This window comes from Heteronotia binoei, chromosome 9 (assembly GCF_032191835.1).
Source record: "Heteronotia binoei isolate CCM8104 ecotype False Entrance Well chromosome 9, APGP_CSIRO_Hbin_v1, whole genome shotgun sequence".
Lineage (NCBI taxonomy): Eukaryota > Metazoa > Chordata > Lepidosauria > Squamata > Gekkonidae > Heteronotia > Heteronotia binoei.
In genome coordinates this window covers 11707655-11851833 of record NC_083231.1, presented here as the reverse complement: position 1 = coordinate 11851833, position 144179 = coordinate 11707655, and the positions used below count along the sequence as shown (strand labels likewise).

Below are 144179 nucleotides of genomic sequence, written 5' to 3'. Positions count from 1 at the left end.
TGATAAAAAAGTTTCTTTGATCAAGAAAAAAAAATATGCAAGGAATAAAAGGTAGTATCAGAAAGAACATGCTCCAAGACTCTAAAAACGGTGCATCTCGGCAGACTGGCAAAAAGGCTTGTAGATTTGGTCTGGCCAGAAGGCAGGTGTGCAAGAGTATCAAGGGCATGATGCCACAACGGAGCACTCGTGAACGGCATCTGTGATATAGCAAAGGATTTAAACAGGCATGTAATTTGGCATCCTGCTGAGAAAACGAAGCCCCAGCCTACAGGAGGAAGTGGATGCAGCCACCAAAATATTCTGCACTGCAGCCCACGTTTTCTGCTGCTGAACATCCGTCTGTCTATATAGCCTGTTACACGACAGACAGTGAGCTGAGAACACTATTTTCTTCTATCGTTTTTTTCCTCTATCACAATATTGTGCTGTACATTATTGAATCAGAATTAAATATACTACGTATGGGTGCATTCGCGCTACACTAAATAATGCGTTTTGCAACTGGATTTGAATACCAAGGATTGGGGATGGCGGGGGGAGAAAGCAAGGGTAGGGTGAGTGAGTGTCATTGGTGGGGGAGAAGTGGTGTACCAAGGGTGCAGGGGTAGTCGAGAGGAAGAAGTAGTTTTATTCATTTGTTTGATTTATGTCCCTCCCTCCCCATGGCGCAGAGTGTTAAAGCTGCAGTACTGGAGTCCTAAGCTCTGCTCACAACCTGAGTTCAATCCCCTACGGAAACTGGGTTTTCAGGTAGCCGGCTTGAGGTTGACTCAGCCTTCCATCCTTCCGAGGTCAGTCAAATGAGGACCCAGCTTGCTGGGGGGAAAGCGTAGATGACTGGGGAAGGCCATGGCAAACCACCCCACCGTAAAAAGTCTGCCGTGAAAACGTTGTGAAAGCAACGTCACCCCAGAGTCGGAAACGACTGGTGCTCGCAAAGGGGACCTTTCCTTTTTTTCCTTTCCTCCCCGCCAAAGCAGGCGCAGGGCGGCTTACATGTTCATGTATATACATGAAATATAAAAATACATTAAGACATAAAAACCAACTCATAAAACCATCAAGACATTTCAAGTACTATATTGATCTTCAGATGGTAATCTAGTTGGCGGTGAGTGGTAGTTGGAGGGAATGGGGTGGGAAGTTGGGGGGGGGGTGGGCAGACACGATGGGGGGGGCAGTGAATGCCTTCACTTGGGTGAGTGGGGAGACTCCAAGAGTGGGAGGGCACTTGCCCAGAGCCTCTTTCTAGAGCCCCTTGTATTTTTCCTCACAACAGACCTTATTCCTAGTTACCTATAAGCGTGAATCTGCTTAGTGGCCGTCATGCTCATGAACATTCATTGAAAAGGAAGTCACGTTCTCCTCTCCTCGCACCATCACTGTCAACCTTTCCGATCCTGCATCAAAACAATTCAAGGAACGTGACATTAGTTCTCCACTGAGTTCTGCCGGCTCTAAAGCCAGAGGCAGAACCTGTCCTCAAACGTTTGCCTCCACAAAACCAGAACAGAAAGATACACGTTCGTTTAATGAGATACTCAAGTAGATGGGAAGGCCACAGAGAGCAATCCGCACCACAGGAATAAGTCCCATTTCCAGCGCACAGATTTCTCTTTTAGAAAGCGACATCGCTGTGAGTCACTGTGCTATTTTTATTTGTTCAGCTGTCAGATTCCCATGAAGCTTAGACAGTCTTTATTAGTCTTCTGGTTTGTTTATTAAAAACATCAAATCCAATACAGAAACCACCTGAGCCATCTCCGTTTTTATGCTTGTCCATTCTATTAACCAGCTTCCTGGATTACTTCATTCTCTAGTGTGTTATGGAGCGCACAGACCTTCTTTTCGCTGCCGGTTTGATTTGTGTTCAGTTTTGTGCCTCCCTCACACTGCTTCTCTCCCTAGGAGCGTATATTCCCAACGACTTTCCTGTGAAAGAGAAAAGTGGTGTTTAAAAGATGTGATTTAAAAATATATATATAAGCCAAGAACTCAAAAACCTAAGGCTAAAGAAGAAAGAGACCCGTGGTGCAGAGTGGTAAAGCTGCAGGACTGCAGTCGGAGTCCTCTGCTCATGACCTGAGTTTGATCCCAGTGGAAGCTGGGTTCAGGTAGCCAGCTCCAGGTTGAAGAAGAAGATGAAGATATTGGATTTATATCCCGCCCTCCACTCCGAAGAGTCTCAGAGCGGCTCACAATCTCCTTTACCTTCCTCCCCCACAACAGACACCCTGTGAGGTGGGTGAGGCTGGAGAGGGCTCTCACAGCAGCTGCCCTTTCAAGGACAACCTCTGCCAGAGCTATGGCTGACCCAAGGCCATGCTAGCAGGTGCAAGTGGAGGAGTGGGGAATCAAACCTGGTTCTCCCAGATAAGAGTCCACACACTTAACCACTACACCAAACTGACTCAGCCTTCCATCCTTCCGAGGTCAGTAAAGCTTGCTTGGGGAGAAAGTGTAGATGACTGGGGAAGGCAATGGCAAACCACCCTGTAAAAAGTCTGCCATGAAAACGTGAAAGCAACATCACCCGAGAGTCGAAAACGACTGGTGCTCGCACAGGGGACTACCGTTACCTTTAAAGAAGAATAAGAAAACAGTGGTTTGGGTAGAAGTACTGTGGTATCAGGCAATTCTTTAACAAACGCAATAGTGGGAATTGGTAACAAGCCATGGGAACGTTATAAGCCATGATAGCAAAGGGAGGGGAAAAAGCCAGTCTGGTGTAGTGGTTAAGAGCAACGGACTCTAATCTGGAGAACCAGGTTTGATTCCCTACTACAAGCTAGGAGACCTTGGTCTAGTCACAGCTCTCTCAGCCCAACCTATCTCACAGGGTGTCTGTTGTAGGGAGAGGAAGGGAAGGTGATTGTAAGCTGCTCCGAGACTTCTTTGGGCAGTGAAAAGTGGGGAATAAAACAACTACTACTACTTACTACTACTACTTCTTCCTCCTCCTCCAGTATAGAAAGTAGGAACTTCAGCGGTGTGTAATGCCATAGGGACTGCCCTTCAATGCAGCCGTTTCCCCTGCGGGGTGGGGTGGGGGGACTGACCTCTGCAGTGTGGAAATCGGTTGTAATTTCAGGCAAGCGAGTCTACACTGTCACACATACTGTTTCATCAATAAACTCTAACCCATGTGTTCTTATGGCACAAAACTTTGATCTCTGCAAAATCTATACTTTGCATTTGCAGCGCTGTTCTCTGCTTCCCTTCTCTGACCTCCTGAAACTGGAATCTTTTCCAATGCTAAGGATCAGATACACCCCAGCCTGCTCCTTCCGGATTGTCCCTTTTTAATGGAGTCATGTTAGCTTTTCACCAATCCCAGGACACCACTCTGGTTGCTAATGAAGAATTAAAGTGCTCTCATCCGCTCGGTTTGCTCCTGAGTGCTTTCGCCCATTTTAATGCCGAGAGACTTAACAATGCTTCTCAGCTTTCAGATTTCCAGTTTCCAAAAAAATGAGGCTGCAGGAGGAGGAGAAGAGGGTGATGAAGATGAAGAAGATGACGAGGATACTGGATTTATATCCCACTCGCCACTCTGAATCTCAGAGTGGCTCACAAACTCCTTTAACTTCCTCCCTCTCAACAGATACCCTGTGAAGTAGGTGGGGCTGAGAGAGCTCTCCCAGAAGCTTTCTGTTCAAGGACAACTCCGTGAGAGCTATGGCTGACCCAAGGCCATTCCAGCAGCTGCAAGTGGAGGAGTGGGGAATCAAACCCGGTTCTCCCAGATAAGAGCCTGTGCGCTTAACCACTACACCAAAACTGGCTTTCCTGGGAGCAAGTCCCTCTGAATAACAGAGGACTCACTTCTGAGTAGACCTGTTGAGGCTTACTCCCTTATAAACAAAATGAAAAGAAACCCAAACAGAAAGAATAAATGCAATAGCTTCCCCTTGGCTTTGATACTTTGTTTTCTCATTGGACAAGCAGCTTTCTCCTTAATAAGCTACCTGTGCCACGATGATTTTAAACAAAGAAATAGCATGAAATATTGGTTTTAACAAGATGATATTGGATTTATATCCCGCCCTATACTGTGAATCTCAGAGCGGTTACAAACTCCTTTTACCTCCCCCCCCCCCACACACACAACAGACACCCTGTGAGGTAGGTGGGGCTGAGAGAGCTCTCCCAGAAGCTGCCCTTTCAAGGACAACTCTTACGAAAGCTGTGGCTGACCCAAGGCCATTCCAGCAGTTGCAAACGGAGGAGGGGGGAATCAAACCCGGCTCTCCCAGATAAGAGTCCACGCATGTAACCACTACACCAAACTGGCTCTCATTTTATGTACTCTTAAAAATATCATTTTAAAAAATATTATTTTTAAGAGTACCTATTTCTTCCGAGAAAGCAACACTGGCATGTCAACTAGAGTTGCCAGCACTGGGATCGGAAATACCTGGAGATTTTGGGGGCGGAGCCTGGGGAAGGGCAGAGTTTGGGGAAGGGAGGGACCTCAGTAGGATAATCAAGTCCATCCACCAAAGCAGCCATTTTCTCCAAGGGAACGGACCTTTTCCACTTTCCAGGCCTCATTTGGGGCAGGAGCTCACAGGAGCAGAGCTCTGGAACCTCTAAATTCTATTGTGCTCTTTCTTTCTTAACGCTCCCCCCCCCCAAAAAAAATACTTGCTTTTGGGCTCTATTGTTCAAACCCCTGGGAGAATTTTGCTGAACTCTTAAGATTTGACAAACTTTCTAATATTCCCCCCCCCCCACAAAAAATGGGGAAATAACCAAAACACATCACGCAGACAGATGGAAATCTTCCTCATGCCACTGTGGCCACAGAGGAAAAAATCATTGAAAAAGTATGACGGGAGTCAGGTTTTATCGTGACAATTATAATTCAAGAAGCCTTTTAAGGTAGATGCTGAGCTAATCTAATTGAGTCCACCTTCCGGTGATGTCAGGGGTGTGTGGCATAATTGCAAATGAGTTGTGCAAATAAGTTGTGCTAATGAGCTCCGGCACTTTTTTTCAATGAAATGACCTTTGCCGCTTTCTAAAAGCACTTGGCGGGCACCAGGAAAGCAGACATCATGGCCCTAGGGTTGCCGGGTCCCCTCTTTGGGGATTTGGGGGGGCATTCCAGGATGGGCGAGACATCACACACAATATCCCTGATGCGACGACATCACTCGGAAGTGACATCATCATGTCAGGGATGTCAGAGGCAACACTGTGGTTTGGGAGCAAAACTCTACGGGCTTTTGCACTTCAAAACTATCGTGCAACGTCCCGGTGCAATGACATCACCCAGAAGCGATGCCATCGCATCAGGGACATCGTGCGATGATGTTACTGTTTGGAGGTGGGGTTTCCCTCGCTGACCTGCTGGCCAGTGGTGCACCGAAGCCCCGCAAAGTGGGGGACCTCCTGCTGGGTCCTGGGGGGCTTGCACCCATGGGGAGGACTTTAGGAAACCTTGGTTTAGGAAATGGAACTTTGCAGGTACGGTTATTTCTATTCTAACGTTACAAACCGCAGCTGCCAAAATCCACCCTTCCGCACAGTGGTTAAGATAAGATCAGAAGAACCGTGCTGTTGGTCCAGCAGTTTGTTTCCCCACAGTGGCCACCCTGGTCCAGCATCTTGTTCCCCCACAGCACCCAGCCCCAGGAGGCTCACGAGCAGGACAGAGGCTCACGATGCCCCAGGAGGTTCACGAGCAGGACAGAGGCCAAAGCTCCCCCCCCAGTTTCGCACCCCTGCACTGGTATTCATAGATACACTGCCTCTAAATATGGAAGTTCCATTTAGTCATCATGGCTAATAGGCTTTGCTAGAGAGATCCTCCATGAATTTGTCTACTACCCTTTTCCAGTCATCTAAGCTAGCGGCAGTCACTGCACCCTACAGCAGTGAATTCCATAAGTCAATGGTACATTGTGCAAGGAAGTACATACCTTGGCATAGCCAGCTTCAAGAGGGGATTGGACTAACATATGGAGCAGAGGTCCATCAGTGGCTATTAGCCACAGCGTATTGTTGGAACTCTGTCTGGGGCAAGTGATGTTCTGTATTCTTGGTACTTGGGAGGGGCAGCAGGGTGAGGACTTCTAGTGTCCTGGCCCCGCTGATGGAGCTCCTGAGGGCACCTGGGTTTTTTGGCCACTGTGTGGCAGAGAATGTTGGACGGGATGGGCCATTGGCCTGATCCAGCATGGCTTCTCTTATGTTCTTATGTGACACAGAGTGTTGGAAGGGATGGGCCATTAGCCTGATCCAACAGGGTTTCTCTTATGTTCTTATGTGACACAGAGTGTTGGACTGGATGGGCCATTGGCCTGATCCAACATGGCTTCTCTTCTGTTCTTATGTGACACAGAGTGTTGGACTGGATGGGCCATTGGCCTGATCCAACATGGCTTCTCTTATGTTCTTATGGTCTGTCCTAAACATTCTGCCCCAATGTTCTAATACTTTGAAAGAGGGAGGGGGGGGGGAAATATCTACTTTTTCTGCTGCATACAAAATGCTACAAACCTTTTTTCATATCTCTCTTCCTGAACTGAAAGTCCCAGTTTCTTTAGTTCTCTCTTGTGCCATTTCCCTTGTTCCTTTCAGCATATTTTCCAGCTTGGAAGTACTCTTCTTGAAATGGGTGATTAGAACTATCCACAGTGTTCCCAATATCGCCATAGTCTAGTTTATTATTTGTTCTCTATCATTTCCCTAATAATCCTTAGCGTAGAATTAGCCTTTTTTCCACTGTGATAGTGATATGATTCAGGTCAGATGTTAATATTCTGTGAGAATATTAAGACTGTGTCCAATGATGTTTTTCTCGATAACAGTTCAAGAAACCCAGGGCTCTTCTGCATTTTCATTTTCCTTCTGTGCAAATTCCAGTTTCTTCAGAGGGATTTCTTCTTGTTCTGCACGTGTTTCACTCCCTGTCGTGGTCAATTCAATATTACATCAGTTTATTTCTGTCATAAAAACTTGCAGTTTAGATGGGGATAAATCGGTGTAATATCAAATCAACCACTAGGGGGAGAAAACCACATACAGCGCAGAGACTCCCCCTGCAAAGAAACAGGAAATTAAAAGCCCTCAGTGAGTCTGACCTGAATAGACTGTGAGGTTGCAAAGTAACACTCAGATAGACTTTCGCTATTCAACTATAGATGAAGCTTTATTAAGATGCTACAAGTGCAAGGCCTCTCCTACTGAGAGGCATTGCTAGGAATAATGATACAGAAAACACATCCTCCCTAAATAGCCCAACAATGCGGGTTGTCCCCCCTTGTCATGATCTGTGCTGTGCTGTGAGAGAGAGACCTAGTGGGCCTAGGGAGCCTGCGAGGCCTGTTTCTCAGTAGGCAGAGACAGCCCACAATCCACAGAAAGCTTGGCGCTGGTTTCAGCCAATCAGTGTCCAAGTAGGCTCTGAGGAGAACAGTTTAAAAGCACTCTCTGGAGACAAACACTGTTCTTTCCTCCTGAGAGGTCAAGCAGGCAGGATGGCTGCTGTTTAGGAGGGAGACCCTCACTCTGAGGGAGAGAATGAGTAGGCCGAGGCCTGGGGCCTAACAGACTAGGACAGTTTAGTCGCATTAAAAACATTAAAATAAACTACTTAAAACAGTTAAACCAATTGGTGCTAATTCCATATGACTTAGGATGGCATTCAGTGTCCTTGGGCATCTGGTTGGGTCTAATATTGCAGCGGTAGTCATCATTCAGTTAAAAGCTAAATGGAATAATGTTGTCTTGCAAGCCTTGTGGAACTGGGCAAGGTCCTGCAAGGCTCTGACTTCCTTAAGCAGTTAGTTCCACCAGTGGGGAGCAGCGATGGAGAAGGCTCTTTCTCTAGTTGTTTTCCGTCTTGCCTCCCTAAATCCAGGGATCGATAATAGAGGTTGTGTTCCAGATCTAAGTACCCTCTGGGGAACATGTAGGGAGAGACAGTCCCTAAGGTAGGCAGGTCTGTGGCCATAGAGGGCTTTAAAGGTATAATATAGTGGGTTCTAAGCATCGATGAGACAAGGCAGCAGTGATAAACAGCTCTTTATTAGGTAAACAGGGCCAACACTATATACAATTCTGGGTTCCTGTGCAAACGGTTATTGGATCATTCAAACTGGCCAGGGCCCTGTGATTGGTGCAGGGCAGCAGGTACTTGAATCCTGCGCCCATTGTTCCCAGTTCCCCAAGCTCTGTTCGTCTGGCTCCAATGAGCCAGGCAGGACACCCAATTAGGGTTGCCAAGTCCAATTCAAGAAATATCTGGGGACTTTGGGGGTGGAGCCAGGAGACATTGGGGGCGGAGCCAGGAACAAGGGTGTGACAAGCATAATTGAACTCCAAGGGAGTTCTGGCCATCACATTTAAAGGGACAGCACACCTTTTTAAATGCCTTCCTTCCATAGGAAATAATGGAGAGGGGCACCTTCTTTTGGGGCTCATAAAATTGGACCCCCTGGTCCAATCATTTCGAAACTTGGGGGGTATTTTGGGGAGAGGCACTAGATGCTATACTAGAAATGTGGTGCCTCTACCTCAAAAAACAGCCCCCCCAGAACTCCCGATACCCGCGGATCAATTCCCTATTATTCCCCATGGGAATCGTTCTCCATAGGGAATAATAGAGTGCCCAGTAGACATTTCCCTCCCCCCCCACACTTTCTAAAATGGGGGGAGAGCCTCCAGACCAGAGAATCCCCTGCCCCCTCCCTCTCTCTCACACACAAACACTTACTGGGTCTTGTTCCTGCACAACTTTACTTGCTCTGAAAATGGAAGGAAGGAAGGAAGGAAGGAAGGAAGGAAGGAAGGAAGGAAGGAAGGAAGGAAGGAAGGAAGGAAGGAAGGAAGGAAGGAAGGAAGGAAGGAAGGAAGGAAGGAAGGAAGGGAGGGAGGGAGGGAGGGAGGGAGGGAGGGAGGAAATAGATGGGAAAGGGAAGAGGGAGATAGAGGCTGAAAGAAAGCAACTTTAAATGCCTTCTGCAACCTGCCAGCCAGCTTGCCTTGGAGAAATGATTTAAAGAGACAAATGCCTCCCCAGAGGCAGCCAATAGGACAGTGGGGGCTTCGAGAGCCACACAACATGTGTGAAAGAGCCACATGCACCTCCCGAACCACAGTTTGACCGCTGTGTTATAGCCTAGCATTCACTGGCCTCCCGCTTTCTGTCCCAAGGACGTTAGCCAGAAATTAATGTCTCCCAACCCCCTCCCAACTGTACATTTGCACCAGTAGCAGGAAACAATGGCAGTGATAAAGACAAATAGCAGGGGACAGAACAAACCTGCCCAGAAGCAGAGTGTATATGTGGCTATCAGAGGAATTGCAAAATTTATTGGTGCAAGAAATAACACAATTGATCATTACTTTTTAGTTCCTTTTTTCCATACTGTTTGTTCCCTGTAACACAGAAGAACAATGCAAAGCTCTTTTTAAAAAGGATGAGAACCCCTTTATTTTAATTTTTTCTATTGTGCACTTAAAACTGTCAAAAGGTAGCCAGCCCGAAAAGATAGATTTTTGCATTTAGTAAACACCACCAGGGGTGGAATTCTATCAGGAGCTCCTTTGCACATTAGGCCACACATGTAGCCAATCCTGATGTAGCCAATCCTCCAAAAGCTTCCAAAAAAGAGCCTTGTAAGCCCTTGGAGGAGTGTCTACACCAGGGGGCGTGGCCTAATATGCAAAGGAGCTCCTGCTAGAATGCCACCTCTGAGTAAACACCACTATTTCTTTCCCCAGATTTTGGCCCTTGTCCAAAAAGGAACTCAGTGCTGCACGTTTGGAAAACACGCCCAAGATTTTAAAATCAGAAAATCGAAAGAAAATAGGTTGGGTGGAGATCCTGAGGGGGGAGCGATGTCGAAGAGAGGCGATCTTTTGTAGGATGGTGCTGGGTGGATCTGTTATGCTAAAGAGTTTTTTTTTTACATTGGCTACTATTTCTCTGAAGAATTTATCACCTTTTGCATTTGTGTAGGCAGCCAGAAATATATCCATATTATAGACAGAGAGAAAGATGGTAATCGGTTTTGTCACGCTGCATCAATACATCCAGTCCATGCAACCGAAATCCATTTAAATTTGGGATTAAGTCATGACCGGGTCAACAAACACAGTATATTGGTCATCTCCGTCTAGACTAAAAGCAAAACTTTGTTTGCATCTCATGCCAACCATACAATTATAGGCTGGTTTCAGCAGTGATTCATGTGGCAGTTCACTTCACAGCTACCGGCTTTGGATATAGAAAACTGGTTTGTGGGAGACGGAACCTGCTGCTCAACACAGCAATCTTAAGAAGATACTGGATTTATATCCCATCCTCCATTCCAAATCGCAGAGTATTAGAGAGGCTCACAATCTCCTTTACCGTCCTCTTCCACAACAGACACCCTGTGAGGTAGGTGGGGCTGAGTGAGCTCTCACAGAAGCTGCCCTTTCAATGACAGCTCTGCCAGAGCTATGGCTGACCCAAGGCCATTCCAGCAGCTGCAAGTGGAGGAGCGGGGAATCAAACCCGGTTCTCCCAGATAAGAGTCCACACACTTAACCACTACCCCAAACTTAACTACTACACCCTCCAGCATCCAGGCCTCATTTTGGGCAGGAGCTCACAGGAGCGGTGCTCCAGAATCTCTAGATTTTATTGTGCTCTTCCCCCCACCCCCAAATGCTTGTTTTTGGGCTCCATTGTTCAAACCCCCTCTGAGAATTTTGCCGAACTCTTAAGATTTTACAAACTTTCTAATGTTTCCCCCCCGCAAAGAATGGGAAAATAACCAAAACATCTCAAGCAGACAGATGGAAATCTTCCTCATGCCACTGTGGCCACATAGGAGAAAGTGATTTAAAAAATATGATGGGAGTAAGTTGATGACAACTATAATTCAAACTGTGGTTTCACTTCCAGAGTTTGGATTGTAGCAGTTCATAGAATCATAGAAGAGTTGGAAGAGACCTCCAGGGTCATCTAGCCCAACCCCCTGCACAATGCAGGAGATTCACAAATACCTCCCCTTAAATTCACAGGATCCGCATTTCAGTATCACTGGTGCCAATTCTAGCATTAAAATCTCCTGCAACAACCATCATAGCTTGTGGATACTTCTTTTGTAGATCAAGAAGATCGTCTTCCAGCATCATCCATTTCCATTGTAGCAGTAGAATAGCGAGGCCCCACACATTGCTCGGTTTAAACCGAGATATTTTACTTTTATATTAAAGTGAACTTGTCAGCATAAGCTTCAATATGACAAAGTTAAAATCATCAGCCTTCTGACCATTTTTATTCATCCCCAAAACAAGCAGACTAGCCCACAGTCCTTATCTAATTCAAATGCTCCACCTCCTGCTTTCCTTTCAGCAATTTCTTGTCGTTTTCCACTGCTGTGTTCCTTTGCTTATCAACAAAAAGTTCCTTAGGGTTTGTAGAATCTTTCGGGCTCAAGTGCCGTGTTCTACTGGAGAAAGTTTTTCTTCCAGACGTTTCGTTCTCAGCTGCGGAGAACGCCACTGAGGATGTTCTCCGCAGCTGAGAACGAAACGTCTGGAAGAAAAACTTTCTCCAGTAGAACACGGCACTTGAGCCTGAAAGATTCTACAAACCCTAATGATGATGCCAGCCGTGAAAACCTGAAATCTTTGAAAAAGTTCCTTCTCTGCAGGCTCCCGTTATGTTGGATTCACACCCTTAGCAAGTCTGGTTTTTTAGTTTATCAGAAGCTCCTCTAAGGGGCCTCTTAACAGTCACTCTAAATGTTGCATCAGACATTCTCTTTTGAAGGCACAACCATATTTTCAATTATTATTATTATAGGGGTGTTCATAATTATTCAGGGGTCCCCCTTCACCATCTTAGTAGTTTTAGGGGGAAGGGGAAACAATTATCAGCAGGATTTCTTTCGAGTTGGTATGTCATTTCTCTGCCATTGCAAGCTTTGCAGGACATTGGGCAGGGGGGCGGGGAGAAGAGAGACTTTGCCCGGTCTATCAGATATAAAGCAAAATAATCCCCCTTGAGGGCACCCCTTCAGTTTTTTGGCAGGAGTTGTATCCATCCAGGACATAAGGGGTGCATGCCCACGACTCTTGGATCAGCTCAGGAGAGCCACTTGTAGACAGGGCCGGTGTGTGGGAGTAGACCAAGTAGGCAGTTGCCTAGGGGATTCGGCCTAGGGGCACAGGCACCTCTAGCCCCGGGCCTGCTTGTAGACCCCTCAGGCTGGATTCTGAGGCCCAGGCCTGTATAGACATCCTTAGCATAGGTATGAACAGGCCTCGGATTCGGTGAGAGCTAGGGTTCCCAAGTCCAATTCAAGAAATATCTGGGGACTTTGGGGGTGGAGCCAGGAGCAAGGGTGTGACAAGCAGAATTGAACTTCAAGGGAGTTCCGGCCATCACATTTAAAGGGACCACACATCTTTTAAATCCCTTCCCTCCATAGGAAATAATGAAGGATAGGGGCACCTTCTTTTGGGGCTCATAGAATTGGACCCCTTGGTCCAATCTTTTTGAAACTTGGGGGGTATTTTGGGGATAGGTACTGGATGCTATGCTGCAAATCTGGTGCCTCAACCTCAAAAAACAGCCCCCCCCCTGAGCCCCAGATACCCGCGGATCAATTCTCCATTATTTCCTATGAAAATAAGTCTCCATAGGGAATAATAGAGTTCCCTCCCCTCCCCCCTTTTTCTCTCTCTCACTCACACACACGCTTAACTGTCTCTGGTGCAAGTGGGCAGCCGTGTTGGTCTGAGGCAGTAGAACAAAGCAGGAGTCTCTGGTGCCTCCACAAGGAGGTCTGGAAAGTACAGGGGCTACGCTGCTCTTTTACACCCCCACTCACTTGTCGGAAAGCAAAGCAAAACAGAGGGGCTGCACTCTCACAAGGTCTGCTGTTGCTAACCCTTCTCCATGAAGTACTTCCTGCTCCAGTTTAAAGGCACACACACATTTTAAAACGGGACCCGTTTGCAGGTCCTGCCCAAGATCTAGATGTACAGGGTGGCTGTGAGAGAAGAACTTCCGCCGCCGACCAGCTGACTGGGGGAGGGGGAAGCCTGTAAAACCGGGGAATCCCCCGCTGGGACCTGGGGATTGGGAAGCCTAGTGGGAGCTCACAGGAGTTTCCCCTCCTCCTCCCTCCCTCCCTTGTCCATTAAATACTAGGTGCAGCTGCATAACAATCCCTGGATGAGCTCCACCACCTATTTCTACAAAACAACCCCTGGGCAGTGTTCCCAGAGCACAAGAATTTATGCAGCAGCTCACAACTTTAATACCAATAGCTCACAAAGTAGAATATTTGCTCACAGGACTCTGCAGCTTAGAGGGAACATTGCCCCTGGGAATGACATAATTTTGTTTCACCTTTGGAAATCATCTGGTGAGAGTCAGCCTGGCCCATGAATTTGAAGAACGGCCCAGCGAGCGAAAGAACAATGAATAACAATGACAAAATCATTAAGTACGCGATAACGATGACGGCTTCTCATCCTGACAAGACGAGTTTTTGCCATAGTGGAGTCTCCTTCAGAAGAAAGAGAATTCAGAATTAATTTTAGTGCGTATTTTCAATTTTAATGGAATTACTTTGGGCCATTTATCTCTGGACCGTTGTTGGCAGACAGCGAAGAGTTAGGGAACTCAGCCAGCGTAACTAAGACAATTTGTAAGGTAGCCGCGTGGAAGGTTTAGTGGATCGAACCGCAGGGCTTGGAAGCAGAACAATAAAATGGTTGTGTTTGACAAGGTTAGTTAAACAAACAGGCTTAGGTATTGCAGATAAACCATGTTCTGTCTAAATGAAAGCACTTCCAGTCTGGCCCTTACTTTCATAAATAAGAGTGGGTTAAATTTCTTGAGTGTGTGTGTGTGGGGGGGATGGAGTTTGAAAGGAAGCAAAATCAAGAAGAAGAAGAAGTGAGCAAGCAAAATCAAGAAGACGAGACCAAGCAAAATCAAGAAGAAGAGAGCAAGCAAGATCAAGAAGAAGACAGCAAGCAAAACCAAGAAGAAGAGAGCAAGCAAGATCAAGAAGAAGAGAGCAAGCAACGGGTTGAAATTAAATCCAAAGAGTTTTTAACTCAACATTAGGAAGAACTTCCTGACTGTTAGAGCAGTTCCTCAGTGGAACAGGCTTCCTCAGGAGGTGGTGGGCTCTCCTTCCTTGGAGGTTTTTCAACAGAGGCTAGATGGCCATCTGACAGCAATGCAGATCCTGTGAATTTAGGGGGAGGTGTTTGTGCGTTTCTTGCATTGTGCAGGGCGTGGGACTAGATGGCCCTGGAGATCCCTTCCAACTCTATGATTCTATGAAAATCAAGAAGAAGAAAGCAAGCAAAATCAAGAAGAAGAAGAGGAAGAGGAAGAAAAAGTAAAAAAGAGGAAGAAGAGGAAGAAGAAGAAGAGGAGAGCAAGCAAAATCAAAAAGATTTCCCAGCAAAGAGACCCAACTAAAATACTGAAATGCATTATAAACTGAATGCAGAGGTGAAACTTAGTCTCAGAAAAAGTCCTATTCAATGAAACGAGACATCCATCTCTCCCCTAAGTACTCAACTGAAAAAAATACTTTAAAATATTTCTACTCACACAAGAAAAAAAGCAAGTTCATAACAATGTAAAGATGCTTACTGGGGAAGGAAAATTGGGGAGATGTAAAAAAGAGGTTCATCCACTTCATGTGGAATTAACTGCTGCAGGAAGTGGTGGTGGTTTACAAGCCTAGACAGCTTCACGAGGGGAGTGGATAGACATGTGAAGCAGAGGTCCCTCCCTGGCTAGTTTAGCCACAAGGTATAGATCAGGGATGTCAAACATGTGGCCCAAGGGCTGAATTAGGCCCCTGGAGGCCTCCTATCAGGCCCCGGAGCAACTGGCTGTCATCTGCTTCCTTCTCCCTCTCTCTTGCTTCCTTCTACATCACAGCTTGCTTTGCAAGGCTTGCCCAATCGCACAGGAACTACAGAGCAAAACCTCTATATTCTCCTTTGGCTGAGGATCCTTTCTTTGGAGAGGAAGGGGGGGGGGAGGCAGCGCTGGGGGGAGGCAGCACTTGCTTTGCCAGGCTCTCTCAATTGCACAGCAGAGCTACTGAGCCAAGCCTCTCTTCCTTCTATTGGCTGAGGCTCCTTCCCCTTCTGATCCCCTGGGGAAGGAAGGAAAGAGTCAGAGCTTCCTTTGCTCAGTTCCCTGGGAGAAATACAAAGAAAGCACATTAAAGACCAATGAGTGCTAATGTTTAAAGCATGTTTTATTTTAAGTTTTTTTTTTTAAAATAATTTTTAAAATGTTAATAATTTCATACAGCAGATGCGGGATCACATAGCTAAATATTCCCCACGTAAAGCAAACAAAGAAAGAAGGCTACATTCGAAAATTCTGATATCTAATTTACAATGTGAACCCCCAGGTGGAGTTTGAAGATCTCCTAGAACAGTTGTGGCCAAACTGCAGCTTGGAAGCCACATCTGGCTCTTTCACACATACTGTGTGACTCTCAAAGCTCCCACTGCTTATTGACTGGCTTGGAGAATACATTTAAAGTAGGTTTCTTTCCACCTCTCCCTCCTTCCTCCCTCTCCCATCTATTTTCCTTCCTTCCTGCCTTCCTTCCACATCTGATGTTCATGTCTCGTGGCTCTCAAACATCTGACATTTATTCATTTATTCTCTTACATTAAGCAAGGTTGGCTACCCCTGGAATATTCTTGCTGCCATTTCCCACCCCCCCTCAAAAAATCTCAGAATGGTTTTTGGAAATAAAGGGTGCCTGTAAGAGTCCAAGAACTCACCATCTGTTGTCAAGTAGATGGCAAACCAGTGTTCTCTCGAGAGCTTGTGCAAATTACCTAATTAATATTCAGTGTGTACCTTTTTACTACTTATGCCTCTTACATATGTAGGGTTGCCAGGAAAATACCAGGAGATTTTGAGGGTGGGGCCCCTGAGGATGGTAGGTTTTGGGAGGGGAAGGACTTACATTGGGGTACAATCCCATAGAGCCCACTTCCAAAGCAGCCATTTTCTAAAGGTGAACTGATCTCTTGTCACCCAGAGATCAATTGTAATCCCAGGTCTCCAGCCACCCCCTGGAGGTTGGCAACCTGATACATAAGTTGTGATGATGTTGGTGGCCCTTCTTGGATGCTGGGTTTGCATAGGAAGTAGTGTCTGGGTGGAGTGTGGGGGTAGTTAGTGGTAGGGTTGCCAAGGCCAATTCAAGAAATATCTGGGGACTTTGGGGGTGGAGCCAGGAGACTTTGGGGGTGGAGCCAGGAGACATTGGGTGCGGAGCCAGGAACAAGGGTGTGAAGGAGCCAGGAACAAGCATAATTGAACTCCAAGGGAGTTCTGGCCATCACATTTAAAGGGACAGCACACCTTTTTAAATGTCTTCCTTCCATAAGAAATAATGAAGGATAGGGGCACCTTCTTTTGGGGCTCATAGAATGGGACTCCCTGGTCCAATCGTTTTGAAACTTGGGGGGTACTTTGGGGAGAGGCACTAGATACTATACTGAAAATTTGGTGCCTCTACCTAAAAAATCAGCTCCCCCAGAGCCCCCGAAACCTCCAGATCAATTCCCCATTATACCCTATGAGAATCGATCTCCACATAGCGAATAATGAAGTGCTCAGCAGATGTTTCCCTCGGCACCCCCCCCTCCCTTTCTGGCGACTGAAGCGACGGATTGGCCTCTCTACTCACGAGTTGCTGCCAACTTCTTCAAAGTAACACAGACACACCACCCCAAGAGGAAGCCTTTCAATCGGAGACTGAAGCCTCCAAAGGCACATGGTCCTCTGGGGGCAGGGCTTCCCCCTGCCGGCCAGCTGACTGGGGGCGGGAAGGAGCCTGGGAAAGCGGAAGAACCCCCACTGGGACCTGGGGATTGGCAAGCCTTGTAAGTGGGGTCTTTGTAACATCTGAATGAGGCCTGGAAGAGAGCGTGTGTGGTGGGAAAAGCAGTGGATGAAACCAAATTCAAAATCTTGAAAATGCATTTTTGTGTGCAAGTAGGCGCGACTTCAAACTGCTTAGACTGGTGTTTGTGTCCTATTGGGTGGACTCGCTGAAAAAATTATTCCCCTTTGAAAAGAAGCGTTAGCTGTAATAAAGGAGATAACAAGGCAAGGTGCTCCATTTAATCCTTCGAGTATTTGCCTGGATTACTTTAAGAATGTTGTAAGAGGGGGGAAAGAAAGAAGTGGTGGCTCAGATTTAATTAAAGGAAGCACAGAAATGGATTCGAGTGGAGAACTGAAATGAAGAGGGGTTCTGGTGAAAACGCAATGCCTGAACGACAGTGCGGTTTATTAATTTGATAGGATTTAAGGGAAAGACACTTTGAATACGCTGCTTGTGGCGAAGGAATAAGAGAGGTCACATTCTTTTACGTGATGTCCTTCACTGAATTTTTTCAGCGCCTTGCTGACAATATGAAAAGAGAGAGCTAATGCGCTAATATGGTTTGTTTGCCCTCCTTTTAGTCTTTAACGTTCTTTTCCATTTTGTGTCTGGTGTTGTAAAGTAACTATTTTTAGCTTTTAATCTCCCCCCCCCCTGCTTACTACAATAGATACTTCAAACCACGAAAGGGGTGTCAAATGCAAATAGTTTAGAGAAATAAAATTTCTACCAGGCCCGTAGCTACGAGGGGGCCTGTGGGGGGCACAGCCCCCTGACTGCTAGGCAGGGCCCCCTGACTTGGGGCCCCTAACCAGTCTCCAGTGCCTCGGCTGCGTCCTTCTCCATTCTGCCGTCCTCATACACTGTTGCTTCTGCTTGCTTAGAGGCCGGAAGAATTCTCTGACCCCTCAGCAAGCAGAAACAATGGAGCACTTTCAGTGTGCAGGACTGAAAGTTAAGCTCCGTGTTTAGGGTTGCCAAGTCCAATTCAAGAAATATCTGGGGACTTTGGGGGTGGAGCCAGGAGACTTTGGGGGTGGAGCCAGGAGACATTGGGGTGGAGCCAAGATCAAGGCTGTGACAAGCATAATTGAGCTCCAAAGGGAGTTCTGGCCATCACATTTAAAGGGACCGCACATCTTTTTAAATGCCTTCCTTCCATAGGAAATAATGAAGGATAGGGGCACCTTCTATTGGGGCTCATAGAATTGGACCTCCTGGTCCAATCTTTTTGAAACTTGGGGGGTATTTTGGGGAGAGGCACTAGACGCTATACTGAAAATTTGGTGCCTCTACCCCAAAAAACAGTTCACCCCCGGAGCCCCAGATACCCGCAGATCAATTCTCCATGATTTTCTACGGGAATAAATCTCCACAGGGAATAATAAAGTTCCCAGCAGACATTTCCCTCCCCCCGCTTTCTGATGACCCTGAAGCGGGGGGAAACTCTCCAAACCTGGGGATCCCCTGCCCCCACCTGGGGATTGGCAACCCTATCCGTGTTGCTTCTGCTTGCTTAGGGGCTGGAAGAAATCTCTGACTCCCCAGCAAGCAGAAACAACAGGGCACTTTCAGCGCTCAGGACTGAAAGTTAAGCTTCACGTTGGGCTGATGTTGGGCTAGAGGGCGCCTGCAAGAAGAGGCCATTCTGACCCTCAGGTGGGGCGGTGGGGGTAGGGGGGGGGCCGATGGCTCCATTGCAGGCAGGGCAGGGTAGGGTAGGCTGGCGCACACAAGTGGAGGTCCCGGCTGCAGTCCGGGGCTGGGGATCAGAGGAGAGGTGATGTTCGCCTGCAGGCGTTTTCTGGCCTGGTCTCACTGGCCACCTGAGTGAGGGTGGGAGCTGCGCTTGGGCAGCCTTGGCTCGCCCTCCGACAGGACAAAATCCAAATTGGAGGTCTTGTAGCCCCAGAAGTCAGTTGCGACTTGGTGGCGCCTTCCACCTCCACCCCCTCTTGTCCCGCCGGGCTTGCCTAGCTGGATCATGCTACAGGTAAGGGCAGGAGACCGTGCGGCACGTATCTAAACCTCTGAGTGGCTGCCCACCAGAGCTGCTGGAAGAGGGGTGAAAAGGGATCGCCTTGAGGCAGCTGTGGGGAGGGGGGAGGCTGTATGGCAGCGAGCTGGCAGCTTTCCTCCTCAGCGGTGGTAGGAGAGAAGGCCACGGAGGTTGGGGCCACTATGTGCCCCCTGAAAAAAACCAGCCCCCCCCCCAATTCTTCAAATCCTGGCTACGGGGCTGATTTCGACCCCATATTTGTTGGGGACGGTACATCTGTGAGGGGTACACTTCTATCTATGTAAAAACAGGTATCCTGACTGACTTATCAATGCCCAGCCCAAACCCCTGGACCTAGAAGCCCAAAATATGGGGAGTACATTCCTTCCATGACATCAGTGTCCACTATCTTGCTGTGACTCCTTTTTAGAGGCATCCAAATGAAATTATTTTTTTTTTTAATTTCTATCCCAAAGAAATCCTCTGGCTTGCTCAGCTTTGCTGTGCCTGTTTGGTGTAGAGAAGCAGTTTGGTGTAGCGGTTAGGAGCGCACTCTAATCTGGGAGAACCAGGTTTGAATCCCCACTCCTCCACTTGCACATGCTGGAATGGCCTTGGGTCAGCCATAGCTCTCGCAGGAGCTGTCCTTGAAAGGGCAGATGCTGTAAGAGCTCTCTCAGTCCCACCTACTTCACAGGGTGTCTGTTGTGTGTGTGTGTGGGGGGGGGGGAGGTAAAGGAGATTGTGACCGCTCTGAGATTCAGAATATAGGGCGGGATATAAATCTATTATCTTCACATGCACCTGCAGATGTGACCTTGAATCAGTCACAAGTTCTTTCAGAGCTGTTCTCCCAAAGGAAAGGAAAGATCCTCTGTGCAAGCACCAGTCGTTTCCGACTCTGGGGAGACGTTGCTTTCACAACATTTTCATGGCAGACTTTTTATGGGGTGGTTTTCCATTGCCTTCCCCAGGCATCTATCTACACTTTCCCCCCAGCAAACTGGGTACTCTCAAAAGCAGCTCTCAAAAGAGCTCTCTCAGCCCTGCCTATCTCACAGGGTGTCTGTTGGGAGGAGAGGAAGGGAAGGAGATTGTAAGATGCTCTGAGACTCTGAGTGAAGGGTGGGGTTTGAATCTCTACTCTTCTTCTGTGTGTTGTATTCCTTCATCAAAGAAGAATGAAGAAGATATTGGATTTATATCCCGCCCTCCACTCCGAAGAGTCTCAGAGTGGCTCACAATCTCCTTTACCTTCCTCCCCCACAACAGACACCCTGTGAGGTGGGTGGGGCTGGAGAGGGCTCTCACAGCAGCTGCCCTTTCAAGGACAACCTGTACCAGAGCTATGGCTGACCCAAGGCCATGCTAGCAGGTGCAAGTGGAGGAGTGGGGAATCAAACCCGGTTCTTCCAGATAAGAGTCCGCACACTTATCTACATTTGATCCCCAACCTAGTCTTAAAAGGAGAGTATGATATCTAGCTGGAGTTAAATATAGATATGCACTGGACTTAAATATGAGATAAAGATTGATATAAAATAATTAAGCAATAATATAATAAAGCAAAAATGGTGGCACTAGTCAAAGAAAGGGACCTAAATCTGACTAGGTTGGCCTTATATGTTAAAACCAGGGGTGGAATTCTAGCAGGAGCGCCTTTGCATATTAGGCCACACACCCCTGATGTAGCCAATCCTCCAAGAGTTTACAGGGCTCTTAGTGCAGGGCCTACTGTAAGCTCCAGGAGGATCGGCTACATCAGGGGTGTGTGGCCTAATATGCAAAGGAGCTCCTGCTAGAATTCCACCCCTGATTAAAACTGTTGTTAAAATTGTTACGGAATTGTTATAAGACAGCTAACAGCAACGGCCTGAGGGCGAGGTGGCAATTCTAAAGGAACGCCCCGGTTCCTTGCAGCTTTCAAGAGTTTCCAAGCCCGATTGAGGCAGCATCCTAGCTGGTCCTTAATCACTCTTTTCTATCTAGCTGAGGGGGTGGTAACTCAGCTAGGAAAACATAATTAAATCTTTAAAGCTATGGCTTAAGAGCTTGAAAAGAGAAAATAAATTAAAAGTTAAGCTTTTAACTTAAAGGGGAGGAATACAAAGAAAAAGTGTCTCCCGTAGAAGGCAGTATTACACACACACACACACACACACACACACCCTGCACCAAAGCGTGCCTTGAGAAATGACTATCTATTTTTATCCCAAACAAGTCCTCTAGCTTGCTCTGTTTTGCTATGCCAGTGGTGCAGTGGTAGGGTTGCCAAGTCTAATTCAGAAAATATCTGGGGACTTTGGGGGTGGAGCCAGGAGACTTTGGGGGCGGAGCCAGACTTTCCCATTCCCAAAATGAATACATAAAAATACAGCAGTGCAGTTCACCTGAACAGTCATCATTTCCTCACCCCCCAATAGCTGCAATTCTGGTAAATGAAAGTGTAAACACATAAAAAGCAGCTGAAATGCACAGAGTTTGCAAGCTCACATTTCATTGGGGCTTTATTCACAGGAACAGCTGTTCTTCAGGCTAACACTAGAATATAAAAAGAGAGAGAGGTGGAGTTTTCCTCCATCCCATAAACAGGTTCCTATACAAAGACTCTGAAAACAATGCAAAACAAGCACAAAGACGCACTCCTTCTCACTGACTCCGCAAAGACTTCTGTTCTTTCTTTCTTTCTCTTTCTTTCTCTTTCTCTCTCGTTCACACCCACCCACTTACTTGCTCTGAAACGAAAGCAAAATAAACTGGGGGGATGCAGCGGCGTCACTAGGGCGGGGCCAAGGGGGCCATCGGCCCTCCCCCAGAGCATTCTCATTGGCCCCAGGCACTGACCCATGGTCCTCCCCAACAGGAAGGGGCTGGCCCTGGGACTAGAACGCTGCTGCTGTGTGTGGGCTGGCTGGGATTCTGAAACCGGGGCCGCGCTGCCGCCGGCTCAGCTAAAAGCATGTGGATGAGTGGGGGAAACTTGGTATCTTGGATTACGGATGAGGGAAGGGCCATGTGAAGTGGGCGGGGTTGTGTGCGGAGGGGGTGACGCAGCCCTCCAAAAGGGGTGATGCCCAATGGGGGGGGGGTGACTTGAATCACTTACACCCCAGGGTGCAACCCACCCTAGTGACGCCTCTGGGGGGATGTGCTCTGAGGAAGCTCTGCTGCTGACCCTTCCCCATGAAGTACTTCCTGTTTCCTGTTCAAATTTTAAAGGTACACACACACACATTTTAAAATGTGACAAATTTGTAGGCTTCTAAACCTACTGGAGATCTACAGGTACATGGTGGCTGTGGGGGCGGGGCTTCCCCCGCTGGCCAGCTGGCTGGGGGTGGGGGGAAGCCTGTAAAACCGGGGGAATCCCCCGCTGCGACCTGGGGATTGGGAAGCCTATGTAGTGGTAAGGAACCCAGACTCTAATCTGGGAGAATTGGTTTTGATTCCCCACTCCTCCACATGCACCTGCTGCTATGACATTGAGTCAGTCGTAAGTTCTTTCAGAGCTGTTCACTCAAGAGCAGCTCTCGAAAGAGCTCTCTCAGCCCGAGCCAACTAGCTAGCCAGTTCTCAAGGCAAGAGACTTCGGCCTTTGTGTCAGCCTTAGCCTTGCTCAAGCCGACTTTAAGAAAAATTTAGAGAGCCAAAACAGCAAATGCCAGTAACTGACTCCCTTCTTAGCAAGGTGGCCATCAGCCAGCAAAACACGACAAAACAAAGAGAATAAAACAAAAAACAAGATAAGACAAAACACTCCGGGAAGCAGAACACAGCCATAGCATGGTTCTCAGCTCAGCTGGAACCGGAAGTAAAGATTTCCTTTCCTACAGAGCAACCTGACTAAGACGACGACATTGGATTTGTACCCCACTCTCCGTTCCAAATCTCAGAGTCTCAGAGCAGCTCATAACCTCCCTTATCTTCCTCCCTTACAACAAACACCCTGTGAGGTAAGTGGGGCTGAGAGAGTTCTCCCGGAAGCTGCCCTTTCAAGGACAACTCTGTGAGAGCTATGGCTGACCCAAGGCCATTCCAGCAGCAGCAAGTGGAGGAGTGGGGAATTGAACCTGGTTCTCCCAGATAAAGAGTCCCCACACTTAACCACTACGCCTAGGGTTGCCAAGTCCTCTTCATCCCGGAGTGAGGGACTTTCACGCACATGCTTTGCACGCGATGCAACGACATCACTTGGAAGTGATGTCATCGCGTCGGCAAAGCTGCATGTGGCCAATCTATTGTACCGTAGAGTTTCCCCTCCCAAATGGCTAGAGTGTCTGGGAAAACCACAGAGTTTTTCCTGAAACGCCTAGAGCAGCCGCCTCCATGTGACGTCATCACACTGGCGATGTAGAGGGAGGTTCCCCACGCTGACCCAATGTGGGCCAGTGGGTTGGGAACCTCCCGAGTGGGGTAACCTCCACCCAGACCGGGGGCTTGGCAGCCTTAAGTACACAAAAACTGCCCCCCACATATCTAAAATTAAGAGGGAGAAAGTACTGGGCAGGAGTTGTAATGTTCAGATAGAATTTGTGCAGTGCTAAAGGCACTCATCCATTTCTTGTATCAAATCCCTTCAGCAGCTGGGCGGGGGGGGGGTCCTCTGCCCCCAACTGGGGATTGGCAACCCTACATGAAACTCCGAGCTGGACCAAAAGACATCGAAACAGACTATCTGCGGCAGGTTTGAAATTCAGCACCGCAGGGATATTTTCATCCTTTTCTCCGCTAACGTTTCAATCATTTATGTCATCCTCAACTTTGATCTCATTTTCTCATCCTACCCACTCCAGCCAAGGCTTTTGTCTCATTATACTGGAGGCCTTTTCAACTTGCATTTGCATACGGATTTCCAAGGTTTCTTTAGTAGCTACGCGCCCTTAATCTTTTGTGTGCGTTCCCGTTAACACAGCCGCTTCCTTTTTAGCCCTTTCGAAGTGGGGCGGGGAAGTAACCTTATTTTCCTCTGTTCTGCAATCCTCTTTTAACTAATCCTTAATTGAAAATAGAACCCGCATTTTATATTTTCATTCTTTTTTTTAATGTCCTGCCAGAGCTCTAATTAACTGGGCAATCCAGATACATATTTCATGTGTTATCATTTTTAAAAGAGAGGCAAGTAGGTTTTCTGGATTATGACAGGTGTCAAGAGCCCCGTGGCGCAGAGTGGTAAAGCTGCAGTCGGAGCCCTCTGCTCACGACCCGAGTTTGATCCCAGCGGAAGCTGGTTCAGGTAGCTGGTTCCAGGTTGACTCAGCCTTCCATCCTTCTGAGGTCGGTAAAATGAGTACCCAGCTTGCTGGGGGGAAAGTGTAGAGGACTTTGCTTTGCCAGTAAACCAGTTTTAATTTCACCTGATGCTCTGAGGCATTGGGTCTTTCATTTTGGGACTCTGGCTTCAGCATCCTTGTCAATACTGAAGGCAGGAGTGCTGTGTGCTGAGTTTTCTCAGTGCTCAATGGCCTTGCCATGTGGTCCCAACAAGCTGGGAATTCAGGGCTTGGTTGGCCTATCCAAAAAGACAAGTTCTCTGATACCCTCAAGCTCCACTTCTGAGCCAGTTTGGTGTACTGGTGAAGTGCGCAGACTCTTATCTGGGAGAAGCGGGTTTGATTCCCCACTCCTCCACTTGCAGCTGCTGGAATGGCCTTGGGTCAGCCTAAGCTGTCCTAGGAGTTGTCCTTGAAAGGGCAGCTGCTGTGAGAGCTCCCTCAGACCCACCCACCTCACAGGGTGTCTGTTGTGGGGAGAGAAGATATAGGAGATTGTAAGCTGCTCTGAGTCTCTGATTCAGAGAGAAGGGCAGGGTATAAATCTGCAATTCTTCTTCTTTTGGGCATGCTCTTTTGGAAAGAAAACCTATTGAATGGAGTGGGGTGTTGGGGAAATTCGCCTCCCGGTTCAGACACTTGGGATAAAACACAAATTTACACAGAGGCAGCTTGTAAAATTCAAAGGAAAGAAAAGTTTATTTGCCATTTCAAAAGCGAGCCCCTGACCAGTGTCTCTGCTAAGCTGCATTAGTGTGAGCTAGCTCACAGTTTTTTAGCCTCCAGCTCACACATTTTTGTCTTAGCTCAGGAAGGATGACCCCAGAGCACGCTAATTTACGCAGTAGCCAAATCGCTTGTGCACAACTTTAATGCCAGTAGCTCATGAAGTAGAATTAGATCACAAGGCTCCACAGCTTAGAGGGAGTATTGCCCCCAACTATCCAGACAATGAAGGAGAAGAAGAACATAAGAGAAGCCATATTGGATCAGGCCAATGGCCCATCCAGTCCAACACCCTGTGTCACACAGTGGCCAAAAAAACCAGGCGCCATCAGGAGGTCCATCAGTGGGGGCAGGACACTAGAAGCCCTCCCACTGTCCCCCCCCCCCCACACACACACCAAGCACCAAGAATACAGAGCATCACTGCCCCAGACAGAGTTCCAACAATACGCTGTGGCTCATAGCCACTGATGGACCTCTGCTCCATAAGTTTATCCAGTCCCTTCTTGAAGCTGGCTACGCTTGCAGCTGCCACCAGGGTGTCTCTGAACAACACATATGGCGGTCTTATATACCCTAATATGGCGGTTTTATACACCTTAAGGAAATACCTCAATTCAGTGTTTTTTAATAGAAAAAGCCCAGCATGAACAGTCTAGGAACTTACTACCAGGGCACATTAAGTCTAATATCAAGGGGGAGGCAAAGCTCTCAAGAACATAAGAGAAGCCATGTTGGATCAGGCCAATGGCCCATCCAGTCCAACACTCTGTATCACACAGTGGCCAAAAATTTATATATACATATATATATACATATACATATATATACACACTGTGGCTAATAGCCAGTGATGGACCTCTGCTCCATATTTTTAACTAACCCCCTCTTGAAGCTGGCTATGCTTGTAGCCGCCACCACCTCCTGTGGCAGTGAATTCCACATATTAATCACCCTTTGGGTGAAGAAGTACCTCCTTTTATCCGTTCTAACCCGACTGCTCAGCAATTTCATTGAATGCCCACGAGTTCTTGAGAAAGGGAGAAAAGTACTTCTTTCTCTACCTTCTCCATCCCATGCATAATCTTGTAAACCTCTATCATGTCACCCCGCAGTCGACGTTTCTCCAAGCAAAAGAGCCCCAAGTGCTTTAACCTTTCTTCATAGGGAAAGTGTTCCAACCCTTTAATCATTCTAGTTGCCCTTTTCTGGACTTTTTCCAGTGCTATAATATCCTTTTTGAGGTGCGGTGACCAGAATTGCACACAGTATTCCAAATGAGACCGCACCATCGATTTATACAGGGGCATTATGATACTGGCTGATTTGTTCCACCTTCCTCCAAGGTTGTTGTCACCAGACTGGTATTTTAGCAGGGCCCAATCCCCCCAGTTTTCCCTGAAGGATCCACAATCTCCAAATGACCAAAGAGATACTTATGGCGTTCACACTCTCTTCTGAGTTGGGACTGAAAGGCACTGGTCCCTTCAGCGAGATGCTGACCCCAAACAAAAGGTTAAACAAGAGCTCTGGGGCATCTCTAGACGGGCTAAGTCTTCTTTTTCTTCCAATCCTTTTCTAGCTTCTCTCCTGCAAGTTTGGCGCAAACACCGCAACCTGCTAGCCCCCCAACTTCCCCCTTAGCCACATTTGTCGGTCAACCCTGGTTTACTCCAGGTTTGAATAAACACTCTTTCACATCATGGAAACAGTTGCGGCTGACCCGGTTTGCTGATGTCCTCTCCAACAGGGTTCTTAAAGATAAAGTGACCTTGGAGGCAAACTCTGAAATTCGACTTCCCTGGTTTGAGTACCTGCAGCTTAAGCATTTATTAGACACTCATCACTTTAGTCCTTCCTTGCGGATTCATCTTGGGGAGTTTGAGAAATATTTGTATAGTAACGAAGCCCCTATTAAGGGATTGAAATCGAAAATTTACAAACTGTTACTCCACTCCGTTGACACAAAACCACACTCCTATCAAGGGGCCTGGCACCGAGATCTGGGCACCGAGCTAACTAAGGAGCAGTGGCAGGTTATTTGGGGCTCCTCCATATATAAAACGAAGGCACTAAATGTGCAACTTCAAGCCATTAAAGTTCTCACACGCTGGTACTCCAGCACAATTGGAGTGCTCCAGCACAATTGGAGTGCTCCAGCACAATTGGAGTGCTCCAGCACAATTATCACACTCTTCCTCTACTTCACCTCTCTGTTTTAAGAACTGCGGCCAGAGAGGCACCTTTTTCCACTCCTGGTGGCTCTGCCCGTCATACAAAGCTTTTGGAGGCTAATTTACCAAGAAGTGCATGGCCTCACCTCATACTCTCCACCATTCACGCCAGAGTACGCTCTTCTGAACCTGGTAGGCGCCTCACGCGCTCCTGACCACACAGAAGAACTAGTTTCACACATGTTTGTAGCAGCTAAATTCACAATTGCCCTGGTTTGGAAGCAACAAACTCCTCCTTCGAGACAGGCATGGTGGCTGAAATTGTGGGATTATTTTGTCTTAGATAAGCTCACCTATGATTTGGATCCTCGTTGCTCCTCCCAAACTGCTTCCCTAGACTTTATGTGCAAATGGCGTCCCTTTATTGATAAAGTCAAAGGACAGCAGGAACCCTAATGACTCATACCATGCTATTTAGATGTCATGTCAACTAATGTTGTAATTAGCCTTTAATAGCTAACGTTGTATGTTTCCATTTCCCTATTTTATATTGGTACATGCTACACATCGGTTGATGTCTCATCACTATTGTACATTGAACTTTACATTAATAAAGCTTTTCAAATTTTTTTTTTTTTTAAAAAAGGTTAAACAACAATTATTCGGACACTACAGGTATTTTCCCAACACCACGTAACAAAATAACAAAAAGTCTGAAAAGCTGTCTAGTTACCTGGCCCCTCAGGCCAATTGTAGAGAGCGGAAAGGTTCAGAGTTCCACAGGCGCTCCCTTCTGGGACAGTCCGGCCATATCCACCAGGATTCTGAAAACTCTTACTCAGGGAGCATTTTGTAGAAAAATAGGTGGTGGAGCTCATCCAGGGATTGTTATGCAGCTGCACCTACTATTCAGTGGACAAAGAGGTGGAACTCTCAGAAGGAGGAGGCAGAACTCTCAGAAAGGTTCAGGAACTGCGCTTCTGTGAGCTCCCACTGAACCGGAGGCCTAATCTTACTGACCGTCAGGTCACCACAGTTCCTTGCCAGAACAAGCAGCCGGAAGACTCAAACTAGGAGGAGAAATCTCCTCTTTGACTAGCCCACCAGCCTCCAATTGGCAATCAAGGCCTGATGTCTTGCAGCTGGTGGCTCCACCCTGGGGCTTGCAACAGGTGTAAGGTTGCCAATCCCCAGGTGGGGGCAGGGGATCCCCCGGTTTGGAAGCCCCCCCCCCCCGCTTCAGGGTCATCAGAAAGCGGTGGGGGGGGGAGGGGAGGGAAATGTCTGCTGGGAACTCTGTTATTCCCTATGGAGATTTATTCCCATAGAAAATAATGGAGAATTGATCTGCGGGTATCTGGGGCTCTGGGGGGGGGCTGTTTTTTGAGGTAGAGGCACCAGATTTTCAGTACAGTGTCTAGTGCCTCTCCCTGAAATAACCCCCAAGTTTCAAAACGATTGGACCAGGGTGTCCAATTCTATGAGCCCCAAAAGATGGTGCCCCTATCTTTCGTTATTTCCTATGGAAGGAAGGCATTGAAAAGATGTGCCGTCCCTTTAAATGTGATGGCCAGAACTCCCTTTGGAGTTCAATTATGCTTGTCACAGCCTTGATCTTGGCTTCACCCCAATGTCTCCTGGCTCCACCCCCAAAGTCCCCAGATATTTCTTAAATTGGACTTGGCATCCCTAAACAGGTGAGAAATCCTGCAGAATTTAGGGCACTAAAACGTAACCCTGGCCCTACAGCCACACACACAACCTGTTTCACACAGGGCTTTTTCTGTGGAAAGAAACCAGCAGGGGCTCATTTGCATATTAGGCCACACCCCCTGACACCAAGGCAGCCAGAACTCGCCTGCTAAAAAAAAAAAAAAGCCTTGCCTCACTTTTCAGATAATAATTTGTGACCTTCATTGTTTTGGTTTTTCTATCACAGTGGTTTTCCTGTCTTGCACTTATGCAGACACCATTTTGGCAGCGTAACCGATACACAGAGCGGACACGGCAAACTTTCTGCACTGGTCCCCTTTCACACAGTTACAAAATACAAAGTATATTGGATCGTCATGTGCGTTGTTCAGAGAGACCCTCCTTCAGCCTCCAGGTAGTCACGGGCTCACCTTTGCAATCACAAATGAACTTTCCTCCCATTGTATCTTGAATATTTAGTCACACTGTTCACAACTTCCTTTGGCAGATCATCACCAAAAAATGGCAGTTCATCAGCAGAAAATGTGAATGGATGCAGGTTTTCACCGAATCCCCCTTCCTCACCAGCAGTCCTTTCTAACTCCCGGGTTGGAATAGGGTTGACAGGTTCTCCTCGGCCACTGGAGTGAGGTCCAGGGTGTCTGGCACCTGAGGCAAGACACCGCCTCACCCTCACCTCCTTGGTGAGGGAAATAAATGAGGGCGGTGGCGCAGTGTGGCGTCTGTGCCTCAGAGAGCTTCTGGAAGCTTCCGGGAGCTGCAAGGCTGAGTGATGGCAGCCAGGCTAGGGTTGCCAACCCCCAGGTGGGGTCAGGGGATCCCCCAGTTTGGAGGCCCTCCCCCCTGCTTTAGGGTCATCAGAAAGCGGGGAGAGGGGAGGGAAATGGCTACTGGGAACTCTATTATTCCCTATGGAGACTTATTCCCATAGGAAATAATGGAGAATTGATCCATGGTTATCTGGGGCTCAGGGAAGGGCTGTATTTTGAGGTGGAGGCTCCAAATTTTCAGTATAGCATCCAGGGCCTCTCCTCAAAAATCCCCCGCCCCACAAGTTTCAAAAAGATTGGATCAGGGAATCCAATTCTATGAGCCCCCAAAGAAGCTGCCCCTATTCTTCATGATTTCCTATGGAAGGAGGGCATTTAACAGGTGTGCAGTCCCTTTAAATATGATGGCCAGAACTCCCTTTGGAGTTCAAATATGCTTGCCACACCTTGGCTCCTGGTTCCACCCCCAAATCCCCAGATATTTCGCATTGTGCCACCGTGCTTGCCTATTTCCCTCGCTGAGGAGACTGGGGGTGGGGGGAAGACCCAACCTGGTACCCCTCAGGCCGTACCCTAGGCAGCCACCTAGGGCTACCTAATGGACGGTCTGGTCCTGTTGGCCACCAGCTGGGAGTGGGAAGACTCTCACGGGCTGCAGTGAAAGTGAGGTGAAATTACCCAGTCCTCCATCTAACAGAATGTAGATCTGCTGGTATCCCCATCAGCGTCATCTATATTCTACCTCAGGGGTCCCCAACCCCTGGTCCATGGCCTGTTAGCATCCGGGCCGTGAGCTGTATAATTATTTAATTATATATTACAATGTAGTAGTAGTAATAACAATATTGGATTTATATCCAACCCTCCACTCTGAATTGCAGAGTCTCAGACTGACTCACAATCTCCTTCACCTTCCTCCCCCACAAGACACCCTGTGAGGTGGGTGGGGCTGAGAGAGCTCGGACAGAAGCAGTCCTTTCGAGGACAACTCCTGCAATAGCTATGGCTGACCCAAGGCTATTCCAGCAGGTGCAAGTGGAGGAGTGGGAAATCAAACCCGGTTCTCCCAGATAAGAGTCTGCACACTTGACCACCACACCAAACTAATAGAAATAAGGTGCACAATTGTATCATCCAAAACCATCGCGCCCTGATCCATGGAAAAATTGTCTTCCATAAAACCAGTCCCTGGTGACAAAAACGGTTGGAGACGGCTGTTCTACCCTCTCACCACCCACATGCACACTACCTTCCCACCTCTCTGGTGGTTTCTGTTTTCTTTAAGGGAGGTGGGATCCTTTCAAAGGAACCCTTTCAACTCTTACAAATATACAGCACATCTCTTTTTAAACGGCTGTTAGGGAAGGCATTCAGCCCCACCGTAATACTAAATCAACAAACCCTGTTACAAAAACCATTGATCACTGTCTCTTTAGAGGGGCTGCTTCAATAGTTTTCACCCTGCTTTTCTGGTAAATGGTCTCCGCTGGCAGTTAATTGACATCCTGTTTTGTGAGGCACTTATAATACATTGCAATGCCCCCGCTATCGGACAGGGGAGCTAATTCATCAGCTAATTAGACCTGTTATCCTACACTTAAGTGTAACCACTGTTCTTTCAGGCTGCAACTCTATCTACATGTACTTGATTTGGGAAATCCATCCATTTCTACCTGATTGGAAGAGGAAGACGACGACTGCAGATTTATATCCTGCCCTTCTCTCTGAATCAGAGACTCAGAGCGGCTTACAATCTCCTTTACCTTCTTCCCTCACAACAGACACCCTGTGAGGTAGGTGGGGGGGGCCTGTATTTTGAGGTGGACGCTCCAAATTTTGAGGTCTGTTGTGGGGGAGGAAGGTAAAGGAGATTGTGAGCTGCTCTGAGACTCTTCGGAGTGGAGGGCGGGATATAAATCCAGTATCTTCATCTACCTCATAGGGTGTCTGTTGTGGGGGAGGCTGCTCTGAGACTCTTCGGAGTGGAGGGCGGCTCACAATCTCCTTTCCCTTCCTCCCCCACAACAGACACCCTGTGAGGTAGATGAAGATATTGGATTTATATCCCTCCCTCCACTCCGAAGAGTCTCAGAGCGGCTCACAATCTCCTTTACCTTCCCCCCCCCCCCACAACAGACACCCTGTGAGGGAGATGAAGATATTGGATTTATATCCCGCCCTCCACTCCGAAGAGTCTCAGAGCGGCTCACAATCTCCTTTACCTTCCTCCCCGACAACAGACACCCTGTGAGGTAGATGAAGATATTGGATTTATATCCCGCCCTCCACTCCAGAGAGTCTCAGAGCGGCTCACAATCTCCTTTACCTTCCTCCCCGACAACAGACACCCTGTGAGGTAGATGAAGATATTGGATTTATATCCCGCCCTCCACTCCAGAGAGTCTCAGAGCGGCTCACAATCTCCTTTACCTTCCTCCCCCACAACAGACACCCTGTGAGGTAGATGAAGATATTGGATTTATATCCCGCCCTCCACTCCAGAGAGTCTCAGAGCGGCTCACAATCTCCTTTACCTTCCTCCCCGACAACAGACACCCTGTGAGGTAGATGAAGATATTGGATTTATATCCCGCCCTCCACTCCGAAGAGTCTCAGAGCGGCTCACAATCTCCTTTACCTTCCTCCCCCACAACAGACACCCTGTGAGGTAGATGAAGATATTGGATTTATATCCCTCCCTCCACTCCGAAGAGTCTCAGAGCGGCTCACAATCTCCTTTACCTTTCCCCCCCCCCCCACAACAGACACCCTGTGAGGGAGATGAAGATATTGGATTTATATCCCGCCCTCCACTCCGAAGAGTCTCAGAGCGGCTCACAATCTCCTTTACCTTCCTCCCCCACAACAGACACCCTGTGAGGTAGATGAAGATATCGGATTTATATCCCGCCCTCCACTCCGAAGAGTCTCAGAGCGGCTCACAATCTCCTTTACCTTCCTCCCCGACAACAGACACCCTGTGAGGTAGATGAAGATATTGGATTTATATCCCGCCCTCCACTCCAGAGAGTCTCAGAGCGGCTCACAATCTCCTTTACCTTCCTCCCCCACAACAGACACCCTGTGAGGTAGATGAAGATATTGGATTTATATCCCGCCCTCCACTCCAGAGAGTCTCAGAGCGGCTCACAATCTCCTTTACCTTCCTCCCCGACAACAGACACCCTGTGAGGTAGATGAAGATATTGGATTTATATCCCGCCCTCCACTCCAGAGAGTCTCAGAGCGGCTCACAATCTCCTTTACCTTCCTCCCCCACAACAGACACCCTGTGAGGTGGGTGGGGCTGAGAGGACTCTCACAGCAGCTGCCCTTTCAAGGACAACCTCTGCCAGAGCTATGGCTGACCCAAGGCCATTCCAGCAGGTGCAAGTGGAGGAGTGGGGAATCAAACCCGGTTCTCCCAGATAAGAGTCTGCACACTTAACCACTACACCAAACTGGAGCAGGAAGGACCGAATAGAGTAGGAAGGACGAGTGGCAGCATGCAACTTCAACAGGAGCCAAGTTTTAGGAACTAACTGGCTCTTCTTCAGCTTTTACAATCGGTTAATTTATCCCTGCTGGGCTCTGAGGGGTGCACTGTTCAGGCGCTGTCCGCTTTCGTGTTTCCCGGGTCTGTAACAGATCCGGGGAATGTGAAATTGGCCAGGCAGCATCTTCCATTGGTGAAGGCAGGCTCCAAGGAGCACAAACGCTACACTTGGGGAGAGGGGGCACCTCGTGGTGTCCCCTAGGCCAGGTGGCGCCCTAGATGGCCACCTACTTGGCCTTCTCCCACACACCGGCCATGATTCCAGTAACTGGGAAGCAGAACATCCCGTGCCTATAGAGTTTGTATGTGAAATTAAAGGCTAACCACACTGGGAAATGCGAGCAAACTCAAGGCAACTCTAATCAAAACTATCGCAAGCGTTCACTGCATTTTGAATTTCGCCGTAGTAATATGCCCTGCAGTGCTAACCATAAAGTTGCAATGAAACACCACCAACCCTCAATTAACATTTGGCCTTGGTTTTGTGCTAAGTAACTTCCCAACAGTTCAGTTTTTAAAAAATGCCTTACTGCTTAACGAACATGTACTCATGGTTAGCTGGAGGAGAATGCTTCCATTTCCGGGCCAATTTCACTTATAGATCTTAGATGCTTTCAGAGGGGTAGGAGGGTTAGTCTATTGCAGGGATGGCCAAACTGTGGGTCTTTCACACATAGTGTGCGGCTCTCAAAACCTCCGCTGTCCTGTTGGCCAGCTTGGAGAAGACATTTGTCTCTTGAAATTACTTCTCTAAGCAAAGCCAGCTGGTGGCTTGGAGGATGCATTTATAATGTTAAAGCCGCTTTCTTTCCGCCTCTCTCCCCCTCCCCTTTTCTATTTGTCTCCCTTCCTTCCGGCTCTCAAACATCTGATCTTTATTCTATGTGGCTCTTATGTTAAGCAAGTCTGGCCACCCCTGGTAATGAAACCAAAGCCCCGTAGCACTAGAGATGCCAACCTCCAAGTAGTATTTGGGGATCCCCTGGAATTACAGCTCTTCTCCAGACTAGAGATCAAGGAAATGGCTGCTTTGGGGGGGTGGCCTTGTACCCCAGTGAGGTCCCTGTCCTCCCCTAGGCTCCATCCCCAAATCTCCAGGAGTTTCCTAGTCTGGATCTGCCCACTCACCTCTCTTCCCCACCTCCTGCTGGGGCTGAGGGAGACCTGGCAACCCAAAGTAGAACCTTAACACTAAGACAGCATTTTTTTTTGTCTTACAACAGCTGATGCTGAAATGAATATTGTTCGTTCTGCCAGGCCTATGGTTGAGGCTGGCTTTGCTTAGAGAAGTGATTCAAAGAGACAAATGTCTTCTCCAAGCTGGTGGGATTACAAATGGAAAGTTTTCCGAAGCAAGAGAGGACATTGTTGTGGTACTTGCTTTCAGCTGCATTATATGCGCAAATGTGGAAGCAAGAAAAAATGCCGGAGAAATGGGACTGGATCTTAAAAGTGTTACACTGGAGTGAAATGGATAAACTTACTAGAATCTTAAAAGATTGCAATTCAGAAAAATTTAAGGATTGGAAGAAATTTCCAAAACATATTAAAAAACTAATGGAAAGTGAAGAGACAGTGATTTTTGATAACATCAACTGATTTTTTTTTTTTACTAAAGCTGCAAATATTGACTCTTGTTTTAATATATAATTTAGCAGAAGGTTAGATTATGAGATAAATAGAGGGTTAACTATAGTAATAATTTTCATACAATCTTGAATTATCTTGCGCTAAGGTAACTGTAATTTTTAGTGACGATTTTATAATGGTGAAAATATGTTGAAAAGTAATAGAAAGTCAAGAGACACTTAGTGGTTTATGATAATATTATCTGAACTTTTAAAGGGAAGATAAAATGGCAATATGGATTTCTGATCTGATATATAACTTAGTAGAAGTTAGACTATGTGATAAATATAGGGTTAATTTTAATAATAATCAATATATAGTCTTGATTTATTTTATATTAAGGTAGATAGGAAGAGAAGATTCTACAAACATGAATTTTACCTTTCTTTTCTTTTTAATTGTATTAAGCACCGGCGGAGGTCAAAGAAAAGAGGGTTGGGGGGGAGGTGGAAATCTTGTAATGTATTGATCAGTATTTTGAAACTTATATTTGATAAATGTCTTTCAATATGTTGCGAAAATAATAAAAATTGGTTTTAAACTGAAACGTCTTGTATACCTGGGAAGGATGTATCGGCTGTCAAAATCTCTCTGGGACATCCTCCCCCTTCTCTTTGGACTTTAAGAGGTCTTTTGGACACTATTACATGACGGAGCACAGAAGAGCCTCTTGTTGGATTCATGTTTACTATTGCAGAACGTTTCTTGAATTGTGATATTTATTTCTTACTACTCGCATCCGAATGGTGACCGCCAATTCTATTGCGTTATCTGTATTTACTAGGATTATGTTTCAATAGACTGATGTCTACTGGTTGAGAATTTCTTGATGGTCTACCCTTGCGTTTCCCTTCTTTGCACATTTCTTTGGATGGACAGCATTTCCTGCACGTGAAAGCAGCAGCAAACTCAGTGCAATTGAACATGACCCAACAGTGAACTTGCGGGAGAATTATGTCCCCTTCTGTGCAAATGCTGAGGAAGCTGAAGATAGCAACTTTAGCGCAAGTGCTTCCGCACATATGAAAGCCTGGTGCATTGCTTGCATCAGACTGCGGTGAGACAAGATGCAAGACTCAGCTCACATGCGATCCCAGCCAGGGTTTTTATTGTAGCAGGAACTTCTTTGCATATTAGGCCACGCCCCTATTATGTAGCCAATCCTCCAAGAGCTTACAGGGCTTACTGTAAGCTCTTGGAGGATTGGTTGCATCAGGGGTGTGTGGCCTAATATGCAAAGGAGTTCCTGCTACAAAAAAAGCGCCCTTGTCCCAACTGTAGGATGTGGTTATCTTCACCTGCCAAACCACCTTATTTTAAGAAATATTTCTATCTCACCCAATCGATGCCTTCAGGGCAGCAAAATCTTAAAAGGGATTAAAATCAGCTATAAAAATGATGCAAAAATGGAATATAGCCATTGAAATATTAACAGCAAAGAGGGTCTAGAACAGGGGTCCTCAAACTACGGCCCGTGGGCCAGATGCGGCCCACTGAGGACATTTATGCGGCCTGCCGGATTATGGCAAAATCAAGACCGGAAGTGACGTTCGACCTAAACTCGCGTTAGCAATGCACATTTCCGGCACTAGGCTGAGGCGGCGGAATCAGAGTGTGAGGTGATACCGAGGTGAGGTGAGTTCCCAGGCCGGGGTGTGTGGTGTGGGGAACGGAGAGAGATGCAGAAGACGGAGAACTGACAGCCCGCGGCCTTGTACAGTAATGGCAGTCCGGCCCTCCAACAGTCTGAGGGACAGTGAACTGGCCCCCTATTAAAAAGTTTGAGGACCCCTGGTCTGGAAGGAAATGCCAAAGAAACAAAGTCTTCACCAGGTTGCAACAGCAGAGACGGTATTTAGCATGAGCTTCTGTGTCCCTGCTGACAAAACTCGTCCATCGCTGGGCCTTATGAAAACAGCAGCAAGAATTCAGTTTTCTCAACGAAGAACAGAACCTACCATGCTCCACTGACCTGTTTCTAGCTTTGTAAAAAAGCAGTATTTTGGTCTGCGCCTGCACAGTTGGCAAAGTTTGGCATGGTGGCCAACAAATACTGGTGCATGTCCAGAGTTTGCTGGCTTGCTTGAGTTACGTAAGGATTACGTAAGGACGTGTGTCAATTAAAATAAGCAATGTGCAGGATATGAGATGCTTTGGGCCTGTAACGTGTAAATGTGGTTCTTTGATAAAGCTTGTCTATGAAACGAGGCTCCTTTGAGCCAGCCCCACCCCTCCGATCAGATGAAAGATTTTTGGTGGACTGACTCATACGACCTGTTGGGTTTCTGCCAAGTCCATGAAATCGCAAGCAAAACACAACCTCAAGGTTACGAGGACAAAATTACTAATATTTGCAACAGTATTACAGTACATAAAGAGAACAAGTCCCTTGATAACGGCATCACGAAGTATTAATATCTTGAGCCCAAACGGACTTGATAACAGTTCCAGAAGATGCAAAGGCGTTCCATTTCACATATAGTTGAAGCTGGAATTCCCCGGAACAGGTCGTCGACTTCAGCCACGTCTGTTTCAATCCTTTGTCAACATGGGATATTCCACAATACTTCTAAAATAAGAGAATGCCAACTCATCAAGCCATGACACATTATAACATTAAAGTCAAAAAACTGTGGTGCTATATGTAAATATATGTGTGTGTGTATACATACACACACATACACAAGGGCCCCGTGGTGCAGTGGTAAAGCTGCAGTACTGCAGTCGGAGCCCCTCTGCTCACCTGAATTCGATCCCAGTGGAAGCTGGTTCAGGTAGCCAACTCCAGGTTGCCTCAGCCTTCCATCCTTCTGAGGTCGGTAAAATGAGTCCCCAGCTTGCTGGGGGGAAAGTGTCGATGACTGGGGAAGGCAATGGCAAACCACCCCGCAAAAAGTCTGTGAAAACATTGGCCGTTTTCGCACTCACGTTTTACTGGCGCCACGACCATCCTGACGCCGGCGAATCTGCATGGATTTCGCACCAGAAGCTCCGGCGCTCCCAGAAGCGCCGGCTACTTCCGTCGCTAAGCCAGCGCAAACGGAAATCGCAAAGATGCAGGAAGACGTTTGCGCTGGCTTAGCGACGGAAAGCGCCGGCGCTTCTGGGAGCGCCGGCGCTTCTGTTGCGAAATCCATGCAGATTCGCCGGCGTCAGGAGGGTCGTGGCGCCAGTAAAACGTGAGTGCGAAAACACCCAGTGTGAAAGCAACGTCACCCCAGAGTCAAAAACAACTGGTGCTTGCACAGGGGACTACCTTTACCTTTATATATATATATATATATATATATATATATATATATATATATATATACACCAGTCGTTTATATATGTATATATGTGACATTGATTTGTTCTCTTTATGTATTGTAATACTGTTGCAAATATTAGTAATTTTGTCATCATAACCTTGAGGTTGTGTTTTGTTTGCAATTCTGTGGCGACTTCTGTTTAACAAGTCCATGGAATTGGCAAGCAGCACTTTATTGCTGCAGTTTAGAACTCCTAAAAACTTTGCCAGACTTGCAGATTATGTTCTGTGCACACATCTTTCTTTCCATAATCTACGCTGATACTTTACTTTCAAAAATGTATTCGTAAATTATCAACATGTCAGAGTATAAAAAGAAAATTGTTTTAAGATGATGTATGGGTGGTATATGACTCCTAAAAAAATGGCAAAGATGAATAAAAAGATGCCAGGCAGATGTTGGAAATGTAGAAGACATGAAGGTTCTTTTTACCATACATGGTGGACTTGTGAAAGAGCGAAACAGTTTTGGCAGATGATTCAACAAGAAATTTCAAGAATCTTGGGATATGAATTCAAGAAAGCAGCAGAGACTTTCTTATTGGGATTACAAATGGAAAAATTTCCAAAAGAAGATAGAACTTTGATCCGGTACTTGCTTTCAGCGGCTAGGACATTGTATGCGCAGTTATGGAAGCAAGAAAAAAATACCAGAAAAATGGGATTGGATTGTAAAAGTTATAACATGGAGTGAGATGGATAAACTAACAAGAATCTTAAGAGACTATGATTTGGAAGTGTATAAAAAGGAGTGGAAAAAGTTTAGATGTTATGTAGAAGAATGGAATATAAAAGGATATTGGACAATTTTTTAATAATGATCAAGTACTAGAAAAAAGTAGAATATGAATATAGGTTCTTATATGGTTTAAGGGTACCTTTAAATGTTAGTATTTTAAGTATATAACTTCGGCGGGAGTCAAATAACGGGGGGAGGGGGGACTAGAAAATAGCATATGGGATAGATAATAAGAAGGTATTAATGGATATTGTTACCATATGTTATCAATAAAATTGTGTTTTACAGTTAAGAATGTATTTGTAAATCATTCAACACTCTACTCTTTTGTATTTTCATAATTTCATTGTATTTTGGATTACTTACAGTTGTGTCTGGCGTTCTTTGTGCCCTGGGCCTGCACAGTTGGCAGCATCTGCCAATAGCGTTCTTCATACCGGAGCACAGTATCAAAGCAGGGCTCCAAAAGTGAACAATGAGAATTCGCAAAGCAGCACAGATCCAACTTAGAATGGCCAATTAGCCTAGAATACCAAATAGACAAGGTACACACCTTCTCATTTCACCCTCTACCAGGGAAGGACCAAGACAATGGAGGAAATACCTTCTTTTATTCCAAGGGTGTCAAACATGCGGCCTGGGGGCTGAATCATGCCCCCAAGTAACTGGGTTGTCTGCTTCCTTCTCCCGCTGTTACTTCCTTTTGCATCTCAGCTTGCTCAATTGCAAAACCTCTATATTCTCCATTGGTTGAGGCTCCTTCCCCTCCTGGTCCCCTGGGGAGGGAGGGAAAGAGTCAGAGCTTCCTTTGCCCAGTTCCCTGGATCCCATGGGAGAAATATAAAGAAAGCTCCTTTAAGACCAACAAGCGCTAATGTTTTCAGCATGTTTTAAAGTTTTCCTTTTAAAAAAATCTTTAGTAATGTTTGTCCGTGTCCTTTTAAGTTTGTTATCTCTGCTAGCTAATCTTAAATAGGCACACACGTGGTTCACTCAACAAGGTCTCACTGATGTCAGATCCGTCCCTCATAACAAATGAGTTCGACACCTGTTTTATACAGTAGTTTTCTTCCTTCTGAGAGGGATGGGAGGGACAAGTGTGAAAAGCTCTGCAAAAATGTAAATTAGTTTGCTCTGGGGCCATCCTTCCTGAGCTAAGGCAAAAATGTGTGAGCCACAAGGCTAAAAAACTGAGCTAGCTCACACTAGAAGACTGCAGATTTATACCTCGCCCTTCTCTCTGAATCAGAGTCTCAGAATGGCTTATAATCACCTAAAACTTCTCCTCCCACAACAGACACCCTGTGAGGTGGGTGGTGCTGAGAGAGCTCTGACAGAAGCTGCCCTTCAAGGACAACTCCTGCGATAGCTCTGGCTAACCCAAGGCCATTCCAGCAGGTGCAAGTGGAGGAGTGGGGAATCAAACCTGGTTCTCCCAGATAAGAGTCCGCACACTTAACCACTACACCAAACTGGCTCTCAGCTTAGCGTTGCACTTTACAGTCAATACTGCAAATGGAGGAGAAGAGAGCTTGACATCAGTGATATACACTAGATGTGTTACTGCTGAGTCAGATGTCACGTTTGTACAAATGTTTTCTCTGCAAAAAAAAACTTGCAGGTACCGAGAAGTATTATCTTAGGGTCTGGTGATTGTGAGGGGTTGGGATATAAATGAAGAGGTCATCTTTGAACAGCAGGGAGAGATCTCTTAGGAAATGGAACTGACTGGATGAGACAAAAAAATGACTCACGATAGCCTTTATTGATGAAAGAAATTCTCGGAAACTTATTTCCAACTCAAAAGGGGTGTAGACGTTAAAGCCAGGAAAAAAGTGTGTCACTAATGAAGCTCTGGATGCTGGAGGAGGAAGGCAGAGTCTACTTCAACAGAACGAGCTGCATCCACTGAGGGAATTTCACCCTGTACTGTCTTGGCATCTAAGTTCCAACCCTATCTGTTGAGCATGCCCATTCTTTATCTCAGTTCGGGCCCAGTAAAACAGAATTAAACCTATTTATTGCCCTGAGTTCGATCCCGGCAGAAGCTGGGCTCAGGTAGCCAGCTCCAGGTTGACTCAGCCTTCCATCCTTCTGAGGTCAGTAAAATGAGTCCCCAGCTTGCTGGGGGGAAAGTGCCGATGACTGGGGAAGGCAGTGGCAAACTATCCCATAAAAAGTCTGCTGTGAAAACGCCATGATGCGATGTCACCCCAGAGTTGGAAACAACTGGTGCTTGCACAGGGGACTACCTTTTTTTTTTTAATTGACTGGTTAATTTTCCAAAGGTTTCCAAAAGGCAGTTTCCAAAAGGCATTTTATTGGCTTCAATTGTCTTTTAATAGTTCTGCCTTGGAATCTAACCACTTTAAAGGGGGGGGGGGAATGACACAAAAATGAATTGTAAATTTGGCAGCTTTGCTTCTCAGCTAGTAGTCCCCCCCACTCCCATGACTGAAGAAATTCTTTGAGGTCTGCAAGGAAAAAAGATCCTCATTTCAAATCAGCACCCACTCCAGGAAAACATTTAGTTGTTTCTAACTGAAGAATTGTGACACATTTTGGAACAAGTTTCTGATAAAACAGGGGTGGCCAACGGTAGCTCTCCAGATATTTTTTTGCCTACAACTCCCATCAGCCCCAGCCAGCATGGCCAATGGCTGGGGCTGATGGGAGTTGTAGGCAAAAAAAAAAATCTGGAGAGCTACCGTTGGCCACCCCTGTGATAAAACACATTTACAATTTTGGAATCATTTGTCTCTGAGACTTGAAGAGGGTTGAGATGCTAGAATTTTAACTCTGAAATTTTTCAGCTTTGGATCAACAGGCACGGAAGTAGTAACAATCTAGGAATGACATCTGGCAGACACAGCTACGAAAACTCTCAAGCAGAACGGATGGAAACAGATTCCCATGATGTCTTTTCTGTATACTACTTAATGAACTGAAATTATCAGTTATTGAATATAAAAAAAATCCCCACTCATTTAATACCAATTGTTCCCAAATAGTTCATTTTCACTTGACACCGGAAACGCAAACGCAACTCCACTGCTTCGATGAATCAGCTCAATGACAGAGACTCACAGAAGCACAGACACTGTAATGAATTTTAAAAAACGTTTCTATTCACCTATCCCTGTTCGCTCCCAATCTTTTTCTAGTGCTCAGACATAACTTATCCGTACAGAGCTTACGTCCACATACTGCAAACAAGGAACTGTTTATTATAAAAGATACCAAAACCTGGCATTATTGAATTCCCCTGGTCAGAGCCCAAGAGATAATTTCCAGCACAAGCATTATTACCACGATACAACCTAAATTCCTCCACTCGAAGCATGCGATCAGCTGAGTATACGAATACCTGGGAGGGAAGTGAAGTGGAAGAGGTTTTGCACTGAAGCAATTAAAAAAAAAAAGAACACAAGAGTGCCAGAAGGTAGGATATAGTCACAGAAGGAAAGAGGAACCAAGAGATACGTAAATCACTGTTATCGTCTGGAACTCCTGGGTGTCCTTTGGACCAGTGTATCCTCTAAGCTGATGTAGTGTGAGCTAGCTCACTGTTTTTTAGCCTCTGGGTCACACATTTTTAGCTCTGGAAGGATGGCCCAAAGCATACTAATTTATGCATAAGAACCTAAAAGTCATGTTGGATCAGGCCAATGGCCCATCCAGTCCAACACTGTGTCACACAGTGGCCAAAAACCCAGGCGCCATCAGGAGATCCACCAGTGAGGCCAGAATACTAGAAGCCCTCCCACTGTGCCCCCCCCCCCAAGCACCCAGAATACAGAGCATCACTGCCCCAGATAGAGTTCCAACAATACGCTGTGGCCGATAGCCACTGATGGACCTCTGCTCCAGATGTTTAGCCGATCCCCTCTCGAAGCTCACAACTTTAACGCCAGTAGCTCACAAAGCAGAATTTTTGCTCACAGTAATCCTCAGCTTAGCGGGAACATTGCTTTGGTCATCAAGACGTTTTGCTGCGAGATATATTAATTGGGCGCAAAGACTGAACGAAGAGGTTACATTGTAACCGAGATCGCTCAGACAAGGAAAAGGATAGAGGTGATGCAGTCATTCAATACCCCAAGAGCTGCCAAATCCACAGCATCTGTTGCTGTGTTGAAGTAGAAAGTCACGCATGTCATCGTACGGTTTTTAAATGCCCACCTATGAAGTATGCAACGCAGCCACAGCATGGGTTCCTTTCTTAAACTACTCTACGAACACTTTTTGCCTTTTTTTAAAAAAAGGTTTCCTGACCAGTGTTCCCTCTAAGCTGAGTCAGTGTGAGCTAGCTCACAGATTTATAGCCTCTGGGTTACACGTTATTTGTCTTAGCTCAGGAAAAATCACCCCAGAGCAAACTAATTTATGCAGTAGCTCGCAACGTAGGATTTTTGCTTAGAAGACTCCACAGCTTAGAGGGAGCATTGTTCTTGACTGCTTCTGATTTAAACAAAACCCATAGGGGTAACTGCAAGGTAAAAGTCTGGGCTACAAAATCTAGGGCCCAAGATACAGTTTGAGATCTAGCTATCTTACAGTTTCCAAGCACATGCCTGTTATACAAGAATCATTAGTAAGAGCTCAATTTTTTCCAGTGTAAGAACTGGACTTGACCTACAGACATCTTTGTCAGAAGTTCCCTATATAAGAACATAAGAGAAGCCATGCTGGATCAGGCCAATGGCCCATCCAGTGCAACACTCTGTGTCACACAGTGCCCAAAACACAAAACAAAAAAACTAGGCACCATCAGGAGGTCCATCAGTGGGGCCAGGACACTAGAAACCCTCCCACTGTGCCCCGCCCCCCCAGGCACCAAGAATACAGAGCATCACTGCCCCAGACAAAGAGTTCCAACAATACGCTGTGGCTAATAGCCGCTGATGGACCTCTGCTCCATAGGTTTATTCAAACCCCTCTTGAAGCTGTCTATGCTTGCAGCCGCTGCCACCTTCTATGGTGGTGAATTCCATATGTTATACCTTGTGTAGACTAAGGCAGTGGCCCCCAACCTTTCTGGCACCAAGGACTGGTTTTGTGGAAGACAATTTTTCCACGGACTAACACACATGCGGGGGCAGGGGGATGGTTTTGGAATGATACAATTGTGCACTTTATTTTGGTGTGGTGGTTAAGTATGCAGACTCTTATCTGGGAGAACCGGGTTTGATTCCCCACTCTTCCACTTGCAGCTGCTGGAATGGCCTTGGGTCAGCCATAGCTCTTGCAGAGCTGTCCTTGAAAGGGCAGCTTCTGTCATAGCTCTCTCAGCCCCACCAACCTCATAGGGTGTCTGGGTGGGGGAGGAAGATAAAGGAGTTTGTGAGCCACACAGGAACATAAGATAAGCCAATGGCCCATCAGTCCAACACTCTGTGTCCCACAAAAACAAAATAAAACCCAAGTGCCATCAGGAGGTTCACAAGTGGGGCTAGAAGCCCTTCCATTTTGCCCCCCCCCCCAAAGCACCAAGAATACAGAGCATCACTGCTCCAGACAGAGCATTCCAACAATACACTGTGGATAATAGCCACTGATAGACCTCTGCTCCATGTTTATCCAATCCTCTCTTTAAGCTGGCTATGCTTGTAGCCGCCACCACCTCCTGTGGCAGTGAATTCCATGTGTTAATCACCCTTTGGGTGAAGTAGTACTTCCTTTTATCCATTCTAACCTGACTGCTCAGTAATTTCACTGAATGCCCACGAGTTCTTGTATTGTGAGAAAGGGAGATTCGGAGCAGAGGACAGGATATAAATCCAATGTCATTATTATTATTTTTATTACATTGTAATATATAATGAAATAATCATACAACTCAGGGCCCAATTGCTAACAGGCCACAGACCAGTACCAGTCCACGGATTGGGTTCCCCTGGACTAAGGAATCTAGGATTGACTTGATGGAATGTCCTCTGCCAACGTCTAGAAAAATAGCTCTAACAGATCTTGGCTGTTTTCCTGCAGAGCCATGATCTTGTAACTTAGAAACATTTCAAAATATTAACCCTATATTAGGAGGATTTGGATAACTGGCAATAGGCTTTGCCATTCCAAGGGAATCTGTCACCCTAAAGTACGGCACAGCTATTTCATTCTGGGCCTATTCCGACGCTTGTGTCCAATCCCAGCTCCCGAGTCACCGCCACGGAAGATTTGCTAGGATCTGGGCAGTGTGAAGATACACAATAGGCTATACAGAGGAATGAAGTTGCAACCCAATAAATGAAAACCACTCTGTGAAATATATTATTACAAAATACAATTAATACAAGGAAAAAAGTGCATTTCAGCAATCTCATCATTTTACATACCACATGTGCATGTTTATGCACATATGTGCAACAATGTGCAAATAGTCCAAATCATAAACAAGTCCAAATCATAAATCCAAAATGAGCTCCAACGGATCACTAGCAGAGTAAAGCCCGTTTTGGATGGCCAGGTCCTTCCCCTAGGGAGCGTCTTGCAAAACTTGTGGTATATGTGTAGAAAATATTCACAATATTCAAGTCTTTCACAAATTCACACACAAAACTGGAACGCTGTTGCCTCCATCTGGTCAGCAGATTTTGCAAAATGCTCCTAGAGGAAGGACCTGGCCATCTAAAACGGGCTTTACTCTGCTAGCGGCTCGTTGGAGCTCTTTTTGGATTCATGATTTGGACTATTTACACATTGTTGCATATATATGTGTGCATAAATATGCACATGTAGTATGTAAAATGATGAGGTTGCTGAAATGCACTTTTTTCCTTGTATTAAAAATATTTTTCACAGAGTGGTTTTGATTCATTGAGTTGCAGGATCTGGGCAGTGGCAGCATGGGATTAGCAGGGGACAGCGGTCACTTCCTGTACCACTGATGGTTGGGAGGATGCCTCAGCACCTTGCTCATCATGGAGCCCTAAACCAGGCCCATAACTACAGTGGGGCCCAGGCCACTCCATTCAACCCACCCCTCACTTCCATCTGTATGGGCCCTCCAGTCTTCCTCCTTTGCTCACCGCCATTCTGAACAAGTGCAGCATTGCTGCCGGTCTCCTCTCTGCCGCGTTGCTCAAAACGAGCAACCACAAGTTGCTCAAAACTCCACCACTGCTCCGATCGAGCAGCGCTTTCTTTCTGTTTTCAAAGCTTCAAGCCGGGTGGGCTGCCCTGTGGGAAGAAGCTGGAACTCTAAGTGTGCCCCTGGGAGACGACGAACAGTAGCTCACACCGCCACCAGTCAGCCCTGCTCACCTTGCTGTAATTTTTAGTGACATCATTAGTGATGTCATTTTGGGCCGCCGTGCCCCTCCCCCCAAATTTTATCCCCTGCACCCCCCCCCCAATTTTTCTAGCTACAGGCCTGCCCTAAACATTCACTTGGCAACAGTTCATGTCTCACTGCTTTGCCACAGTGTCTGAGATACCCACCAGCTGCGGCAACTGTCAGCAGCTGAAATCGGTTGGTTCTAAGAAGATGAAGAAGATGATACTGGATTTATATCCCGCGCTCCACTCCGAAGAGTCTCAGAGCGGCTCAAAATCTTTTACCTTCCCCCCCCCCCACAACAGACACCCTGTGAGGTAGGTGGGGCTGAGAGAGCTCTCACAGAAGCTGACCTTTCACGGACAACTCCTACGAGAGCTATGGCTGACCCAAGGCCATTCCAGCAGGTGCAAGTGGAGGAGTGGGGAATCAAACCCGGTTCTCCCAGATAAGAATCCGCACACTTAACCAATACACCAAACTGGCACTCTTAAGGCACTTAAAGGAACACTAGGTAAATACAAACTACGCTTCCCCCCCCCCTCCCTTTCACTATTTGAACCAATATGGCACGTAACAGGATTCTAAAGAAAGGTATTTATTTTACACGTTTAAATATAAAAGTGAAATGCACTGGACGTACCTAGAAAAAAGAGAGTTATATGTAAAAAAAAAAAATTGTAAGCATCCGATCCTGTATCAAAAACAGAACCTAATAATTAAAAAAATTCACAAAGAACAAATTATTCTTTGTAAAAACGTCAGACGTACTTCAAAAAGGCATAAGGCATTATCGCGTGGCGGATCTTCTTCCCTGCCTCGCAATCTCCCAACTTAAAGTACCTTTGTTTGTAAACGGTGGGGGAAAAAAAACCTGCTCTGAACTGAAAGAGAGCATTCCTTTTAATGCCCCTCCCTCTCCCATCTCATTATACAGTAGTTTCATGCTTCCACAACCCAGTCCTGATATTGCCAGTGCTGTCAGCACTCAGCAACGTCCCGTCTTGGGCGTTGCTTTTCAGAGGTCCGCTTTGGGTAGCCAGATTTAAGCCATAGGACTTCTGCTGTCCTTCCAGCTCAACCACCATTGGCTTTCTTAGTACATCTTTTTTGAAGTTAGTCAGGACTGGCTTTTCAGCATTCCTGTGGCCTTTCTGAAGAGTGCTGCAAGCATCGCTGCTGTCCTGTTGGGACTGGGTGTACTGACGCTCTCGGTACGCCAGATACGCTCTCCGACTCCTGGAATGCCCTTCGCTGCTACTCTGACGGGGTTTCGGCAAACCGTTCTGGACGCTCCCCTCGACACTGGTGGGGACGTCGTACGAGTACTCCCGTAAGACCGTCAGCCTGCTGGCACGATGGCCTTTGCTTCTGTTTTTGTGATGGCGGCCGGGGTGCCCGTTTGGCCGCAAAGGTGCCTCTAAAGGGGCCACGTGCATTTTGATCTCATTGTCTACCGAGTGTTCGGTAAGACTGTTATCGAGGGGAGGGCCTGTGTTCAGTGCTAAAGGGCCGGGGGGACATTGTGCCGCTGCGGCCTGTATATTGGTCAGTTTGCAACCCTGGGAAGGGTTTTTGACGCTCGAGGTGCTTTTGTTGGTGCACGAAGATTCCGCACTGCTGTTGGTGCACTTGGGGGGCTCCCCGTTTGCCCCGCTTGTCGTGGAGGAAGGCTGAATGTTGACTTGTACCGAATATGTGCTCCTTCCGGGGCAGCAGGTTGTTATCCAAGCGTGCCTAACGTCTTCTCTGTTTGCGCAGTGGTGTATTATTAGGAAACCGCTAAGGCTTAAACACACGACTCCGAAAAAGCAGCTGAATACCAGATCCAACGGGTAATGCAAGGAAACCGCAAAAGCCCCCAAAATCCACAGAGCCACGTACAGAAACAAAGTGAGGCTCACGCCCAGCAGCTGAGCGTGGAAACTGTGCTCGTTTTCCAAAGCTGAAGAGGAAACCAACGAGACAGACATGGAGTCCTGTTGATTTAGTTCCCCGTGTTCATTGGACGCCAATCGCTGCTGTTCCTCCGCTGGCTCTTTAAGCTCAAACTTGCGCTCGGGGTGCCGCTTCAGCTGTATAAATATGCTGAGAAAATACATGCAGTTTACGAAGATAATGAAACCGGCAGGTCCGTAGAAAGCTCCCAAGCTTGGCTCCCACGCCATCCAGCAACTGCAAGAAAACCAAACCAAAGCTGAGGAAGGCATCTATTTTCAGAAATCGTACCAGCTGCATGCAAGGCTTTTTTTGTAGGAACAAGCCCAGCAGTAACTTATTTGCATATTAGGCCACACCCCGACGTCACCATTGTTCCGTGCAGGGCTTTTTTTTTGTAGAAAAAGGCTAGCAGGAGGCACACCCCTGCTGCCAAGCCAGCCGGAACTATGTTCTTGCTCAGGAAAAGCCTTGGCTGCATGAAAGAAATCGTTGGACTGACTGCGAAGGTGCCTTCTCTTCATTGGAACGGAAGGGATCAAGAAATGGGTTACGCCCCTCGCTTGTTCCGCAAACAGGGCTACGCAAATTATTTTCTGCACTGCTTCTATTTTCTGGCTACGGGCGAGATCTAGTTTATGCTTGCCAACCTTCACACTGAGACGAATTCTCTGGTTCTTTTGCGGAAACATGATTCAATAATATCAACTCTCCATTTTGTCGGGATTAGTGTTTACGGTAAGAGAAGGCCGGACCACTGGCAGAGCCAGTGATGAAATTAAGGCAGGAGGCTGGTGAAGGCCAATATATATGGAAGCAGTTAGCTGTTACATGCACGCCTAGTTTTCTGGCACGAAATCAGTTCAAAACTCTAAGCTGGAGTGGCCAATGGTGGCTCTCCAGATGTTTTTTGCCCACAACTCCCATCAGCCCCAGCCATTGGCCGTGCTGGCTGGGGCTGATGGGCGTTATAGACAAAAAACATCTGGAGAGCTACCGTTAGCCACCCCTGCTCTAAGTTGTTACCAAGCAGACATTCTCACGCTATGAAATTCGCTAGCACAAATTCTAACGTTCTAACAGATAGTGATGACCGTGAGAGACAGACTGTTAGAAGGCCCACATACTTTCGTTTCCCAGCAGAATAGCAGGTGTTTCAGAACAGCAGCCCGAGAGAATACACCGTTAACGTGGCAAGGGAACTTGACAACATCACCCTTTGAATTCTTTACTTCCCTCGCCCAGAAATTCCTCCTGCCTTCTGGGAGGGAACCAATACTTTCAATTCATAAGAACATAAGAGAAGCCATGTTGCATCAGGCCAACGGCCCATCAAGTCCAACCCTCTGTGTCACACAGTGGCAAAAAATGTTATATACACACATACACTGTGGCTAATAGCCACTGATGGACCTGTGCTCCATATTTTATCTAAACCCCTCTTGAAGCTGGCTATGCTTGTGGCCGCCACCACCTCCTGTGGCAGTGAATTCCACATGTTAATCACCCTTTGGGTGAAGAAGTACTTCCTTTTATCCGTTTTAACCTGTCTGCTCAGCAATTCGATTAAGGAGAAGATTCCCTCACGGTAAGCCCCATGTTTTGCCCCCCCCCCCCCCAGCCAGTGGTGGAAGGTATCCAGAAGAGGCTATTGAACAGCTCAGTCATCCTGGGTGGACAGACTGCTGCTTGTTGGAGGAACCGCAGGGGAACCACCTGCCGGAAGATTCTCCTGCTAAAGACTGCAGCTGCAAATCTGTATGTCCGAGATCTTTTTTGTGACTGGGGGAGCTTCTCAAATCTTTGCCTCTGGAAGCTTGGAGAACAGGCATAAGCCTCCGTCAAAGAATGTCTGTGGTGAACTCCTGGATCTTTTGGAGCATTTAGGGGAGGAAGTTCATGAGGATGAGGGGGAGCAGTCTCCGTGTCTGCACTTTCATTTCCCCCTCCTGCTCTTTAGAAAATCCTCTTAGAGCAAGGGTGTCAAACATGTGGCCTGGGGACCGAATCAGGCCCCCAGAGGTCTCTTACCAAGCCCCCAGGGCAATTGGCTGTCATCTACTTCCTTCTCCCTATATCTTGCTTCCTTCTGCATGCTTTGCAAAGCTTGCTTAATAGCGCAGGAGCTATAGAGCAAAACCTCTATTTTCTCCATTGGCCAAGGCTCCTCCCTTGGGAAGGAAGAGGGGATAGCAGAGTTTGTTTTTCCAGTCTCTCTCAATTGCACAGCAGAGTTACTGAGCCAAGGCTCTCTTCCTTTCCCCTCCTGGTCCCCTGGGGAAGGGAGGAAGGAAGGAAAGAGCCAGAGCCTCCTTTGCCCAGTTCCCTGGATCGCATGGGAGAGATACCAAGAAAGCACCTTTAATACCAACAAGTGCTAATGTTTTTAAGGGTGGTTTTTTAAAAAAAAATCTTTGTGTTTGTCTGTGTCCTTTATAAAGTTTATACCTCTGCTACCTAATCTTAAATAGCTACACACATGGCCTGGCCCGACATGGCTTGGCCCAACCTGACATGGCCCAGCCCGACAAGGTCTCATTTATGTCAGATCTGGCCCTCATAACAAATGAGTTTGATAACTCTGTCTTAGAGGTCTTTAATGACCTTGCTGGTGATCCAGGAGCAAATACTGGCGGGCAGGAATACCTCATCTGACATTCTAGGGGGAGCAAAAAAAGGATCCAGAGCCCTGGGATCTGTGCACCTCTCTGTGCCTTCAGGACTGGAGCGACATGATTTTTGAGGGGGGTGGGGAGGCAAAATCAAAAAATGGCGCCCCCCTTATGGGCCATTCTATTTTACGGTCCCATAGAATACAATGGGCTCCATACTCTATTTGGCGCCCCCCCTCTGTCGGCGCCCGGGGCAAGCACCCTCCCCCCCCGATCCAGTCCTGTGTGCTTTTGCTGGATAACCACTGCATGGAAGTTTCATCGCCACCAATAATCGAGCTCTGAAGCCCTGGACGTACTCCTGCAGGCCTGGATTGCGTTGAAGGGGATTGGTGAGTTGAAATCAAAAGCCTCTTCACTGGCTTCCCACCTGCAGCTACTATGGTGGAAGCAGGTGCAATGTCCAAGATGCCTGTCTCAGCCGAGGACTGGGGCGGGGGGATCCTGGCAGGCTCTTGTGCCAATCGGGGCCCTGGCTGTTCCCGCAACCTCAGGAGCTAGCACGGGCATATCTGCCCTAGAAGTGGAGGTCCTGGCAGCTGGGGGCTCTGCTGAGTGCTCCCGGCTCTAGCAAAATGTCCTAGGGCTGGAGAGGCACCTGGGGTGGGCGGCCTAAACATTTTCTGAGACTCGCCCTTGTTCTCTTGGTCGCTTTCACTTTTGAAGAGCTGTGGAAGTCCATCTGATGCAGGCCCGCCTCCTAGCTGGATGTGGAAGCGATGCCAAAATAAACTGAATAGCCTGGCCTATTCAGTGGAGCGATTGGGGGGTGGGTGGGAGCAGAGGGGCATAACCTACTTCTGGATATTGTCCAACACTGAAGGCGAAAGACTGCCTGCCCACGGCCGCCCAGCTAAACGTTGGTGAGAACTTACTATGCCGCGCTAGGCCTGCTTCCGTAATTTCTGATGTTAGCTGCAGCTGTTATCCCGCAAACAATGACAGGGATGCCTCCGCCAATCAGGTAGAACCTGAAACACAAAGCAAGCATCAGTTGGAGACCGAAGCCTTCTTGCACCACAAACCTAGAATCGCAGCAAGCTCCTCGTTTCCCATTCAGTTTCATTCCCTGGTATGGCTGAAGTTTCAGCCCTGGATGAGGTCCTACAGGGACGAATCACAAAAGTAAAAGCCGATAAATAGCGATGGGGTTAAGGTCCAGAGCGGAGGTGGCAAAACTGCAACTCGGGAGCCACATGTGGCTCTGTCACGTATACTGTGTGGCTCTTGAAGCCACCACCACCCCGTCAGCTGGCTAGAAGAAGGCGACTTGGAGAATGCATTTAAGTTAAAGTCGCTTTCTTTCCACCTTCCCTCTCCCCATCAATTTGCCTGCTTCTGCCTGCTTTCCTTCTTGTCTTGCGGCTCTCAAACATCTGACATTCATATCTTGTGGCTCTTGAATATCTGAAGTTTATTCTGTGTGGCTCCTGCGTTAAACAAGTTTGGCCACCCCTGGTCCAGAGTAATCTCTGTTGTGTATCTGATGGGATTTATCCCATGCAAACAGCCCAGTAACCTGGAATATCTGCTTGCTGCATATCAAGTTCATGTGCTCCTCAAAAAAAGGAGAGTGTAAAAGCCATTATTCACAAATGTGAGCTGCTTCCCCCAATGCTCTAACTTGACCTACATTTTCAAAATCTATTGGATAGGAGAGCCAGCATACACATACATAAGTGATTTCTTGGTTTCAAAGTTTCCGTTTCAATTAGCGACTCTCTGTCATGAGCGAAGCATCTGGATGGCTGCCCACCTGGATCTATGAGCTAAGCAAGGGCAACTGAACTCATTTTCTTCACCTTCCCTTCATCTTCTTCTGAAGCCATCTGTATTTTAGAATTTAAGCTCCCCAGACATCAGTACTACAGTTCTGCTCACTAACTTTCTTCATTTGTACCAAGCTTGAGTCCCGTGGCATCTTTAAGACCAACGAACTTTAATTCTGGGTAAAAGCTTTCCTGTGCATACTCAGAATGAAACTTTGATGGTTGGAAGATGCTACTGGATTCAAATTCTGTTCTATTGCTTCAGACCAACATGGCTACCCACCTGATTCTCCCTTCATTAATAATAATAAGAAGAAGAAGAAGAGGAAGGAGGAGAAAGAAAAGAAGGAGAAGATGAAGAAGAAAGGAGAAGGAGAAAGAAAAGAAGGAGAAGACGAAGAAGAAAGGAGGAAGAAGGAAGAGGAGGAGGAGAGAGGAGAGAGGAGGAGGAGGAGGAGAGAGAGGAGGAGGAGGAGAAGAAGAAAGGAGAAGCGAGGAGGAGGAGAAAGAAAAGGAGGAGGAGGAGAAGAAGAAAGGAGGAGGGAGGAGGAGGAGAAGAAGAATAAAGGAGGAGGAGGGAGGAGGAGAAGGGAGGAGGAGAAAGAAAAGGAGGAGGAGGGTAGTGTATGTAGCATAGCCAGGCGATCCTAAGATTGTCTGGTAGCCAAAAGTTTTGGCTCTTTTAGCTTTATGCACCACTAGGTGGTGAACTAGACTTGTTTTTAAGGTAAGAGACGCTTCAGAAGTGGTTTGCCATTGCCTACCCCTGTGTCATGGCCCTGGTAATCCTTGGGGGTTGTCCATCCAAATACTAGCCAGGGTTGGCCCTGCTTAGCTTCCAAGATCTGCTGAGATCAGGCTAAGCTGGGCTACTCAGGTCAGGGTTCTTCAGTTGTGTTCGTCGGGAACCACTTAAGAGTTTTTCAGGACACCCGTGAGGCTGGAGTGAAAAGGACTTTAATAAAAAGCTCCGGAGGGTCACAATCCTAATGGCTTCTGGAGGAATATTTGTATGTAGGGAATATGCTTGCCAAAAAGCTGAGAAACAGAAGAGTCTAAATGACTACAGTAATACATAAGCTGAGTATTTTTTTCTTTTAGTTTTAAGTATGAGCACAATCTATCAGGAGCTACACCTATTCAGGAGCTACACTGAAACAAACATGAGCCAAACATGAGCTATATGGCCTAGGACCTGCCTACCTGAAGGACCGTCTCTCCCCACATGTGCCCCAGAGAGTACTGAGATCGGGAACTTGAAATCTCCTAGTTATCCCTGGGCCAAAAGAAGCCCGATTAAAATCTACCAGGGACCAGGCCTTTTCTGTTGCGGCTCCCTCCTGGTGGAACCAGCTGCCGGAGGAGGTGAGGGCCCTGCGGGACCTTGCCCAGTTCCGCAGGGCCTGTAAGACAACCCTCTTCCGGCTGGCCTATGACTAGCTGGTACAGGAAACCAGGTGTAGTTATATTAGAGGTTGCTGTCCCTAATGTTTTAAATGGTTTAAATGTCTTACAATTTTAAAATTTTATAATTTTAAATGTATTAATTAATTTTAACTGTTTTATGCTTAAATGTTACTATGTGAAATCTTGTGCTGTGAGCCGCCCTGAGCCACTTGTTGGGAAGGGCGGGATATAAATCAAATAAATAAATAAAGAATAAAGAATCTTCTTTCCTTCACACTTCAGGTAAGCAAGGGGGCATTGTAGGGAAAACTCCCAACTGTTTCTCCCTGTGCTATTCTATCATCACTCTCTGTGAGCTAGAGAAAAGTACTGTAATTGACAAATTAACACAGAAGCTGTGTTTTAAGAATCACTTTTAGGGAAAGCTGATCGCTTTCTGCCACCTTGTGGACAACTCCAGATAAATAAAGCATCATGGAGTGCATCTGTGCCAAAAATGAAGATCATATTTTGAGTCCTGGGGGAAGGGGAGGGGGGAAATATTTTGGAGCATGGCAACTTCAGGAAGGAAAAAGGGTTATGGCCTCCACATCTCTGCTCCAATCCCCCTTCCTCTAAGGCAGCTTTGCTTCTTTTAAAAAGGTGTCATGTATTACGTGCATAACTTCCTAGTAGGTAGGCACAATGCAATGCAGAAATTTGTATTAAAGCACACGATGTACATGATGTACTTTCTCTGAGGTGGTGGGAACTGTGCAGAAAAATCAAGTTGCATTCAGAAAGTTACCTGATGTTACAGCTGCTGTGTAAAGCCTGAAGAAAAAATTATTAGGAGGTGCATACAATTTCTGCTTAGTTCACCACAATGTTTCTTTCAAGCTTCAAGATTAAAATATTGTATCAGGGTTAAAAAAACCAACAACCCCAAAACCCAACCCAGACCTAAATCAACTGTTTAGGAACTGATAACAAGGCCAGCAAACTCTCTGCTCAAACAGAAGAACAGATCAATTTCACCTTCTGATTAAGATTTGATCCCATCTTCAGTTCAACCCATGGAGAATACCTGCTGCTAATATATAACTCCTCTGAACAAGTCAGTACAGGCCAAGAATTTTATATATACAATCTCAATCGCACTCTACTTACGTTTTATCCTCCCTTTTCTCCAAGGAATTCAGGGGCATTCTGTTCTCACAGCCACTCAAGGTTACCCAGTGAACGTCATACTGAGAATGTGAAGCTGGGTCTCCCATATCATAATCTGACACACTATCGATGTAAACCCTGGAGACTGGCCCTCTCCTGCACATTGTGGGATAGAGCTGGAGACTGTCTCTCTTGAGCACTTTAAGTATCACCCTTTTCTATCCTGCCAATAACCTGACCTCACATCATAACCCATTGCTCGCCAAAATTTTCCGTTTTTAGAAACATTAATGGTTGCCGCTGGAAAATTAATTTTCCAGTTTCTGATCTCAACTTTCCTCTCTGTCTGCGCAGGGACTGGACTTGCTCCATGTGGAAGTGCTCTAACTAGTGTTAAGAAGCTGCCGTTGCCCAGAATCCAGAGAGGGAAGCACATGTGTGCCACTGCCAGAATTCTTGGGTAATCAAGGTGTACTCCAATGTGATAAGCAGATTTCAGCTTTCTTGCTGTTGGGGAGAAATGCCTTAATTCTGACACCCAGGTGACTCTGTAGAAACACATCTACTTTACCATGCGCAGGCAGAAAAGGGGCCACGCAGCAGACAAACAGCTCTATTGGACAGACTGCTGGAGACATTGACTATCTGGAAGCAAGGAGACGGGTATGTCTACCGGTTTTTAGGAGACCCAAAGAAAGCATGCAGATTCGCTAGTGGCAAGGAAGGAGGTGACTCAAGGTGTGCTACAGGAACAGTGCTGGATGAAGCCCTGTGGAGGCCCCTAGGCAGTCAAAATCTCAGGTTGGGGGGGGGGGAACCTTGCAAATTATCTCAGAGACAAAGCACCCGCCCCGCCGCGCACAACCTCCACTGCAGCCTGCAAGCACCTTCTCAGAAGCCCCTTTGACAAAGCTGCAGGGGAGAGGCAGCGAGAGGCAAACTTGGCAACGACGTCGGCAGCAGCCACACCAGCCAATCGAGCAAAGAGCCTGAAGGCTGGGAGGGCTGCAAGCAGGGAGAAAACCAGGGGGGGGGGAGCTGGCCTGGGGCCTCTAAAGGTGTGGGGCCCCACAGGCCAGTGCCCAGTTGGCCTAACTGTTAATCCAGCTCTGGGCAGGAAGGAGTAAGTCAAAGCATGGAGCTAGAAGGTGATGGGAGAAAAGGCAACGGCTGGAGGGATTTTTTGTTGTTAGGCTAGTGCTGCTGGGGAGAGTGGAGAAACCACACAAAGGATGACATTTACTCGTTCTAAAAAGATACAGGATGGATGAGCTCTGCTTTATTGGCGTTTCAAGGCACTGCACCGTACTGAACAAAAAACCACGACACAGCTTGAATGCCACTGTGGTGCACCACTGAGAAGACCAGACTAAAACTGGGGAGTTCTGGGTAAAAATCCCTGGTTGGTCACAAAGCTCACAGGGTGGCCTTGCTCCCCAGCCCAGTCTACCTCACAGCACTGTTGCGAAGTTAAAGATGACAAGAGGAAAAACGGTTTGTGCCATCTTTGTGTTTCCACTGTTGCGAAGTTAAAGATGACAAGAGGAAAACGGTTTGTGCCATCTTCGTGTTTCCACTGTTGCAAAGTTAAAGATGACAAGAGGAAAACGGTTTGTGCCATCTTCGTGTTTCCACTGTTGCGAAGTTAAAGATGACAAGAGGAAAACGGTTTGTGCCATCTTCGTGTTTCCTCAACAGCAGGATGGGACAAAAAGGGCATGTGCATTGTACACACTGGACATTAACAATGACAGCGGGAGTGGGGAGATACAGGACTCCATACAGAGTTGGAAGGGGGGTGGGTGGGAAAGAAACTTAACCAGAAAGAATTACTTATTCTGACTCATCTCTGCTTCAGACTCATCACTGGAAACGCGTGCTAATGAAAGAGGATACCCTGCCCAAACTTAGCACCCATGCAAATATTTGCTAGCATTTCTCTACTTATTGGCTTTGTGCTAGCACGGGGGTGTTGAACTCATTTGTTATGAGGGCCAGATGTGACATAAATGAGACCTTGAGGGGCCGGGCCATGTCGGGTTGAGCCGAGCCATGTCAGGCCAGGCCATGTGTATACCTATTTAAGATTAGGTAGCAGAGATATAAATTTTATAAAGAACACAAACACAATTTTAAAAAAACCCCCAAAAACTTAAAACATGCTTAAAAAGTTAGCACTCATTGGTCTTAAGGATGCTTTCTTTGTAGTTCTCCCATGGGATCCAGGGAACTGGGCAAAGGAAGCTCTGGCTCTTTCCTTCCTTCCCCAGGGGACTGGGGTGCGGGAACCTCAGCCAATGGAGAAAATAGAGGTTCTGCTCTGTAGCTCCTGAGGAATTGAGCAAGCCTGGCAAAGCAAGCTGAGATGCAGAAGGAAGCAAGAGAGAGGGAGAAGGAAGCAGATGACAGCCAGTTGCTCGGGGGCCTAATAGGAGCCCTCTGGGGGACCTGATTCAGCCCCCGGGCCCCATGTTTGACACCCCTGAAATAGAGGCTTTGCTATGTAGTTCCTGTGAATTGAGCAAGCCTTGAAAAGCAAGCCGTTATGCAGAAGGAAGCAAGAAAGCCGTTATGCAGAAGGAAGCAAGAAAGAGGGAGAAGGAAGCAGCTGACAGCCAGTTGCTCGGGGGCCTGATAGGAGCCCTCCGGGGGCCTGATTTGGCTCCCGAACTGCATGTTTGACACCCCTGTGCTAGCGTTTCACTTGCAAGTTACTGAGTTTCAAATTCACAACGGTACAGGCGCAAAGCAAAATAAAGAGGAAGGTGGAGAAAACTCTCTCTCACCTAAGCATCGGCCTGGGAGGAGGAGGCGGTTCGTCAGGATCTTGACACCTTTTTGCCTTTCTTGTAACTTGCTTATAAATGTTCCTAGAAGTGACTCCCGTCCACAGTAATGTGGCCAGTGTGGAGTAGTGCAGGATTATGCCAACCTAGAGAAGAGATGTTCAGGCAATTAAAAACATTCAGACGATTAAAAATACAAAACCTAAACATAATTTTGATTACCCATCCTTCCGTCATCCATCCCAATCCTCGGGTCAGTACATCTTTGTATTCCCTGACAACTTGTTTTGACAGCGTATAATGCTTCTGTAAAATTTCTGATAAAAAGTTCCTGGGCAGAGTCCAAGTAAAGTCTTTGTAAATTGCCTTTAACTGCTCAAATGCATGCATATACATACACCTAAGCCCGCCTAAAATCAACTAGGGACAGGGCCTTCTCTGTTATGGCCCCTACATGGTGGAATCAGCTGCCGGAGGAGGTGAGGGCCCTGCGGGACCTTATTCAGTTCCGCAGGGCCTGTAAGACAACCCTCTTCCGGCTAGCTTACACCTAGTCTACATCTAACTGATACGGGAAATGGTAGGTAGCTTACCATGTAGCTCTGTTATGCACATTGCTGTACTGTTTAATGTTTTTAGGTTTTAATTTCTTGAATGTTTTAAATCTTTATATTTTAAATGCTAGTTTAAATTATGTTCAATTACTTGTTGTGAGCCGCCCTGAGCCACTCGTGGGAAGGGCGGGATACAAATCATTAAATAAATAAATAACTACACACACGCATCATTAAGAAAACAGACTCCAAAACATAAAATGCATAAATCAGAAACCCATGAATGTGTACATTCTGGATAATACACAGTGTTTATTTAATTGGTGGAGATATCACTGTGTGTCCCAAATGTTCTTCCATCTATAGGAAAAGCGGTTTCTCATGCAACTACTTTACTTATGCACAGACAAAACTATCTGACTTCGAAGCAACGTCCAGAAACTTTTCCCAGCGCAAGATCAAGAATGCAGCCGAGCTTACATTTTTGGTCAGTGAGTCATATTTCCGAAATGCAAGGCTGAGCGTGTTTATTTTGTGCAAACCACTGCAAAAACTAATGAAGGCAGTTAAGTCGAATGCTGAAGAATATGCTTTTGGTGTGAAGATGGCCTTAATGGCAACAGGGACCATTTTTGAGGAAGACAATTTTTCCACAGATTGAAGGGGGGGGGGATGGTTTTGGGATGATACAACAGGGGGCGGAGCTCAGGAGGTGGTGTGGGCTGTAGGTACAAATGAAGCTTTGCTCGCTCACCCACCATTCACCCTCCTGTGCAGCCCGGTTCATGCTCCAGTCTGGTGCCCCTGCTGATCTAACGGGGCAGACATCAGGCAGCCGTGTGGGCAGGAGCGGCTGGAGGTGCTTGCTCACCTGTCGCTCACCTCCTGTGCGGCCCGGTTGCTAACAGGCCACAGACGGGTACCAGTCCGTAGCCCAGGGGTTGGGGACCCCTGGTCTAGAGGCTCAGTTGTCTCCAAATTGTGTCTCATGAAACTTTGTGGTTCCTCACGTTTTCATAGGACTCCCTAGTGAGCTGCTCTCAGGATATCCCAGTGAGATACCCTGACAACAGCCACTAATCTTCTGCACTGGATAGCTAACAGAAGTACGTTGGATGTGTTCTTGGATGTACTTCCAGTTGCAAGAGGCCTACAATCATGGCTTTATCTGGACTGCTGTGCGATAGCAAATGCCCCCCCCCCCCAATTCTCTGCAGAGTGCTGGGGGAAAATGCCTGACGGAAGAAAATCTGTAAGACCTTCTCCTAAAGAGCTGTATATCTCAACAGAGCAGAAGAGGAGCAATGTTTCTGATTGTGGTTTGGCAAAAAGTTGGGGACTACTGGTCTAGACCATCTTCATACCAAAAGCATATTCTTCAGCATTCGAGTTAACTGCTTTCATTAGTTTTTTTGTGATCTGCACAAAATAGATGCACTCAGCCTTGCATTTAGGAAATCTGACTCACTGACCAAAAAATGCCTGTAAGCTCAGCTGCATTCTTGATCTTGCACTGGGAAAAGTTGCTGGAGGATGCTTTGAAGTCAGTGGAGGAAGAGCTTAAGCGCCCCAATCAAAGTGTGGTGTTCATTCCACAAGGGAGCCAGTTTGGTGTAGTGGTTAAGTGTGTGGACTCTTATCTGGAAGAACTGGGTTTGATTCCCCACTCCTCCACTTGCAGCTGCTGGAACGGTCTTGGGTCAGCCAGAGCTCTTGCAGTTGTCGTCCTTGAAAGGGCAGCTGCTGTGAGAGCTCTCTCAGCCCCACCTACCACACAGGGTGTCTGTTGTGGGGTGGGGGGAAGGGAAAGGAGATTGTGACCGCTCTGAGATCCAGAGTATAAGGTGGGATATAAATCCAATATCATCATCTTTTGGAAGGAGAAGATCAGTAACTGCCCAAAGTAATGTTATTGCATGCCACACACAGTCTTTGTTACATGTTTTACCACCTTTTCCCTAAAACAACATTCCACTTACTGCTTGGCAGACGGTAGTATTCCTGTTCTGGGTTATGCCTCCAACATACATAGCACATGTCAGGAAAATGTGAAAGCAGAGGTTCACTAACATATGCCAACTTTTCAGGCTGATCCTGATGACACTGTTGAACAAAGACACAGCAGCGTTTCATACATCACCCGCCTGACACAAAACCTCACATTCAACCCGGTCCATCTGCTCCCCATCACCTTGCACCCCCCGCTGGCCTTTCAAAGTAAAGCTGCCATTGTAAGTACCAAGTATTCTGTAAGTCGATCAGTCAGTCCCAAAGACTCAGCGCTACAGGCTACGTCATTGGTTCTCATCCTCTGCACCTCTAGGAAACCTCTGTCCATAAATCTATCTGCTGAAAAACTCCTGCCGAGGAGACTTTGTACACTGCAGCAGGTTTCAGGGAACAGTAGAGCACATACTCAATTTGTATGGCGTATCAGCTTAATCAATACGGCCCTCCTATTACCCCACATGAATTGAGAGTGTATCGCACAGGACACCCAACACTCACCTGCACACTGCCAAGGAAGATCAGTAGAGGTGGGTAAATGGTCTTTAAGAACATTTAGCCACTATTACTGAGCTCACAAAAGGAGCTTTGATTTGTTTCCAAAGATGGCCCCCCCTAGTTTTCTGGAATACTGTTTGAAAATCACAGAGCTGCATTCTTAGAATTGTAGCATCAGTGATAGAATCAGAAGTTTGCATTTTAAATCCACAACAGAGAAAAGTGTGTGCTTGCCAAGAAGCTGTCCTGCGCCAGTTCAAAGATGGCCCAGATCTTATGGATATAAAGACCACCAGTAAAGATTTACGTTTGTGAGAGCTTTAATTTTTATTTATTATTGTCATTTTAGATTTATAACTTGCCCTTCCCAAAAATGGGCACAAGGTGGATAACATATAAAACTTACCTGGTCAAGAAAATAAGATAAATCAGATAAAATTAATCAAATAAGCAAGATGGAGACAGAACCCCCCCCCCCCCATAACTGGCCCCACAGCTGGGCCAGAACACAGAGGTCAATAATCCTACGGGCCAAAAGGTAGGATCGTCTGAAGCAGAGAGGCCATATGCTTCATCCACCGCCTCAGCCAAAAGCTTGGTGGAACAGCTCCATTTTACAGGCCCTGCGGAACTCCACCAGGCTCCGCAGGGCCCTGATCTTTGTTGGGAGCTTGTTCCACCAATAGGGGCCAGGACAGAAAAGGCTGTGGCCAAGACAAAGTGAACTTCTTTCGGGGCCAGGGAAAACCAGTAAATGTTGATCGCAGGAGCGCCAGGCTCTCTGGGGTGTGTGTGTGTGGGGAATATGAGGAGAGGCTGGTCCCAGGCCACTCAAGGCTTTAAAGGTCAGTTCAAAAACCCTGAACTAGATCTGGGTACTCAATCGGTAGCCAGTACAGCCGGTGGAGCAGTGGTTGCATGTGTCCATAGAGTCAACAAGTGAGCTGCTGCCAGAGTGAGTGGGCCAGAGACTCCTCTGTTGCAGGTATGGGATGCATGACCCTTCTTCAGCTACAGCTACTTTACGCCAGCTGAGGTTGGTCTGACCTCCGGGCTTTCTGGCGAAACACGAAGGTCTGTTTGTTCAAGAAGGCCTGTGAGGGGCAGCTGCTGAACTTACTACTGCTAATTTGATCTTGGAGGTTTCACAGTTGTGAGGTATCCAGTTCTCTATGTCGTACCAAGGTTTTCTTGATGTGGTCTCATTCCCTGCCGTTATTATACGGCTTAAGCTGCCCTGGGAGCTTTTCTTCAGAAGCCATCAAAATGGACAACGGATGGCCTAAATGTAATGAATTGATATCTCAGTTCATCATGGTTTCTAGCGGGACCAGAAGAATAATTTCTCCTTAAAAGTGTACTGAAGGGTGGAAAGTGCCATCAAGTCACAGCTGAATTATAGTGACCCTGTAGGGTTTCCAAAGCAAGAGCCACTCGGAGGTGGTTTGGTCACTGCAGTATCAATGTTTTATAAATGACGGAAATTGTTTTTTGATAAGCCAAACGAGGTTTCAAGATTAGGGTCTCATAAGGGACTAAACTTATTTTCAGTCCTTAAGTATTGGGTTAGATATTAGATGTTTTAACTGGAAGTATTGCAACCCCTCTCTCTCTCTCTCGGCTTGGCTTCGCGAACGAAGATTTAAGAAGGGTGCAATAGCCCACGTTTGCTGCAGGCTCGCTGGTGGCTGACAAGACCAATGTGGGACAGGCAGGTCCGGCCACAGCGGCTGCAGGGAAAAGTCTGATTTGGGGTTGGTCCTGTAGCAGTGCGATTCTTCCTCAATCTCCTTTTGTCCTCAAGACCAGCGATGCGGGCGTTCTCAAAGGAAGAGACAGCCTGGTGGATGGTGTGCCTCCATGCTTTGCGATCTGAGGCTAGGTCAGACCACTGGTGATGGTTGATGTGACAGGTGCTAAGGGATTTCTTCAAGGAAGAATTGCAACCGCTGTATCTTTAAATTGCCTTTCAATGCCAAAGCTTGTTCTGTTAACAAATCACCTTTAGTCGTGATAAACCTAGTCAAGTTGCCTAAAGACCTTTTTTTTTAATAAAAGGTGTTGTTAACAGCTGTTTGAAACCAATCCTGGTTGATGAATGTGGCAACTGGTGAAATTTCCGGAGCTAGCTTTTTGCGGTGTCTGTCTCAGACTTGAAGTGTGGAGTTTAAAAAGGGATTTAAAATGATTGTTTTCGGTCTCCTGGGAGGCTGATTCCAAATAACGTGTTGCAAAGTTTTTATTTTGAGCGTGTGCTTATTCTGTATCGACCCAATCCAATATACGTGGTTTGGCCATTGGATGCCTTTGCATCACGACCCTGGTATTCCTTGGAGCTCCCACATTCAGATATGAGCCAGCACTGACCTGGTTTATTTGGAGATCTGACAAGACTGGGGCTAGCCAAGGCTGTCTAGGTCAGGACAAGATTGCCATAGCTATGCACAAATGACTGGTTTTAGGGCAATTGTACAGCACTCCGCGCCAATCTAGCTAAAGCTCGACAAACGTCTCAAATGTCACAATGGTCCCCCCAGCTCCGCATGGTGAGATAAGAATACAGGTGGGAATGAATACAGACTAGTTCATTTCTTGTTAGTTTCCTTGTTAATTCTAATGGCAGTAAGTTATACAACATGAATACACCTTACTGCACACTTTTGGACTGCACACTCTAGAGGTTTCCCAGTTGCGGAATTCCGACTGCGACTAAGAGCTTATCATGCAACAAACAGAACATAACAAGAGCTCTGCTGGATCAGACTATTGGTCCATCGAAGTCCAGCATCCTGCTTCACACAGGGACCGGCCGGTTGCCCATTTACTCATCGTGGCTAACAGTTATTGACGGACTTCTCCACAAATCTAACCCTCTTTTAAACTCATCCATGCTTGTGGCTGTTCCCATGCCCACTCCCCAATGTAATTACTAGTACGGTAACTGAATCAATGGCTGACAAAGCATCATTCACCTTTCCAAACTAGTTGATACCCTGACCTAGCTCTTCCTGGATTAATAAAACCTCTCTCTGCTGCCAGTGCAGAGTTGCCAGTCCACGTATAAATAACTCGAATTCAACTAAACATCATCGTGTAAATCTGATATAAACCCAAGGTGAGGTTATATAAGGAACTGATACCTGTGATGGTATATGTAGCTGACTTTGATCGTCAAAAGGCACATCAGGAGAATCACAGCGGAGGCGTAGGTCACTGGATGCAGAAGGCCAGCTGATTGGGTGTACAAGTCTGTCCTTGTCAAATCCTAACCAATGACAAGAAGAGACGCGGCATTAATCCAGTCTGTGCCGCCCATTTGGTGTTAACAGCCCCAAAAGACTGTTAAAAGAAACGTCACACCAAAGCATAAGAAAAGAAGAATTGCAGATTTATACCCCGCCCTTCTCTGAATCAGAGTCTCAGAGCGGCTCACAATCTCCTTTCCCTTCCTCCCCCACAACAGACACCCTGTGAGGTGGGTGGGGCTGGAGAGGGCTCTCACAGCAGCTGCCCTTTCAAGGACAACCTCTGCCAGAGCTATGGCTGACCCAAGGCCATGCTAGCAGGTGCATGTGGAGGAGTGGGGAATCAAACCCGGTTCTCCCAGATAAGAGTCCACACACTTAACTACTACACCAAACTGGCTTCTTAAGACCGGGACAGAACCGTTAGTCTCAGTTTAGCAATTAAATAAGGCTCCTTGAACCTCCTTGGTCGGGTCCCCCACCCCAACCCTGGCCACCAGAAGTGCTGGGGTGGGGCCAGATCAATGCTGAGAAACTCCTGGAGATTTGGGGATGGAGCCTGAGGAGGACAAGGGTCCCAGCGGGGTACAAGGCCATAGGGCCAACCCTCCAAAACAGCCATCTTATCCAGGGCGAACTGATCTCTGTAGTTGTAATTCCAGGAGAGCCCACATGGAAGCTGGTATCCCTATCCCAGCTTCCTGGGAAGGGAAATGGTGGGATTCTAGCAGGAGCTCCTTTGCATATTAGGCCACACACCCCTGATGTAACCAATCCTCCAAGAGCTGACAAAAAAGAGCCTTGTCAGCTCCTGGAGGATTAAGAACATAAGAGAAGCCATGTTGGATCAGGCCAATGACCCATCCAGTCCAACACTCTGTGTCACACAGTGGCCAAAATTTTTTTATACACACACACACATCAGGCTGCATCAGGGGTGTGTAGCCTAATATGCAAAGGAGCTCTTGCTAGAATTCCACCCGCTCATAGTAATTAAATCTTGACAATGATTAAAGTTGTTAAGGTGCCACTAGCACATGCAACTGTCAAATATTGAAGGATGTTCCCCCAAGTTCTCCTCCCCCCGCCTCCCCCCAGGATTGCTCTTTGGATGAGGGGGATTTGTTCCCTTCCTGGCCTTAAAGGTCTTCCTTCCTGGATTGAGAATTAAATACGTTCAAAATTATTTTGTATATTTATCGCATATTTGTTATCAAAAACCAAGGGTAGCTTGGGGACGATATAAACTTTATTAAGTGATTGTGGGGAGAAGAAAGAAGTCGAAATTGTGTTTGTTATAATATAGTGGTATAGCCAGCGGCTGGAAGAAACCTAAAGTGCTTAAGTTAACTTGTTGGTTTAATAAAGTTTGGGACATCTTAATACAGGATAAGCTGGCAACCAGTACCACTCTACAAGAGAATGTTAAAGCAGGGGATTGGTTTACTGAAAAATGGTTTAAATTCCTTGAATATGTAAATAAGGAGGATAATGAGGGTAAAATTCCCCTCAAGTATTTGAATATTATGTTATATTGAATTGATGTTGGAATTTTGCGTAATTCCCAAGCTTGAACTCTGGGGAAGTTTGGAAGATATGTACCTTAACGGAAGTTTATACTGCTGTCTGTCATGTGAAAGTGACTGTATGTATTTTGCCTAACTAGTATAGTGATTAGATTGGCTATATGTATGTTATTGTTATTTGTATGTTTTTATGGTAAAAATTTTAATAAAATTTAAATTGGAAAAAAATAATAATATAGTTGTGTCTGTACAGTTAAATCAAAAAATTCTTTTTTCAATAAAGATATATGTAAAAGCAAAAAAAAAAAAATGCTGAAGGATGACCTTCTCCCAAAATTAACACAATGGGTCATCTCAAAGAATGGGGGTGGGGGGAGAGATGAGATGACACAATATTTAGGTTTGCTCCACCAGGTGGCACAGTTATATTTCACTTGAAATCAATTCCTTCTTTAAGTATAAACCCAACTCGGCTAACATTTTTAACTTCTAAAACACTTTTCCTCTACAGAAGGATTAGGCATAATTGCCACATCGAAGAAGAATGTTCCAGTTCTAGGATTACACTGATTACCATTTTTTAAATAGCTTCTAATACCAAGAACTCCAAAATAATTTGTATTGCAATCTTTTCCCACACAGACTTCGCAAGCCGTAGGATCGCATATATTAAATACATTTTAAGAAAGGAAAATGTACTGGTGACAAAAAAATTAAGAACATCTGCTACTGATATTCAAAAAGGCAATAGAAAGTAAACGACAATGATCGTTCTTCAGTAATGAATCCAGGCCCTTCTGAACTAATTAAAAGTGTTTCTAAGTTATTTGTTACAGTGATACTTCCTCAATGGCTAAGCTGCTTATTGATTCAGATATATTAAGGTTCAGAACAGCTTTGGAAATAATTCTATGGAAGTTAGCAGCTTGTGAGCAGGGGTCATTATGTAGAAAAATAGGTGGTGGAGCCGGTTTGGTGTAGTGGTTAAGTGTGCGGACTCTTATCTGGGAGAACCGGGTTTGTTTCCCCACTCCCCCACTTGCACCTGCCAGCATGGCCTTGGGTCAGCCATAGCTCTGGCAGAGGTTGTCCTTGAAAGGGCAGCTGCTGTGAGAGCCCTCTCCAGCCCCACCCACCTCACAGGGTGACTGTTGTGGGGGAGGAAGGTAAAGGAGATTGTGAGCCGCTCTGAGACTCTTTGGAGTGGAGGGCGGGATATAAATCCAATATCATCATCATCATCATTAGCATATGCCGCCCCCCCCACCAGCCAAAAGCAACACAACGCAAGAAAAGAGTGCTCCAGGCGAGCAAGACCTGCTTGGGTTGGCTAGAGATCCAGCCAGCCCAAGCAGGCCTTGCTTGCCTGGGGCTCTCCTGGGTCACCGCCCCCCCCCCCCACCAAACATACACACAGTCCAAAGGCCAGCAAGCCACCCACCACCCAAAATCACATAAGAAGTGGGGAAAGGGTGGTGTGGACTTCTCCAGGGGTTCATGAGGGCTGCTGGGGGTGTGGCAAAGCCCCTGGTGGCTGGCTGGCTGTTCTCCTAATCCAGGGACTGTTCTGCAGCCGCAGCTCCTATTCAATGGACCAGGTAGGTGGTGAGGAAAAGGGGGAGCCCGCAGAAAGGTTCAGGAGCTGTGCTCCTGTGAGCTCCTAATGAATCCGAGGCCTGCTCGTGAGATTCTTGACTGACTGGACCACATGCACCCTGAGAGAGCTACTCTCATGATATCAGTGTTTAAAAGGAAGAAGGGGGCGGCAAAAGAGGAGACGGGTGGACAGCATTATTGATTTAACGAACACAAATCTGAGCAGACTTGGGAGGATGGTGGAAGACAGGAAGGCCTGGCGTGACTTGGTCCAGGGGGTCACAGACGGTGGGACTGAACAACGAAAGGGATGGCGGAACCCTTCAAATTCACAAAAAAAGTTATGTATTCTTGAAGTTATTTTTTCCTAGCTGCAAGTCAGCAGGAGTGATTATTTACAAACCTGAACTACAACAGAAGCCGCCCAGGAAGAGATTAGCAGACATCCATAAAGGAGCCCCCCGTATTTCAGTCTAATTCAAATGGGGCTCCAGCAAGGCATTTCCCTCCCAGCGTGACAATAAGGTAAAAGGTAAAGGTAGCTCCCCTGTGCAAGCACCAGTCGTTTTCGACTCTGGGGCGAGGTTGCTTTCACAACGTTTTCACGGCAGACTTTTTACAGGGTGGTTTGCCATTGCCTTCCCCGGTCATCTGCACTTCCCCCCAGCAAGCTGGGGACTCATTTTACCGACCTCGAAAGGATGGAAGGCTGAGTCAACCTGGAGCCGGCTACCTGAACCCAGCTTCCGCTGGGATTGAACTCAGGATATGAGCAGAGGGCTCCGACTGCAGTACTGCAGCTTGACCACTCTGCGCCACGGGGCCTCTGACGACAATAAGGACACAGCTCCAATACCCCACCTAAAGCAGTTGTTAACATAACAAAGGGGAAATGGAACGAAGGGAAAATGAGTCCCTTCCCCACCGGAAAGCACAGGCAATGTCTCAGTGATTAGCTATGTACACCCTTAAGCAGCGAAGGATCAAGTTGGCAATCACCCCTGTGTTATGTCTACCTGATTCCCTCTGGGATACAACCATCAGTTTGCCGGAGCAGCCAGGGCCCGGTTAATTGCAGGTGTCAGTTGATCTGTCATTTTTGCATTGATAATTTCATGCCTGGCAGTTAGAATCAAATAGGCCAGTCAGATTGAAAGCTTCAAGCAGAAACCAATCATGGCTTTGGAGCCTGACTTGACATTTCGCTTCCATCATTTTTACGGCATATACTCCCCAAACCCCAGAATTTTGCAGCAGCCGCTCCTCTGGACTTCCTCACTATTGCCCCTGTGCCACTATGAATATAGGACTCTTAGAGATCTGGAGTCTCTGCCCTGCTTCTTTTCTCCTTCTCTCTCTCCTTCTACTCAGGACCAGTGTTCAATCTAAGCGGAGTCAGTGTGAACTAGCTCAGTTTTTTAGCCTCTGGCTCACACATTTTTGTCTTAGCGCAGGAAAAATGACCCCAGAGCAAACTAACTTATGCAGTACCTCACGGCTTTAATGCCAGTCGTTCAAAAAGTAGGATGTTTGGGCCTTGGGTCAGCCACAGCTATCGCAGTTTGTCCTTGAAAGGGAAGCTTCTGGGAGAGCTCTCTCAGCACCCCCCGCCAACATCTCACAGGGTGTGTTTGGTGTGGGGGAAGAAGAGAAAGGAGATGGTGAGCCGCTCTGAGACTCTGAGTGCAGGATGGAACATAAATCCAATGTCGTCGTCTTCTTTTGCTCACAAACCCCCACAGCTTCGAAGGAGTATTGCCCAGGACTCCATCCTATCATGACATGCTGGTACGTTTTCATACCCTTCCCCACTTTATTGTGTGCTTTTATTGCTTAGGAAGTAGACTATCTAGGACAGGGGTGAGTTGCCTACAACTCCCCTCAGCCCCAGCCATTGGCCATGCTGGCTGGGGCTGATGGGAGTTGTAGGCAAAAAAAAAATCTGGAGAGCCACTTTCCCCCACCCCTGGTCTAGGACTAGGAAGTCAGTGAGAGACAGAGACTGCATGCAGCTCTCTATCACCTGCTTTTCTTTTTTTTCTTCTCTCTTTTTGTATTGTGTGTGTGTGTCTGGAAGCCCTGGCTGACTTCTGGTGACCCCTAGTGGGGCTGGGAGGCAAGGACGTTCAGAGAGGTGGCTTGCTGTCTGTCCGTGACCCTTAACTGAATTTTACCTGGGCGCATCTGGGAGTGCTTTTAACAAGCAAGAGGGCACTCCGAGCACTCAGACTCACCCACAGGGGGGCCATTTGGGTAACGGCTACCCTGATGGAGCCAGGAGAGATTTCAACCTGTGTCCACATCCAGGAGGGACAGTGGCTCAGTGGTAGAGCATCCGCTTGGGAAGCAGAAGGTCCCAGGTTCAATCCCCGGCATCTCCAACTACAAAGGGTCCAGGCAAATAGGTGTCAAAAACCTCAGCTTGAGACCCTGGAGAGCCGCTGTCAGTCTGAGTAGACAATACTGACTTTGATGGGCCCAGGGTCTGATTCAGTATAAGGCAGCTTCATAAGTTCATAAGACACGATTCACAGTTGCACGGGCCAATGAAAACAGTGGTTTTTCACCTTTCTATTTTTTAAAAAACACAACTGCCACAGAAAATTGCAGAAAATGTTACCACCACCCCCATACCATCAAGACAGCATAGTTGCTGAGCGAGGTGCACTGTATGGTAGTGACATTTTCATCCGATGAGAGAATGTGGCATCCATCCGATTTCCAGCCTCCTTGTCCATTCAGCAAATCAAAGTCCCACTGTGCTGCGACAGCGTCGGCGCCATGTGCAATGCGTCGCAATGTCACATTAACAGGAACGTGTCGGTGGGGTGGGCTTAAACCATCTTGTTGGAAAGGAAAAACAACAGAAAACAAAGATCACTTCATACAGACCCAGATTTTTTTTTTTTAAAAAAAGCAATAATTTTCAAGATTAAAGACACAGAGGCTGACGTTCTTAGAAAGCATTATATTTGCTAGCAACATCTATCCAAGAACCACCTCTTTTGCTGGAAAAAGTATCTTTAAAAAATATATATATACTACATTACACAAACTCCAACCACTTAAACTGTCTTACGTACACCTTTCTTTCTCTTTAACTTTCTAAGAGCCAGTCTGGTTTAGTGGTTAAGTGCGCGGAATCTTATCTGGGAGAACTGGGTTTGATTCCCCACTCCTCCACTTGCACCTGCTTGGAATGGCCTTGGGTCAGCCATAGCTCTTGCAGAGTTGTCCTTGAAAGGGCAGCTGCTGTAACAACTCTCTCAACCCCACCTACCTCAGAGGGTGTCTGTTGTTGGGGGGGAGGGGAGGGAGAGAAGGTAAAGGAGATTGTGACCGCTCTGAGATCCAGAGTATAGGGCAGGATATAAATCCAAAATCATCTTCTTCTTCTACCTCACAGGATGGCTGTTGGGGGGGGGGGAGGTAGAGGAGATTGTGACTGCTCTGAGACTCTGAGATTCAGAGTATAGGGCAGGATATAAATCCAAAATCATCTTCTTCTTCTACCTCACAGGGTGGCTGTTGGGGGGGGGGAGGTAGAGGAGATTGTGACCGCTCTGAGACTCTAGAGATTCAGAGTACAGGGCAGGATATAAATCCAATAACATCTTCTTCTTCTAATTGTCCTTTTCTATAGATTTTCCTGTCTTTCCTCTTCTGCGTATTCCTTCGAGGCTTGGGAGGATGCCAGACTTCATCTTTTAATCTTCTAAACTGCACAGTCCACGTTGGGACATTTTGAGGTCACAGCAGACTATTATTTCTCTTACACCACTTGTTAATATTGCAGTTTCCGTCTATAGGCCCCTCTCATTTGACATACCTCATTAGGTTATGGTTCTGCACAAAGGTATTATGTTTACGTCCCTCATTTCTTCTTGTTGCTTCTATTATTTATTGTTTTTGTTCGTTCTTATGATGAATAATCCATTTATTTTGTATGTTTCCAGAATCACCAACAAAACCATTTGAAAAATTTGTTAAAGAAATGGCTGGCAACAAACCTATTTTGGTGAGGATAACGGGCGTGACCACGGTGCGCCGCTTTCTGTCGTCGGCTAAGGCGGTCGAATTCCCCGTGACTGGAAAGAGTTTCCCGTTGCGGAAAGCGATAAGCTGAAGCTTGTAGACGTTGTCGTCTGCCGGCCTGATTTCCCTTCTGCGCTTTTGTGCAAAAAGGGCCGGGGGCAGCTGGATTGAGGCCTCCATAACAGTGTTCTACAATAAAACAGTTAAGCATTAAGGAGGAGAAGGAGAATTGCAGATTTATACCCCGCCTTTCTCTCTGAATCAGAAACTCAGAGCGGCTTACAATCTCCTTTACCCCCCCCCACAACAGACACCCTGTGAGGGAGATGAAGATATTGGATTTATATCCCACCCTCCACGCCGAAGAGTCTCAGAGCGGCTCACAATCTCCTTTACCTCCCCCCCACACAACAGACACCCTGTGAGGTAGATAAAGATATTGGATTTATATCCTGCCCTCCACTCCGAAGAGTCTCAGAGCGGCTCACAATCTCCTTTACTTTCCTCCCCCACAACAGACACCCTGTGAGATGAAGATATTGGATTTATATCCCGCCCTCCACTCCGAAGAGTCTCAGAGCGGCTCACAATCTCCTTTACCTTCCTCCCCACAACAAACGCCCTGTGAGGTAGATGAAGATATTGGATTTATATCCCGCCCTCCACTCCGAAGAGTCTCAGAGTGGCTCACAATCTCCTTTACCTTCCTCCCCACAACAGACGCCCTGTGAGGTAGATGAAGATATTGGATTTATATCCTGCCCTCCACTCCGAAGAGTCTCAGAGCAGCTCACAGTCTCCTTTACCTTCCTCCCCCACAACAGACACCCTGTGAGGTGGGTGGGGCTGAAAGAGCTCTCACAGCAGCTGCCCTTTCAAGGACAACTCCTACGAGAGCTATGGCTAACCCAAGGTCATTCCAGCAGCTGCAAGTGGAGGGGCGGGGAATCAAACCCGGCTCTCTTAACACAAAAAGGAAAGATTATGTGGCTTAGGCACCACTTATAGTCCAAGAAGCTGCTCCTTCCACCTTTCTGCTTTGGGTACCCTTTCAATCAGCAGGACCCACAAATATACTGGAGCAGCAAATATATTGGGCAGGTCTGCACAATGTCTAATACAAGTTCAACACAGAAATCTCCCTGAGCAGGGCTTTTTTTGGAAGAAGACCATTGGGAATTAATTTGCATATTAGGGCACACCCTGACATCACAATTGTGTCACAGGAACTCATTTGCATATTAGGCTGCACCCCCTGAAGCCAAGCCAGCTGAAACTGTGTTCCTTCTCAATGAAAGGCCTGCCCCTGAGCATGTGAAGAGATTTTTGATGTAGACTACATTTCAAGAAGCATCTGCTAATACTGACAACCTATATGAAAGATCCTAATAATAATAATGATGATATCACAGCTATGGCTTCCCAATTACTCTATAAAATTTGTTTTTAAACTAACTTAAATCTTTTAAAAGAGATCTGAACAGCTGCTTTCTAAGCTTTTTTGTGGAGGGGCAAAGGAGAGACTTTCCTCTCCCACAGAGCACTGCCTTGCATCATTTACCATCATTTACAAACCATGTTTTCATAATCTTTAAATTGTGCCCTGTGAACACTGGTATGGGACAAACACTTCTCTGCACCCACACAGTGCCCAACATGCCATTTGTACTGCTTAAGAGCCAGCATCATACAGCAGCTAGTTTCTCCAGCTGAGCCCAGGAGCCTTCCTTCCTCCCTGGCTTGCAGCTCCTCAAGCATCTGACATTTATTCTCTGTGGCTCTTATGTCAAGCAAGTTTGGCCGTCCCTGGTCTAGACACTGCTTTACAACTCAATCTGGGTGAAGGTGGTGGCTGAACTTGCTTAACGTAAGAGCCGCAGAGAATAAATGCCGGATGTTTGAGAGCCATAAGACATGAACATCAGACGTTAGAAAGTTGAAAGGCAGAAGACAGGCAGACAAGCAAATAGATTGGGGGGAGGGAGAGGTGTAAAGAAAGCAACTTTAACTTTAAATGCATTCGCCATGCTGCCGGCTGTGAGCGATTTAAAGAGAGAAACGTCTTCTGCAAGCCGGCTGGCAGGGCGGTGGAGGCTTCGAGAGCCACACAGTATGTGTGAAAGAGCCACGTGTGGCTCCCGAGCTGCCGTTTGGCCACCCTTGGTCTAACGTAACCGCCCCCTTCCCCCCTCGGGCTAACCTTAAGTGCTAGGCTTGACAATGTATTGGAGACATTGCACTTAAAGCCCAGCTGCTTATCCAGATTTCCGTCCACGTCTCGTCGCCCATAGTCAGGCAGTCCCGTGCGATCTGTGGCAGCCACCTTCTGGAAGACGGTGCAGGTCATCCCAGTGAAGCTGGAGCCCTTGATGACATAGGCTTCCACTGCAATATTCGGAGAATACTGGAGAAGCCAAAAAACAAAAGAAAACCCCGCTTGAAGAAGCCGCTAATCGATGGCACCATAAAACCCTCTTAACGAACCGTTATACTGAGTAGAATGCAACTTGATTTTCAAAATTCAAATATGCAGATACCAAAAAACGGATTGTTTTTTTACATGAAAACTCCTACTGAAACAAAGCAACATCTGTACCCGAATAAAAACTAACCACCGCCACCACATGCAATTGCCTACCGTTGAGTAAACCTGAGCACCGTTCGCCAGCCGGTATGTAGCAATCCTCTGCAGGCACTGTACAATTCTAGTACAAGCTTTCGCTTCTCTCTGCGCCATCCACAAAATGCGCTCATCCGCTAGCATGATGTTGCTTGCAATGTCAACCATCACGTCGCCAAGCTAGTACAGGAGACAGAGATGAAGGGTTAACAACTTTGGAAAGGTGTCTTACACATAAGGGCCTTTAGGTAAGATTTCTGTCCAGTCTCCCCACCCCAAGTCAAAACTATCAGGTAACGTTATGCAGTTTAAACTGTAAGTTTATTCAAAGTTGCATCCTCCAAGAAGCTAGAAGCGTGTTGCCTGTTTCCCCCTTTTACATACGCTAAAGTCTTTCGGTTCACCGACTATCACTACAAACACTAAACAAAATTATAAAGTAATAAAGTAACAAAACTTTAGGTTCGCGGTGTAACATCCCAAATTATGCTTTAACCCCTATGCGTGACAAAAATGCTAATTTCTCTGGTACTTCTACTTCAATGGGCATGTTTTAGTTTCATTTCTTTGACTGGATATTTTATACATAGGTTTTCACACAAAGATTTTGTATCCCTCTGTACATAGAGAAGCCAACGTATTAGAGAACAGACCGCTGTTCCAATGTAATGTTATTTCCAATTATTTTCATGGAAACAATTTTCCATGTGCTATAATGCCACCCTGGTTATTCCTTGGACAGGGCAGATGGGTTTGATACGAATAAAATAAATTTCCATTTTTATATATTCACAATATATTTTTTCAGCGTCTTCAACGTTCCCAGGAATTCGAAATGAGGTTAACAGAAGAAATCTACAGTAATAAACAGGTGACACCTTAAAGCCTAACAACATTGTATTCTGGCATAAGCTGATGGATTAAAGCCCGTTTCATCAGCAGCATACAGTGGCCTCATTTGGCAGACATCATAGGAGGTATGAGGGGGGGAAAAGTCAGCAGCAGGAAACCCCACCCACCCCTGCCCCGAAATGCAGGAAGCAGAGATGGCCAAAAAACCCAAGTGCCATCAGGAGATCCACCAGCAGGGCCAGGACACTCCAGCTAGAATGCTTTCGGCTGCAGTCTGTCTGCATAGCTTAGACACCAACATATGTGAAGGGCAACTCCGCTTTCCAAGCTGCGCCAGGGATACACCAAGACAAGACAAGCCAATCAAGAAACAGTATATTGCCTTTGCGGTTTTATATGCTTATGACCCCCCACTGCCATAGCGAAAACATAGCTGCCATAGAAATTAAACAGCACATCTGAGCGATTCATAAACCTCAACAGTGTTATGGCAAGGTCCCTTGTTGCTTTTCGGAAGGGATTCTCTCCGTTACAGCAATCCATTTATCTTTCCTATAGTCGACTCTAGCCTATTTAATATCTTGAACATTCAAACTAAATAGAAAGCTAGCGTGTTTTTATGGCTTGCCAACCCAAGGCATCCCTAAATGGGGCTTCACTCAGTAATGTTAAAAATGCACTGTCTTTTATCACACTTACACTTATGTGGCAAACACCGCTCATGAATTCCTGCCTGACACTTTTATAACTTTTACTGCCTTCAAGCAGTGACAGAACAATGTTAGGCTGTGTCAATCTAGGCCCTCATACATCACAACAGGGGAAAAAACACCAACCTTATATACAAGAAATCACCTGGTAATGCATAGCCTACACATATTTTAGGTCAAATTAAATCAGTCACTTAATGAACTACTCTGATCGTTTAAAAAAAATTATCCACTATGGAATTGCCTATATAATTAAAATATATTCCTGGTGCTTTTTAAATCAGCAACAAGGGTTCTTTTAATTTGATTGCGGTCTTAGTAGACTGTAGCCTCCAATGTGTCTAAATGGGAAGATCAATAACGCTCAACAAGAAAATGGAACACTTCTTCCCACAGGCAGATGTTGACTCTTAAAAGCTACTTGACAAGCACTTTCTAATTTAGTTTCCTCCCTGTAAGTGTTAAAGATTTCAAAGAAAACGGTTTATTAACAAAATGATGGTATCGCTGAGTTTTAGAGGGAAAATTTTAAAGGGAGTTCTTTTTTAAAATAACAGCAACAAACTTCGGCGCTATACAATCACCTCTTTGTATTTCTCGGCAAATCTCCCAAATTTTTCTATCATTTCGGCCACAAAAATAACGTCCATTTTGTCGGAGAAGTTTGCTGCTTCCACGGTATAAGCCAACAGCTGCCGTGCTGTGGCCACTGCGTTTGTAAGGTTGAGGGGCATCTGCACAAAGCACAAAACACTGGTTAAAAGCACACAACCAAAACAAATCAAATGGGATTCAACCGTAAAGAAAAGATCGGAAAGAACTTTAAAATTGGTTGATTGATCTGATTCTACTAGAGATACAATCTCTACTACAATGGTGAGAGAATGGTGACTGGACCAAGATCCCTGGACTGAAAGTAGCTCGATTATCCATCACCAGAGCCAGAGTGTTCTCGGTAATAGCCCCCACTTTGTGGAATGCCCTCTCCGAAAACTTCAGGGCCCTGTGGGACCTGCCACAGTTTCGCAGGGCTTGCCAGACCGAATTATTCAAACTCCTCTTCAACGGTTGGGGGAGGGGGCTATTACTTTCCAGCACCAACAATCTCACTGAATTAATATAATGGAAATCAGAAACCTGCCATCTTGGGACTTTTAACGAATGGATTGATGACTGTTGATACGCATGGGTATGTTTTATTATATGCTTTATTTTTATGTTCTCTGTTAGTTAATTATTAATGTTTTTAACTGCTGTTAGCTGCCCTGCGCCTGTCAGAGGAGGGCGGGATATAAATCTGATAAATAAATACATTCAATCTCAATCTTTAGTTGTTACAACCACAGACCAGCATACTATAAATACAAGGAATGGGATCCAAAAGGACTGGGCTTTATGTCTTTCCCCTGCCTGAAGTCACCCCCTCCCGGCTCCCAGTCCTCAAAAAGTAGCTCCTGAGGAACAGGCAGGCCTCTGCCTGGGGGGGGGGGTGTGTGGTGGTGGTGCAATGCCACATGGGGGTGCAATGTGGGAATTGGCAGTGGGAAAGTAACCCTTGCTTTGCCTAAAGAGTTGCTCTTGAAGGTCAAAGGGCTTTCTGAAACAATGCACTATGGAGGACAAAGAGGAATAAGAGGAAGAGAGGACTGAATTTAAACCCCACCCCTCACTTGGGAGTGGCTTACAATCTCCTTCCCTTCCTCTCCCCACAACAGACACCCTGTGAGGTGGGGGGGGGGGGGGGCTGAGAGTTCTGACTGAGAATGGTGACTGGCCCAAGGTCACCCAGCAGCTGCACGTGGAGGAGTGGGGAATCAAACCCGGTTCTCCCAGATTAGAGTCCATGAGCTTAACCACTACACCAAAGGCAGGCACAATGAGCAACACCTTCAAGGGACTATATGACTCAGGAATACACGAGTCACTCTGGAACCTAACACAATCCTTAAAACAGGAGCTCCCAACATGATGCCCACTGGTGCCATGGAACCTGCTAACACCTTTCCTTGTGCTTGCCAAGTGGTTTTAGAAAGTGGGCGTGGCCAAGTGAAGTTTTCTCCAGCAAGGTTTGGAACCGGCTGGGCAGATTTTTAAAAATGTTGCAGCTGCTCCACCGCAGAAGGGTTTTCACTGTGTGACTGAAGGGAAACTATGGCAGACATTTTGTGGCTGCACCCACTACGCAGGGGTGTCGAACTCATTTGTTGTGAGGGCCGGATCTCACATAAATGAGACTTTGTCAGGTTGGCCCATGTTGTGTCATAAAATGTAATGCCAGGCAGTGGAGATATAAACTTTAAAAAGGACACAAACACCATTTTTTAAAAAAATGTAATATATGCTTAGAAGATAAGCACTCTTGCAATATTTTGTTTATTTAACAGTTTTTGATAACAGACACTTTTTGCTCTGAATTACTGCCTCCAAATCTGGAGACAATGTCTGTGCTGTAGCAGTCTGTTTAGGTGTTGCTCAGGTGTGTGTCTGTAAGCTGCAAACCTACTTTTGATCTATTGACATTCATTACTGAAATCTCATGGTTAATGCTTTGAGCCTAAGATACAGAAGAAAACATGAAATGGCTGGGCACTGAGAGCTTTTGTACATAAGTTGCTCCATGTGCTGGTCAGCCAATGGAGAAAATAGAGGCTTTGCTCTGTAGCTCCTGTGAGATTGAGTGAGCCTGGCAAAGCAAGCTGTGATGCAAAAGGAAGCGAGAGAGAGAGAGAGAGAGAGAGAGAGAGAGAGAGAAGAAAGCAGATGACAGTGAATTGCCTGAGGGCCTGATAGGAGCCCTCAGTGGGCCTGATTTGGCCCTCGGGCCACATGTTTGACACCCCTGAACTATGGAAGAACAGCATTCCAAAAGTGCCTAAAGGCTCGAAACATTTGGGGACTGCCTCCACGCAAGTGAGCATAAAAGCTTTCAACAGTCGTTTATAAATAATTTCACAGAAGAGGAGGAGGAGAAAAAAAAATGAATAACCTGATTAAACATGTACAGCACTCTAGTGGCATCATTTGCATACTGGCACCGTGAGTAATCCTCTTCAGCCCAGGACCCTCCCCGGTTACATCTGCGCCAAGCTCTCTTCTCATCTTGAGAGTTGCCGGTATATATTCCGGTGCCAGCCGAGTAACGAGTGCACAGCAGGTATGCGGTGATGCCAGCCAACGTTCGAGGCCACCTAGAGAGTTAAAGGGAAAGATTAGACAAATTTACATGGCAAGTGTGTGTGTGTGGGGGGAGAGTCAGTAAATAACAGAATTAAAGCCTAAAGAACCAAATGCAAGACACTTCAGAACTAAGTATCTGTGACCTATGGAAAAGGTCACCTTGGCGAGTTTTCCAACGTTAAAGTTCAGGGAGCATAAAAATGCAGAAGAATACTACTATACTATCCAGTGCACCGCCCTACTGTTTCAGCTTGCTCATAATTTTGCAAACTTGGGGTGGGGGTGGAGAGAAGAGCTGGGACGCATCACTATAATTGTTGTTACCTGTCCTGAGCCCACTCTTGGAGAGGTGGTTTATAAATTGGAATGAATGAATGAATGAATGAATGAATATGTGATTATAAGTGGACAACATTAAGAAATGTCCCCAGTGTTTCATAAGAAATCAGAAGTGGGGGACCCACAAGAGGTGGGGGTGGGGGTAAAAAGGTAAAGGTAGTCCCCTGTAGAAGCACCAGTCGTTTTTGACTCTGGGGTGACGTTGCTTTCACGTTTTCATGGCAGACTTTTTACGGGGTGGTTTGCCATTGACTTCCCCAGTCCTCTATACTTCCCCGCCCCCAGCAAGCTGGGTACTCATTTTACTGACCTCAAAAAGGATGGAAGGCCGAGTCAACCTGGAGCCGGCTACCTGAACCAGCTTCCGCTGGGATCGAACTCAGGTCGTGAGAAGAGCTTAGGACTGCAGTACTGCAGCTTTACCACTCTGCGCCACAGGGCTCTGGGGGGGCGGGTTTGCACAAATTACTTCTCCCTCCCACATAATGTCCTCTTTCCCTTCCCTAAAAGTCCCTACAAGTTCTTCTCTTCTCCCATTTCCTTCCTCTTCTTCCCACTCATGAGTCAACCAGCCTTTATCTGCTCCCTTGTCTTCAGTCTTCCCTCCTCCTGGCAGACTCTCCCTGGGAAAAACTGTTTTCAATCGGCTGTTGCTAGGCATAGCCCACTGAGTACTCCTCCAGTGGGGAATGTGATCAGTGAGGGGGACAAGGCCTTTGCCAGGGCTGTTTTGGCTTCCAACTGCTACCCTCTCAAGTCTCTGCTTTCTCTATAAAGTTTCTGACTTTTCATAGTTACTGAACTTTAATCATTTTTGGATGTAAAAGAGTTCTATTGCCATAATATATTAAATAATTAAATGACCTGAAGATACCAAGGGGCATCTTACTTTTTCTCTCACATTTTACAGAGTACTGAAAACACAAATGTAACAGTAAGCTGAAAGTCTTCTTTAAATATCTATACATGATCACAACTTCCTGCATTATCTGAGCCCTAAAGGCAGGAAGATGGTAGTGGTGGAGAGGAATATGGTATCTGGATCAGGATGCTAAGGAAGAAGATGATATTGGATTTATACCCTGCCCTCCACTCTGAATCTCAGCGTCTCAAAGCGGCTTCCAATCTCGAAAGACAGCAAACAATTCAATAAATGGCAAAGGAAGATTTCCGATTTTGTATGGGCCGGGAAGAAACCAAAGATTAAGATGAAAATTCTAACAGATGCTAAGGAGAGAGGGGAGGTTTTCAGCTTCAAGACTTAAGATTGTATCATGATGCAGTTTGCTTGACATGGATAAAGGGTTGGATAATGCTGTTAAACAAAAAACTTTTATGGCTAGAAGCTCATGGGAATAAATTCGGCTGGCATGCTTATATGTATTATGGGAAAAATAAGATGGATGGTCTTTTTTCTCACCACTATATTAGAAATAGCTTACTAAGCACTTGGATAAAATATAAGAAATATGGTGATGAGAGAAAGCCGCTTTGGATAGTGCCAGCAGAAGTAATAAAAATAACAGCTGAATCTGATGAAGAAAGAGCGATGTCATATAATCAACTGCTAAAGATTCAAGGTGATAAAGTTGAATTAAAATCTGCAGAAGAGTTAAATAATATGACTGGTTTCAAATGCAACAAATAAAAAGCTTGATGGAAAATGATATTAAATCTGTTGGAATTAGACGTGAGCAAACGGAATTGGAAAGAGTTCTGCTTGGAGATAACAAAAAATTAATATCGAAAGTATATAAATTATTATTGAAATGGTCTACAGAAGAAGAAGTAGTAAAATCTCAAATGATTAAATGGGCAATTAATGTGAACAGAGAAATACAAATGGATACATGGGAGTATCTTTGGAAGAACTCGATAAAAATATCAACATGTCAGAGTATTAAAGAGAACTGTTTTAAGACGATGTACAGGTGGTATATGAATCCGAAAAAACTGGCAAAGATGAGTAAAAAGATGTCAGATAGATGCTGGAAATGTAAGAAACATGAAGGTTCTTTTTACCATATGTGGTGGATTTGTGGAAAAGCGAAAAAGTTTTGGCAGATGATACAACAAGAAATATCTAAAATTTTGGGATACGACTTTAAGAAAGTTGCAGAGACTTTTCTGCTGGGATTACAAATGGAAAAATTTCCAAAAGAAGATAGAACTCTAATTTGGTACTTGCTCTCAGCTGCTAGGACTTTGTATGCGCAGTTGTGGAAGCAAGAAAAAATACCAGAGAAATGGGATTGGATTGTGAAAGTTTTATCATGGAGTGAGATGGACAAATTAACAAGAACTTTAAGAGATTATGATTTGGATTTGTTTAAAAAGGAGTGGAAGAAATTTAGAAGATATATAGAGAAAGAGTGGAATGTAAAAAGACATTGGACAATTTTTTAATATGAATATGAGAAAAGAAAGATATTGAACTTTGATTGGTTAAGGGTACCTTTATAACTGAACTTAAGTATATAACCTCGGCGGGAGTCTAGTAACGGAGGGAGGGGGGATTGGAAAATATCATATGGGTTAGAGACACTAATGATATATTTAGATATTGTTACCATATGTTATCAATAAAATTGTTTAAACCCAAAGCGGCTTCCAATCTCCTTTACTTTCCTCGCCCGCGACAAACACCCTGTGAGGTGGGTGGGGCTGTGAGAGCTATAACTGACCCAAGGCCATTCCAGCAGCTGCAAGTGAAGGAGTGGGGAATCAAACCTGGTTCTCCCAGATAGAGTTTGCACCAAACTGGCTCTCAGGGACTTTCCACATGCTATATCCCCCCTGAAAATGCACCCTCTGTACCCCAAGATGCTTTAAGCCCGAGTAGGGAGAAAAGACCAAAACAAAACAACCCCCCCAAACAACAACCATAGGTACTCTCCCTCCGCCCCAACTAGGGTTTTTTGCAGTCCGGGGAGGAAGGGGAATAGATTTTTTTAGGGTACGCAGGGCAGTGTGTTGCCTTCAAGCCCTCTTATAGTTTTCTCAGAAGCATGTGGCAGGTCAGTGTTAGAAAAAGGAGGCTGTACTTACAGACTGTGGTCTGATCCAGCAGAGGTTTTAATTACTTTCAAAAAGTTCCCAAAGAAAAGATTTGGTAGAAGAAAGTGGAGTTGTGGTTCCCCCCCCTCCAGAATTTGCTTGCTATTTTATATTTTGATATGGCAAGTTATAAAAGATGCATTTGCACAAGATGCACGGAACATGCAAATATTTTTTAAAAAACATACTGCTGAGTAACTACTGAGCTATCTATGAAATTTCAGAGGACAATCAAGCAAAAATGAAGTACGCCTTATGTATGCATCTTTCTTTCTCTGCCTGAATATACCATTTCTTTCCTGGCAAAGAGTTCTACGTCTTCAGTCTCAAACGGCTTCTAAGCAAGAGCAAAATCGGCGCTTCCGCTAAGCTCTAACTAGCCAAAGCAGGAATAAAAGAAAACGTTCCTAGGTACATTTACAGCCATCTGGCTCAGAATAATTTCCTTCATATATCAAAACCTGATTTCTGTATATAGCCTCAAAAGAGGAATAATAACTCTGAGTTACTGCCCTTTACATACTATAGGCTGAGACGTCAGTGGCGGCAAAACCCAACTCTAGTGAACCTCCTGATAAAAGCTGATGATTCTGGAAATGGTGCTTCCTTCAAAGGAATTTCAGGGGGACGAAATCTCATTATGTTAAATAATGAGTAAGCGGGACAGGGTCACTTTAATGGAGAAAGCTTGAAGGGCAAACCTATTTGCCTTCTGATTTTCACCTCTAGTTGCAAGCCCAAAGAAAACCCTAACCCTAACCCACAGAAAAAATTTAAAAGTGTGCAAAATCATTCACATAGTTCTTTGGGCCCAAAATCGTTTGCGTAATTCTTTGGACCAAAGCCTTATTTGTACAAAGAGTCAGAGCAACAACATTCCATTAAGAGCCCATGAACAATCATCTCCAAGTAGTGATAAACCCCATTTCTGATTGAAGAAGATGATGATGATATTGGATTTATATCCCGCCCTCCAATCCAAATCTCAGAGTCCCAGAGTGGTTCATAATCTCCTTTATCTTCCTCCCCCACAACAGACACCCTGTGAGGTGGGTGGGGCTGAGAGAGCTCTCCCAGAAGCTGCCCTTTCAAAGTCAACTCTGCGAGAAGAGCTATGGCTGACCCAAGGCCATTCCAGCAGCTGTACGTGGAGGAGTGGGGAATCAAATCCGGTTCTCCCAGATAAGAGTCCATACACTTAACCACTATGCCAAACTGGTGATGTCCCATTTTTCAGATGGCTATTTATGAGGAATGCAAATGGCATCCTGGCACAGACACTTGTGCTGTGGAAGGAAGCTGGGGCTTTTATTATCTTCTCCATGTCAACAATGTCTCACAATTGTGAGTGAGGCAGGCTAGGAACAAGCTATGAGCTAAACTCTTTAATGCAGGGCTCTTTTTCTAGCAGGAACTCCTCTGCATATTAAGCCACGCCTCCCTGATGTAGCCAATTCTCAAAGAGCTTAGAGGGCTCATAGTACAGGGCCTACTGTAAGCTCCAGGAGGATTGGCTGCATCAGGGGGTGTGGCCTAATATGCAGAGGAGTTCCTGCTAGAAAAAGAGTCCTGGCTTTATGCATTTATCTGCAATGGCCACTGGGGGAAGGAAGCTGACAGATGGCTGAGCGGAGGTGTGGAAGCAAAGGTCCAGGTTCAATCCTTGGCATTTCCCACTGAAAGGACATTAGATTAACAGGTCTGAGAAAAGCCTTTGCACCTGAGACCTTAGAAAACCGCTGCTGACCTGAAAAGACAGTATTGGGTGTGACCATTCATCCAACTCTGCACAAACCAGCAATTTAGCAACATCTAATTCCACTGATTTCAAAGTCAAAGGTTTCTTTTAATGCAATTGACATACAGAGACTACATTCAGTAAAATGCTGTGATCTGAACACTGATCTCGTGGAAATGATATCCATGCTGAAAGTTTTCTTCCCCGAGGGAAGGGGGAGAAAAAGTGAGAAAAGGATACTAACAAACATCATCTAATATAACAGACAGAGATGTATGCTCATGCCAATGACAAGAAAGTAAAACAGACCAAAGTAAGAGAAGGTGTAATGTACTGTTAATGTAAAAAAAAAGTAGTCTCCTGTGCAAGCACCAGTCATTTCCGACTCTGGGGTGACGTTGCTTTCACAACGTTTTCACCGCAGACTTTTTAAGGGGTGGTTTGCCATTGCCTTCCCCAGTCATCTACGCTTTCCCCCCACAAGCTGGGTACTCATTTTGCTGACCTCAGAAGGATGAAAGGCTGAGTCAACCTGAGCTGGCTACCTGAACCCAGCTTCTGCTGGGATCGAACTCAGGTTGTGAGCAGAGAGTTCAGACTGCAGTACTGCAGCTTTACCACTCTGCACCATGGGGCTTTTTGTACTGACCAACAATGAATTTAGAAGGAAAAGGTTGGGGGGAGAGGGGGGAAAGAAATAAAGTACAAAATGAGAAAAATGTGGGCAATAAAGAAGGGAAAAATCAGCAAAAAAGGGATATGACAGTTCTGTGTCTATTGAATACAGTTGCGTACAGTAACATACATAGTATAGAGTTAGTTGCTGTAAAACACAGCAAAATTCTTCCAAGGACAATTACATCTTTAAAATTTAAATTTGAGTTCACTCAGCATTATTGCTGAATAACGACTACCCATTGCCAATTTCACTAAATACTACTCTTCAAACTGTTATAAAGTTAAAGGCAATTTTAAGCACTTTGTTTCTCTGACTCTGGCAAATTAAGAACAAAGATAATGAATTTGTTATCAGCATAAAGGGTAACAGATCCGACTAGCACTCAGGCTCAAAGCCCTGTATAAGAATAGCCACCACATCCACTTCCCGAGCTGTCATCACCAACCTGAAGTCACCTTTGTTGTTGACAACTCTTTCCGGTGGACAGTATTGCGCAGAGCTGTCCAGTACCACAATGTCAATGGTCCTTGAATTATTCCCACGTTTGGTTTGCACATGACAACCCCAGTTGCCTGTAGATCCAGCCTGAATATTTGAGATGGTCAAGGCACTGAAATTAAAATACAAAGAAAGATCAGCATTCAAATACTGGTGAAGGCTCAATTGTGTTCAGAAAGCCAGTTTGTCTGGTAAGGGAATATACTTGAAGATGCTCAAAACTAAACAAAGGGCATTGGGTTTGATCCAGCTTTTTTTGCTTTTTAATTAATTTATTTATTTTAGTATGTTTCTCTTCTGCCCATTCCCCATAGGGCTCAGGGCAGAGTACAACGTATGTTAAAACAATAAAATACAATAAAAACATTTTATAAACAAACAACTCAACAGCACTCAGAAAATTTTCTATATCATCACCTATTGCCCAGCCTGGCCATCTCACATCATGATATCCCATAGAGACGGCAGATATTATTCCGTTTTATAGCACAGGTGACAGTGCCGGCACGGGAGGCCAACCAGATCAAGAATAGACGCCCGCAGCCTCAACTAAAAGCCTGGTGGAACAGCTCCGTTTTACAGGCCCTACGGAAGGCTAATAAGCCAGGTAGGGCCCAGATCTCTGCAGGGAGCTGATTCCACCAGGTCGGGGCCAGGACCAAAAAAAACCTGGCCCTAGTTGAGGCAAGGTGGGTGTCTCTTGGGCCAGAGACGACCAACAGATGTTAGCGCTCCAGAGCAAGGAGAAATTAGAGAAAAAGACTGCAACAGCTGCTTGTGCTAAGTCAAGTTTCCTGTATTCCCACCTGCATTTCTCCTTGCAAAAGATCTTGTGCATCCAATTTCCGGGCACTATAACATTCCGCGAAAAAAGCACGAAGTCTCACAAGGTCTTCCACAAGCAGAAGTGTTGCTATTTGTGTATCAATGGATCCAAGTCAATGTACGGGGGGGGGGGGGGGGGGGGAGATCTCTTTCCAGATCATAGTACTGAATTAAATCTGCATATACCATCCCATACCCCACAGGTTGGGCTGGAATATATTTTAAATAAATATTGCATAATATACTGAGTTTAGTCATCTTCCACCCCCAAATGTGCCCAGCGCAGTAGCAGTTATGACAGAAAATGAATGTCTGTAGATGCAGCACTGCATGCTTCTATCCTTCAGGGAAAAAGGATTACAGGGAATAAGTTTGCGCAAATTGTGAGCAGCTCATTTCTGCTCTACACTAGAGCAGACAAGGCGTTTTTTTCCTAGGTCCCATTGTACAGGTGAGCGAAATCAATCATTTGCCAAAACAACCAGACAGCATACACACAATTAATCCGGAAAGGTGAAAGTGCAGGGTTGGGTGGAGAACAGGACTGCTCTCACAGACATGCGACTGAACTTCTGAGTGCAAAAGTCTATACATATACAGTTGTGTTGTGTGCCCTCACAAATGGAGAGTCCATAAATACGGAGGACCTATGTGCATAGCAGGGGTGGGAAACTGCAGCTCAGGAGCCACATGTGGCTCATTTGCACATATTGTGTGGCTCTTGAAGCCCCCATCACCCTATTGAACGGCTTAGAGAAGGCATTTCTCTCTTTAAACCACTTCAACAAGCCAGCCGGTGGCTTGGAAAAGGCATTTAAAGTTAAAGTTGCTTTCTTTCCACCTCCCCTTCAAAACAAAAATCTATTTTTCTTTCTCAAACATCTGACATTTATTTTATGTGGCTCTTACGTTAAGCACGTTGACCACCCCTGGTGCACAGCTTCTGCTCACAGATTATATGGATGCGCATGCGGATGGGGTCGTGTATGCGACTGTGCTACCATCCTATGCATCATTCCATCGGTCTCTCTGAAGAGTAACTTATGAATTCTCATCTATAGATCTTTAACAAAGCGATCCAAAAGAACTAGAGGATCTTGCACATAAGGCTCTTACCTTGCAATGAGCGAGCAGTTATGGACCATATTCTTTTCAACAAAAATCCCCTGGGATTCATCGGTTTCTACTATCTTTCCATCCTGGTACCACAGGATCTGCATATCCTGATCGATATACGAAGCCATGCACTGGAAAGGCAGAATGTCTCCTTCAAATACGACTTGGCGATGAGAGGGGGTCATGTAGAAAGACGGTAACTCCAAAGGTGGCTCTGTATTCCATTCGGGGGTGGGGAGGAAACACACACACCAAGTTGCTAGATTAGCAGAGGGGGGTGTTTTTTCGTGTGTATGAGGATACATTTCTAGTATTACAGTGTGTGAATTTGAAAATTTCTTATATTGAAATTTTACATAATCACAAACAAGATTACATGTGCACATCGCCTGACATGCTTCCTATGAGACACTTTATACTCTGGGTATAACACCAACATTCAAAATACATGCGGCAGACAAAACATACATCAACCGTGTGTAAAGACTGCACTGTGTCGACACAAATTCCAGGTCTCCCTTTCAATATATATATATTAAGTGTGGCCGTAAATGGTCCACTGTATCTGTTTTCTTGCATTATCAGAACTAGGTTACCAAGTACCTCCTATACAGCAATATTTCAGAACTTAAATGGTCACTTGCTGTTTTTAAATATTTCAGAACTTAAATAGTGACCTGCTGTCACATTAAAGTCCAGCCCCTTACCCTCTTCTCATTTGTCCCCAAGCATCTGGCATTTGAAGATATCCCACCTCTTTGGTGTAGTGGTTAAGTGTGCGGACTCTTATCTGGGAGAACCGGGTTTGATTCCCCACTCCTCCACTTGCAGCTGCTGGAATGGCCTTGGGCCAGCCACAGCTCTCTTATCTGGGAGAACCGGGTTTGATTCCCCACTCCTCCACCTGCAGCTGCTGGAATGGCCTTGGGCCAGCCATAGCTCTCTTATCTGGGAGAACCGGGTTTGATTCCCCACTCCTCCACCTGCAGCTGCTGGAATGGCCTTGGGCCAGCCATAGCTCTCTTATCTGGGAGAACCGGGTTTGATTCCCCACTCCTCCACTTGCAGCTGCTGGAATGGCCTTGGGCCAGCCATAGCTGTCCTTGAAAGGGCAGCTGTTGTAAGAGCTCTCTCAGCCTCAACCACCTCACAGGGTAGGGTGAGGGGGAAGGTAAAGGAAATTGTGACTGCTCTGAGATTCAGAGTATAGGGCAGGATATAAATCCAATATTTTCTTCTTCACTGTAGATGGAGGGTCTATCACCATTAGTAAAGCTATTTTCCAAGGATTTGTTGAATCCTTTTAAAAAAATTAAGTTAGTGGGCATCACCACAGCATATGGTAGTGAATTCTCCAATGAGGTACTCTGTGAAGAAACCCTTTCTCTTGCTGCTGAACCTACTGGACAATCCACTTCAGTAGAAAATCCCAAAATTATTCAAGTCCATGCAACAGTCACCACTACAGCGTGTACAGGATCAACACAAATAAAACTGTATTGTGAATTAAAGTCATACAGCCAACATGGTAACATTTTCATCTTAGATTAGTGCAGAGATTTGAGTTTTAAAAAATCCTGTCTCAACGCAAACTCAGCAACTTTGCTTTTTTTTTTTTTACCCAACTCCCCTAATCAATAAGCAACAAAACATTTCAGTACTTCTTAAATGCTTCCATAATTTTAAAAGCAATTTCAACGCATATGCTTTCAATATACTAAGCTACTAACAGACTAAACCTGTTTATCAACAGTTCTCTGGTTTTTTGTAGAGCAAGTTATAAGAGCGGATGACATGTATATAGATATGTCTATTCAGATGATATATTTAACCGTTTTGTTGTAACATCTGACATGCCTTAAAAGGCAATTATTAGTTACTTCTAATCTTATTTTTTTCAAAAAAAAAGATTAAGCATGTTTATACTTGTAGGCTAGAAGCAACTCAAACTTTCAGGAAATTATGTGGTTTATCATAAGGCTTCCAAAATATAATTCTGCATATTATGGGTTCTGGTCCTATCAACTGTGGAAGCGGATATTTCTCCATCTGCCCCCTCCCAGCAACAACACTTTTTGACCCACAAAACCTATGCTGAGGACTGGGGGACCTAACTGGACATAGTCTTATGGGACAGAGGGTTTTAAGAAGAAAAATCAGGCAAAGCTGCCACCCCTCCACCAGTGGAAAGTTAGTAGGATCCAACATAGTACTTATTCCTTTATTATCTTTTCTTCTGTTTGGAAGGGCAGGGAAAAGTTATGCTATGATGCTTTTTTAGAAACGGAAGTTTAATTACGTTCCCATTTTAGGAGAAAAAAATTTAGGCTTTGGCTTCAGAGAGAGAAAAAAATCCAACAACTCAAATGATAATTCAATTAAAAGAACTAAAGCTGCCCATGAAACCTAGAGATGTGGAGGCCGGGGGGGGGGGGGGGGGAGCCAGAAAAAATGGGGGGGGACCCCTCTATTTTTTCCCAGGGGTGGAAACAAAAGATACTTGTGGCATTGTGCGCAAGAACACCACACATCACAGAGATTCTGAGTCACTAGGCTGTAATTCTCTTACCACATGTCAGAAGCTCCTGTTTAACACTCACAACCAGTTGAGCGTGTAGTGACTTGGGGAAGGCACATCGAGTCTCGCGTACCGTTATGTTTCTGTCCTGTAACCACTGCTGCATCCACAACATGTTGCAATCGCACAAAAGATAATCAGTCTGGAATTCTCTGGAACATATCAAAGAACAGGAGGATTCTTTTTTTAAACATCTGGTCTCCCTGAATCCAGGAGGAATTTCAAGTACATAACTGAGTTGCTTCCCAGACCTTGAGCTACAGTGGGGATCTGGGGCGGGGAGGGGCAGGCCACTCCATTTAAACCTCCCTTTCAATCTGCATAGTCCATCCATTGGAGAGCCTCTAATTTGCGCCCTATGTTCACTGTCGCTCGCCGGTGCTCTGAACAAGCGCAGCACTGCTGCTGGTCTCCTCTCCTCCGCATCGCTTAAAACAATCCGATCAAGCAGCACTTTCTTCCTGACCTGCGCTGTGGCAGCGGCTGGCCCTCCCCAGCACTCACACCCCAGGGACAGGACTCGCTCCTGGGATCACCTCGCCACGCTGGCACAGAAGAGTGCCAGGAAAGAGAGACACCCTCCAAGGGCTGCGGTGCTGAGGGGAGAAGTCTGCCTTGGAACAGAAACAAGCTCCTGCTAGCTGGATCCTCGGTGGCCAGATGCAGCGGGGGCCTTGGAATCTGAGGGGGAGCAGTTCCTTTCAGGAGGGTGGGAAGGAGGCTTCGCTTTTGCCTGGCCAGAGAGACCAGCAGGGAGGGGCTTCAGATCCGCACCGTGGGGGCGGGGTGGGGGGTGGGAGAAGCCTACTTACAGCTGGATCCCCCTGGAAGGTTTACTGAGTTAGTCACATGGCAAAGAGACTGTCACTTTACTTGAGAAGCAGAGAAAGTGTTTAGGGCCAAACCGGGTGGCCCCCTGGCCCTGCAAAACAAAAAATTACGCCGTGCCCCCTCCCAAACATGAAATCCTGACTACATGCCTGTTGTTTCCAAATATTTGAAAATTAAGATATTACAGTTTTCACTTATATATTTCAGTCAGTTTTCACTTATATAATTCAGTCTTACTAGCCCATTTATGCATGCGTATTTGAAATAATAATTCACAGTAATCAAATGGTTTAAGAGACAGAACCGACTGCGTTGGAATTTACACAAGCTTGCCTATTTGGTTACATGGAGTCTCAAACTACCGGATGAGTTGTCTGGTCATTTATGAGCCTCAAGACAACATACACTTTGAATATCCTCCATCTCGCTGATAAGGACTTTTAGATTTTACTACAAAAGGTAGAATGCCTATTGAAACATGGCTTTCAAATAAAATGCGACAATTTAATTTGGTTATGTACAGCATTTGACTTTGACCTACTGACACACAGTTACACTTTCTACTTCAAAAGTCTCAAAGAGATTTGTTTTTACTTACAAAGACTTCAGCGAAGAAAGATAATCAAACGTTCCTTGTGCAAGAGACGAAAACAAGTTTCCTGAAAGATTCCTAGGAAAACGTTGTTTTTTTAAGAAAGAAAGGAAACATTAAAACGAGATGGAGAAATCTGCATTGCTGAAGTTACATGATAGAGCTTGATGTATACAAAGAGTGCAGTCCTAAGAACACCTTCCTGGAAGTAAGCCAGTAAACAGACCTGAGTTGGATTCTGAGTAGACCTGCTTAGGACCTACTGAAGCATAGCCAGCTTCAAGAGGGGATTGGATAAACATATGGAGCAGAGGTCCATCAGTGGCTATTGGTCACAGCGTATTGTTGGAACTCTCTGTCTGGGGCAGCGATGCTCTGTATTCTTGGTGCTTGGGGGGGGCAACAGTGGGAGGGCTTCTAGTGTCCTGGCCCCACTGATGGACCTCTGGATGGCACCTGTTTTTTTTGTGGCCACTGTGTGACACAGAGTGTTGGATTGGATGGGCCATTGGCCTGATCCAACATGGCTTCTCTTATGTTCTTATGACTGCTCTCCAGATCCAGCACCCTGAGCAGAATGTCAAGAACTGGAGGCCTCCTTTGGATCCCCACTGCACCCTCAACAACTTGCATAAAAGCAAACAAAAGAAAATAAGGTGGCACTATTTGTTCAAGGGTCTGGCAACTGAGAAAGGACAAAGTATAGGTATTTTCTGTACATGCCACACTTCGTTTCATACAGGTTAGGTAGATTAAGGACTCTATAGCACAAGAACATAAAGCACCAGTGTGCATCTGGTCATAAAGGCACCTCAAACACCATGATTATGGAGGACCGAGAAAGACAAGAACATTGTCTAGTCAATCTGAATTTCTCTTTCCAATCCTGGCCAAAAAATTGGAAAAGTAGTAAACTGGTGTCTTACCTACAATGCATGTACCTTAACCCCCAGGTCTTCAAATACAGGGAACCCATCAACGCTTTTAAAATGGAGGGGGGGGGGGGGAATGAAATGCGCCCAAGACTCTTGTGCAAAGAAACAGAAAGCATGGTAGGCTAAGAGAGAGTGCTAGACTCTCAAGTGAATTATGAGGCAGTTAAATTATGTGTTGCCACCTATTGAAGAATATTAACAGTGCAATAAAAATAAGACTAAAAATAATGGGCTTAGACTGGAGTTTGATTGCATTGTAAAAGAAATCCCCTACATTTTGGTGAGTCTCCTTCAGGAAAGATGACTACGTGATCCATTTCCAATTCTGTCAAGATTCCATCTCCCAACCCCGCTTTTTTGGTACGATGGCATTTTGCTGCCCCTTTACAGAACAGGTTGCCGTTAGCAAAGGAGCTCTTTTAAAAGAAGTGCGAAAAGCCTGCGCTAGAAGTTACATTTAACAGAGAGATACTTACAATCTAATGAGATTTGTCAGTCCTTTAAATATATCTGTGTTCAGGCATCCTATTTGGTTGTTCGTTAAGTCTCTGCCAAAAAGAAACAGAACAGAAAACACACATGTAGGTTTAAAAAAAATGCTTTTTCTAATGGCTAAATGATTGCTGATGCTATTATAGGTGGCATCAGAGAGATGAAAAGGTTTTTGACTTAGCTGCTTACACGTTCTGGTAAGATCACTTAAAACGTCTGCAGGATGACTGTAATGTGCTGCCTGCTCATACTGGGATTCCCAGAGATTCTGGTGGGGCTGTATCCTCAGATACCACATTTACCGAAATATAAGAAGCTTTTCAATACATACTTTCAGGGGTTTCTTCAAGGGGTGGGTGGGTTCTCTTAAACTCAGATACAGAATTATTTAAAGTTGTCCCCATTCTGAGGGAAGGGTCTGACACTTCTACAGCCTTGCTGTCCCAACTATGCCTTCAGAGGAAGAGAAGAGGGTGGGAAACGTGGCCGAGTGGCTAGAAGTGCAGCCAGGGCATTCTTTCCCTTTGTGCTTTCTGGCTTGGCCAGGAGGCATGGAGGCAGTAAGAGGCTAGCCTCTTCATCAGCTAAGGGGAAGGCTGGAGGCAGCCCATAAATGTCCAAGTTGCAGACAAAGGGAGATTGGGAGGAGTGCTCCCTCTAACAGCTGTGTCATGCTGACTGATGTTTCCTGACTGGGGACATGTCCGAGGGCAAAGGTGGTCGTGACAAGGTAACCCTCAGGAGTTTGCAGCCGGGGAAGACAAGAGGTGGGCTGGAGAAAGAAGACGACGACTGCAGATTTATACTCAGCCCTTCTCTCTGAATCAAGAGACTCAGAGTGGCTTACAATCTCCTATATCTTCTCCCCCCACAACAGACACCCTGTGAGGTGGGTGGGGCTGAGAGTGCTCTCACAGCAGCTGCCCTTTCAAGGACAACCTCTGCCAGAGCTATGGCTGACCCAAGGCCATTCCAGCAGGTGCATGTGGAGGAGTGGGGAATCAAACCCTGTAAGGTGGGTGGGGCTGAGAGGGCTCTCACAGCAGCTGCCCTTTCAAGAACAACTCCTGCAAGAGCTATGGCTGTCCCAAGGCCATTCCAGCAGCTGCGAGTGGAGGGGGGAATCAAACCCTGTAAGGTGGGTGGGGCTGAGAGGGCTCTCACAGCAGCTGCCCTTTCAAGGACAACCTCTGCCAGAGCTATGGCTGTCCCAAGGCCATTCCAGCAGCTGCGAGTGGAGGAGTGGGGAATCAGACCCGGTTCTCCCAGATAAGAGTCCGCGCACGTAACCACCACACCAGACTGGCACCAAAGACACCTCTGGCTGGCTGCCTCTCTGGTTTTAGGTGTGTCTTAAATTAATGTCATCTGCTTTTTATGTACAGCCTTCTCTTTTTTTTAGGGAGCTGTCTTATGTTCAGGGCCATCTTCCTTTTGAGTATATATACAGTTAAGTGCTTAATTAAAAACACAACAGCGAGCGGTTGATCATTTTATTGGTTCGTGCAGGCTGCATAAGATGCTCAAGGACTGTACTAATTGAACTACCACGGATTTCTTAAGAGTTTCCTTTTATTTCGAAGACTGCTGTTACCGGACAGTTAGTTGAGTGCTGAACCTTCAGCAAAAAGTCTGGTTTCTTCCCTAAACATCCGCTTGAGGCCTGTGATCCTGCCACAAACCTTTAACCTTCAAGCTGCACAGCAGATGTTGACGCACGCGTAATAGGAAAGAATCAAGCAACTATCTCATTGGAGGATTAGGTGCTCACACCCACCAGCAATCACTGCTTGCCCAAGTACAATAGCCTTCAACACTGCGATATATGCTTTTCATATGGCTTGGTGCTATTTAGTATGAACGGGAGAAAACCAACATGATACAATTTATTTGGCAGGAGGCAACCTTTAAGACATCACTGTTCTTGATATATATGAAGCCACTATTAGGGTGAGGAGGAGTACAGAAGGCAAACGTATGTTCTTCATTCTTCCATGTGGGGAGACACTTACCAAGTAACATTTGAACAAACCTGCTTCAGCTGAAAAGAGTCACAATTCCTTTAGCTCAGGGGTGTCAAACATGCAGCCCAGGGGCCACAAGAAACTCTGTTGCCTTCTCTCTCCCTCTTGCTTCCTTCTGCATAACAGCTTGCTTTGCCGGGCCTGCCTAATCACACAGGAGCTACAAAGCAAAGCCTCTGTTTTCTCCATTGGCCGAGGCTCCCCCCTTGGGGAGGAAGGGGGAGCGGGAGAGCTTGCTTTGCCAGGCTCTCTCAACTGCACAGCAGAGCTACTAAGCCAGGCACCTCTTCCTTCTATGGGCTGAGGTTCCTCTCCCTCCTCGTCCCCTGGGGAGGGAGGGAGGGAAAGAGCTTGAGCTTCCTTTGCCCAGTTCCTTTGATCCCACAAGAGAGATACAAAGAAAGTACCTTAAAGAAAAAGAAAGCATCTCTTTGTCCTTTATAAAGTTTGTATCTCCACTTCCTGGCATTACATTTTATGACACACATGGCCTGGCCCAACAAGGTTTCATTTATGTCAGATCCGGCCTCATAACAAAGGAGTTTGACACCCCTGCTTCAGCTCTTCTTGATACAGCCAATGTACCACCTCTGTTATTTTAGTTCCCTCTGTTAAGGCTATTCCGCAGATCTACATTTTAACGGGGTAACAGGATTTGTAAGTGTTTTCAAAAAGGGGGCAACACAGAATTCAGTAACTGCAACAGGACACTGCCCAGGCAAGAGGCCTCACGCCTATAGCTTAAAGGACTTTAAAAAAAAAAAAAAGATCACTGGCGTTTTAGTTCAGGCTGGCACTTAATATGCAACCTACTTACATTTTACTTAACTCCATGTCAGCAAATGTAAATACTTACAATCTTTTCAAAGACGAAAGTCCAATGAAGGCTCCGGGTTCGATAGCACTAATGAGATTGTTCTTAAGGTCCCTGTTTTTGAAAAAAAGTGTAAGAGATTCATAAGATTCATTACAGAAAAGCCAATCACAAGACTGAATTTTCAAGCTCCCAGGAACCTGTTAATAAAATTCAGGGGTGGGAGGGAGAATTATCTACTTATGAAACCTTACTAACTGAAATGAAAGGAATGCAACATTTCTCAACTGGTTAGAAGGTTACCATCACGGTGGTCTGCTCCACACCAATCAGTAATTCCTTATCACAGCAGAACAAAGCAGGAGTCCAGTAGCATCTTTAAGAGTAGACCAACGCAGTTTTATTCAGAATGTAAGCTTTCTTACGCTTACATTCTGAATAAAATTTTGTTGGGTCTACTCTTAAAGATGCTACTGGACTCCTACTTTGCTCTACTGCTTCAGACCAATGCGGCTGCCCGCCTGGATCTATCTTTATCACAATAATGTTAAGTTTATTTTGTAAGCCTCCTCGAGTGTGTCCCCTGGAGTGGCAGCGTAAGATTTTTCTGAACTTAAAAACCAAACACGTCTCTTTCTCTACAGCAGCCGTCAACCCTTCCAGATCTGGTACCGATTGTTAGTGCCCGGGCAGGAGCACTTGAGAGAAAATACTGCAACATTAGAGTTACATGATAAAAACAAGAGCCAGAGTTCCGGCCTCATCAGCGGAGAGGAGAGCTCTGCATTGCGACTGCATTTAGAACATTCAAGGGTTGTGTGTTGGTGGTTGGGGGAGGCTTAACCAGGGGAAGAGATTAACTTTTGTGGGGAGGGGTCTCTGAACCTTGCCCAAGTGACTGTGGTTTGCTCGTGTTGCTCCTCTTAGCAGGAAAAAGAGCACCCTTGGTCTCTGTTTGTGCATTTATTTGATCTATACTCCACCCCATCCCACAAGCAGGCCCAGGGCAGCTTACAGCAGAATCCACCAAAGCAACAGAAACAGTAAAAACAAAAATAGCAACATTAAATCTGACACAATAAAACTGTAACAAAACTCCTTGCCTTACGTCAGACAAAGATGAGTATCCCACAAAGCTCCAGTGTCCAGCACAGCACAGGGAAAGGGACCTTAAGAAGATATTGATATTGGATTTATATCCCATCCTATACTCTGAATCTCAGAGCTGCCACAATCTCCTTTACCTTCCCCCCTCCCCCTCCCAAAACAGACACCCTGTGAGGTAGGTGGGGCTAAGAGAGCTCCTACAGCAACTGCCCTTTCAAGGACAACTCGTATGAGAGCTATGGCTGACCCAAAGCCATTCCAGCAGGTGCAAGTGGAGAAGTGGGGAATCAAACCCGGTTCTTCCAGATAAGAGTCCACGCACTTAACCACTACACCAAACTGGCTCTAAACAGGGGAGGCCAGATCCTCCCCAACCTCCAAAAAAGAGAGCAATTCTACAAGGTGTCCCTAATTCATGTGTTGAAGTCCACTGTTCTGTATTGATTCAGTCCAGAGAGCTGATTTTAAGCCAACTTAAACAGGTGTAAAGGATGAGCAAAGAACGCAACGAGGAAGGGATTACAATTCTGGTCCATGGGAGCATCTTGCCCATACACCGAAGGATTTTTATATGCCATAACAGAGCTCCCTCTACCTTAGTGCATACACAGGCTCCACAGAAGCCCCTAACACTGCCTCTTCGAAACAGCAAAGTGGGGTGGGCGAATATGAGAAATGCATACACAGGCGCACACAAACTTCCTGTTGTGTACAATGGTCTGGTACGCTGAATGCATGAGCAGGTATTTGTAAATGCTGAGGTGGGCTGGGAAAATGAGGCTCTCATATCGTATGGTCTTTCTTATGGGAAAGGACTGTATTTACGTTTAAAGCAAAAGCCTATAAGACACAGGGCTAGTGGAGCCATTATGCCTAATAATACCAACTTCATATCTGAAATTGCGGCAGAATTCTTTTGGGCTCTTACCTTGTGATCAATAATATATACATTATAAGAGGCCAAACACATGATCTCCCTGGCAACAAATAAGCTACTTCAGAACAACCTGCCTCAGGAAATGAACACTCATTTCTCATTACCTTCTTCATTCATTACTGTACAACACTGGCTGCTACCTTTCCCACAAACAGATGCACTCTCTCTCGAGCAACACATCAGATACATCCTGCCAAACTGTGTAGCCATAACCAAATTATTTACCAGTGATGTAAGGAATCCATTACAACCCTCAAAGGCTTCTCTCTCTCTCTGCGTGTGTGTCTGTGTGTGCGCGTGCGTGCATTTACTAGCTGCCGACCTGACAGGAACTCAAAGCGGAATTTCTGGTCTACCTACCTCAGAACCTGGATGATAAAAAATGGCATTGGTAGTCTAGAGCAGGGGTCCCCAACCACTAGGCCAGGGACCGGGATGGGTCCCTGGCCTGCTAGCAACTGGGCTGCGGAACGAGGCAGAGGCGCTGAACTGTCCCCACCTGCCCAGGACTCGAGCAGATGAAAGAGGCAGCAGTGCCTTGCTCTGAGGCAGGGGGGCAGTCTCAGAGCAAGGCAAAGCCGCCCCACAGCCCCTTCCGCCTGCCAGGACCTGATCAACTGACTGGCAGGGGTCTTTAAATGGGAAGGGGAGGCAGATTGGCCTTCCGCCTCCTCGCCACCAAGCAGGGAGGTGGCAGAAACAGTCCCAGGCTCCCCCCCCCCATTTAGAGACCCTCATGGGGGGCAGGGATGCGGTGTGGGCAAGGGGGCAACCTGGGATGGCAAAAACCCCAGTCCGCCCTCCCTACCGGTCCATGGAAAAATCGCCTTCCATTAAATTGGTCCCTGATGCCAAATAAGTTGGGAGCCACTGGTCTAGAGGGGGTAATTATGGTTTTGTGGGAAACACTGGGGAAAAAATCGCTGAGAGATACTCTAAACTTACACTGCCAAGTGGAAAGTTACCACATCTTTATGACACGGGGAGACAGAATTATTTCGTTTAAAGATCTTTTTGATGTGGAATATTCAAGATTTTTAACTTGTGCTGCGGAACAAGTTATGTATGGCCTCAAGCGCATTTTTATTAGACCATTTCTGATTCAGATAGATGGGATTCACTCCCCACTTGAACAAGCTACGGAGCTAAACAACGTGTAGTCAGACAATTAATTCATGAAACCCCTTGGCTGCACGATCATAATTGGGAGCATAATTAGAATTGCCAAAGTTCATAAAATGTCACATTCGTACTCATAAGCCACAATTCAACACAAAGTTAAACGTGCCTATTGATTCCAATTGGTTTAGTACTACACTGGAATGTGGTCATGGGGTACAGCCAGACGTACCATTAGCAGCGATACAGCTCCGTCTCGCTGACGGATTAAATGTGTTCGTTCAGACATCCACATCTGGCAATCCAGCGTATTCCAGTGTCATCCCGGCTTGCTACGCGTCTATGGCGTATTAATTTGACAGCACATAAACTCCGGTCCTTTTTCAAAAAAGCTGCACAAGATCGGCTTTTTCCTGTTTGGACAGCTCACGCGCGATACTGCCTCTCACCTTTTTTTTTTTTTTAAAGCCCCAGCAGACATGCGCATTGCCAGATCATCCGGGAATCTGAGGTGACGCTTCTGCTTCTCCTATCAACACAGGATCGGGGGGGGGGGGGGGGACGTTATCCCACTATTTAGAACAGGAAAAAGTCTCTTTTTTTCAATGTGGAGGATTTCTGGAAACCCCCCCCCCTTTGAAGTAACATTTGATTTCCCACCTCCAAACAGTTGGGCGCATGTTCAATGGACCCCCCCCTCCCAGAAATCACCACCTGATCACGCATGCTCCAAGAAAAGAGCGTGATAGTATTGGATGTCTGAACGCTCAACAACAAAATGAGTCGCATTCTTGGATGCTCGTCTGAATGGCCCTGCATCGAATTAATATTCAGCTGTTCAAATTTGAGCGCCACACACACGCTTTTAATGTGAGGTGTGACTGCACCCCTGATGTTCAGGCCATAATAAGTAGACAGGCATACTTGCAGTGCTATATGGTCCTTAGGGGAAAAATATGATACTGGGGATATTATGTCTGCCAAAAACCAACGGAATGAAGGTGGACCCTAAGTCATTTCCTCTGGGATGGTCTTTAAATTACCTGGCAGAAGTATTTTCTTCTTCCCCTTGAAGCAAAATTAAAAACTTTAATCATAAAATACTTTGCTGTTTGTCATGAAACTGCCATGTAAAAGAGCCAGCGGGGTGTAGCATGTAGTGCTGGACTAGGACAGGGATGGCCAAACTGCAGCTCGGGAGCCACATGTGGCTCTTTCACACATACTGTGTGGCTTCTGAAGCTCGCACTGTCCTTTCAGCCAGCCTGGCAAAGGCATTTAAAGATAAAGTTGCTTTCTTTCCACCTCCACCTCCTTCCCCGTCTATTTGCCTGCCTGGTGGCTCTCCAACAACTGATGTTCATGTTTTGAGGCTCTCCAACATCTGACATTTATTCTATGTGGCTCTTTCAGTTAAGCAAGTTTGGCCACCCCCTGGACTAGGACTTGGGAGATCCAAGTTCAAATCCTCACTCTGTCGCGGAAGTTTGCTGGGTGGCCCTGGGCCAGTCACACACCATCAGCCTAACCTAGCTGACAGGACTGTAGTTAGGCTAAAACAGAGGAGAGAAGAACGATGCAAGCTGCTTCAGATCTTCTTTGGGGAGAAAGGTGGGGGTATAAAGGCAGGGGGGGGGGGGAGAGAAGAAATCCATACTTAAACACAGAACTGATTATACGTGGTAATACAAGAGAAAGGGCAAGAAAACGCTTGCTCCACAACAGAAACTGGAGAAAAATGTGCCAGTATACAATTATTATGGATAAAAATCCGTCGACCAGTAAGCCGTTGATTAAAACTTCACCCTCACCGTGAACTTAGTGTGTAGTCTTAAGCAGAACACTGCCTGCCTCAAATCCCATTTGAAATAACAAATACTTCTACAGGATTACTGCGACAATAGCCAAGATAATGTAGGGCAGGGGTGGCCAACGGTAGCTCTCCAGATGTTTTTTTGCCTACAACTCCCATCATCCCCAGCCATTGACCATACTGGCTGGGGCTGATGGGAGTTGTAGGCAAAAAAAAAATCTGGAGCGCTACCGTTGGCCACCCGATGTAGGGGAAATGCTTTAAAAGCACTATATAAATTTTAAATACTGCAACTATTAGTCTGATATCATACTAGTGTTTTCAGAGAGGACACACAACTGAAATTATAGATAATTGCTTGAGTTTTAATAATATTTAATATAGTTCTTTCTGATATGAAAACAGCTTTTATAACAGTTTTCTACAAAGTGTTCTGCACCAAATGACATCTACAGTCCAGAAGACAGTCCATCCATGTCTACTTACTATCTTATTCAATTGTTAACTTTCACTAAAACCATCAACTGAAGGGACTTTTATTTTTGGGATGCTTGGAAAGCTTTCTAGTTTACCATATTTCTATTTCAGATCACACTTAATGAACAAAGCATGCTGGAGTTTCAGCATAACTTTAGGTTACAACTTTCCCTGAAAAATAAGAGGAAGAAACAGCTATATTGGCAATAAGCAAATTATGAATTAGAATGGTTGCTTAATTGTTTCATCGTTTCCCTTAGAAATAATAGATCCAGGTGGGTAGCCGTGTTGGTATGAAGCAACAGAACAGAGTACACACGAAAGCTTATACCTTGAATAAAATTTTAGTTGGTCTTAAAGGTGCTACTGGACTCTAACTTATTCCGTAGAAATCATGTTTTTTAAAAAATATATATATTTTTTTATTTTATTTAGTAGGCTTATATTCCTCCCTTTCCCGTAAACGGGCTCAGGGCAGATAACAACATACAGTAATAACAATAAAAACCTACAATTCAGAGTTAAAACAATACATTAAAATTAAACAAACAAGAACAGTAAAACGATAAATAAAGTGAATCTCAGGCGGGAAGGGCACATTATACAGGATAAACTATTATAGGACCCAAATAAAATGATGGTAGTAACAGCATGTCTTACTGTAGTAAGACACGACGTTGCTACAAGGGAGGCCAACTGATGGACTAATAGCTGGAATAGGACGCCTGCTGCCTCAACCAAAAGCCTGGCGGAACAGCTCGCTCCGTCTTGCAGGCCCTACGAAATGGCAGTAGGTAGGGCCCGGATCTCCATTAGAACATACGTCATTTGACAAACGCTTTAGGCTAGCCCTGACCTTTCACAGCTCATTAGGCAAAGTTCATCTACTTACCAAGGTGACTTCTGCAGTTATTAAAAAGAGATGGGCTACTTTACAGGAGTACATAAAGAAGTAAAAGAACCACCAGACCCCAAAAAGAGAGCAAGGCAATCCTCTTGATATGATCAGCTTAAAAACACTAAACATGGGCTGCTAAAAATTCCTGTGCCATTACATCACGCATGGAAAACAAAGCAGCAAAGGGACTGGAAGAAGCCAGGCCACAGAGGCAAAAGGTGAGGGCAGTGGCAGTCCCGTCTTGGCAATCCCCCCCCCCTCCTTCCCATGAGACAGCAGCACTGCTGGGGTTTAACGCCACCTTCAGTTACACCAGTGTGCTTTTATTGTTTTGCCTAATTGGTTCTATTTGATGTTGTACACCACCCTAAACCTGGTTCAATTGGGGAGGATGGTTGATAAATTCAAGCAATCGAGGGAAGTTCAGACAGACACCTTATCAAAGGCAGTGGCTCTGTCAAGTCAACTTAGATTGATCCAACAAAGAGAAAGGAAAGGTGGAAGCTCCCCCGCTCCGCTCAAGACAGGATACTTATTATGCCCAAAGGAATGAAGTGGCAGAAGGAGCTTTGATTGAAGTTTTCCATTCCGTTCAACTATTGAAGATGTCTAATATTGCAGCATTATTTGCATATGAAGGAGAAAAATCTGATTTCATAGCCTCCCTTCATCTTCCCAGTCTATCAATATTCTACTCCAGGGCTTTTTTTGAGCAGGAACACACAGGAATGCAGTTCTGGGTGGCTTGGTGTCAGGGGGTGTGGCCTAATATGCAAATGAGTTGCTGGTGAACTTTTTCTACAAAAAAAAGCCCTGCTCTACTCTCAAGGAATTCCTGCACTTTTCATCAGAACAAGCTGCAAGGGTCATTTTCACATCAATTGGGAGAAGCAAGTCAACTGTATCAAGGTTAGTTTCTCTCTTCCCTACTTTTAAACTGACCGATAGGGAAAAACAGAATATTAAGAGAAATCCAACTGCACACAGCCAGACTTCGTAAGACCTCCCCTCACAACCACTCAGTCCTCAAAGACTTCAGGCAAATTGTGCCTTTTACACTAATATCCTCCAAATAATTTAGAATAACGTTTTCCAGTATTGGTTTGAGATTCAGAAATATTACAAAAATCACTTAAGAGTTTTAAATGACAACTAACTTTAAAAATAATTCTTAAAACGCTGTTAACAATCCACTGCCTTGTTGGAATCCTGTGTGATGATAAGACTCCTACAGTTAATAAAAGATGGAATTGAGGCAAAGATTCTCAGAATTTGTGTACTGTTCCCATAATGTATCAAACAGGCTGCCTCTTTCTAATGATTAATGACCTGCTACAGGAAAGCTAATTAGACACCTTACGTTTCTTAGGAGCATGCCTAGACTTCAATCAGGCCTGATAAGTCATCTGGAACAGAATCTAAGATGATTACGCCAGCCTATCCCATATAATGAAGTGAAAAAGTTTATTGGCACCAATGTTCCCTCTAAGCTGCAGAATCTTGTGAGCAAAAATTCTGCTTTGTGAGCTATTGGCATTAAAGTTGTGAGCTGCTGCATAAATTAGGGTGCTCTTGGGTCCTCCTTCCTGAGCTAAGACAAAAATGTGTGAGATGGATGCTAAAATTCTGTGAGCTAGCTCATGCCAACTCAATTTAGAGGAAACACTGATTGGCACCTATCTTTTTTTTTGGGGGGGGGGGGTAACCAAAACAATAAAAAAGAGATAATTATAGACAGTCTTTAGCTACAGGGATCTATTGGTTACATGTTAAAATTTAATGAGCTAGATCCAAAATTCCATGTAACTGTATATCTGAGATTTACATATATTCCTAGGAAGCTCCCATTTCAGTCTAGGAAGTATCTTGGGGAAAGGGGAATTTCATAAGCAGTCTGCTAGTTTAATAAATAATTTCACTGGGCATATCCAAGACTTTGGTTGGTTGCAAAGACGTCTATTAGAGTCCGGCTATTATTTAAACTGAGCCCAGGAGTCTACAGTGAAAAATCCAGCAATGTGACTATGAAAGAAAAAATTCAAATGTGGACATATCAATAAGCTTAGTGTTCCTAAGAGTCAAAACTACAACAGCAAGTTGGAAGAAAAATACTTTAGGAAATGTTGAAGGTTTAAATACTTGGAAGAAGAGCATACTAAGTCAGCTGACTAAGGCTCAGAAGGTAGTGGGTTATTTTAATTTATTGTTCTGTCAGCCAACAGACGGACAAAAAAAAATGAAAATAATCACATAATAAACTTATAGGATACAACAAGAGAAACCCCCAAAGAACTAACAATAATCTTAGCCAAAATATAAGATGTTAGACAGAGCCAATCTTTCCTTGTGACACTTGGGGTGCGGTCAGACGGAACATTAACTGCGACTCACCCACGCCCCCCATGCGGAGTTAAAGTGGACGTCCAGACATTCAAATCTGTCAAACAATGTGGAGTCGTTATCATCCCGACTTGCTCCGCATGAATGGCGCATTAATTTGACAGTGCATAAAGTCCGGCCCTTCTTCAAAACAGCGACACAAGATTGGCTTTTTGTTGTTTGGACAGCTCACGCGCGATACTGCCTCCCACCCAGCAGACATGTGCATTGCCAGGTCATCTGGGAATCTGAGATGACGCTTCTGCTTCTCCAATTAACACAGGATCGGAGGAAGGGGAAAACATTATCCCACTTTTCAGAACAGGAAAAAAACTTTTCTTTTCAATGTGAGGATTTCAAGATATCATTGTCACTGCCAATTTCTAGGAAAATAATTCCTGCCAGTGCCTTGGTTTGGATCGGCAACAATCTTCTAAAGAACACCTTCACCATATACATGCAAGTCAACAAGTGATGACAGCTATGCACATTTACTTGGAGTTAAGCTCTACAGAACTCAAAGGCACATGTTTCTAAGCAAACATGCATAGAAGAGGCAGGACAGAATACTGTACTTGGTTATGTCCATTACCTTATGGAATAATTTAGTTATGTTATTTATCTGTATGGCAGGATACCGATGCCAACTGCAAAGCATCTCAGCGCTTCAAAAAACTGGACTGTGTGGTTTTGAAAAGTTAAGGACTTTTCACAATAATTAAAATGTAAGGTTAAGTAACTTACAATCGTTCGAGCAGGCTTAATCCAGCAAAGGAGCCATTCTTCAATTCCGATATCCTGTTGTTGCTCAGAATCCTGTAACAAATTTCAAAAAGAATAATAAAAATGAGATTCCAAAGGAAGAGCTCTTAAAAAAACCCTGCAGTAGACCTTTGGCTTATCATTTATTCATTACAGAGGTGCTAGAGAAAAAATGAGTATGAAGGGTATAAAGGAGCAAAGTTAAGGAGCAATACCAGTCACTGCCCATGTCACAAACAATAAAAAAATCTACCTAATTTTTTATCCCTACATATGTAGTTTTACCCTCATATATTTTTAGTTCTTTGATGCATCCAAGAAACAATCTCAGAAACTTTATCTCGCTCATAACTTATTGAAAATCACTGGCACTTACTGTCTAGCAATCTGCAAAACTTGAGTCAAGAAAGAACCAAAAGTTTTTCCCCCTCTTCATGACTGCCAGCACAGACAGATTTAATGCGCTAAGAGAAAACCATGATTTAAATAAATTGTTTCCCATCTGCACATATCCTCAGTTATTTCCTAACCAGAAGAGCAGTCAGTGGTAGGCAGATCCAGTAAAACACACTGATTTACAACTAACAGACTATTACCTTAGGAGCAGTAGTCTGTCCTTTTGCACGACAGATAGTGGTAGGTGACTAAAGCTTTGGTTTATTTGTGTTTGAGTACAATGCTGTATTATTTACATCTTTCCTGCCTGTTATCCAGGTGACTCACGTAACATATAAGATAGCAATCTAGTAAATTAAAACCATTAAAAACTTCATATAATAAAAAAATCACTAGCCAAAATATCCTAATACATCACAAAGGTGAGACTCAGTTTAAATTACTTCCAGGTACTTCATTTCTATACAGCCTATCATCTTTGGCTTCCAATTCCTTGTACCATTTTTTTAAAAAAATAAGAACTCCATATAATAGAAGTTAAGATCTCCCTTTTTAAATGTGCATGTGGAAGGACAGGGGCTAAAATTACACAGACTCCTATTCCTCTTGGTCAAGTCTTTCCCTTCTCCAAGGAATGTACAGTTACTTCCCACTGGCCCCATGGCCTTTTGCCTTGTTTCCAGGTTGTGGCAATCATTAATGCCGTGGCACTTACTCACTGGCTTGGGAGCTACATATGACTCTTTGACAAGTCATTTCTGTCTCTTCTGAGACTCCCCCAACATAGCATCTGCCCTGTATATCAAGAAAGTGTGTAAGGCCCTTTTCCCAATGGTACTTAGATGGTTTCCACCATGAAAAAGCTGTTGCCAAAGGAATGGGCAAGCTGCAGACCTCACACCTTGGATGGAAGCCAATGTGGGTCTTTTGGCTGAAGGCAATTGCAAATGTGGCACTCCGCAAGACACGGCGTACCACCGCATTAGTGAAATGAGATATAGCTTCCGCTAATTACGGCTGAGGCAGATGGCCTGTGTTGCAATGCAGGCAAGCTACTGTTTTGCTGAAAAGTGGGGTATAAGCAACTAATAACTAATGGTCGCGGTCACAATAATTTTCAAATTAAATCTCCACTACAGTGCTACATCAAAGGATCAAGAAATCTGTGTGGACATGTGATCTCACATCTGTGACAAAACTTCCAAGCAAGATGTTCCCCGGTCCAGCATATTTGGCAGAGTGGACTGGGGCTTTTAAACTCAGCAGCGTGCATGCATGCCTCCAAATGAACCCAAGAACAAAAACATCCAACAAGGATCTCCCAGTACTTGTTCCATCCCCCCAAAGGTTGTCTAAGAAGACTTTTTACAATTCTGTACCTCCAGCTTCTTTTCTTTCTGTCTTATGCATATTGCTGCTTGGTCCCTTAGAAATCTTTTCCAATCCACGCCTCACACCAATTTGGTAATAATGAAACAGGACTCTGGAACATACTGAAAACTCTCATGAAAGCCACCTGAGCATCTCGTATTAGTTGACTAACTCAGAACAGAAGCAAAGCTCAGAGGGGCAGGACTCAAGCAGTCGTTTGCTATGGTTAAATTAGTATTTAATTTTCAAAATCCCTAGCACAACAGTCAAGAAGAGAAATATCAGAGTGCAGATACTTTATTTATTTAATTCAATTCTTAGCCCGCCCTTCCCGTAGAACAGGCTCAAGGTGGGTTAAATCATAAAAACCAATCAACAGTAAAATAATAATAATAATAATTTAAAATATATAAAATTTAAAATTACAGAGAATACTACATACTAAAATGGCAAATTCTGCCTCAGAGACATGGCCTATTGTCCAGGTTCAGCAGGTCTTATAGCACTGGGGTGGAATGAAGGGGGGAGGTCGATAAAAAGTGACGTCCACTGCCTCAACTAAAAGCCTCGTGAAAGAGCTCTGTTTTACAGGCCCTGTGGAACTGAAGCAGATCCCAAAGGGCCCGGATCTCTAGAGGGAGCTCATTCTACCAAGCAGGGGCCATGGCTGAAAAGGCCCTGGCCCTCATAGAGGCCAGATGGACATCTCTGGGGCTGGGTTGCTGATCGTAAAGACTTATGGGGCTCACACAGGGAGGGGCGATCCCATAGGTATGCTGGCCCCTGGCCGTATAAGGCTTTAAATCATCACATATGTTCAAGCGTAAGGAAGAAGGCAGAAGACTGTTTCCCTAAATAAGTACACTGCTCTGTTCAGATTCTTAGTTGAAATATTAGAACATGCAGAGCACATATCTTAAATGCAGGATGTCCCGATTTATAGTTTTAACATCAGCCCTAAAAAAAAAAAAAAAATCTATGTAATGGGCTGAATGGACCCATAATCTCACTCAGTATGGCAGTTCATTGTATCTTGAGGATAAAGCCTGTTCATAAACACTGAAAGATCAGACCTGAAATTAATGAGCTGTAATATGTATGAACATAAAAGAGTCCAAGGATGGAAAATATCAAACCTTAAACATGAATGACATTTTAGTGGGGCGGGGAAGGCAGCCGCAACCAAAAAAGGAAACCAAGTGCAGGTCTTGGTGCAGTTTCAAAACAACCAACGTTTTCAAGTCCAAACTAGCAAAACCCTCCAGGGATGCTAGCCTGGCGAGAAAACCATTTGTGCTTGAATGACAAGTCTAGCATTATAACATTCAAGACTGTTTAATCTAAGCCGTGGGCAAAAGGGAGCCAAATGACATGTTACGTATCATGATGAAAAATACATAAAGCAGCATACCTTCAGTTATTTGATTTAAGCTAAACAAAAAAATTAAAATATTTGTATAAGTAATGGAAAAGCAGCAACCATTCAAACACAGTTCATTCAAATGCCTATTCACAGGCCAAATATTTTGCTAGAACATGAAAGTTGTTTTGAAAGTACTTAAGCTATCTATTGCTCAATATTATTAAACTTCACTTAGCACTGCAAACAGAACACACACCAACCTAGAAGCATAATAAATGTAAAAAGCAGTATTAAGAATGTACACACAGCAATCCAAAGACTCTTCTACCCATACATGAATTTCCACTGAGCGTACACATTTCCCCATTCACTTTGGCAAGTTAAGTAACTGAGGAACTGAGCTCATAGAAAGCTCTAAAATGGGACTGCAAGTGAGTGGCACACTACAAAAGGCAACACTGTACACATTTGAATGAATGCCTAAACTAAAATATTTGAAAATACTGAGCAAAACTGGCAGTTATTCAAGTTCATTACGGAAAGGGAAAGTTCACACTCAGGAAACCCGAACACAGAGGGGCTTGGGTCCCATAGGATTTCCTGTGATTTTCACCAATTCCTCCTCCTGCAGACTTCCACTTCCTCCAATGCTGTCTGCAGGGAAACGTATCCTCAGTCACCAAGAAGCAACATTTTGGGAGGAAGTATGACAGTCACCTTCCACTTACAGAAATCCTTTCTGGGATTCAACTCAGGTGTTGCTTGATCTTAAACTACCACCAAATTACAGGGCAGTCAGGTGAAATTCCTAGTTTTGTCCCCCAATTTTAGAATCTGATTTTTAGAGAGTTACTATTGACAAATATTTAAAATGTACAGTAACTTATACACAATAATAATCAAATGCTTCAATTCGCATTGGAAAAATAATTTGAAGCATTAAATACTATGGCTTGTGCCCCGTCTGAACTGCCACAACAAACAGAGCAAAGGACTGTGCTGGATTCCTCGTCTGATGAAGTGTGCTTAAGAGCACACGAAAGCTTATGTTCTAAATAAAAATTGGTTGGTCTTAGAGGTACCACTTGACTCCTGCTTTGTTCAACCAACAGAGGCAGGATATAAACATATGTCAATCAACAACTACTGTTCGAGTTGTTTTATGATTAAATTGCTGATCTGTCAAATTTTTGTGATTGCCCATTTGGGAGTAAGTTCCCCTGAACTCAACTGGATCAGAACAAACATATCTAGGACCGATAAAGTCCCGTGGACGGGCATCCATATGCATACCTAGGACCCCCTTCTCAACATTTTCATTGGAAAAATTGGGATGTCGGGGGAACACTTGAAAAAGCGCTATGAGATATTTTCTTTAGTATTGCATTTATACTTTTGCTTATAGAAAACTCCATAAATAGAGACATGATAGAGGTTTACAAGATAATGCATGGGATGGAGAAAGTAGAGAAAGAAGTACTTTTCTCCCTTTCTCACAATACAAGAACTCGTGGGCATTCGATGAAATTGCTGAGCAGACAGGTCAAAACGGATAAAAGGAAGTACTTCTTCACCCAAAGGGTGATTAACGTGTGGAATTCACTGCCACAGGAGGTGGTGGCGGCCACAAGTATAGCCACCTTCAAGAGGGGTTTAGATAAAAATATGGAGCACAGGTCCATCAGTGGCTATTAGCCACAGTGTATGTGTGTATATAAAATTTTTTGCCACTGTGTGACACAGAGTGTTGGACTTGATGGGCCGTTGGCCTGATCCAACATGGCTTCTCTTATGTTCTTAAATACATCAATTTGTACAATTTTACATACAAAGTTATAAATGATGCACTTCATGTTGTTAAAGCAGGAAAACAGGTTTCAGTTTGAATCAGAAGTATTGTATATATTTTAATTCCCCTTCCAAATGTCCACCCGTACCACAAGCTTTTTTCCATGGCTTCAAAATCTCTGAAAAAATTTACACTGCTGCCTAGGAGAGCTTATAACCATAGAACAACATAAACTAGGAAGATTAAAACTCAGATAAATTTCCAATGTTCCTGTCTCAATCACTATCATTTCATTTGCTGCTAACGCGAGAGCTGTATCACCACTTTCCATTGCTGAATTAAGTGACGCAAAATATCATGCAGAGCTTTCGATGCTATTATAGCAGACAAGTGGTTAATCCTGGATAATAATCCACCATCTCCTTAAAATGCCTAACGTCTTTCTTACTACTCCTTTTCCCTAATAGTTCTGCAAGATGACTGAAAATAAAACCTAGAATATCGCAATCATACAAACAGTAAAATTCAGAGAGCTGAAGGAATCTACAGTAGCTTTCGATTTGTTCTTTCAGCAAGCCCCTAAACTGTGCGTATAACTGCTTTTGAAACTGAGGTGAGTTTGGAAAGCAGTTTGTGATAATAATATGGGAATCAGCAGTTCAAAGGGGAAAAAAATTCACAAGATTAGTACTAATCCCTTTGGGAGCTTTTCCAGCTCTTTGGATACTGGCCATTATTAACAGTAAAGAATATATCCCATTATAATATGAAAGGGTATACTCAGAGGATTCACAGCTGTCTGTACAGCCATGAAAGATCTTTTTTTTACTGAAAACAGTGGCAACATGGAAAGCCTTCTGAAGCACAAGTAAATATTTTTCTGGGGAAAGTTCCAGGAAAAACTGTAAACGTTTACCACACTTGACAAATAAAAACCCTCACCGATTTGCACGGCACCAATGTTAAGCACTGCACCATCTGCAAAAATCCAAGATCAAGCTATTTCTTTAAACTAACTTCTAACAAAAGTTACTTCTTACTATCAAAATGAAAGCATTTCACCTAGTACTGCACACAAGCAAGCCTCAACTCCGACAAAATCGGATTGCATGAGCTGAGGAAAAAATAAGGCACCAAGCAGGAAACATTCGCCTTGCGACCTCTGAAAGAAGAATCGAGTCGCCACGGATTCACAGCTACCCCTCCCACAGAGCAGTCCAGGCAGGAGGTAAGCAGAGGTGGTTTGCCATCACCTTCTCCTATGTATAGCAACTTCAGTCTTCCTTGGTGGTCTCCGATCCAAGTACTGACCACGGCCAACCACACTTGGCTCCCAAGTGAGCTCAAGCCAAACAGGGCTAAACTTATGCAGAAGAACGACAAGATTTCTCATTCCTGCATACTACAGAGCATAAGAAACAAGAAAATTCTCATAGCTGCATTTTAGAGAAAACAATCAGTACACCGCACGACCTTTGCTCCTTCAATATCCGCTCAGTAAAATGTGTCTTAGCCACCCCATAACAACACTACAAGTTATGGTACCTCTTCAGAGGCAGCTGCTGTCGGTCCCTAGAACAGTGCCCCCTAACCTTTTTGGCACCAGGAACTGGTTTTGTGGAAGACAATTTTTTCCACGGACCGATGGGGGGGCACACTGGGGCTTTTGCCCCCCACGCCACATCCCTGCCCCCCACGGGGTGGGGGAGACTGGGGCTGTTTCTGCCTCCCCCTCCCATTTAAAGACTCTCATTGGGAGGTCTATAAATGGGGGGTAGGCTAAGGTCACAGCAATGCTGCCCCTTCTGCCGGCCTGGGACCCTGCAAGGGAAGGCAGCCTTGGAGCAAGGCCGGGCTGCCTCTTCAGTCTGGGGCTGCTCTGCTTCACTCCACGGCCCAGTTGCTAGCAGGCCACAGATTGGTACTGGTCTACGGCCCGGTGGTTGGGGACCCCTGCCCTAAAATATTAATAGATATGTTCTTCTCCTTCAACATTTTGGCTGCAGTATTCTGCAACTGCAGAAGTTATATGAAAATACATATTAGCACAGACACTGCAGATCCATAACTTGGATCCTACCTATAGTTTCTTCAGCCACAAAAGGGGGGGGGGTGATATATGAAGATCCCTTCCTCCTGAGGAAGACTTTTGAGCCCTCTAAGCTTCTCCTGATTTGCTGCCCCCCAAAAGCATATTGGAGGGTGTCTGGGGCTGCTGGGAGGCGGGAGATTTGGCAGAAAGCGCTAACCTGATGCCCACAGAAATTCTAGGCAGGATCAAAGTCTGTGTTTAATTATATATTTGCATTAGTCCACAAGTTTATTATAACCACGATTCTCATCCCCCTCCCCTTTTCACTAATGATAATGACATTGTAGTTGGCTGTGTGAGTCCCTTGAACTGGCAGAACAGGCCCCGTCGCAGACAACCTAACCTCAGTTCTCCTACAAAAATATTCAGGACGCTGTCCTGAAATAGTAACAATTATAGGTCCTAAGCAAATTCTAAAGAAGCTGTGCTGACTGTACTAAAAATGTTTGCAAGCTTGGCAATTACAAAGTCACACGCTAGTTCAGGTGAAGAGGCAGTCTGTTACCTCAAGGTATTACAATATCATAAAATCAGGGCTAGGCAGAATTTTGTCCTCCTGGTTCCTAGGCTCTGTTTCACTCTCTGAAGAGACAGACATGCGAGCTTTATTCTTAGCAACTTGCATTCTCCGTCTCCAGCGTGATCTGAATTTTTCTTTGAAAAATTATAGATCCAAGCGGGCAGCCGGGTTGGTCTGAAGCAGTTGAACAAAGCAGGAGTCAAGTGGCACCTTTAAGACCAACCAATTTTTTATTTAGAACGTAAGCTTTCGTGTGCTCTTAAGCACACTTCATCAGACGAGGAATCCAGCACAGTGAGCAAAGCCATACAAAGCTGGTAGGCAGTGGCCTACCATTCTGGGCCACTGCCTACCAGTTATGTATGGCTCTGATCAGCTATTTACGGCTTTGCTCACTGTGCTGGATTCCTCGTCTGATGAAGTGTGCTTAAGAGCACACGAAAGCTTACGTTCTAAATAAAAATGGGTTGGTCTTAAAGGTGCAGTTTGATTCCTGCTTTTTAAAAAAAATTATGTTCGAGGTAATCTTTGCGAACAAAAATGAAAAAACGATGGTTTCATTCAGGGTGGATAAAAATCAATAATTTTTTTTTAAAAAAATAAAAAAATAGATTTTTAAAAAATAAAATGCTTTTTTGAGGAAAAATCTATCTAAAGGTAGTTTTCTATTATAGTCTAAAGGTGATTCATAATTAAATAAGGAATCATTTTTAGTTATGTAGCATGAGGCTGTGTATTCATGCAATGTTTACTTTTTTTGGTAAATGAATCTTATTAATCCGTTCACAATGTCACAGACTTCAAGAGATTTCCAAGATTATCGGGCAATTTTTCTATCTAGACCAGGGGTGTCAAACATGCAGTTCGGGGGCCTTCTATTGGCTGAGGCTCCCCTGCTCCTGGTCCCTTGGGGAAGGAAGGAAAGAGCCAGAGCTTCCTTGGCCCAGTTCCCTGGATCCCATGGGAGAGATACAAAGAAAGCATCTTTAAGACCAATGAGTGCCTGTGCTCTTTATAAAAAACTGTATCTCTGCTACCTAATCTTAAATAGGTACACACATGGCCCGGCCCAACAGGATCTCATTTATGTCAGATCCGGCCCTCATAACAAATGAGTTTGACACCCTGATCTAGACGATATTATCACAGATGCTCAAAACTGAATTTGTGCCTGCAGAGAACACATGCCTCTTCCTCTATAAAATTCTATAAAATAAACACACAGTTAAGCCACTTCAATACTATTGGTTCTCTGCAAATGTATGCACACAGAATCAACCCATCTCTTATGTGCTCAGTTTCCAGAAGTTCAATGAATATAAGATTGTTTTGGTGGAATAGGTGTGGCTATAAGTGTAAGGAGGGAGGGGCAAGCAGTACAAATGACAGTGAAACTTTTTGAGTAGATTTCTCCAGAAATCTTGAGATCCTTATTACTATATCCTCACAGAAGTGTAAGCAAACACAAGAATGCATGTGCTATATAATGTTACTTTTTAGTAAGATAAAACAATGCAATCAATTACTGTTAATTATTTTTATCCTTCCAATTAAGTACAGCAGAAAAGTTGTTCAAATATGAATAATTAACCTATTAAACTGAAAATAGTTTACCTTGCAGTGATTTCACAAGTATCTATATAACTAAAACTAACCTGAAAAGTTACTATACTCAAATGGAACTTTTATCTGGGTAGTAAATATTAAGGTCAGTATGTAGAAAACCATGATTTAAATCAAGTCTTACTGATTTAAATCAAATCCACCCTGATTTCATTACTTCTCATTGCTGCAAGAATATGACTAATTCAACTTACCAGCTTCACTGATCTCTCTGCCTGTAGAATTACTGTTTTGGACAGAATATCAAGAGCTGGAAAAACCAGTCTACGACCACAAATATTAAAAAAGAATTGCTTGCACATAATTTAGCTTTGGGAATTCAATGCCTTATACTTCTCAGTTTTGCAAATGGACTTTTACACTTAAAGATATTTTAATGGTCTTCCTTTACCTGTCCCTTCAGTTAAATGATAACAAAAATAGGAGTGTATACACTACTGAATGCTGGAAACAGTGGAATCATTCAAAGTAGATAAGAATCTCTGTAAGCTCCTTGGGTCATAAAAGCTGAAGAGGTTGAAATTCTGGATCAGGTAGACTGGAAGACCTGCTCCAGCACTATGAGGTGTGCTAACACAAAGCTAGACTGGAATTATTCTTGGGGAAAAGTCATTTTCAGCAAAATAAACTGAGAGTGCGATGCAGAGTATCTGGCTTTATATGGGACCAAGGTAATATGAAGATCAGTGTCTACGGGGAACAGAACATTCCTCTGACTTTCCCACTGCAACAGGGTAAATGAGATCAGAATTAAAAAGCACTTTGTACGTTAAGAACGATTATAAATCACAGTAATTAAATCTTTAACCCAAGGCTAAACTCCTAAGCGCAGAGGAAAAGAAAGCACAGGATTGAGCACTAGACTGCAAACACACACATACACACACACTTTGCTTACTTCTTCCATGTCCGGCCCTGCTTTTTGCATTTGGACAGAAGTCTTAGCAGATGCTGTTCAGCACTCAGGGGAAGGCCAGAACTATAAGTGTTTTTATTCCAGGGTTTTTTCTAGCATGAACCCTGTTCATGATTTACAGTGAATACCTGCACAATCCAAGCAATGCGCACTTGATTAGTATTTATATGTGCATTGAGTAATTTTCATGTTACATTCAACTCGTGTATGAGTGAATGTTTGATTTAAATACACTTATCCATGTAGTTTCATTTGTAAAGGGAACACACATTGGGTCTTACTTACAAATGGATGTACACACATACATGCAGGATGTACATGTGTTCACTATAAAATGTGAGAAGGAGAACGTTTAGTTTTATAGCCTATCCTTCACTACCTGAAGGAGTCCTGGAGCAGCTTACAATCACCTTCCCTTCCTCTCTTCACAACACTCTGTGATGTGGGTGGGGCTAAGAGAGTTCTGAGAGATCTGTGACTGACCCAAGGTCACCCAGCTGGCTGCATGTGAAGGAGCGGGAAATCAAACCCGGTTCTGCAGATTAGAGTCCTGCTGCTCTTAATCGCTACACCAAACTGGTTCTCCAGTGAAATAGCACTATGGAGGAGATGGTAAAAGGGGGGCGGGGCTTGCCCCATTATTTCAATGGCCGTTGGAGCATTTTTGCTTTCCCCAAAACAGCTCAAAATGCTCCCTCAGCAGTTTCTTTAGCCATTGCAATAGATGAAGCAGAAAATAAATTCACAGTCTGATCCTTAGAATTCTGGATGTTTTGCAGATTGGCATGCAATTCAGAAAAGTCAAACCTCTGTATGAATTCCACGGCTGCCTGCTTCATTATTACCTGTATCTTTAAGCCATCCCCAACTGTTTTATAGCCTATCCTTCACTACCTGAAGGAGTCCTGGAGCAGCTTACAATAACCTTCCCTTCCTCTCTTCACCTGTATCACCAACCAAGCAACCCAGAACATTGCCATTCCCCCACCTCCTTCCTAACACTGAGAACTGACAAAATCATATTGTTTAATTATGCAGATACAAGAAATTAAGGGTGCAGTCCTAAACCACTAATGCACGGCAGTAACTAAGGGCACTTTCACACATGCTGAGTAATACAATTTAAATCCACTTTAGCAACTGTTAGCAAGTGGATTTTGCCATTTCACATAGTAAAATCCAGTTGCAAAGTGCACTGGAAGTGGATTGAAATTGCATTATTTAGTGTGTGTGAAAGTGCTGTAAATCTCCCAGCAGATTAAATTAGAAATAGCCAACAGACTGCTGCCAAACACAGGTGTAAATGTAGCATAAATAGGTGGTGTCAGGGACATGCCTGGGAAACAGAGCAGATTATCTTATATCCCTAAAGGCCCTCAGCCCATGATCAGGCCCTGGTGTAATGCTCTGTCATCAAGGCCAGGGGTGGCCAAACTGTGGCTCTTTCACGCATATTCTGTGGCTCCTGAAGTCCCCACAGCCCCATTGACCAGTTTGGAGAATGCATGTCTCTTTGAATCACTTCTCCAAGTCACCAGCTGGCAGCTTGGAGAATGCATTTAAAATTACTTTCTTTCTACCTCTCCCTCCCTTCTTCCATCTATTTGCTTTCCTTCCTTCCTTCCTTCCTTGTGGCTCTCAAACATCTGATGTTCATGTCTTGTGGCTCTCAGACGTTTACGCTATTTGGCTCTTATGTTAAGCAATTTTGGTCACCCCTGATCAAGACATACAAGAACTACCTTGCTGGATACTAACTTAGCATTCTGCTTCCAACTGTAGCCAACCAGGAGCTTCTTGAAAGGAATCAACCACTGTTTGTCAGTAGCATCTAGCATTCAGGGTTATACAGCTTCTAAAATAGACAGGTCCATTATATTTACCATGGCTACTAGCCATGAATATCATAAATACAATACTGACACAATCTCCAACAGGATTTCACAGCTATCGCTACATTCTGTGATAATGATTTCTGCAAACACTATCTGAGACACTTTCCCCCATTTCCTTTACCTGATACCTATCAACTGCATTCATTGACTCTGTATTTACTTTTTTTTCAGTTCCATTTGACCTAGATTCTAATATCTACCACAATTTTATCCCATTCTTGCTCCAAGGGTTCTTCGCTTTTCTATTTGATTCTTACATTCACTTTGTGAAATAGGCTAGACCAGGGGTGTTGAACATGCAGTTCAGGGGCCGAATCAGACCCCCGGAGGGCTCCTATCAGGCTCCTGAGTAACTAGCTGTCATCTGCTTCCTTCTCCCTAAATCTTGGTTCCTTCTGTATAACAGCTTGCTTTGCAAGACTTGCTCATTTGAACAGGAGCTACAGAGCAAAACCTCTATTTTCTACATTGGCTGAGGCTCCTCCCTTGGGGAGGAGAGATAGCTTGCTTTGACAGGCTCTCTCAATTGCACAGCACAGCTACTGAACCAAGCCTCTCTTTCTTCTATTGGCTGAGGTTCCTCCACCTCACAGTCCCCTGGGGAAGGAAAGAGCCATAGCTTCCTTGGCCCAGTTCCCTGGATCCCATGGGAGAAATACAAAGAAAGCATCTTTAAGACCAATGAGTGTTAACCTTTTAAGCATGTTTGAAGGTTTTGTAAAAAAATAAATGTGTTTGTCTCCGTTTTTTATACAATTTATATCTCTGCTATCAAACCTAAAACAAGTACACACATGACCCAGCCCGACATGGCTTGGCCCAACCCAACATGGCCTGGTCCAACAAGGTCTCATTTATGTCAGATCTGGCTCTCATAACAAATGAGTTTGACACCCCTGGGCTTGACTAAAAACAAACAAACAGTAAGTGAGCTCAAAGTCACTCTCTAAGCTTTAAGGCTAACTGGGGATATGAATCTGGGTTTCGCTAGCGCAAGTTTGATACAGTACCCTGGTACATCAGTCTGACACTACACCTCACTGGCTTTCTAGCTTCTCCTGTCATCCTTCCAAGTTAAACCATCATTAAAGTAGAGGAATAGTTATTTTCAAAAAGAGCCAGATTTAAAAGCCAATAAAAACAACAGCCAACACTAGCAAAATACAAAACAATGACTGCCTAAGGCCAGTTTCCATGAAATGGAACATCTCGCTTTAGATAGGAGGAGCTCACAGAGCAAGAGGTTTGAACCTGACAGACAGACAGGTTCACAAGAAAGAAGGCTAAGTAACGCCCTTAAAGGCACTTCATTTCCCAAAAAAGAACATCTAGTACACCACAAATTATCACTCATATCTTCAAGTATTCACTGGATCCCAATTTTTCTTTGGGAAGTTCTTTGGAAGTCCTTCAGACTCCCAATCAGATATGCCCCTCCAAGCATGCAAAATTTCCAGGATCATGCAAAACAAGAGGAGAAAAATTGCTTTGAAGGAAACGGGGTGGATGCGGGGGGCAGCTTGGGGAAGCAAACCCCCCCCCCAGCATCCCCATTTGTACATGACATATGGGCGCGAAAAAAAAAAGATACAAAAAACCCAACAGAAATGGTACGTATTGCAGTGTATAAGAGAAAATTAACCACTCTTGTCTTTGAACAAGTACATTTCCACCACCTGACCTGGATATCACAGGCAAGTGCAATCTCATCAGATTTGGGAAACTAAGCAAGGTCAGCCCTGGCTAGTATTTGGATGGGAGGCCTCTAAAGCAGTAACCCCCAACCTTTTTGGCACCAGGGGACCGGTTTTGTGGAAGACCATTTTTCCACGGACTGGTGGAGTGGGGATGCTGGGGGGTTTGCTTCCCCCACATCCATACCCCATCCCTGCACCCCCATGGGGGTCTTTAAATAAGCAGTAGGTGAAGGTCTCTGCCTCACTCCATTGCCCGGTTGCTAACAGGCCACGGACCAGTACGGTACCGGTCCACGGCCCAGGGGTTGGGGACCCCAGCTCTAAAGAATACCAAGCTCCTGATATGAGGCAGGCGATGGCAAACCGCCTCTGAACGCCTCTAGCCTTGAAAGCCCCAAGAGGTTGCCACAAGGCACTTCACCACCAAATTTACACTATATGGAAAAGGGACTCTGTTCTGATACTGTAAGCATTTACACTTTTTCAAAAAAAGATTCTATTCAGTTGCAATTAAGTAAGGACTTGGGTTTGATGAAAACGGAGCTCTGGCTACCAACTGGCTTTTCAGGGTACAATACAGAGAAATTATCAACAGGATCTGAGCATTCCAAATTGTTGCAACACGCACCTCAGACTAGTACAGGGGAGGCCAAACTGTGGCTCGGGAGCCACATGTGGCTCTAGAAGCCCCCGCTCCCCGTTGGTTGGCTTGGAGAAGGCATTTGTTTCTTTTAATCACTTCGCCAAGCCAGCATGATGGAGAATGCATTTAAAGTTAAAGTTGCTTTCTTTTCACCTCTCCCTCACTCCCTTCCATCTGTTTGCCTGCCTGCCTCCCTCCCCCCTCAAACATCTGACATTTATTCTTTATGGCTCTTATATTAAGCAAGTTTGGCCACCCCCGGACTAGTAAAAATGAGAGTATACACCAGGGTCCTGAATTAGGAATCTTAGAAACTCTTTGTGTACCCGATTTAAATGGAAAACTAGTGCTTCACTAAAGTAAAGCACGCAGTAATTAAATACTGCATAGTTCTTCTCTTTCCCAGCATGCTTTTATTGAGAGTTACTCTTTTAGAACTGAGGCCATCAGATACCTATGAAAGAAATTCCCAAATGACAAAGACAGGCAGCATGGTGTAGTGGTTAGAATGCCAAATTTGGGAGTTCCCGGTTTGAATCCTTGCTCTGCCATGGAAGCTCACTGGGTGACCTCAGGTCAGCCACACATTCTCAGTCTGTGCTATCTCACAGGATTGTTGTGAGGATAGAAATGAAGATACAGACAACATTGTACATCATCCTGGGTCCCTGCTAAGAAGAACAGAAGTATATAAACGAAGCAAACAATATAAGGTTCACAATAAAGGGCAGATTTTCATTTGTTAACCACCATATCAAAGCATATCTTGAGGAGCTTTTACAGTGGCGACCTATCATTTCCCGTTGCAATCGAACCACAGTATTTTGCCTCTAGAAGTGTCTTCTACATTATTCCAACTCCTACATGAACTAGCATGTCCTCTGTTGTGCCATATGCAGACAGCAAGTGGATAAGGCTCGTGACTTCGCTACTGACAGGCAACAATTCCCATCAACACGCCACTGTGTGAACCTCCCAGTTTGTGTTTTTCACATTACAACCCTAAACAGAGTTAAACCCTTCTAAGTCTTCTGAAGGCAACCCACAAAGCAGGGTGCAACTGTACAAAAGATGGCACAGTTAATTTTCTGAGGCTTATTGCTATATTAATTTTATTTTCACATCAAAACACCTTACTGGCTGGGAATTTGGAGAGAATTACATTTTTATTCTAAAGTTCTAATTGCTGAGCATATCAGAATTGCATGCTTTGGTTTTGGGCTTTTTTGGTTTTTTTACATATACCTTACATGCAATCGACTGTATGAGTGGTCAATAGTCCCATTCATAATCTCCCATTCCACAACACATGAAACATCATTCTAGACAGGTAATGTCTACCTTATGGTGTTGAACCATACAGCTGTCATGGAGAGCTGTGAAACTGGTTTGAGAGACAACTCATAAAAGGATATAACGATCAACACAACACACACATCACATAATGCGACACAGAACTCTTCCTCAAGATTGTATGTTCCAGAAAATACTTTGAAATGAATGTTTAGCAAAGTGCTATTTCTCCCAGCTTTTGCAGCCCAATCATCTCTATGGGTGTTTTACTCAGAAATTGATCACACACAGAAACTGAATCACAACTCAATTCTTAAACAGAAGCAAGCCCAAATGAGTTCAATGGGAAACGTAAAGCTAAAGATAGTCCCCTGTGCAAACACGAGTCATTTCCAACTCTGGGGTGACACTGCACCATGACATTTTCACAGCAGACTTTTTACGGGGCGGTTTATCATTGCCTTCCTCAGCCATCTACACTTTCCCTCCAGCAAGCTGGGTACTCATTTTATCAGTGTTGGAAGGATGGAAGGCTGAGTCAACCTTCAGCCGGCTACCTGAACCCAGTTTCTGCCGGAATCGAACTCAGGTTGTGAGCAGAGAGCTCAGACTGCAGTACTGCAGCTTTACCACTCTGCGCCACTCCCATACAAATGTGAAGAGACTGCGACTTTACCCCTGACCAGCAGTGGGTTTTCCAAAACTTCCCCCAATGTTTGCAAAATTCCAATAACATTACCAGAACAAAGCAAATGCACAAGTGCTGCAGTTTATCAATGCTTCCTATCCTGCTTTTAGCCTATCTAACATGACTGATTCACAGTACATCAGCCCTAACAGTTATATTTACATACCTGGGCAGCAAAATATAACATCAAGAAGTTTTCTGGAGTATTTTTCTACTTCACATCACTGTCCCTGTGTAAACATGCCTATGACTGAGCTGCTAAATCAAGAGCACAACTTCACTCTAAGCCTTAGGGATACAAAGACAACGGAACACTAACAATAACCAGTTTATATACTGCTTGTAAGTCTCTCCAGATACCTGGGCCAGCCAGGGTTGGAAACACAATACTGTCATTAATTCAACAGAGAACGTGTGGGTTAGGTCCCGCAATGGGGTCATGCTTGGATCAAAGAATATTTAAGGAGAAAGTAAGGTAAAGTAGCATGATGAAAAAGGAGTGAAAGGCGGAAGAGAGATTATTTCTTTATATCCCACTTTTCTTCCAAATGGGAACCCAAAGTGGCCTACAACATTCTCCCTTTTTTTAATCCTCACAACAACCCTGCGAGGTAGCTTAGGCATAACTGGCCACCTCACAGGCTTCCACAACAAAGTGGAGATTGGAACACAGATTTCCCAGACCACAGCCCAACATTTTAACCAGTACTAAAAATGTAAGCCGGTTTTTCATCCAAGAGGCTTTGAATACTACCACATAAAGCTCTGGTTTGCTCCAGAAGTGTGCTTAGTGTATTCACTGACCTGAGTTCCAGGGCAGAGGGAGAAAGGAAGAGAAAGAACTTCTTGTTTCCCCAAAAACACTGAAGGCAGAAATGGGAGGACATTTATTACTATTATTATTGATAAATCGTCCATGACAGCTATTACAAAGCCCTTAAAGATTCAAGACACCACGCTACAACCCTTAAATTTAAAAACGACCAGTTTCACAGGGCAATATTTCCCAACCTGCGGATTCTGAACCCAAAAGTGGGTCATGAAGTCTGTAAAAATGGATCCCAGGATTTGTAGTTTGAACAAATTTGTAAACTTTCTGGTTAAAAAAAAAATTAATGCGAGTCCCTGTACCAAGTAAATTTTGCTTGTCAGTCCCCCAACCAAAAATGCTGGGGGCCACCCTATAATAGGAGGATGGTGTGTGTGTATTTTAAACTACAAATAATCTATTACTATAAATCTGCCTCCTCGAACTGCTGCACAGTAATAGAACAAAGGAGGAGTCCAGTAGCACCTTTTAAGACCAACCAAGTTTTATTCAGAATGTAAGCTTTTGTATGCATGCAGACTTCATCATTGCGCAAGCACGCGAAAGCTTACATTCTGAATATAACTTTGTCGGCCTTACAAGGTGCTACTTTGTTCTATTGCTTCAGACCAACACAGCTGCCCACCTGGATCTCACTGCATAGTAAGACTGAGGTGAGTAAGGGGAGGGGGTCATAGTAAGGTAAGAACGGGGGAAGAGTTATTCTTGTTCAACATAGCTCTAGATCAGCCTTACTAAACTCCTCCCCATCGCCTTCACAAACCATCAAGCAAAAGAAACAGTTATTTCTCTTGGGTCAAAATCTCAACCTGCATATGACCGGTGTTTCCTCTAAGCTGAGTTCGAGTGAGCTAGCTCACAGATTTTTAGCCTCCAGTTGACACATTTCTGTTTTAGCTCAGGAAGGATGACCCCAGAACACACTAACTTATGCAGTAGCTCACAACTTTAATGTCATAAGAACATAAGAGAAGTCATGATGGATCGGGCCAATGGCCCATCCAATCCAACCTCTGTGCCACACAGTGGCCAAAAAACCCCAAGTGCAATCAGGAGGTCCATCAGTGGGGCCAGGACACTAGAAGTCCTCACACTGTTGTCCCTCCCAAGCACCAAGAATACAGAGCATCACTGCCCCAGACAGAGAGTTCCAACAATACATCGTGGCTAATAGTCACTGATACACCTCTGCTCCGTATGTTTATCCAATCCCCTTTTGAAGCTGGCTATGCTTGTAGCCGCTGCCACTTCCTGTGGCAGTGAATTCCACGTGTTAATCACCCTTTGAGTTCAATGCCAGTAACTCCCAGCTTTAATTTATGTAAGCTCACAAAGTAGAATTTCTGCTCACAAGACTCCACAGGGAACACTGGTCCTACGCAAGGTTCCCTCTAAGCTGCAGAGTCTTGTGAGCAAAAAATTCTACTTTGTGAGCTTACAGGCATTAAAGCTCCTGCATCAACGAGCGTGCTCTGGGGCCATCCTTCCTGAGCGAAGGCAAAAAGGTGTGAGCAGGCCAAAAATCTGTGAGCTAGTTCATGCCAACTCAGTTTAGAAAGAACACTGGTGGCATTAAAGCTGGGAACTACTGGCATTAACGCTCCTGCATCAACGAGCGTGCTCCAGGGCCATCCTTCCTGAGCGAAGGCAAAAAGGTGTGAGCAGGAGGCCAACAATCTGTGAGCTAGTTCATGCTAACTCAGCTTAGAGGGAACACTGGTGGCATGCACACTCTAAGCTGAGTGAGTGTGAGCTAGCACAATTTTTGTCTCCAGCTCACACCTTTTTGTCTCAGCTCAGGAAAAACGCCCCTAGAGCAAACTAATTTATGCAGTAGCTTTAATGCCTGACTTTGACGGACCGAGGGTCTGATTCAATATAAGGCAACTTCGTATGTTCATATGTCCAATGCCAGTAGCTCCCAGCTTTAATGCCTGTAAGCTCACAAAGTAGAATTTCTGCTCACAAGACTCCACAGCTTAGAGAGAACACTGGTCCTACGCAAGGTTCCCTCTAAGCTGCAGAGTCTTGTGAGCAAAAAATTCTACTTTGTGAGCTTACAGGCATTAAAGCTCCTGCATCAAGGAGCGTGCTCCGGGGCCATCCTTCCTGAGCGAAGGCAAAAAGGTGTGAGCAGGCCAAAAATCTGTGAGCTAGTTCATGCCAACTCAGTTTAGAGGGAACACTGGTGGCATTAAAGCTCCTGCATCAACGAGCGTGCTCTGGGGCCACCCTTCCTGAACGAAGGCAAAAAGGTGTGAGCAGAAGGCCAAAAACCTGTGAGCTAGCTCATGCCAACTCAGTTTAGAGGGAACACTGGTGGCATTAAAGCTGGGAGCTACTGGCATTAAAGCTCCTGCATCAACAAGCGTGCTCCGGGGCCACCCTTCCTGAGCGAAGGCAAAAAGGTGTGAGCAGGGGGCCAACAATCTGTGAGCTAGTTCATGCCAACTCAGTTTAGAGGGAACACTGGTGGCATTAAAGCTCCTGCATCAACGAGCGTGCTCCGGGGCCATCCTTCCTGCGCGAAGGCAAAAAGGTGTGAGCAGAAGGCCAAAAACCTGTGAGCTAGTTCATGCCAACTCAGTTTAGAGGGAACACTGGTGGCATTAAAGCTTCTGCATCAACGAGCATGCTCCGGGGCCACCCTTCCTGAGCGAAGGCAAAAGGGTGTGAGCAGGAGGTCAAAAATCTGTGAGCTAGCTCATGCCAACTCAGTTTAGAGGGAACACTGGTGGCATTAAAGCTGGGAACTACTGGCATTAAAGCTCCTGCATCAACAAGCGTGCTCCGGGGCCATCCTTCCTGAGCGAAGGCAAAAAGGTGTGAGCAGGAGGCCAAAAATCTGTGAGCTAGCTCATGCCAACTCAGTTTAGAGGGAACACTGGTGGCATTAAAGCTGGGAACTACTGGCATTAAAGCTCCTGCATCAATGAGCGTGCTCCGGGGCCACCTTCCTGAGCGAAGGCAAAAAGCTGTGAGCAGGAGGCCAAAAATCTGTGAGCTAGCTCATGCCAACTCAGTTTAGAGGGAACACTGGTGGCATTAAAGCTGGGAACTACTGGCATTAAAGCTCCTGCATCAATGAGCGTGCTCCGGGGCCACCCTTCCTGAGCGAAGGCAAAAAGGTGTGAGCAGGGGGCCAACAATCTGTGAGCTAGCTCATGCCAACTCAGTTTAGAGGGAACACTGCTGGCATTAAAGCTCCTGCATCAACGAGCGTGCTCCGGGGCCACCCTTCCTGAGCGAAGGCAAAAAGGTGTGAGCAGGGGGCTAGCTCATGCCAACTCAGCTTAGAGCTTACACTGCATACCACCCCCTCCCCGTTGCCGGCGCCGCCATCCGCGCGGGGGGCCTGCTGCGGGGTGTGGGGGGGTTGTGGTCCTGCAGCTCCCCCTTCCTCTCCGCCCGCCCTCCTACTCACAGGGTGACCGTCCTGTCGGGCAGCGCGTCGGGCGGGAGGACGCGCTCGAGCTCCAGGCTGCTGCAGACCACCTTGCCTCCCCCGCCTCCTCCTCCTTCGGCGGCCGCCGCCTTGCCGCTCCTGGGGCGGCCGCCGCCGCCTCCTCCTCCTCCCGCGTCCTGCTTGCAGCCGGCGGGCAGCCTGGCTGGCCCCCCTCGGCCCCCGTCGAGCAGGGCCAGGAGCAGCAGCAGGAGCCCCGGGGGAGGGGGCCGGCACGGGGTCGCCATGGCCCGCTCGCAGGGGCGCTCCTCCTCCTCCTCGACGCTTTCCTTCTTCCTCGCCCTCAGTGAGGGGGGCCGAAGGCGGCCGCGCCGAGCGTGCCGGCCCCCGAGCGGCGGGTCAGAGGCGGCCCGAGCGAGGCGACCGAGACCGCCATGAAGGGACCGGGCCGGGGAGGAGGGAGGGGGACGCTGCTCTCGAGGCGCTGAGAGGAACCGCTTCGCTCGGCTGCCTGCCTTCTGAGGGGAACGAGCATGCGCGGACTTGGGGACTGGAAGGAGGGGGGGAGCGGTCCTCGCGCAGGCGCGAAGCGGCGCTCTGAAGCCCTCGCGGCGTGCCCTCACGAGGAACGAGTTGATTTCAAGGTAGGGTTGCCAATCCCCAGGTGGGGGCAGGGTCCCCCCCCCCCCCCCGCTTCAGGGTCATCAGAAAGAGGGGGGAGGGGAGGGAAATGTCTGCTGGACACACTATTATTCCATATAGAGATTTATTCCCATAGAAAATAATAGAGAATTGATCCGCGGGTATCTGGGGCTCTGGGGGGGGGGCTGTTTTTTAAGAACATAAGAGAAGCCATGTTGGATCAGGCCAACGGCCCATCAAGTCCAACACTCTGTGTCACACAGTGGCAGAAAATTTTATATACACACATACACTGTGGCTAATAGCCACTGATGGACCTGTGCTCCATATTTTTATCTAAACCCCTCTTGAAGGTGGCTCTACCTTTTTGAGGTAGAGGCACCAAATTTTCATTACAGCATCTAGTGCCTCTCCCCAAAATATTCCCCAAGTTTCAAAATGATTGGACCAGGGGGTCCAATTCTTTTGAGCCCCAAAAGAAGGTACCCCTATCCTTCATTATTTCCTATGGAAGGAAGGCATTGAAAAGGTGTGCCGTCCCTTTAAATGTGAGGGCCAGAAATCCCTTTGGAGTTCAATTATGCTTGTCACAACCTTGATCTTGGCTCCACCCCCAAAGTCTCCTGGCTCCACCCCCAAAGTCCCCAGATAGTTCTTAAATTGGACTTGGCAACCCTATTTCAAGGGTGTCAAGCATGCGGCCCCAGGGCCTAATCAGGCCCCCGAGCAAACGGCAGTCATCTGCTTCCTTCTGCATCACAGCTTGCTTTGCTAGGCTTATTCAGTCGCACAGGAGCTACAGAGCAAAACCTCTATTTTCTCCATTGGCTGAGGTTTCTCCCTAGGGGAGGAGGCAAAGCTTGCTTTGCCAGGGTGTCTCAATCCCACAGCAGAGCTACTGAGCCAAGCCTCTCTTCCTTTTCTTGGTTGAGACTCTTCCACCTCCTGGTCCCCTGGGGAAGGAAGGAAAGAGACAGAGCTCCTTTTGGCCAGTTCCCTGGATCATATGGGCAGTGGCGGACTGGCCCGGGGTTCAGCTTCCCCAATGGCAAATGGGCCCCCCCTTACACATTAGACAATATGTTTAAAATGTTAACGACCTTTTAAGTAGCTTGAAGATAAAACAGAAGTTCCAATATAATAGAAGTTATCTCCTGACGACCAATATTTTTAGACCCAGTTCACCACTGCATATGGGAGAGATATAACGAAAACACCTTTTAAGACCAATGAGTGCTAATGTTTTAACCATGTTTTACTTTAAGGTTTTTTTTTTAAAAAAAAATCTTTAATTGTGTTTGTCTGTGTCCTTTATAAAGTTTATATTCCTGCTACCTGGCGTTTTATGACACACATCGCCCGGCCCTACAAGGTCTCATTTATCCGGCCCTCATAACCAGCAGGTTGTGGGGCTGGAGAGGGCCGCCAGTCACTATGCTTGCCAGCCTCCAGGTGGGGCCTGGAGATCCATTTTTATAGCTGATTTCCAGCTGGAGAAAATGGCTGCTTGGAAGGGTGGACTCTGTGGTGTTGTACCATGCTGAGGCCCCTCCCCAAACCCCACCCTCTTCTGGATCCACCCCCAACGTCTCCAGGGGTTTTCCAACATAGACCTAGTAACCCTACATTAGGCTGAACTTTTGGAGGGGAGCGGGGGCGGGGGACAGGCAGACTTCCTAGCAAAAAAACCAGTAGCACAAGGAAAATTGTTCTTTCTATGCAAAATGCATTTTTTCCCCAATGCAAACGAGCGTTCAAGAGTCTAATTCATCTCCTGCAGTGGGCAGCTAATGCTCCTCATTCTTCTGTAAATGCAGATTCTATTTCTTTTTTTCTTTTTTTACGTTATTTATAGTCTGCCTTTCTCACTTGGACTCAAGGCGAATTGTGCTAGCCAATATTTGCTTATTTTCAAAGTTTGATTAGCAGCTTTTCTGCCATGCAGAACTCAAAGCGGCTTACAATGTAAATAGAACTTAAGAATGTAAGAAGAGCCCTGTTGGTTCAGACCAGTGGTCCATCTGCTCCAGCATCCTGTCTCACGCAGTGGCCAGCCGGTTCCTCTGGAGGGCCAACCACAGGGCAGAGAGGCCAAGGACTTCATAAGAGCATAAGAAGAGCCCGGCTGGATCAGACCAGTGGTTCACCTAGCCCAGCATCCTGTCTCACACAGTGGCCAGCCAGTTCCTCCGGAGGGCCAACCACAAGGCAGAGAGAGGTCAAGGCCTTCCCTTAATATTGACTCCTAGCTTTGGGATTCAGGGAATTAGTGCCTCTGAACACAGTCTCTTCTTCTCTCTTGGCTTGGCTTCGCGAACGAAGATTTAAGAAGGGTGCAGTAGTCCACGTCTGCTGCAGGCTCGATTCCCCTTAATCACCATGACTAGTAGCCGTTGATGGACTTATCTGGGGCTCTGTTTTTTTGTTTTGTTTTTTTAGGTAGAGGCAGCAAATTTGCAGCATAGCATCAAGTACCTCTCTTCAAAACACCTCCCAAGTTTCAAAAAGATTGGACTAGGGGATTCAATTCTATGAGCCCCCAAAGAAGCTGCCCACATCCCCCATTATTTCCAATGGAAAGAAGGCATGTAAAAGGTGTGCGGTTCCTTTAAATGTGATGGCCAGAACTCCCTTTGGAGTTCAGTTATGCTTGTCATCACAACCTTGCTCTTTGCTCCAGCCCCAAAGTCTCCTGGCTTTACTCCTAATGTCTCCTGGCTCCACCTCCAAAGTCGGACCTGGCAACCCTAGAGCAGGCACAGTTAATGCACCAGCCAGAGATGGGCAAAAGCACTCTGAGCCAACATAACTGCCTGGTTTTCTACGGTGACTGCTGTGTCAAGCAGCACCCCCAAGCTGCAAACCTGGCTTTTCGAGGGGAGTATAGCCCCACCCAAGAAAGGACAGATCTCAAGTTCTTGACCAGCTTTTCTATCCACCCTGAGCATGTCTTACCCCCTTGCCACACCATGTGGCAGCATAGTGATCCCTCAACACTGTCTTTTGAAACTGACCCCCAGATAGGCCTTGAACCATCGTAGGGTTGCCAATCTCCAGGTGGGAGGAGGGAACCCCTGGTTTGGAGGCCCTCCACCTGCTTCAGAGTCATCATAAAGCGGTGGGGGGGAGAGGGAAATGCCTCCTGGGCATTCCATTATTCCCTATGGACACCCTATAGGGTGTTATGGAGAATTGATCCATGGGTATCTGGGGGGGGAGCTGTTTTTTGAGATAGAGGGACCAAATTTGCAGCATAGCATCTAATGCCTCTCCTCAAAAGACCCTCCATGTTTCAAAATGATTGCACCAGGGGGTCCAGTTCTCTGAGCCTCAAAAGGAGGTGTCCCTATCCATTATTTCCAATGGAGGGAAGGTGTGCAGTCCCCAAAATGTTTTTTTAAAAATGTAATGGGATGCCATGGCCAAATTCCCTTTGGAGTTCAACTGTGCTTGTCACAACCTTGCTCCCAAAGTGTCCTGGCTCCACCCCCAAAGCCCCCAGATATTTTTTGAATTGGACTTGGCAGCCCTTCTCTCTCTCTCTCTCTCTCTCTCTCTCTCTCTCTCTCTCTGAGTTTCACTTACCTCATAGGGTTATTTTATGGATAAAATCGTGAAGGAACTGCTATGCATGCTGTCCTGGGTTCCTTGGAGGAAGGGCTGGATAAAAATGTGCAAGACAGATAAAATCTCCCAAGTAAATAGAGACGCCTCCAGATGGCTGGTTTTGCTGCATTTATTAGTAAGGAAGCCAGACACTTCACTATTTGATTTTGCGATACCTCTGTTTAATTACATTCTAAATGAAGACTACACTTCTATCTCGAATTTGTTGGAAATATGTATCTGTTTTGTATGTGCTTTGCAATGTTCTAAAGTTCCAGTCATTATAGGGTCAACACTGCCTGATTCCCTATTGTCTGCATGACCTGGGAAGAAGATACTGACTGCTGTCATTCAAGATCTAGAAGCGGGAAAACCTGTTTTGTCTGTTTGGTCAGTTAGTCAGGTGACTTCTGTTCAGGCAGAGAGGTCAAGAAGAAGGAGGAAGTGGTTTTCCATTAAGCACATGATCTTCTAGTGTAAGCATGTAGTTCTATAGTGTTTGTTATTTTCACCTCCCAGTACCCTTTCCCTGTATAAATAAATATGTTTTTGCTGTTTCATGTTAAATGCCTCTCAATGATTATTTGATCCTGCACCCCAGGAAGATTATCACCCTCCCTGCATCACTGTGGGTGAATCAGTACTGAAGACAGTCCAGCAGTTCAGCTACCTGGGGTGCATCATCTCCTCAGATGCCAAGATCGACAAGGAGATTGACAACAGGCTGGCAAAGGCAAACCGTGCCTTTGGCCGACTGCACAAAAGAGTGTGGAGCAACAAGCATCTGAAAAAAGGCACAAAGATCAATGTTTACAAAGCGGTTGTGTTGACAACCCTCATCTACGGCTCCGAATCGTGGGTTTTATACCGTCATCACCTGCGACTCCTTGAGCGCTTTCATCAGCGCTGCCTTCGCACCATCCTCAACATCCACTGGAGTGACTTTGTGACCAACACTGAAGTCCTCAAGAGGGCGGAGGTTACAAGCATCGAAGCACTGTTGTTGAAGACGCAGCTGCGCTGGGCAGGGCATATTTCTAGGATGGAAAACCACCGCCTTCCCAAGATTGCTCTGTATGGCGAACTTTCCACCGGCCATCGAAATAGAGGGGCACCAAAGAAGAGGTACAAGGACTCCTTGAAGAAATCCCATGGCACCTGTCGCATCAACCATCACCAGTGGTCTGACCTAGCCTCAGATCGCAAAGCATGGAGGCACACCATCCACCAGGCTGTCTCTTCCTTTGAGAACGTACGCATAGCTGGTCTTGAGGACAAAAGGAGATTGAGGAAGAATCGCACTGCTACAGCACCAACCCCAAATCAGACTTTTCCCTGCAGCCACTGTGGCCGGATCTGCCTGTCCCGCATTGGTCTTGTCAGCCACCAGCGAGCCTGCAGCAGACGTGGACTACTGCACCCTTCTTAAATCTTCGTTCGCGAAGCCAAGCCGAGAGAGAGAGAGAGATTATTTGATCCAGTGATCCATCGCACTGTTTGAGATAAAGAAATAGAATTTCAAACAGAATTCCCTAACAGAATTCATATTAATAAGATATTACCTCACATTAATAAGATTACCTCACCGCACCTCATAAAAGAGATTATAGTGTTGGGGAAAGTGCAGAAAAGGGCAACTAAAACGATGAAAGGGATGGAACGGCTTCCCTATGAAGAAAGGCTAAAAGAGGTTACGACTGTTTAGCTTGGAGAAATGAAATTTGAGGGGCGACATGATCCAAGTTTATGAAATTGTGCATGAGGCAGAGAAGGTAGAGAAAGGAGTCATTTTCCCCCTTTCTCATAATACAAGAACTGGTGGACACTCAAGGAAATTGCTGAGCAGTCAGGTTAGAAAAACTAAAAAGAAATATTTCTTCACCCAAAGAGTAATTAGCCCATGGAATTCACTGCTGCAGGAGATGGTGGCGGCTACAAGCATAACCAGCTTCAAGAGGGGATTCGATCAACATATGGAGCAGAGGTCCGTCAGCCACAAGGTATAGATCAGGGGTGTCAAACATCCAGCCTGTGGGCCAAAGCGGCCTGCCCAGGGCTTCAATCCGGCCCGCAGGACTCTCTTCTCCCTGCTCCTGTCCTCACCCATTGAAGCTTCGAGGATGCCGGTGTTCCCAGCTCCTTCCTTCCCTTAGCAGAGGCTAAAACAGAAAGCAAAGCAGCAAAGAAAAGGTGGAATGGATTTTCCATTCAGGCCTATGGGCAGAGCAGACCTGAAAGGGATATCCACTCCACGTTTTCCTTGCAACTTTGTCTATGTGTTCCAATGGAGTGGAGCTCAGTTTAACTTCCCAGCATTCCTATGGCCAGCTGAAGCTTCCTGAAGTTGTGTCCTTGCGAACCAAGCATTGATGCTTTGAGCCAGCTTTGTCTCTTCTCAATAAACACAAGAACTACTGCGTAGTAACTTGGGAACCCACAGCCAAAGGGGGATATTACACTGGAGAACCATTGCTAATCTGAGTAGACCGGGGGTGGGGGGTGGGACGAAGGGAGAAGAAGCTTGCAGTGTTCCTGCCATTTCATGTTTTCCCAGGCTGAGATTTTTAGTTTTCTGCTGAGATCCTAGTGCTTTTTCTTGATGTTTTATTTTTTAAATTGCACTGCAAAATCTCACTATTCCCCCCCCCCCCCGCACCTTTCTGTTTTAAACAAAATATTGCAAGAGTTTTAAGCATGTTTGTATTTTAAGTTAAAAATTCTATATTTGTGTTTGCCTGTGTCCACAGGTTGTTTTGTAGAAAAATAGGTGGCGGAGCTCATCCAGGAATTGTTATGCAGCTTCACCTCCTATTCAATGGACAAGGTGGGGAGGGGAGGAGGGGGAACCCTCAGAAAGATTCAGGAGCTTGTGCTCCTGTGAGCTCCTGCTGAATCCAGGGCCTGCCTGCGTCCTTTAAAGTCTATATCTCTGCTATCTGGCATTACATTTTAGGACACACATGGCTCAGCCCCTCGAAGTCTCATTTATGTCAGATCTAGCCCTCTTAACAAATGAGTTTGACACCCCTAATATAGTGGAACACTCTGTCTGGGGCACCGATGCTCTGTATTCTTGGTGTTTGGGGGGGACAATAGTGGGAGGGCTTCTAGCATCCTGGCCCCACTGATGGACCTCCTGATGGCACCTAGGTTTGGGTCACTGTGTGACACAGGGTATTGGACTGGATCGGGCATTGACCTGATCCAGCATGGCTTCCCTTACATGCTTTAGGTCTTGCTTTAGAGGAGCCTGATCTTGTCAGATGTTGGTAGCTAAACAGGGCTGGCTCTGGGCTGCACCATGACAGCTGGCAGAGAAAACTTCTGCAGAATCTCAGAGAATCCAGTTTGAACCTCCCTGGCTCATATTAAAGAGAACTGTTAATGCTTCCACAGTATGCAATATGTCACGTCTTTTCCTTCCCTCCCACCTGCTGCTACAGCAATTTGAAGTGGAACCTATTAATTTGTGTTTCACAAGTTCAGGTGCAGATTTCACAGCCTCAATCTTGGCTGAGCTCAGTAGGGATTGCTGAAAATAAGAGACTCTCCTGTTTAGATTTCGAGATTCTTCCTCCGGCTTTGCGAGTTCCTCAACCGTTGGGAGTGGTCCATCTGCCCTGGCTGGATGGGATGGTTGACTCTTTCGATCGGCTCTTGCTTTTGCTTCTCTCTAATAATGCAAAACACCTGCTGTTATGTATTGGAACGCAGTACTTTTTACCTGACAAGTTCTCACTTGAAAAAAATACCTTTACGCACACCCACACAGCCCTAGCCTTCGTCTTATGCGTCTGCTTATAGCACCTGAGGGTGAGACTCCTTGCACGTGATGGCGTATGCTTTTGCTCGTGAAAGCGTAATTGCACAGAAAGCACCACAAGGCCCTTCCTTTTGTGTTAACCAAATTTATTAAATTTTTGCAATATACTGAAATGTACTTCAAATAATAAAAAAACAAAAAAACAATATTTCAATCCTTATCAATACATTACACATTTTCTTTTCTTTTTTTCTCACTTCCCCCACCTCTTTTCTTTGACCTCCGTCGGTGCTTCAAGCTATTGAGAAAAAACAAGGTACCATCCGTTTTAGAATCTTGCACTATAAAATTTACATAAAATCTAATAACATCTCTATATCTCTATTTATAATTCGGTCTTCTAACTTTCCTTCAGGGCATTGTTAGCATATCCTGAACTTATTTATCTCAATATACTAAATCATATCACCTTAACCTTTTAGTTCACTCTTAATATTACACTTATCTTTCATCTATTATTACACCAGTTATAGCTATTTAATTCTTTTAAAGTATTACACTTATCTTTCATCAATCTATTATCACATCAATTATAACTGTTTGTTGTAATTATCACTAAATTTTCTAACTGCTAATAAACGAAGCTATCGTATATTGATTCAAAAAATTCTTTCTAATCACCCGTCTCCCCCATTTCCCCCAATTTCAGTTTATACTTTCAAAAGCCACCAAATATCTCTGAACTCTCCATTGCTTTTCAATATAGTCCTGAAACTTCTTCCATTCCTCTTTAAATTTTTCTGCATCACTGTATTTCAAGATTCTAGTAAGTCTATGCATTTCACTCCAATGTAAAGTTTTTTAAAATCCAGTCCCATTTATCTGGTATTTCAGCTTCATCCACAAGGCCCTTCCTTGTTTCAGTTGCTAGCCCAGCCTCTGAACCCTGTTCTGCCTTCTCTCCCCTGCCAAAATCCAGCACAAATCATTTGCTCCACAAGGGAATGGGGAAGTAGGGTTGCTAATCCCCAGGTGGGGCAGGGGAAAAGGTTAACAAACCCTCCGCGGAAACCAGCCTCCAAAAGTATACAAATTTTGGCTTACTATGTTCTTATGTTATAAACTAGCGTAATAGTTTTAAACTGATAAATGTATTATGGTTTTATATGTTTTATGGAATTGATTGTTTTTATGATACTGTAAGCCGCCCTGAGTCCGCTTGCGGAGAGGGCGGGATATAAATGCAAAGTAATAAATAAATAAATAAATAAAATGTCCAAATACTAAACAATATGTCAATCCATTGAAAAGTGCATAAGGAACATCCATCCTTCACCCAAAGTCACTGAAAAGGCAAGTAAATGTCCAAAATTTCTTTTTTTATTATTTGAACAAGTTTTATTAAGTTTTTACAGGGAGGGTTAGGGAACTGGGGGAAGGATCAGGGATAAGGTACAGAAAATAAAAGTATAGATTATAGTTATTTCTACATCAATAAAAACAAAAGAAAAAGTATAATTCATTATACTTGCAAGTACTCAAAAGTAGTACATAGATATTACCTTTAGAGTCTACAAACATTTTGATATTACTATAAAATCCTACTATTTAATGGGAAATTCCGGATTCTTATCTATCATCTGTGATCATACAGAACCACATCTGTATATCTTTAATCTACACAAAACAACAAAGGAAGAAGAAAAGAGAGAAAAATACAAATTCTGGTCTTCACTACTGACTTATTAAGCAAAAAGTTTCTGTATATAACAACAGCAGCTGTGCATTTCTCTATCTAAGTTACAAAGGATGGGTGCAGGTAGTAATTCCACTGGTAGTTTCCCACAGAGACCAGCGCTCCTGATGAATTATTCTATACAGCAAGGCACAAAGAGTGATATGCGACTCGGTTGTACTTGTCCCACATTTCGCAATGGCTTTACAAGCTTTCAGAGAATATTATACAGTTCAAATGCTGATGCTTATAGTCACTTCCATTCAGTATGGTCGATTTCCTCAATGGAATGGAAGAAATCATCAGGAGCGCTGGTTTCGGTGGAAAACTCTACCAGTGGAATTACTACCTGCATCCATCTATTAAGAAATTTTAGACATTTACTTGCCTTTTCAGTGACTTTGGATGAGGGGTAGATGTTCCTTATGCACTTTTCAATGGAATGATATATTGTTTAGTATTTGAGGTAATTTTCATATGATATTTAGTAAACCAAAATTTGTATACTTTTGGAGTCTGGTTTTCACTTTTTCCCTGCTCCATTAGCCATGTTGCTCTTTGTTGGTTGCACAATCCCCAGGTGGGGGCAGGGGATCCCCCGGTTTGGAAGCCCTCCCTCCAATTCAGGGCCATCAGAAAGCAGGGGGGGGGGGGAAGGAAAATGTCTGCTGGGCACTCCATTATTCCCTATGGAAACCAATTCCCATAGGAAATAATGGAGAACTGATCTGTGGGTATCTGTGGCTCTGGAGGGGCTGTTTTTTGAGATAGAGGCACCAATTTTTCAGCATAGCACCTGGTGCCTTTCCTCAGATCAGAACTACTGATACAATACTGACTTTAGGACTGGGAGCAATGTTCCCTCTAAGTCAAGTGAGTGTGAGCTGGCTCACTTTTTTTTTTAGCCTTTGGCTTACACATTGTCAGTGGTGGACTGGCCAGGGTGTCAGCTTGCCCAATGGCAAGTGGGCCACTAATGAACTGGGCCCCCTTAAACATTAGACAATATGTTTAAAATGCTACTGGCCTTTTAGTAGCTTGGAAATATAACAGAAGTTCTTTATCTCCTGGCAATCAATATTTTTAGACCCAGTCTGCCACTGCACATTGTTGTCTTAGCTCAGGAAAAACGGCCCCTGAGCGAACTAATTTATGCAGCAACTCATGACTTTAAAGCCAGCAGCTCACAAAGTAGAATTTTTGCTCACAACAGGCTCCACATCTTAGAGCAGGGTAGCCATGTGTGGCTCTTCCACACATATTGTGTGGCTCTCAAAGCCCCCACCACCCCATTGGCTGACTTGGAGAAGGCATTTGTCTCTATAAATCACTTCTTCAAGCCAACCCAGCTGGCAGCTTGGAGAATGCATTTAAGGTTAAAGTTGCTCTCTCTCTCTCTCTCTCTCTCTCTCCTGTCTGTCTGTCTGTCTGTCTATCTATCTATCTATCTATCTATCTATCTATCTATCTATCTATCTATCTATCTGTCTGTCTGTCTGTCTGTCTGTCTGTCTGTCATCCATCCATCATCCATCTTCTATCTATCATCTATCATTATCTATCATCCTCTATCATCAATCATCAATCTATCATCCAGCATCTATCTATCATCATCCATCTATCTCCTTCCTTCCTTCCTTCCTTCCTTCCTTCCTTCCTTCCTTCCTTCCTTCCTTCCTTCCTTCCTTCCTTCCTTCCTTCCTTCCTTCCTTCCTTCTTTCCAACATCTGGCATTAATGTCTTATTATGGCTCTCAGACATCCAGCATTCATTCTATGTGACTCTTCTCTTAAGCAAGTTTGGCTATCCCTGGCTGAGAGGGAGTGAGCTCCAGGCCCAAATCTCCAGAAGTTTCCCATCCTGGAGGTGGCAACCACAGCTTTAGCTCTCCAGACCATCAAGCTGCACGCCCATCTCCTTCCTATGGTTTTAGACACACATGTTCACACTACACCAGGGGGGTGGCCAAACTGAGGCTCAGGAGCCACATGTTTCACACATATTGTGTGGCTCTCTTGAAGCCCCCACCGCCCTGTTGGCTGGCTTGGAGAAGGCATTGCTCTCTTTAAACCCCTTCTCTAAGCCAAGCCATCTGGCAGCTTGGTCCCTTTCAATCTGATGGCCAGAACTCCCTTTGGGGTTTAATGGTGTTTGTCACACCCTTGCGCCTGGCTCCACCCCCAATCTCTCCTGGCCCCATCGCCACCCCCTGGCTTCACCCCCAAAGTTCCCAGATATTTCTTGAATTGGACTTGGCAGCCCTACTCCAAGCCAAGCCAACTGGTGTTAAAGTTGCTTCCTTTCCACCTCCCTCCCTCCCTACTTACCTACCTATATCTGATGTTTATTCCATGTGGCTCTTACATTAAGCAAGTTTGGCCACCGTTGGACTAGATGGACTATTGGTCTGATCAGGGGTCATTTTGTAGAAAAATAGGTGACAGAGCTCATCAGCATAACTCCTTAGCATATGCCGCCACCACCACCAACCAAAAACAACCCAACACAAGAATGGAGAGCCCCGGGTTAGCGAGGCCTACTTGGGCTGGCTATAGATCCAGCCAGCTCAAGAAGGTCTCGCTCACCTGGGGCTCTCTTTGACTGCCCCTCCTCCACAGTCAAAAGGCCAGTAAGCCACCTGCCACCCAAAATTACATAAGAAGTAGAGAAAGGGTGGTGCGGGCTTCTCCAGGGGTTAATGAGGGCTGCTGGGAGCATGGCAAAGCCCCTGGTGGCTGGCTGGCTGCCCACTCTCCTAATCCAGGGATTGTTATGTAGCTACTATTCAATGGACAAGGTGGGGGGGGGAGAAGGGGGGCGTTTCAGAAAGGTTCAGGAGCTGTGCTCCTGTGAGCTGCTGCTGAATTCAAGACCTGGGTCTGATCTAGCAGGGCACTTTTTCAGTTCTTCTGCCATTCCCTTCATATGCTGGTTATTCTAGCATCTCTCCTACATCTCCAAAGGACCTGAACTTTAAGTTTTCACTTCTTTTTATTAAGAGCCACATTGGGTTCTAGAGCCGTAAGTTTCAGACCCATCTTGTGCACAAGATTTTGGCCTTTGGAGACTGAAACATATTTGAGGCTATGAACAGTGATAGGTGTGTGCGTATGGGGCTGAGGGATAAGTTATATATAAAACCCACCTAACTATATATAAAAATTGATTATGCTGCAGTCTCTAATCCTAAATCATAATTAGTCCGTAACTATCCAGGAAAAAAAAAATGAAGGGGGGAACGAGGAGAACTGCGCCTTATCTCTGTTTTCTTTTGAGAGACAAATTATTTATAAAGAGTGTAGTTAAAGGGACCATCATTTTAAATTTCCCTGGCGTTGCTTATAAAGGCCTCCCTATCTGTGCAAACTCCAGAACAATACATTCGGCATGAAAAGAGATGCCCTTTGTGGAATCTCGGAATTTACATTTGCTCAGATAAAACGTGTGGCAATTACCGTTGGATACATAAGTTTTATATACTGCAGCTGCCTTATTGAGCCTCGTCTTCCCTGTCAGATGCAAATTGGTCCATTTATCAGTGCGGGGAAGTGAAAAAAGTGGGGGGGGGGGCTGGTGTCTCTGTGTACTTATGTCCTGGTGTGAGTGAAGGAAGAGACGCGCGGCTGTTAAATAGAATGGAAACAAGGCACGTTTCCTTTATTAGTGCTAACGCAAACAAGCAGGCCTAATGTGCTATTTTCTTACAGTCAGTATCCTACCTCAAGGAAATACAGCCGACCGGTTACTAAACACATCAAGAGTTTTCTCTTATAGCTGAAGAACAAGAAAATTGTGTTTGCTCTCGTTGATTCGTGTTTGCCGTTTAGAGAAGCGCTGGAGTTACAGAGTGGGTGAAAAATGGCTTTCATGAAGGAAGAGTTTCTAACTCTTAAGGCCTAAGGTTGTCAGCTCTGGATTGGGAAACGCCTTGTGATTTTGGGGGTGGAGCCTGGGGAGGGCGGGGTTTGGGGAGAGGAGGGACCTCAACCAAGGTACCATGCCAACGAGTCCGTCCTCCAAAGCAGCCATTTTCTCCAAGGGAACTGACCTCTGTCACTAAATGCAGCTGTTCCACTTATCAGTGCCGTGAAGTAAAGCCGGGGAGGGGGGCAGGTGGCTCCTGGATATAAATTATATTGAAAGGATATAAAGAAAAAGGCCAACGCCATGCTGGGAATTATTAGGAAGGGAATTGAAAACAAATCAGCCAGTATCATAATGCCCCTGTATAAATCGATGGTGCGGTCTCATTTGGAGTACTGTGTGCAGTTCTGGTCGCCGCACCTCACAAAGGATATTATAGCATTAGAGAAGGTGCAGAGAAGGGCAACTAGAATGATTAAAGGGCTGGAGCACTTTCCCTATGAAGAAAGGTTGAAACGCTTGGGACTCTTTAGCTTGGAGAAACGTCGACTGCGGGGTGACATGATAGAGGTTTACAAGATAATGCATGGGATGGAGAAAGTAGAGAAAGAAGTACTTTTCTCCCTTTCTCACAATACAAGAACTCGTGGGCATTCGATGAAATTGCTGCGCAGACAGGTTAAAACGGATAAAAGGAAGTACTTCTTCACCCAAAGGGTGATTAACATGTGGAATTCACTGCCACAGGAGGTGGTGGCGGCCACAAGTATAGCCACCTTCAAGAGGGGTTTAAATAAAAATATGGAGCACAGGTCCATCAGTGGCTATTAGCCACAGTGTATGTGTGTATATAACATTTTTTGCCACTGTGTGACACAGAGGGTTGGACTTGATGGGCCGTTGGCCTGATCCAACATGGCTTCTCTTATGTTCTTATGTTCTTATGATAGGGAGGGAAGGGTCAGAGATGGAGTGGCTCTGTATGTCAGAGGAGGTATACCAGGGGTGGCCAAACTGTGGCTCGGGAGCCACATGTAGCTCTTTCACACATGATGTGTGGCCCCAGCCCATCAGCCTTGGAGAAGGCATTTGTCTCTTAAAACGTCTTTGTCAAGCCAGCCAGCAGCTTGGAGAATGCATTTAAAGTTGCTTTCTTTTCACCTCTCCCTCCCCTCCATCTATTTCCCTTCCTTCCTTCCCTGCTTCCTTCCCTCTTTCCTTCCTGTCTTGTGGCTCTCATACATCTGATGTTCATGTCTTACAGCTCTCAAATATCTGACGTTTATTCTGTGTGGTTCTTATGTTAAGGAAGTTTGGCCACCCCTGGGGTATACAGTCCAGTAAGATTGAGAATGAAAGAGAAATAGATTTGCTTATAGAAATGCTATGGGGGAAATAGTGTGTCCAAAAGGAAATTTAACTCAGGGAGTTTGTTATCACCCTCCAGATCAAAGGTTAGAACATGATTTAAAAATATCAAAAGAATAGCAGAAATAGCAAAAGGATTAGGGAAAGCAGCAAGATGAAATGAATGTGTCATAATAGGTGATTTCAACTACCCACACATTGATTGGGTCGATATGTTTCTAGATACTCTCAATGACTGTGCTATGGAGCAGATGGTCACAGAACCTACCAGGAGAAAGGCGATCCTGGACTTGGTCCTAAGTGATGCCCAAGACCTGGTGAGAGATGTAAAGGTGATAGTACCAGTTGGGAAGAAGGACTATAATGTTATTAAGTTCAACATTTATATAAAAATAGGGAGTTGCCCAAAAAGATGATAACTACTTTTAACTTTAGAAGGGGAAACTTCTCTCGAAGTTGAAACTGAAAGAAAAGTTAAGGAGGTTCAAATCCCTTTGGGAAGCTTGGAGACTATTTCATTTTATTATTATTTTATTGTTGGGTTTTAACTGTTATTTATTATGCCTATAATCCGCCCTAGGCCTGTTATGGGAAAGGGCAGAATATAAATCTGCTAAACAAACAAACAAACATTTAAAACTACGATTCTAGAAACTCAGATAAAATGTATACTGCAGGTTAGGCAAGATTCAAATAGGTGTTAAAAAAAGCCTGCATGGTTAACGAACAAAGTAATGGAAGCAGTAAAAGATAAGGATTCCTTTAAGCAGTGAGGTAAGGCTAGTACAAGAGAGGTAAATAAAAGGGAGCACAGGCTGTGGCAAATAGAGGAGGGACGGTGGCTCAGTGGTAGAGCATCTGCTTGGGAAGCAGAAGGTCCCAGGTTCAATCCCTGGCATCTCCAAAAGAGGGTCCAGGCAAATAGGTGTGAAAACCCTCAGCTTGAGACCCTGGAGAGGTGCTGCCAGTCTGAGAAGACAATACTGACTTTGATGGACCAGGGGTCTGATTCAGTATAAGGCAGCTTCATATGTTCATGTTCAAATAAATTACAAGTCAGTGATCAGACAGGCAAAAAGGGACCATGAGGAACATATTGCAAAAAACATAAAGACCAACAATAAAAATTTCTTCAAATACATTACTGGCAAAAAAAAAACAGCCAGAGAGGCAGCGGGGCCCTTGAAGAAAGGATTGCTATATCCCAGTCTTCTTTGGCGAATTGTCCAGGGGACATCTTTCAAAACTTTGATGCTGGTATTTTGCCAAAGTAAGCCCTCATCTCTTGCCTTCTTTTGGATCTTTTCACAAGTCACAGTTCGAGCAAACCTTACTAAAACTTCTCTTGGCAGATTATGTCTTCTAGAGTAGGAGGAAGATATTCTCTTAACCCAATCGATCTCACTCCTTCCTCCCTCCAGTAATTTCTCCTTCTCTGTGTTTAGTATTTCCAAGATTTTATCCTCTAAGTTCTCTCCCCTTGCTTCTGGGATGTTCTGAAACCTTAATACGTATGCCGCTTTCTCCATTTCCAGCTTAGCTACTCTGTCTTCCAAGTCCACTAGTTCAGTTTTATTCTCCCGCACCGTCGCTATAGTGGTTTTATTTTGATCTTCCAGGCTTTCAACCCGCACCGTCGCTATAGTGGTTTTATTTTGATCTTCCAGGCTTTCAACTTTGGCCACCAGACTGTGTACTTGCTGTGTGTTTGCTAAGAGTTGTTTTTGAAAATCTTCCATTTTGTCATTGGTTTTTTTAATCTCTCCCATCAGTTCCATTTTCATCCCTGCCAGGGCCTCCTGGTTTTGCTTAAAACCTGCCACCATTATCGCCTGCAGTTTCTCTAAGGCATCCTGGTTATCCACTGGTGGAATGGGTTTTGGACCTCCCGGTGAGGTGCCCTGGCCCAGTTTTTTGGGTTTGGTCTCCACCTGTCTCTCTTTTCTCTCTTTGTCTCCCATACCCTTAATACTTCTCGACACCAAGTCAATATAGGATAGATCCCTCCTAGTTTTTATAATGTTTCTGCTTTCGTTACTATTCACAACACAAGCCAGTTACTTCTGAGTGTTAACAAATATTAACCACTATTAATAAGTCACTTCAATCACTATTGATAAGTCACTTTAGGACCTGAGTCTAGATCTCAATTTCAAACACACACCCTTTCATTTTGTTTTATCTCCCCAGGAGCCAATAAATAAATCAATTTGTGAATCAGTTCCACATTTCATCAACAAATAAACAAACAATAAATAATCAATTTCTCATCCCACAGTCTCTTTTCATATTAACAATTCATTTTCTATCATTGATATTGCTCTGAATTCATGAAATATTACTCTCAGTTCAATATAGTCATTACAATTAGGACCAGCAATTAATTTTAGGTTGACTAACTGGCTATTAAAACATTCAATTCAATTTAGATGGTTGGTTCCAGAAGGAATCTTTTTCACTTACCAAGCTAAGAGATACAATATTACTACTCTGGAAAAAAATGGAAGACTTCTGGGACAGTTTTGTAGCTTCAAGTAATCAGGGGTCTGACACAGGGGAAGATCGAGAAGGAGAAGCAGACTTGTGTGGAAAAGAAGTAGAAGATACCCGTAAGTACAAGAGAGAAGGAGTTAAAACAAGACAATACACCAAAAGAGATCAAAAAACCACAGAAGAAAGTAAAACGATATTAGGATGAATAATAAGACAGGATTGCAGATTATATCTGTAAATGTAAACGGTTTAAATGAACCTAAGAAGAGAAGGAAGACCTTTCTACAGCTTCAGAAGACCAAAGCCCAAATAATTTGTCTTCAAGAAACGCACATAAAGAAAACTGATACTAAATTCTTACAGTACAAGAAATTGGGACAGTTATACTGTTCATGTGATGAAGGGAAGAAAAGAGGAGTAGCCATATATGTTAACCATAATATAGAGTCCAAACTGATCTACAGAGATGAATTAGGAAGGATCTTAATAATAGAAACAACAATCAACAAAAGAAAGATTCTGGTTGTAAACATATACGCTCCAAATGACAAACAAGAAAATTTCTATAAAAATATACATGAGAAATTAGTGGAACTGCAGACGGAAACTTGTTGTATTTTAGGAGACTTCAACGCGGTATTTGATGTCCAAAAAGATAAAAAAATTGAAAAGTCAAAGAAAAACCCATCACGTAGTGCCTTACCTAAGACCTTTCTCAGGATGGCAGAAGAACTAAATCTTATTGATATTTGGAGGGTCAAAAATCCACAAGCAGAAGATTTCACACATTTTTCTCAAGCCCACAGGTGCTGGTCTAGGATTGACATGTGTTGGATGTCGATAGGCTTAATCCTGCAAATCAATCAAGTTAACATCCTCCCGAAAACATTTGCTGACCACAATCCATTACAAGTGATGATACATTATCCTCCAAGGAATAGTCGTTGGACTTTGAACACCCGAATTTTAAAAGAGACAGCATTTTTGGAAGGAGCGAAAAAGGAAATAAAGGAATTTTTTCAACGCAACGTAGAAGAAGATACAAGTATCCAGAATACTGGGATACTTTCAAAGCCTTTTTTAGGGGTATGGCCATCAGCTATACGGCGAAAAGAAATCGGGAACGTATGAAATTATTTAACGACCTAGTGAAAGAATTAAAGGAACACGAGAAACAGCAGAAAATTAGCAACACGAAAGACATAAAAGTTAAAATACAAGCCACGCAGCATAGAATCAATTTATGGCTAACAGAAGAACTAGAAAGAAAAATGAAATGGGCTAAGCAAAACTTTTTTGAAAATGCAAATAAAACAAGTAGATGGTTAGCTTATAAACTTAAAAAGGAGAGAGAAAAAAAATTATAAGATCACTTACAAATCAAGAAGGTGAAGAGATCACACAAGAAGATCAAATGGAACGAATTGTTAAAAACTTTTATCGAAATCTTTACAAAAAGCAGGAAATTGTAGAACAACGGCAAGAAGAATATATTAAAAGCGTTAATGTGAAACAAATAACGAAAGAACAGCAGGATTTATTAGATAGTTCTATTACAATTCAT

General features: G+C 45.2%; 1 protein-coding gene across 2 annotated transcripts; it reads right to left on the bottom strand.

Annotated features, from left to right (window-relative positions):
- Positions 1–46657: 46657 nt before the first annotated feature.
- ADGRA3 (adhesion G protein-coupled receptor A3) lies at positions 46658–125441 on the bottom strand. Of its 2 annotated transcripts, XM_060246224.1 has the most exons (19): positions 125166–125441; positions 104609–104680; positions 95177–95248; positions 92281–92352; positions 90876–90947; positions 89438–89598; positions 86869–87082; positions 84875–85039; positions 78426–78627; positions 76024–76173; positions 73896–74057; positions 73458–73661; positions 71233–71446; positions 69857–70065; positions 63996–64120; positions 60330–60453; positions 57797–57942; positions 51561–51656; positions 46658–48250 (listed from the first exon to the last, which is right to left on the bottom strand). In XM_060246224.1, exons 1-19 carry the CDS (start codon positions 125429–125431, stop codon positions 47005–47007), a joined length of 3972 nt encoding a protein of 1323 aa, XP_060102207.1. In that variant the 5' UTR covers positions 125432–125441; the 3' UTR covers positions 46658–47004. The 2 variants fall into 2 exon arrangements, with proteins under 2 accessions (XP_060102207.1, XP_060102208.1); XM_060246225.1 differs by lacking the exons at positions 90876–90947; positions 92281–92352; positions 95177–95248; positions 104609–104680; positions 125166–125441 and having other exon boundaries at positions 89520–89587.
- Positions 125442–144179: the final 18738 nt, after the last annotated feature.

Coding starts and splice junctions, on each gene's coding strand:
- ADGRA3 (XM_060246224.1), bottom strand. CDS start 125,431: ATGGCGACCCCGTGCCGGCCCCCTCCCCCGGGGCTCCTGCTGCTGCTC. Junction 74,058..76,023: donor TTGCCGAGAAATACAAAGAG/GTGATTGTATAG, acceptor CTCCTGTACTAG/CTTGGCGACGTGATGGTTGA. Junction 48,251..51,560: donor AGCAGGCCTAGCGCGGCATA/GTAAGTTCTCAC, acceptor GTTTTCTTGCAG/TTGCTGGATGGCGTGGGAGC.